This window comes from Lutjanus erythropterus, chromosome 7 (genome assembly GCF_056507025.1).
Source record: "Lutjanus erythropterus isolate fLutEry1 chromosome 7, fLutEry1.hap2, whole genome shotgun sequence".
NCBI classification, from domain to species: domain Eukaryota; kingdom Metazoa; phylum Chordata; class Actinopteri; order Lutjaniformes; family Lutjanidae; genus Lutjanus; species Lutjanus erythropterus.
This window is the reverse complement of record NC_139323.1, coordinates 30,144,768-30,288,946: the sequence shown is the minus strand read 5'-3', so window position 1 is coordinate 30,288,946 and position 144,179 is coordinate 30,144,768. Positions and strand designations below refer to the sequence as shown.

General features: G+C 38.8%; 6 protein-coding genes across 6 annotated transcripts in view; 3 read left to right on the top strand and 3 right to left on the bottom strand.

Annotated features, from left to right (window-relative positions):
- The window catches only part of slc22a23b (solute carrier family 22 member 23b), a 27,707-nt gene extending 20,828 nt beyond the window's left edge, over nucleotides 1-6,879 (top strand). The window contains exons 4-10 of the mRNA XM_084723504.1: nucleotides 28-214; nucleotides 477-604; nucleotides 2,060-2,162; nucleotides 2,387-2,613; nucleotides 3,834-3,866; nucleotides 4,051-4,174; nucleotides 5,658-6,879. Coding sequence (XP_084579630.1) covers nucleotides 28-214; nucleotides 477-604; nucleotides 2,060-2,162; nucleotides 2,387-2,613; nucleotides 3,834-3,866; nucleotides 4,051-4,174; nucleotides 5,658-6,078 — 1,223 coding nt within the window. The 3' untranslated portion in view covers nucleotides 6,079-6,879. The remainder of the gene's footprint in view (nucleotides 1-27; nucleotides 215-476; nucleotides 605-2,059; nucleotides 2,163-2,386; nucleotides 2,614-3,833; nucleotides 3,867-4,050; nucleotides 4,175-5,657) is intronic.
- A 2,244-nt stretch (nucleotides 6,880-9,123) lies between these two features.
- Nucleotides 9,124-12,070, bottom strand: psmg4 (proteasome (prosome, macropain) assembly chaperone 4). Its single transcript, XM_084723503.1, has 3 exons — nucleotides 11,641-12,070; nucleotides 10,131-10,206; nucleotides 9,124-9,469 (listed from the first exon to the last, which is right to left on the bottom strand). The coding sequence occupies exons 1-3, from the start codon at nucleotides 11,815-11,817 to the stop codon at nucleotides 9,348-9,350; spliced, it is 375 nt and encodes a 124-aa protein (XP_084579629.1). The 5' UTR covers nucleotides 11,818-12,070; the 3' UTR covers nucleotides 9,124-9,347.
- A 1,067-nt stretch (nucleotides 12,071-13,137) lies between these two features.
- On the bottom strand, nucleotides 13,138-17,620 carry bphl (biphenyl hydrolase like). The gene is made up of 7 exons (XM_084722277.1): nucleotides 17,383-17,620; nucleotides 16,079-16,182; nucleotides 15,815-15,981; nucleotides 14,317-14,470; nucleotides 14,068-14,199; nucleotides 13,673-13,796; nucleotides 13,138-13,576 (listed from the first exon to the last, which is right to left on the bottom strand). Exons 1-7 carry the CDS (start codon nucleotides 17,463-17,465, stop codon nucleotides 13,486-13,488), a joined length of 855 nt encoding a protein of 284 aa, XP_084578403.1. The 5' UTR covers nucleotides 17,466-17,620; the 3' UTR covers nucleotides 13,138-13,485.
- Nucleotides 17,621-21,925: 4,305 nt separating this feature from the next.
- LOC146324209 (dual specificity protein phosphatase 22-B-like) lies at nucleotides 21,926-34,384 on the top strand. The gene is made up of 7 exons (XM_084723502.1): nucleotides 21,926-21,963; nucleotides 22,059-22,092; nucleotides 24,374-24,456; nucleotides 27,638-27,687; nucleotides 29,832-29,906; nucleotides 30,463-30,634; nucleotides 33,611-34,384. Exons 1-7 carry the CDS (start codon nucleotides 21,943-21,945, stop codon nucleotides 33,755-33,757), a joined length of 582 nt encoding a protein of 193 aa, XP_084579628.1. The 5' UTR covers nucleotides 21,926-21,942; the 3' UTR covers nucleotides 33,758-34,384.
- Nucleotides 34,385-39,358: 4,974 nt separating this feature from the next.
- Nucleotides 39,359-50,393, top strand: LOC146324208 (interferon regulatory factor 4-like). The gene is made up of 9 exons (XM_084722275.1): nucleotides 39,359-39,455; nucleotides 39,628-39,827; nucleotides 41,089-41,275; nucleotides 41,610-41,689; nucleotides 43,025-43,163; nucleotides 43,274-43,375; nucleotides 45,444-45,821; nucleotides 47,022-47,134; nucleotides 49,759-50,393. Exons 2-9 carry the CDS (start codon nucleotides 39,630-39,632, stop codon nucleotides 49,918-49,920), a joined length of 1,359 nt encoding a protein of 452 aa, XP_084578401.1. The 5' UTR covers nucleotides 39,359-39,455; nucleotides 39,628-39,629; the 3' UTR covers nucleotides 49,921-50,393.
- A 10,013-nt stretch (nucleotides 50,394-60,406) lies between these two features.
- exoc2 (exocyst complex component 2) lies at nucleotides 60,407-111,138 on the bottom strand. The gene is made up of 27 exons (XM_084723501.1): nucleotides 110,981-111,138; nucleotides 108,701-108,877; nucleotides 106,226-106,352; nucleotides 102,582-102,695; nucleotides 100,061-100,185; nucleotides 92,236-92,316; nucleotides 90,680-90,825; nucleotides 87,868-87,949; nucleotides 87,638-87,740; nucleotides 85,525-85,643; nucleotides 78,728-78,841; nucleotides 76,958-77,082; nucleotides 75,441-75,509; nucleotides 75,162-75,319; nucleotides 74,914-75,035; nucleotides 72,785-72,846; nucleotides 72,379-72,459; nucleotides 71,691-71,750; nucleotides 70,195-70,256; nucleotides 70,036-70,105; nucleotides 66,767-66,883; nucleotides 63,901-64,042; nucleotides 61,961-62,016; nucleotides 61,738-61,860; nucleotides 61,442-61,503; nucleotides 61,039-61,098; nucleotides 60,407-60,947 (listed from the first exon to the last, which is right to left on the bottom strand). The coding sequence occupies exons 1-27, from the start codon at nucleotides 111,096-111,098 to the stop codon at nucleotides 60,854-60,856; spliced, it is 2,769 nt and encodes a 922-aa protein (XP_084579627.1). The 5' UTR covers nucleotides 111,099-111,138; the 3' UTR covers nucleotides 60,407-60,853.
- Between the last annotated feature and the right edge of the window lie 33,041 nt (nucleotides 111,139-144,179).

Here is a 144,179-nt window from a genome sequence, read left to right as displayed (position 1 = left end):
TTTCCTCTCTCCGCCTCATTATTTTAGGGATCGAGCTTTGTTTGCCAGGCTGGCGTTTCTCCATGACCATGGTGGCCAGTTTTGTGATGGTGGGCGGGCAGCTACTCATGCCAGGGGTGGCCGCTCTGTGCCGCAATTGGCCGGACCGCGATGACTGGCAGGTCCTGCAGATTGTCATAATCAGCCCTTTCGTTCTGATGCTGCCCTACGTCTGGTGAGTCCCACCCTCTGAGGAATTCCACAGCGGGGGTGTGTGTGTGCAGATTCTTCTCGCGCTGAGCCAGGCGATGGCTTGTACAGTACACACACTGAGCACACTCTGCTGCTACCAACAAACAATACTCTCTTTCTCCTGTCGTTTGTCTTCTTCCCCCCTTCTGTTTCTTCTTCTTGCCTTCACAACATATTCTGTTCTCATCCGTCTTTGTCTCCACGTCCTTCCCATCCCATCCCTCTCCTTCTCTCTCTCCATGCAGGATTTTTCCCGAGTCGTTGCGCTGGTTGCTGGCCACCCAGCACTACAGGCGGTCCAAAGCCATGATGCTGTGCATCGCCAGGAAGAACCAGGTTGACATGACAACTGAACCGAGCGGAGTCCTTGCAGGTGAGGAAGATTTCAGGAGGGACATTAAACACGAGGAATGATCAAAATCCATTTTGCTATAAATGTATACTTTCTTTTGCTTTCATTTCATTATGCAAATTATTTTAATTCATCATCTATGTTATGTTGCAGCTGCTTCTTGGTGTGTGATGAAATGAACATGCAACGAACACAAAGACACTGACTCAAATACAAAGACTCCTTTTCATGTGGCAAACATTGAAGTAGAAGCATTTCACAAGTCTTCATATGATGAAATGCAATTGCAACCAGACATACACAAGTACATAGTCCTTTAGATCTTTGATTTCTCATCGAAGATCAATTAAGTCCTTGACAATTATTTTCATTACAGTTCAACCTGTCAGTTACTTTTGTGATTCACCATTTCATTATAAAACACCAAAAAATAGCAGAAAATGCCCATCACAACAATGTCACGTCTTCAAATGACCTGTTTTGTCTGATCAACACAACAAAATCCAAAAATATTCAATTTACAAAACAATTTTGGCATTCTTCCATGATATGAATGAATAGATGATCATTAAAGCTGAAAATTAATTGTCTTGCAACTGTGCAGTCCTTAAATATGTAGCAATTGTGCATCAAAAAATGAGAACTATGGTTCAGATAGTGAGTTAGAGCCATAAACAGTATATTTAATAGGTTGAAATATCCTATTTAATATACAGTCTATGGTAGAAGTTAGTTGTTTCACCCTCGCCTCCTCCTTCCCAGGCACAAGGAAGCTCAGGCAGGTTGCAGGAACACTGCAAGAGCACAGGACGCAGGCAACATTATAATTTGACAATAACAAGCGAGCATTAGTCCTCCACTTTGAGTTGTCCATCAATGTAAAGATAAGCCGTTATCCTGAAAACAAAAGCCCACTGCACACTGGAGCTGAAATTCAGTCACTGCCTGCCAGACTCCATTAACATCTGGCTCAGTTTAATTGTTACAGACACCTACTCCTTCTGAAAGATTATTAATGATTTCTGACAACTCATAAACAGACACTCATTCAGGGAATAATCGGCATTAATTTGAACTCTAAAAACAGTTATCCTGGCCTGAAATGGATTTCACCCAAACATGTTGCCTTGATCACTGATGACATATCATGGTCAGTCAAAAAAGTTGATAATTAATTGTCTTGCCAGTGTGCAGTCCTAAAAGAAGTGACATGTTGGTGATTTCCTTCACTTAGATTTCTCCTCTCTCTGCTACCAACACCTCCTCCCCTGCCTGGGTGATTGATTCATTGTTTCTGCCTCTCCCAGCAGCCAAGCAGACAGATAGATGATAAGAGTGGGCAAAGGGATGTGCTATATCTATCTGAAGGTCCCACAGCACATTACCTTGTCTGTGCTAAAGGTCCCTTAGCGGCCGGTCTCTCATTACCTTCTGAAAGGAAAGGTCTCAAGGTGTGCGTTTCATGTTTCCTACCAGAGCTGGAGCAGGAGCTGCACAAGAAACCCCAGAGGACCTGCATTGTCAAGATGATGAGCACCAGGAACCTGTGGAAAAACATTGTGGTGCTGTGTGTCAACTCGTAAGTGTGTCGCGTTTGTGGCTGGGCTTGTACAGTTCCTTTTCTAATCAAAGCCAACATCCGTTGTGTTGAGAGAGCATGATTTACACATGAGCTCGTCCCCCACAGAGAGATGAGGACATGTATGTGAGCGTAAAGCTCGCTCGCCCCGTGGCGGACGCATGTTTCAGGTGCCGCCTCCCTGTCCGCTTCCTGATTGGTTTGTTTGTGTGTTGTTTGTGCAGGCTGACAGGTTACGGGATCCACCACTGCTTCGCCCGCAGTATGATGGACCCAGAGGCCCAGCCCACTGCTCTGTGCCACACGGACTATTACACCATGGCTGGCATCGCCGTGGCAACCTGCCTGGCACTTTGCCCCGCGGTGGGGTTGATGGGTCGACGTGGAGGGCTGCTCACCTTCATGATCATCACAGCCCTGGCATCACTACTACAGCTGGGTTTACTCAACTGTGAGTAATCACACAAGAACGGCTTTTTTCATTGCAAAGGCAAATTTGAACTTGAAATTGAACATTACACATTAAACGTAGTCAATAGGATTTTTCCGAGCTGTTCCTAAATGCATCATTATGTCAAATACAAATCTTCTGGGTTGGTGAAATGTCCCAAGTTCAGCAAAACAATGAGAGAAAATAAGGAAATACAGACAGGGAGCAGAGTCTCTGCAGATACAGTCACCACCACACACCTCTAGTGATGACTGAAAGGGATTATGGTTACATTTTTATACATTGCTTTTTGAGGAAAATGTTGCAGATTATACCTTTAACTGTTGATAGTTTAAAGCAGGGCTGAACAATATCATTTTTGTTTGCACGATGGATTTTTAAAAAATAATTCTATTATTATGATGACTGATTATTAATTATAATTATCAGTTCTAGAGCTACAACAATTAACTGAATAATTGATTATTAATCAATGATTAAATTAATAAAATTACTATTTTGATAATTGATTAGTTGTTTGAGTCATTTTAGAAAAAAAATCAAAATAGTTTGATTATAGCTTCTTAAATGTGATTATTGGTTGGACTTTGGGAAACACTGATTGATATTTTTCACTATTTTTCAGACATTTTATGGTCCAAACAATTAATCAGTTCATAAGGAAAATAATCAATACTGATAATGAAAATGTTAAAGGAAAGACAAGATTGTGACAAGATTAATTAATTGATTAATGGAGAAAATAATCAACAGATTAATCAACAATGAAAATAATCGTTAGTTGCAGTCTTTAACCCTGTATACTTCACTTAATTGGCATATTGAGAAGTTATGATTTGAAAACTGCTGTCCAGGGAAAAGTTCATCAAAAGTGCAAATCATAAAAATCTGCTCAGAAAGTAAAGAAAAACTGACAAACACTGCGAAACAGAAAGTTGAAATTCAACAGCAGACTGCATGACATCCTCATGTCATTAAACGTACAGACTGCAGTTCAGCTCTCAGTCTAATAGGAGCCTCCCTCATTCATCCTTTTTTGACCTACATATGCAGCACAGAAGTCATTATTTCAGGCTTCAGTGGTGAGCTGCTCAGAGTTCTCCTGAAGGCTTTTTTTTTTTCATTCTGCTTGTTCTGAGTCAGCACTGAGCTGCCCTTTGTGCTTACTAATGACATCTTCTCCTCTCCTCTACCCTCCAATGCTCACTAATGGAATCCAGTGATTGGGAAGTACAGCCTTCGCCATGACACAGGTACAGCTGCAGTGTGGTGATTTGTCATATAAATATACATATGATTCATTAAATTCACGTGGAGCTGATGATATACTGTACTGTAGTCTAATTTAAGGTCGCTGTGCCGTATTCTTAACGTTGCATTATCTGTTGTTAGTGTTTCTGGTGTGCTCACGTTGTCTTGTCCTCCTCCTGTGGACAGTTCTGCGAGACACTCTGAACAGGAAATTCTCGGTGGCCTTCTCCATCATCGGCATGTTCTCCTCTCACGCAGTCAGCGTACTCAGCATATTCTTTTGTGCAGAAATCACTCCGACTGTCATCAGGTGAGCCTGGAGGGTCATAAAGCACATGTGAAAATATGAAAATTCAGTCATTATCTACCCACCCTCATGCCCATTGAAGGTTGGGTTTAGTTTTTCAGTCCACAAAATACTGCTGGAGTTTCACAGGAAAGCGGTGTTGCAGAATCTCCCAAACAATGGAAGTGAATGGTGACCAGTTTGCAAATGTTAAAGAAAAAAAAAATAAAAATGCTGCTCGTCTGGTGTAATTCAAGTCTCCTAAAGGTCCAACATGCTGTTTGCACACCGTCACACCACACACACAGTTAAGATGGTGATGTGCACATCAATGTGCCTCCAAGCTAAGGATCTACAGTGAAGATTGAGGCTACAAACATAATGTAAATAAAATCTTATCAGTCAACTTGGCAGGGCGGGGCTTTAGGAGACTTACATTACATACAATACAATGCAGTGATTTCTTGTGTGCCAACTGTAAAACCAGAATACTTTGACAATAACTGTACAGTGAATACTGTACTGCTAGATGTTCTGTTCTGATCTGTTGGGATGAATGGAATCTATGGAGACACTGTTGTTCTCATGTTACTGGCTCCACCTTGTGGTTTAGTTTTGACTGACAGGTGAGTATGGACTTAATTTCCATAAAGGGTTCAGTATGCTTCAACTGACGCGGTTTGTATGAGGCATTGTCCAAAAGTAAAGGTGAGAAGAGAATAAAATGAAGAAAATGAGACAAGATGAGACAGCGCTGACAAACTGTAACTATATCAACATGCAATATTGCTGACAAAAAATACAAAACTAAAATGTTTAAAAGGTAAGAATTATGCCAAATTCAATATTTTTGCTTCAAAATTAGACAAAATATTATAGCCTTTTTTTCAGTTCAGCAGTTTTGTGTCCTGTGCATGCGCCATATCGAGACCACATGTACGGCACACAGTGAGCACAGTCAGAACTCAAAGTAACTTATATTGCCTGCTTTAATGAAAGCAAGTTTAAGTTAACAATGACAACAACAGGGCTCATAAAAAAGAAACAAGGTGATATTTGGGCCCATTTTCATTGCAGTGAGGCTCAACAAAAAACAGGCAATTTTTAAAAGAATGGAACTAATAAAAAATGTTTAATCGTTAATGCAATTTTTTCAAGCAAAAGGGAAAAGAAAAATGCTTTGGGTTTTAGACTGACATAACGAGACATCTAAAGACATCACCTTAGACTTGGGACAGACATTTTTCACCATTTTCTGATATTTTATAGACATTGCAGCCTTGGATTAAACATGACAATTAACTTTAGTTTTTGTTATTATTCAATAACTGCTGATAAATAAAGCAGTTTGTACAAGGGCGAGTAAATAAATACTTTAGGCAAGTAGATTTTTGAAAAAAATAAACATCGAAACATTCATTTGAAGCATACTGATGCCTTAAGAGCTTTTAGACGAGCCCGACTATCTTGGTGATGGATGTACAACACTTCCTCTCTGTCCCTGCAGGGGTGGAGGTCTGGGACTGGTCCTGGCCAGCGCCGGCTTCGGCATGCTCACCGCACCCATCATGGAGCTCCACAACCAGAAGGGCTACTTCCTGCATCACGTGATCTTCGCCTGCTGCACCTTGCTGTGCATCATCTGCCTGCTGCTGCTGCCGGAGCCGCGGGGCCAGCCGCTGCCGGAGAGCCTGGCCGACGGAGAGACCTTCACCCGTCAGACCCTGCTCCACCCGGGAGAGCAGCACCTCCTTCTCGCCAAGAGTGACGGGGACTACTCCCGCGTCCACGACACGCCGCTGCACCTCTCAGCCACTGGGGGCGCCACAGTGGCAGTAGCCACCGCTCTGGCAGCGGTACCTGCCTCATACGCCCTGGCGACCGGTGGCGAAGTGATCGGAAATCGTGCCATAGCCAATGGGGTGTGAGCATCATAGCAATAGTCTACTACAGTGCTATTAACTGCTCGAGCATTAACCTGACTGAACGGTCAGAAAAGAAAACTTTTAAGGGAAAAAAGACTCGTTCGGATGAACCAGATGAACTCTTGTAACAGTGAGGTTAGAGATGGTGACGATAGTAAATCTGTGTAGTTTGTAGTGACGATGATTCATTCAGGAGTTGCCAAAAAAAAATATTGTACTTTGGACTAAGTTTATCTGAAGTCAGTGTGTGTTCAATAATACGAAAGTCTTCAGTGGTGTTGGTGATTATCTTGCACTGCCGTCCGCTCTCTGGAGAATGTGCAGACGCAGGCGAGTGAAGAGACAAAGTAGAGCAGACCAGCTTTCAATAATGTGCGCTCTGTGAGTTTTCTGTTTGTAGTTTTGACTCATTGACAGAGGATTTCACTGCATCTTATAATTCTTTATAAGTTATTTTGCACTAAATGTCAGAGACACAATCAAGTGTTTGTGATTTTCAGCCAACACATTGGAGATCCAGGGATTGGCTAAACCACTACCACTCTTTGCATGAAAGGGCACAAATATTTTACATGTTTTTTCTTCTTATTTGTGGTCCCTCTACTAGAAGTCCAATGTGGCACTTTATCCTCAGAGGTGAGGTCAGTGTAGACACTGATTTTTAAAGGGACGGTTCACCCCAAAATCAAAAATAGATCAGTATTTTCCCCTGGCTTGTTGTGTTATTTATCTGTCTAGATGTTTTGTTGTGAGTTGCAGAGTTTTGGAGATATCAGCCACAGAGATGTCTGTCTTCTCTCCAAAGAGACTTAGCTTGTGGTGCTCAAAGCACCAAAAAAAAAATACTTTTGAAAAATTCAAAACCAGCATTTCTTTCCAGAAGTCATGACCCAGTTACTCAAGATAACCCCCAGATCTTGTTGTGATCAGTTTCATGCAGGAACTACTTTCTTTCTGCAGTAGAAACTACCAGAGCTCCTTTTCCAAAGTCAAATCCAAGCACGTTTCAAGCATTTTCAAAGGTTTCCAGCACCTTGCAGCTGTGATAAACAACATATTTTGATACATTATACATGTGGAAAACTGTTTAAACTAAACATTATTGTGCTAAAAACAACCAAAATTATGTTTCATGACATAATTATACAGAAGAGAGGCAAATTAAAGAAAAATAGAACAAAGTTTCATGTTTCAAAATGTGACACCTGTCTGTAAGTAGACTTGATGTCCTATTAGAGCAGCAACAATTAATCAGTTAATGGAATAGTAATTGATTATTAAATCAATCTTCAGCTATTTTGATAATTGATAATTGGTTTGAATAATTTCTAATGAAAAACAACAAGTTAAACTCTCCAATTTCAGCTTAAATATGAATATTTTCTGGTTTCTTTACTCCTCTCTGAAAGTAACCTGAATATCTTTTGAGTTGTGGACAAAACAAGACATTTGAGGACGTCATCTTGGACTTTGGGAAACACTGAGCAACATTTTTCACAATTTTCTGACATTTTATGGCCCAATAAACTGATTGATTAATCTAGAAAATGATTGGCAGATTAATTGATAATGAAAATAATTATTACAGGAGACGTACGCCTGTGTGCTACACGTTTGGACTTACTTTTTCATTGGACAACACTGTGACAGGATTAATTAATCAATTAATTAGTTTGAGTCAATTTTAAGAGTAAATAAATCCAAACTCTCTGATTTCAGCTTCTTAAATTTGAATATTTTCTGGTTTCTAGACTCATTTAGGCTCTCTCCAACTTATGTCTTTATCTAGAAAGCAAACTGTTCAATCAGACAGCAATTTATTGGGAAAGTAATGCAATTACAATTTCAAGCAGTTTCAAGCATTTCGTCCAAAATCCAAACACCTCTCAAGCCTTGAAAACACCACACTAAGATTCAAGCATTTTCAAGGATTTCCAGCACCTGTAAGATGCACAAAGCTCACAAAAAAGGTGTGTGGATTATCTTGAGTAACCAGGTCATGATTTTTCGAGAGAGACACTGGTTTTGAATTTTACAGAAGTGTTTTTTTTTTTTTTTTTTTTTATGCTTTGAGCAACACAATCAGAGTGCCATTTAGTCCCATTATAATTGGAGCAAAGGCAGACATCTCTGATATCTCCAAAACTCTGCAGCTCACACCAAAAGAAGACTCTAGATGGATAAACAGCACTACAGGCCAGGGGAAAATGTGTATTTTTGATTTTGGGGTGAGCTGTCCCTTTAGAGAGAGCATTACTGCTGTTGTATGATGGTTGTGTGACATGACGAACAGCCGGAGACCTTGGCAGACTGTACGTGTAGCCTATAGAGACTGTGGGTGATGCTAAAACAAATCTGAGAGTTGAACGGACATTCGAGTGACCGGTCAGTGTACCGCTGTTTGTCTTATGACGCATCTCAGCATTGAAAATGGCTTTATCATGATGGCTCTGTTCTTTTTAACAAAACAGAGAATGTAATTTAAGAAAACCAGTATTTATTTTGTCATGCTGCCAAGGGCAATTTGTCGCTTGAAATACCTCCTTAATTAGCAAATATTTCCACTCCAACTCTCACTCCTTGTCCTCTGTACTGTGGTAATGTTGTAATCCTGCTCCTAGGATGTGTAACTCTAGCCAGAAAGCACAATATTTTACAGTTTTTTGAAATAAACGTTTGTGAAGATTAGACTAGAGCAGAGTTTTCTGCATAGACCCGGAATAGTTGTGATTAGTGTGTACATTTATACACTTTACTATGTAAGTATCCTTTAGGACTGCATAAAAATGTAAGGTATGTATACATGTGCCATTCATTCATAATGTATGGACCTTACTTTTATAGGATATAAGCACACTGAATAGACAACCCATCCCATGACCCATTTTTGTCCAAATGTACCTGAATCCACAGATCCTCCATTTTTTAAACCATATTTAGTACACAGCACGTACTGTATTTTGAACACCCCGTATGGTTTGCTAGTTTGTATGTTTTCAACAGTTAAACACTGAGAACAAAAAAAAAAAAAAAGAACTCAACCACTAATGCTGTTTTCTAAGTGTTATTTTTTTAATATGATGCATTTGTACAAAAAGCCATAGGCCTACATGTTTTGATAATAAACCACTTAATTTATTATGTCAATAAAAGAACACTTGATGTGGCTGTCTGTGGTTATTTTGTTGGATTACAGTACAGGAGAGGGGGAGTGAAAAGTCCAGAAAACAGGAGAAATGTTGTCCTACATGTCCTCAGTTCTACACAAACAATCAGAAGTGTTCAGGGTGAAGCTCCAGCTCCTTTTTGATCCTGTTCTCCACCAAAAGACTCAGGTTGGAGTCCGTCACCGGAAGACTGTAACTCACATATACTTGCTTTTTGGTCTTCTTTGCTGCAAAACAGAAAGGAACAGACAAATTATTTCACTTTTAGTTTACATAATACACAAAACAGCTTGCTGTACTACACAATTACACTTAGGTCATCAGTTATGGAGACGCAAGATAAATGTTTCCTCTCTGGCACTGTTTTGCATTGAAGGGTTATTCCAATATTTCTAAACCTGGGTCATATTCTTAAACATTTTGGCATCTAAATGACTAATAGGTACAAAAAGTTTTAGAATTGGTCCAACTGCAGCATGAGCACCTGCTCAAATCGATTCAAAACGTTTTGTGCCTGATTGTAATTTAGACAAGGGCTGAACAATTAATTAAAATTTTATCAAAACTGCAATATGATCTACTGCAATGTTCAAATCACAGGATGCACAATATTTTTTTATGTTGAGACGTGTGTCAAAATACCATTTTAAATTTAATACTGTGGTGCTGCAGAGGTGTCCTGGCCAACAGATCAGTCTCTAGACTTCAGACACCATTTTTGTTTAGGACAGAAAAAAATAACTCACCATAATCATTTTAATGTGTTTTTCAATGACAATGAAAATTATCCTTTCCTCTAATATTGTAATTCATCACTAATCACTTTAGATGCCAAAATATGGACGTATAAATAGTGTCATAAATTGACAAAAGTTTACGCATCATTACCTAATCTCTGTGCCAAGGAATTTGGAGCAGTGTTGGATGGGTCCCCCATGATTAATGAAGATAAAGGCATTGAATCCTGCAAACAAACAAACAAACAAACAGAACAGCAGTTAGTCCTCCTGTGTGGACATAAATCATTTTACAGTCGTAATATGTTCCCAAAGGTTTTCCGACTAAATGCACCAATAGGGTTTTCTCCTGGTGACTCAAGGAAAAACTGTGCTGCACTTCAGACAGGTGATTTATTATATTTTGTCTTTTAAGGACCCATTAACCAACCAGTGGCCCTGTGCTGCAACAGTATTGAATCAAGGGGACCTTAAGATTAGATTACGACCCCGGTCCCCGGTTCCACAGAGCTCAGACACAACATGACAATGCCTAAAGGGTCAACACATCCAGAATCATCAAACTGTTTCCTCATGTTTACCTTGTGGTGTTCAACCCACGGCTGCTCGAGATGAGACAATATGGATAAAATCTCCTATCATGGGAGATGTAATTTTATATGCTGGTACTGATACATAATACAATACAATACTGCCTAATATAATATTACATTATATAATACAATACAATACAATATAGCAATTAAGTATTAGTGGCTAAAATAATCAGGCAGGAAAATACATTTTTGGTTGATTTAAAAGTCCATTATTACTACACACAATGGCCTAATACCAGAGATATACTGTGAGATAATTATAATTGGGGGCTAAAAAATATTTGAGATTCTTTATGCATATTATACTATGAAAAATATATAGGATATTTTACAGTTTAACAATAAACTTTATTGTCCTAAATGATATCAAGGCACTAAAATGGTTGGCCGATATTTGTCTGTCCCAGCTGTGTCAGTCAATATCAGTATCAGTTTTTCAATATGTGTCTATATGAAAACTGATCATAACATAATGTAGATTGTTATTATTTGCTAGCTTTACAGACAGCATTCTGCGTATACTTGATCCTGTTTCTTATTTGGGTTTTATATATTCACATATTTTTCTTTATGTTATTTAAAAACCTATAATTATTTATAATTATTAAAAGTACCAGTGACCAGTACCACTGTGGACACTGGACAATAATGTTTATTGTTAAACTGTAAAATGTCCTGCCTCCATAACACGTGTTTGTCACAGATAACCACTTTTGAGGAATCATTCATCATCAATCAAAATGTGTTTATGTAGATATTCTATATTCTGTATATAAAGAATTTCTACTGATATATAAAGATGATTTTTTAAAATACTTAGTATTCTTATTGGCATCAGCTCCAAAACTCCAGTAACCGTCAGGCCCTACTTTCTAACTTGTTCTAAATATATTTCGAACAGTAGTTTTTCAACTTTTTAATCGTGTTGAAAGATTTTAATACAATATAACAACCCTGTGATTTTTGATGCCTAAATTATTTGATATTTTAACATAATCTATAAAGTCCAAACTGTTCATTCACTAGTTTGTCGTGTGTTTAGCAGGATGTGTTGTGTTTACTTACATATCTGCTGCTCATTGAGACCGCCAGGTTGGACAGCACCGGACTCGAACCGACCCACAGGAAAAACCCGCCATTCAGCTTCATGACGTGAAAGTGAACGAGCTGCTCCAGGATCTTCTCCGAGAAATTATGAACCGTGATGGCATCAAACGCCGCTCCGTTCTGTGTGTCGGTCATCTTGTTTAACTTCAGCTAGCTGTGACAAGACACCATTTGAACTCGTGCTAACCGCTGTAAACAGAAACAGCTACTTCCTGGTTGGAGAAAACCGACAGCCCAAAACAATCGATCATCGACGTTCAGGCGTGCAGCAGCACAAGCACAACTGATCTGAACAGGGACTGTATGATCTGCAACGATTATTTAATGTTTTAAAATTGAATGTTGTTACAGGCCTTGATTACAAAGATGTATTCGTGAAAAGATTCGTTAAACATATGGTACTATTGGCTAAATATCACATTCAAAAATATAAAACAAGTGTTATTATTATTCCTTAATTAAGACTGAAATGCTGTAAAAATAAAAATGCCTGTCTGCAGTTAAATCACACGAAGATTTCAAACTATGACTATCCAACTGTCAATGCTTATAAGATTGTGATAAGATGAGTATTTTTGTACCTTATTTATTACTAATGTCTGTATTTATTTGTTAAATATTGTTGTTCAGTAAAGTTTGTTTATTAAAAAAACACGACTGTTAAATTAATCCCCAACTATTTAGATAATTATGTAATCATTCTGAGTATTTTTTTCATATAAATACAAATACAATTTGTACAAAATTGTACAAATTCTCTGATCCCTGCTTCTCAAATGTGAGTATTTTCTGGTTTCTTTACTGCCTTGTGAGAATAATGGACCATAAATTAATCGAGATCAAAAATTAAAATAATTGTATCTTGACCTACAAAAATATGGAGGCCAAAATAAATAAAAAAATAAAAAGAATTCAATAAACAAATCAGTATACCATTAAATACACACACACAAAGTTACTATTAACCAAGATCTGAAAAGTTGACCACATGATACACTTAGAATTAATTCTCCCTCATTTGAATGATGAAGCAGAAATACATAAATAAATGTAAAGAGAAAATACAGGAATAAATTAGTTAGGGGAAATAAATTGGGGGAAAATGTAAAGGTCAAATCATAATATAAAGAAATTAAAATAAATAAATAATATCCTTTTCTGAAATATGGTATAAATAAATTGATTCCTATACATTTAAACAAATACTATGTTTTAGTGCAGTTTAGTGTTATTTATTTATGTAATAATTTCTCTATTTATTATTAACATGTGAATTAACAATAAATATTAGTCAACATGTAAAATAACTTGGGTACCACTGGGTACATGGTCACTTCAGGAAAGCCTTATAAGATATAAGTAATGGAATTTATTAATGCTAATAATTAATTTTTGATTTAAAAACAAGTAATATTATAGCTTGAATTATCCATAATTACACTAAATGTTACTTGATTTATAAAAATTTAATTACAAAAAAGTAACATTGAAATTTTACAATTGAGCTTCATGAAATCACAGTAGAAGTTCAAGGTCTAATGTCTGATGAAGATCTGTTGACAGAATATAGTAGAAACTGAATATAATATTCAGAAGTATGTTTTCATTAGTGCATAATCACCTGAAAATAAGAATTGCTTTTTTTGTTATCTTTGAATGAGCCCTTTTTATCTATAATCTACTGAAACCTGAATAGAAGTTAAATAATTAACAAAAACAAGTTTCTTGCAGTGAAAATATTTGCAATTAACTATTAATCACCCTGATTCTTCTTCATGTTGTTTCACTGTGTTAATGAGTTGCTCAATCTTGCAGAAAGTCTTCCACCAGTTTGTTGAACTCGTCAGCGTACCTCAGGTGGAGATTGTGTTTACCGTCTGGCATCAGGTGTAATCTGGATTTGAGACAAAAAAAAATACGGCTGTACACATGTCTCGTGTGTCTTTTTTCTGAATCAGAATAAATTGTTCCACGGTTGTTGTGGTCTCACCGTGATCCTTTAATGTGTTTGAGGAGGTACTGTGCATGGAAGCCAGGCACCATGGGGTCTTTTTCTCCATGGATGATGAGAGTCGGACAGCTGATTAGAGGCAGAAGCTCCATGCAGATACTCCCTGAGCAGAGGACGTTAAACATGTGGCTTCACTCTTTTCAGCTGACATTTATTAGAACAGCAGAAAATAAGTTTTCCATTATGTTTCTTGGATATAAAATTAGTAGAGATCTGCACAGTTCTAAAATCTGAACTATCCCTTTAAATTCCATCAGTCTACTTTACCAACATCGTCAATATAACAGCATCAGGACTCCAAAACATTTCACCTCCATCTCTTAATTTTCAGATGGTTTTGAGTTTTAGATTCTGTAACAACATGAACTTTGTACCTTCAGGTCTTTTTGCAAACGTTGCGATCCCATCCACCCAGGCCTCCCAGGTTTTAGCGAAGACTTCTGCTCCATACACCTCCTCCATGGGCTGCCTCATCCTCGCACTCCACTTGGAGACATCACGGACTGCTACGTGTTCCCACAGAAACACATGCACACACAAAGTCACACAAAGCGCAGTTTGCACAGTTGAGGAGGACTGCACTGGCAGTTATCCCAGACAATAAAAAGTAGGAGCAGGAGTACCATCATAAAGTTCGAGGTCTTGCTGGGAGACAAAGGCGTTGGATCCCCAAACAATCATCTTGCTGATCAGGTCGGGGTTCTTCGCTGCTGCAATCAGAGCGGTGATTCCTCCGTCACTCCACCCCAACAGAGAGAACCTGCTAAAGCCCAAAGCCTGCCAGTAAAAAAAGAAAACACTACACATCACTGACAAAGTGTTAACAAAGATACAGAGACGAATTAGCCTCAATTCTTCTCATCAATAAATCAAGTGATTAAAGCACATAATTTATAGAAGGTGAATGACATCTGTTGTACCAAATCATAGTAAACTATGGAGGCTCCAAGGGTCAAAAAATACTGATGTAAAAATTAAACCAAGAACACTGATTAAAGCTACAAGAAGCCTTCATATTGCCTTGATTTTAGAGCCACCTGTGGACAAGGTGGCATGTTTCCTCATCTATAACCATACAATAAGTCCCCACCGGAAGTTGCGGCATTGCAAATTGAAACAATGCTTGTGAATTCAACAGAGCCTTGCAGATTTCAGACGTCTTACATGTACGTCTCAATGAAAGAACTCAATGTTTTATTATTTACTATTTTTTTTTATTCTTATTTTGTCACAGGTGGTGAAAAGAACACAAGGTTTGTCATTGTTATTAGCATTTATTGACGCTCTGTGATTTTTTTTGTTTTGACCAAGTTTGGGCTCCACAAAGGTTTTGCTTCTTTGTGTGGGGAATACCCCCCAGGGGAACTTCTATGATATCTAGGATATTATGTTAGAATTTTTGCAATTCTGAGCCTTTTTGGTGAGGTCACCAGAACAGAGTGTGGTTTTATTTGCTGCAGAACAAGTTGCCTTTTCTTTTTCTTTTTTTTTTTGTGAAAAAAACAAAACAAAACAAAACCCAACTTTTATTTATTTTTTTGGCACTTTCTACATTTTAGACCACCACAAACATACACAAAAAAGATAAATCCCAGAAGGAATGAAAATATATTATCAAAAATAAAATTATTGAAATAAAAATCTCCCCCTTCTTTCTTTTAACTGGCTAATGTGCTATTTACAGTAACTTTTCATGGAGATTCTGACAAGAGAATAACTAAATGGAAGTAGCCGATCTTTAGCCATATCTTCTTGTTAACTTATATAGGTCATATAAAGTAATAAAGTAATTCTCACTATAATAAAATGAATGTAAATCTGAACATAAATCAGATGATATTTAAGTCATATTTGACTGTTAGTGCATAATTTTTTGAAAATGAAATGAAAATAACTGGAGCAAATGAAAATTGCAACTTATTGCAATTGCAAAAAACGTATTTAAAATAGAATTTTAAGACATATTTTGCTTTGACAAACCTGTGATTTGAAAAAGTAAACCCTGCATACAATTGATGAATCTGTGCTCTCAGATTTACACACCCATGTTCTTCTTAGTAAACTACATTACTCAGATTGATAAGAAATATCACCCTTGGCAGATCAACAGATGAATCAGACCTTCATCAGATCCACTGCGTCCTTTGCGTCCCTTTCAAAGAAGTCACGGGGGAAGTCTCTGTCTGGCGGACGGGACTGTCCGTAACCACGGGGATCCCAGCCAACTACAGTGAAGCGCTCCTTATTCAGAGACTTGAGCTGAGGTCCAAAATCGGTCCGAGTGCTTCCTGTGGTAGAAGAGACCAAACAGGTTTTGACAAGCTGGGAGGACAGACATGAGACAGAGGGACAGTATGTGAGTGAGGGGTGGTTTGTTGTATTTACCCAGAGCGCCAGGGAGCAACAGCACAGCGTGTTTCCCTCTGCCTGTCTGCTCATAGTACAGATCCACTCCATTAACATGCTGCCTGCCTGAGGCCACTGAAGAGCTGCAGGGACACAGACAGGGACACAGACAGGTAGACAGACAGGTAGACTGTGGCAGGAACAGTCACAGTGATGGAAAACAATAAGACAGCTCTGTCTGGTGAGAAACGCTGGCTTCCATTTCACAGTCACAATAAAACCAAAAACTAGGGCCAGACAAAATGACATATAAATAAGATTTTAATATTTTAGGCTGTGCTATATATTATGTTTATTATATAACTTGATACATTTTATCTAAAATTATATAATAGAAATTCTCAAATAGTGGAAACAACATGTAGCAATGCAGCACTGTTATGTGTCTGTTAGATCACTTATTATTCACAACTCAGGCTGAACAATTAAATTACATTTTATCAAAATTGCAATATGGTCTACTGCAATTTTCAAATTGCAGGAGGTGCAATGAGCCCAATTTTTGTTTGGAAAATTATTGTGGTTCTGCAGAGATTTCCTCACCTACAAATCAGATTCTACAGACTTAAGAAAACATTTTTTCTTAAGTCATCTCAAATGTTTTTTCTCAAAACATCTTTTTCTTAAGTCTGTCGTCTGTCAATTAATCTGGCAAACATTTTTATGATTAATAAAATATAATTAAATATATCACAACAGAACATGTGTTCTGTTGTTTTGTGAGGAATATTATCACAATTCTTCCAATTACAGAAATTAACCATTGAAAAAAACACTTTCTGTCTTATTTTGAGAATTTCCGGTTGTGAGGACTTGTAGGTTTACTTGTGTACTTTCACATCTTTACTGTTAACTGTTTTATTTGTTATTTTTATTTGTTTGCATTTAATTATTCTCCTGCTTCTTTAAATTTTGTCCTCATTCGTTAGGCACTCTGTAGAGACCATTTGTAAGGTGATGTACAAATAAAGTTGATGTTGTTATTTCCTATTAATAGAAGAAATTTTGTGTTGCCTTAGTGTGTTTTCAGATAGATGATAAAGATTTCAGCAATATTATTTCATGCATATTGTAGATGGTGCTGTACCTGAACCTACTGCGCCATCTACTGGATTTAAATCAGAGATTTATTTTTGCAAAAGGGACGAACATGTTTTTAAAAGCAGGACAGGAGGCATTTCCTGTTTTCTTACTGCAGCGCTCCGCGGCCAAAGTCCAGCTGCGAAGAAAATGTGCACATAAACATGCAAATGTCTCAGCTAACAAAGCGTGCAAACAGTTACCAGCAGGCCCGGCTCGCCGTCATGGCTCTCTTGATGTCAGCTCTGCGTTTAAACGCACGTCCTCCCAGTAAAAACAACGCCATTCCCCGTCGGTCCTCCGCACAGACGGAGCCGGTCTGCTCTCCTGCAGGTTCTTCAGGTGGTTAAAGATTCAACAGCCTCATGAAATCCTGCACAGCTCGGTGGTTTTTCTTTTTCAGGGATTCCAGGAAGCTGCGCTCACTTTGGCACTTTCCACGTCGTCTTTATTGACAAAAGAATTTAAAGCGAAAGTACGAAGTAGAACCGAAAGACACAATTCACCTAACGTCATGAATTAAATACACTGGTAATATATTTTAAGTAACTCATTATTTTACTTGATTTCCAAATAATTTCGGGGTAGTTTCCCATGAGACATTGTGTTAATTGGAAAAAGGGGAAAAAGAGAAAGCGCCATACAGTAGGACCTAATATTAAAGCAGTTGTTTCCCAGAAGAGTTTCTCTGTGGGTAAAGTTTAATACTGGGAACTTAATTCTTTTATTTTCTGTTGTCTGATTTTCTGTTCCCCTGATAACGTCACATTTTGGCTTGCAAAGCTCAGCTCACTAACAAACAGATGAAATTGATTTCTTGGAAATGTACCAACAGAAGACACTGTCTCCATTTAGACCGTCTTTTTGTCCAGGAAAGTGTAGGAAACTATAGGACCTGTAAAATAAAGGTTTACTTTATGTTACGACCCGAGTGATACTAGATTTTGGGGCCAATGCCTACCAATTTTGGGGAGTTAAAAAAATATATGATCACGATATATCGGCCAATGTTCTTTATATTTATTTACTTATTTATTTAAAAGTAGCTAATTCGCATGACAGTAGCTTGTCTTCCGTATTCCTTGGGTCCAAAATTTAGTTCATCACATCCTTCATATGCACAAAAATAAAATCGAGTTACCAGTCTGTGAATTATTTAAAAATAATCATTTATAATAACATATTAAAATCTTATTTCCATGCTCATCTTTCTAACTCATTGCCTGTCAAGCTCTTGTTATGTGTTTTACATAATTGTTTCTTGTTACATCTTTTACATAATTTTAGTTTTGTTATATATGTATATGATTTATTTGCATATATTTTATGTCTTTTTACATTTTTGTCGCTTTCATCTTGTTAAGTGTTTTATGTCATTTTCTCCATGTTACATTCTATTCATTTTCATCTTGTTACGTTTTTGTCTTTTTCGTCTTGTTACGTCTTTTACGTCGTTTTGTCCTGTTACATGTTCAGTGTTTTGATCTTGTTGTGTTTTATGTTGTTTTTGTTGTGTTATTTCTTTATCTTTTTCATCTTGTTATGTTTTACATCTTTTCCCTCTTGTTACGTCTTTGTAGTTTTCATCTTGTTCTCGTGTTTTTGTCCTTTTACATATTCATCATTTTGATCTTGTTAGCCATTTTATATTATTTTTGTGTTGTTACGTCTTTGTCATTTTCATCATGTTACATATTTTTGCATCAGTTTTGTTTTGTTACATGTTGTATATCTGGCTACACCTGTTCATCAGTGTGTGATATGCACTGATGGATACACCAAAGAATTTTCTTTTCTATGTGTTATTGTTCCATCCATTTAGGTTGAAACCGGTCTTGATGTCAGGAAGGCAGGGTGCAGTGATTAGAAATAATAAATAATTTGCCACAAATGTATTAAATCTAAATTAAGAAGCCTGTTTTGAAAATGTAAGGAGTATAAAAGGAAAGTGTAAAAGGAAAAACAGACAGAAAAATAAATACTCAAATCTGCTTAAGTACAGAATTAAAGTATTCGTACTCAGTTTCTTCTCACCTCTGTTAGTTGTACCTTTAGAATAACTGCATGTTGTTGCAGAACTAGCACCTATGGATTATCTGGCAGGTGTAACAAACAAATTTGGCATCAAACTTAAAAGTGACTTCTGGGCTAATGTCTCCTCCTTCTCCTTTAAGATTTTACTCATGATCATTTCACATCCTTTGGTGTATTATTCAACACAGCCCCCACCCCCTCCTCCCACACATGTACATACACACACCTACACACGCGGTGTCGCTCGGATGAAGGTGTTTTTTTCTATAACATCTATTCATAAATGCCTTTGTGTGTAATGTGTCATGTGTCTGTTTATCAATGGGTTTGACCCGCCGCTCGCGATGAGCTGTTCAGACCTAATTCTCTGAGGCAGGCAAGCGGCTTTTTGTAAACGCCTCCACTCCCCTCTGCCTGTCAGAGCGTCTGAGCTGTGCCACACACTGAACCACACACAGGAACACAAGACAAGACGACAAAGCCAGGCTAAAAATACCCCGATCGCCTCACAGCAATGTGTTGAAGGTGTTGCCGAATTTACTGGAAATGCAGTGTCTGATTCAAGTCAGTGTCCATTGACAATCAACGCATAATTTAAAATAAATCGGGGGATTCTTTGTTCTACGGAGGAAACAAGCTTGTGTTCAATCAGTCTTGAAACTTCAAGGTGATAAAAGAAAGTTTAATGTGAGGATTTGCTGGCTTCGTAGTAAACTCGTCGGTCCAGACTGAAATAAATTGGCAACTGTTGGATGGATTGCTATGACATTTGGTGCAGACGTTCGTTGTCCTCAGAGGATGAATCCTACTAACTTTGGCGATCCTGTGACTTTTCCTTTTGCACCACCAGCATGTAGAAATTATTGGTTAGGAGACAAAGACTGTGACAGCTATCGTGTTGCCTGAATGGCTTTTAACACAGATATTCATGGTAACCACAAGATGAATCCTACTGACTTTGGTGATCTCTCGACCGTTCATTTATTCATTAAAGGGATGATTCGGGTTATTTGAAGTGGGATTGTGAGAGGTACTTGTTCACATTCAGTGCCTTCTGTTTGGAAAAGCAGGAGGAATACCAACATGGAAGATAAGCTATGTACTGCTGTGGACAGGATCAGCAGCAAAAAGTGTTTTTGCCATCTAGAAAGAGGCACAATGAATAAAAATCAATATCAGTTTAAGTGGATGCTGTATATTATAATATTTTCACAGCTTTACCTTGCTGTCAGACAGACTTATTGGATGTTATGTAAACCAAATATCACCCTTTTCAAAGCAACCAGACTCCTTTGGCAAAAACGGTCATTTTACCAGGTCTGCAGGTCAACAGCTGCCTCGATTAGTTAGTTTGTTTGGGTTATTGTGTGACCTCAGTGAATCCGAAGAAACCCATGAAGGCAGCAGTAGACCTGCAACTCCTGTGTTCTGCAATGTAAAATCAGTGATTTTGCCAATGGAATTTGGTTGCTTCAGAGAGAGATATTTGGTTTGTGTAACGGCAGTTTCCCATCAGAAAGGACTGACTAATGGCAAGGTAAAGAGGTGAAAATATCATCTGCTGTAGGTAATACACTAACTATGGATATGTTTCTCATATGATCACACTTCAAATAATCCAGACTATCCCTTTAACATTTAATTTAATCAATACAGCATGGTACGGGAATCAAAATACCTTAATAATCTAAAACTAAAATAAATAGTAAGTGATTTTACAATAGAGTAGCAGAGTTTTCTGGAAATACAGTGACTGAATTCTTGTCAACCATGAATATGTATATAAATATATAATATTCATCATTAAATGAGCAACAATTAAAGTTAAAGAAAGGGAAGTGCAATGTTAGTTGTTATTTATCATTGTAGTACAAAAAAACCCCCCAGCTTATCTGCTGTCTTTTGGATTGTTTGGTTGTGGTTTAATCAGATTTGATCGACTACAGTCTGGCGCCACAAGCAAATATCCCCACAACTGTCATTGCAATTTGATATCGAAATATTGAATTTCAAACTCTGCTGAATCCTGATTGGTGCACAGAAATGTGTGACATCACTTTTATTTCCAACCTCTTCCTGCCCACTTCAAACCAGCAAGAAGAGCACAGACAAAATGAAAAATACAGAAGGTCTTTCATGTCAAACAACGGAAACTGTTTGAAAATGTTTTGTGCTCTTGTGGGACACACTCCATCCAGCTCAGAAGCTTGATTGAAAAAGGATTGTCATAAGATCTTAGATACCTTGAGACTATTATTTAAATTGAGATTTATTCCAAGTATATTTTGAGCCTCATTCAGAGGAGCTCCTTGTACGGCAGAACACCTCAGCAGATAGTGATAGCCAGGCGAGACCCTCTGTTGGATGTGTTCTCCTCTGCCCTCTGGCCCTCCTCAACCATCTTTGTCTGGCTGGTATGTGCCTATCCACGGTCCCATGACCCACTCCTGGTCTAAATATAAATATCCAAGCAGGGTGTTCCACTGTTAAGGTCAAATTACGTCATCCCAAGCAGTGTATTCTCAATCAAGTAGCACTCAAGGCATGGTCCACGGACGCGTCGAAGGCTTTACGATACTCTGGGTCACACGAAAAAAGTTGTCAGCCGGTGACTGATTGTCTTTCTGCGGAGAGGGCTCGACCGGAGGTAAACACCTCTGGAGCAGTAGATGAAAACTTGAGCAGCTTTAAAAATCTGGTCCAGAACTTTTTTGAGACCTTCGGCTGACATGGGTAATGGAATAAACAAGGTACGGTATTAAATGTCTACACTTAATTACTTTGTTGTACATTCACAACCTGTGTCCGTCTTTTTTTTTTAAACTAAATTTCTAACTTTCTTTAGGTCCTGCCCGATCTTTATCTAGGAAATATCAAAGGTAAGACGTCCCGCCGCGTGTCATTTGAGTGCAGAATTGATTTATTTTCAGGATAACGTAGTAGAGCAATGTTTCAGTTCCTCATATGGAGGGGCATGTGGTGAGATGCTACACTGAGCTCAGTTTCTATAGAGTGGAGAGGTCACGGCGTGCAGCAGAATGATTGCAGTAGTGTATTTTGATGTTTTCTATAAAAAAAACAGTATTACAGTGTGTTTTTTGTGCGTGGGGGTTGGTGTGTGTCGGTCCCCGTCAGCAGCTGGAGGAGGGCCGCGTGAGGGCTGGTGTGGGAGGGGATGCCCCGCGGTGTGGGGGTGTCCCTACTGTGAACCATATTCCACAGCTTTCCATAAAGCAGCAAATGCCCCAATCATTAGCTTGCTTTTTGTGTCTGCAAGCATGAAACGGTGACTGCAGCGCAGGAAGTGTTTTATAAATATAATGAATCACTTTTTATAACCATGACATGTTCAGGGAACCGCTCTCAAATAGGAAATCTGACACCTTTTATATTAACCAGGCCTTTTATGATCTTTTGTCAGTGTTGTTTGGCATATTTTTTTTATGTTTTTGGAACAGCAAGTGCACGCAAGTGTGAGGAAGAGTTGCCTAAAATAGAGGTCCGGAGACCCCTGAGGGTCCGTGACACTCTGTCAGGAGGTCACATTCATTCACAGTTAAGTTATCATGATCTTCATTTTACAAAAGGCCTCATAGTTAAATGAATAATATTTGTTGTTTATAGATTATGTTATAATCTAACAGTCTATAACTCTTAAATCTTCCTCCTGCCAGTCAAGGGTCACCCAACATGTCATCCATTAATGGTAGAAACCTACATTTAGGCCTGCCTAAGTAAAAGAGTAACATATAATACTGTGGGGGGTTCTTGGCTGTGAAAAAAACCTCTAGCCAAAAAGTCTGGTACTTTTACAGTGCAACAATGAAAAGTAACAGGAGAAGCAGTGAAGTTGAATAAAAATCAAAATGAAAGGTTTTCAGGCTGGCCAATAAACTGAGTAATGCCTCAATTATATGTGAATTTAAGGCAAAAATTAAAAATGAAAAACTTTAAAATGTTTTTAATAGAAAGGGAATGGCGGGAAAGAATAAACTAATAAAATACAGTAAACAAATTTACTATTTCATAGATTTAAATGTGTGATAACCTAAAACTCTAGTTGAAGTTGAGTAAAAATTTAAACCTTAGCTTTAGCAGGAGATTAGCATTAGCGTGATACTTATTGTACATAGTAGCTGAATTCGTAGCGCAATTTGTCATGTGTTATGAAGCTCAGTTGTCACAATATGTCAGTTTATCAAAATGTGAAATTTCAAAAAGTAGGCTAAAATTAGTTTTAGCTTTAGCTGAGGCTATCTAACGTTAGCTTGTTGTAGTTCTTGCATTAGCTGATAGTTGGCTGCCTGTTTTTAACTTCAGTTTGTAGTCACTGCTAATTTTATATGTTATTTTCATTGAAATTTTATTTCTATAGAGTAATAATTTTAATTTGGTAAATCAAGTTCTGGTCCAAAGTCAGTTTTGACCAAAACTGTGGGCCTAATGACTGGCTTTGGCTTTGAAGGGCAGAGTTACTGATCTGTGCTCATAAAGACAGCTGTCTATTACCAACTTTAATACTGTGTCACCTTGACACCCCTTAGAAATATTTATTACGTGACAGACACACTTAGGTATTAATTTCATCTTATGACCTTCAAGTCACTGGCTTACAGTGTCAGTTACATAATCAGAATGTGATTCTGTGTTTCCTCCTGTATCCTTGATTTAAATTATTACTCATGCATATTCCAATCTATATTACAGTTTTTCCAGTTTATACAAACTGTACAATTTGGGTTAATTTAATAGATTTGGCTGGAGGAGGGTTCAACACAAGCTCATCTTTGTCTTAGTTGGCATCAGCATCCTGTAAACTTGCAAAGCATGAGAAAAAAGTGCTCAACACACATCTGTCCAATGTAGAAAACATTTGGCTTCCTTTTAAAGAACAAAATTTGATTATAACAATTACTGTTTCTTGCTTTTGGCCCAAGCTGCTGCACTGTTTTAGAAACATTGGTTTTCCGGTTTTTCTTTCAGTTCAAAAGAAGAGCAACACTTTTAAGACCTAAGGCCACATTTGCTTGGGAGACATTAGAGGAGGGGGGCTGTTGTTGGGTAGACAATGCTTAATTTAGGCTGGACCATACATGGGGTGATTTGTGATTGGATGGAAGGAATATTTAAGATTTTGCTGATTTTCTTTGTGATCCACAGATGCACGAGACAAGGAGCTGCTGGCGCAGCACAACATCACCCACATCCTGTCCATCCATGACACAGCTGCACCCGTCCTGGAGGTGAGCTGTCCTCTCTGTGTCTTATGTTGACCTGTGTGACCTCTCTTAACCCAGCATTAAGTACAGAACGTCCCCTGAATCCCCCCACCCCCACCCCCAGTGTCTCTGCTGCTTTGTACTCGTTCTGAAAGTGTTAAATGTTGGCAACAGACCTGAAAAGCTGCACTGCTCTCTTTCTCTGACTTAGTATCTTCATTCGGCTTCCACTGACTAATATTTTCATCATTTATTAATCTGTTGATTCGTTTTCAGATTAATTTAATTGTTTAGTCTGAAAAATGTCAAAAAATAGTGAAAAATGTTTATCACAATCTCCCAAAACTCAAGGTGAAAGCAGGAACCAGCAACTTTTCAAAATTTTCTGCTTGAAAACTTAATTAAATAATTGATAATTTACTAATCTTCTATATTATTTGAGCAATTGATTAATAAACTCCTTCTATATCTTCAACAATCAGTTTATTAGAGCTGCAACAATTAACCAAATGATCAATTACTTTTAAACTGAATATCTTTGGATATAAAAAACAAGACATTTGGTGATGTCTTCTTGGGTTTTGGAAAACACCGATTGACAGTTTTCACCATTTTCTGACAGTTTATAGACCAAATATCATTAATTGAGAAAATAATGGACAATTTAGTCAATAATAGTAATAGCAGCCCAATTTACAATATAATGTCATTGTGGTTGTATTTTGAAAGGAGAGATAAGAAGAAAAAAGGTTGTAAAGTAATATCAGATAGTCAGAAAGTCAGATGAAATAGACCACTTCAATTAGAATGAAAGTCAAAAGTTCTTATGTTCAGTTTTGCCCGGAAAGTCCTTTTGTCTTGAATTAGTCAACATCTGGAATTCACCAGGTTTTACCAAGTAAGCAGTCCTGCGACGGTTCAATATTGTATGAATATCCAAAAAAAAAAAAAAAAAAAAAAAAAAAAAAAAAAAAATTTGTATGTCATTTTCAGTCTGCGATGCAGCTGTGATGCAGATGCAGGAGCCATTACACAAAAAGATGTTTTCTTTTCCACCCACAAGATGAGTTTAGCTCACCAGCTTGAAGTCCATCAAGTCTTGAAAGTGGAACTGCATTAAAAAAAAAAAAAAAAAAAAAAAGGTTTCTGGCTTTTCACGGCTGCATTTAGACAGGGCCATTTGTGTATGAGAGCGGGAAAGGTGTGTACGTGAGCAAGTGAGTGTGAGAAGGACAGAAAGAGGCGATTGTGACTGTGAGAACCGGGCAAGTTGAAAGTAGAAAATTGCTCTCACTAATTTCCATTTGGTAACAGATGTAAGAGTTCTGTACAACTGCAAAATCTGTTATCAGAGAATTTAAGTTTAATTTAGCAGTTTTGTCATCCTTCAGGAATGATAAATGGTTCCTCAGACTTTAATTGAAAGCTACTACAAGTAACTTTTATATTTTGTTGATTTTAGAGGCCAAAATCTATCTTTAATAACAAGATTATCTACAGGAAAATCTCCTCTTGCTTCTTTTTAACTGGCTAACACACTACTCACTGCACCTTTGGCTCATTTCATCTGATTTCAAGGAGAATCCGACCTGATGGCACCCATTTATATATCCACCATACAGTAATAAATTTAAACTGTTTCATAACCAGTTAAAAACTCAGTTTAGTAGCTTTAATTATAATTTTATTTGAGTGAAATCACCCTCTCTCTCTCTCTCCGTCTCGGAGTCCATTTGGCTTGTTTTTGAAAATCCTGATCTTGAGAATCCGCTTTCACAACTTTCATCTTTTCTTGCTGAAAGCGAGCATGAAAAGTGCTCAGAGATTTCTGTACACTTTCTCCGTCCATGTATTGGACAACTGAAGAGAAACAGCAACTTGTATTACAGTATCGCTACCAAAACTGGTCAACCACCAAAACTTTTTAAAAGGTTTTGGGCCTGAAATGATGTCTGACTCCCTTCACTTCACTCAGCTGCTGAACAAATCTTTGATCTTGATTGTACCGTGATTCTTTCACATTTATATATGGATGACACAGCTTTTTTCTGTGGCATTATGATGACTCAGGTCTGTTTTAACCGGTGTGGCCCAAATGGCCAGATGGGATGGTTTATTTGCATACCTAACAGTCAAACTGTAGACTGATTGATTTCTTGGAAGACAGCACGGTGGGTCCTGAGAGAGGAAGGTAGAATTTGCAACCACCAAGTCTCAGAGGTCGAATGTGACATTTACTGTACAGTATGTGGCTCTAATTAACATAGTGCAAGATAAAATTATGAGATTAATTTTTATGTAAAGAAATCTGAGCTTCAAATTGCTTTTTGCAAGCATATAAAATAAATTTCTGCACACAATTTGCACACAGACTGTTTGGGAGTGTATTCATGTTTTCATAATAATTACAATTTCAACAGTATGAGTGTGACTTTCTCCTTCAACATGTGTGTCTGTTTGAGTTTCAAATCACTGAGTCATGCACATGATGAGTTTTAATAACCATTGTGCAAAGAAAAGCATTTGCGTGACATGACTTTTTTGAAATAGTTTCACCCATATAAGCATTAAATGCTTCTTCAGTATGTGTGTGTGTGTCCATTTGAGTTACAAGTCACTGAGTCATGCTCATGATGAGCTTTAAGAGTGATTGTGCAGAGATATGAGAAGACTTATCAGTATTTGCCTGACTTGACTTCTTTCAAAAGCAGTTTCACACAAATAAGTGATAAATGGTCCTTCAAAATGTGTGTGTGTGTGTGCGGGTGCGTGAGGACTTGGTCTGTGGTCGGTTTGTGTGCGAGCGAACCTGTCTGGAGCACTTCCAGAGCTCGGTGTGTCCCAGAGGGCTCAGGGGTTTTTGCAACAGTGCAGTCATAACGGGACAAGGTAGTTTCTGTCCACTGCATGTACCATCAGCTGCCAGGTGCACAGCACATTAAACACACACACACTCACACACACACGGGAGAACATTGTTGTGTCATGACCTGCTACACAGGCAGGGTCAGAGGGGCAAGGTTTCAGGGGCCGTCCCATCCACCGAGAAACAGGAAGTGTGTGTTCAAACAGATGACCTGACAGGATGAAGACTCTTGCTACAGTTTAACTGTTGCACAATCATGAATTCAACAGGTTTGTCTGCACAAAAATCTCCGTATAGTGTTGTTTGTCTCTAAACTGCTCCCTCTTTCACCCTCTATAGGACATGACGTATCTGTGTATATCTGCTGCTGACCACTCTAAGCAAAACCTGTGAGTACTTATATGATATATAGTTACTTATACATTATACCGTGTGTGTACAGTGTACAAGGTCCATTGTGTTTGTAAATTCTTCAGTGTTGGATTCGATGTGTCTGTCTGTAATTGTAAAATGACAATACAGAATGTCTTTATGAAATAAACTTTTTGATATCTTATGAAAGATATTTATGATATTCATTTATTAAAGTATTTTATAGGCCTATATTCCCAAGTCAGGCCACCAGCACTTGATATGATATTTCATGGAATTACACTTCAGAATACCTCATTTAAGGGGAATTCACCCAAATCAAAAATATGTATTTTACCTTACCTGTAGTGCTGTTTATCCATCTAGATGCTTTTGGTGTGTGTTGCAGAGTTTTGGAGATATTGGCCATAGAGATGTCTGCCTTCTCTTGAATATAATGGAACTAGATGGCACACACCTTGTGGTGCCTGTCTCTCTGTGGTGCCAGTGTCTCTTTCCAGAAACCAGGACCCTGTTACTCAAGATAATCCCCAGACCTTGTTGTGAGCAGTTTCATGTCAGAACTATTTTCTTTGCCATCACCGTGCAGAAGGAAGTGTGCATCTACTCATGGATGAGAGGCTTGTGCTCCTGACATTGTGGAATGTAAACATAAATGTCATCTTCTTTGGCTGAGCAGTAACGATAACACCACTGAGCTACCAAGGGCAATGATACGATTGGTGTTCAGCAAAAGCTCAGTAGAAAGTTGTTCCTACATGAAACTGCTCACAGTAAGGGCTGTGGATGATTTTGTGTAACTGGGTCATGATTTCTGGAAAGATACATGGATGTTGAGTTTTTCAAATGTACTTTTTGGTGTTTAGAGCACCACAAGCTGAGTGCCATTTAGTCCCATTAGATTGTAGTCTGACTCATCGAATGCACTCTGTTGGTATAACAGTGCCTTTGGACAGCTAGTTTCAGGTGGAATCACAGCGTCCACGATCTGCATCTCCAAAGTCTCAGAGCCTCAAAGTTAGCAACCGATCGTAAGCTACTAGCAATTACCTTCTCTTTTGTAATGTAGTCATTTTACAGCCCAACGTGCAAACATTTCATCAGTACAAGTTCCCACTGAGACTATTTTGCAGGCAAACCATCAAAATACTCATCTGAGTCACTGGATGCACACTGTGGGTACAAGTCCTGCCACTGGTCGCTTGCTTCAAGCAGCATCATGGTGTCCGCTATCTGTGTTTTTTAAAGTCCATGAGAAACAGGAACAGCTTCGTAGTTGCAACCTACATGCTGGAAATGGCAAATGGGTGCCTGGGATGCTAATGGTATGAAGGTAAACAAGCTAACAGCTGTTACCTTTTCTTTTCCCGTGATGTAGTTATTTTAATACCAGAGCTCGCCTCCCAACATTCAAATGCTCCACCAAAACAAGTGCTCTCCTAGGGGCACCCCTATAGCTCAGTTGGTAGAGCGTACGCCCCATCCAGTCAACTCTTCAGCTGTCACTGCCTATAAAGGCAAAAAGCCCCAAAAAATAACCTAAAAAAACCAAGTGCCCCTTCAACACTATTTTGCCGCAGCACTGTCACTGCATCCTGGGTTTAACGACACTCAAGACGTTTGTTTTTGGTTTATAGAAATGCAAACAAGGCAGGGCGTTTTCCCCTACAGCAGAGCGTGTATGTGTGGAGTAAGACCTTTCTAAAATGTTGAGTACTGTGCTGGCGGGTTCGGCTATGTGAGGCTTTAACAGACATCTCTGTGGCTGATATCACCAAGACTCACACCAAAACAGTCTAAATGGATAAATTCATATTCATAGAGGTTTAATAAATATTGTTATAAAGCAGACAGATATTTCAAATATGGTCTTTTAATGTATCCTGGACCAGAGGTGGCAAAAGTGCAGATACTTGTCCAACAAAAGTCCTGATTCAACTTCTTTGCTCATGTAAAAGTGAAAAAAGTAAAGGCTCTGAAAAAAGTACTCAAAGCCTGTTTTGAAAATGCAGAAAGTACAGGTATTTGTGTTGAAATGTAGGGAGTAAAAGTGAAAAGTTGTCAGAAAAATAAATACTCAAGTAAAGTACAGATACCTGAAAAATCTGCTTAAGTACAATGACAAAGTATTTGGACTTAGTTACTTCTTACCTCTGCCCAGGACTCAGTACTTCAGAGACAGCATCATGTTTATCCACGAGTCTCGACTGAAAGGAGAGGGCTGCCTCGTTCACTGGTGAGTGAAAATAAGATGTCTATTGGTTGGTTTGGTCCTTATTAAACTTAAAATACTTCATTTTGATTGATTACAGATTTTTTTAAGATAATATATTCTTTCTCTCTATTTGATTATTCATTGCATGGTCTATTTATTAAAATTGAAAAATGGATGACATTAAGTCAGTATCCTGTACACCAGAGTAACCTTTATGAAACTGGTATCATTTGCATATGAGGATGTTGAAAGGAAGGAGCAAAAATTTTCAGGTTTAGATGCTTTGTCTTTGTAATCATGAGTATTTGGCTCAAAGTGATCTGGAAGCCCTCATATTTTATTAAGCCAATTTTCATTTTCAACCACATCACTGTCACCAAACAGGACTAAAGTTTGGTTACTGCTTTCATTGTAAATTTCATCACCTTTCATCTTTTCACATATCAAACATGCAGAATCAAGATTTTAACCACAGCTTTAGGAAAAAAGGGGTTTCACTTCTTTGTACACTAAACAAGAGAATCTGAATATGTGGTGATTATTGCAGCTAACATGCTGTGTGGCCCTGTGCCCTCAGTGTTGCAGGAGTGTCCCGCAGTGTGACTCTGGTTGTGGCTTACATCATGACGGTAACGGGGCGCGGCTGGGTGGAGTCCCTGGCGGCGGTGAGGGCGGTGAGGCCGTGCGCAGGGCCGAACCTGGGCTTCCTGCGGCAGCTGGAGGAGTTTGAACACATGGAACTGGCAGAGGTGAGTGTCACCACATTCATCTCACTTCAAGTTAAGATCTTAAGATTTCATTGTGTCAGACTTTCTCCATATATTAGCTTTCATTGTTACTGGTAGGGTCCACAATTCCTATGTGGGATTCAAATTGTGTATCCATGCACAAGGGATTCACAGGAAATGATGGCATTGGGTTTGATATGCAAGTCAGTGCAGGGGCGTGTTTAGTCCTTTTTGGACCCAAGGCAAAGACACACATGGGCTCTTCACATCCCTTTTTCTACCCCTTTTGTAAGTCCTTGATAATAATAATAATTCCTAAAAATAAACTTTTATTTATGGTGAAGTGCAGCCGACTAGAGGTGCACCAGGAGTCTCTGAACACCGACAGAATATGGGATCTCTCTCAGCCTTTTTTTAAACATTTTTTTTTTCTTTATAATAAGAAGAATTGTAAAATATCACTCCAATGAGGCTTCAGTGAAACAGTGACAGATCACAGGCAATAAACTTGGCATATTTTCTCTGCAGCTGCAACGAAGGTCAAGCTTCTGCAGAGATGACATTATATCTATTATAATGTTGATTAATGTTGAAATGATGTTCTTCTCCCTCAGTTATTATTAATAGCACCAAGTAATGCACTGGAACTCACATTTTTCTTTGTTATGTTTAGTGTTAACTGAAATATCCCCAGTGATTTTGATGGCAGCCAAAAATTATTCCTTAAAAACAAGTTATTTGCCTGCAAAATAAATAAATTTCCCTGGATAGAAAATGTCTAATTTTCGGGAAAAATATTAGTCCGTAAACATGGAGTAGGTGGACCTTCAGTCTGACCCATCTGAGACATTGGATCTCAGGTGTCCTCAATGCATCTTGGGTGCAGTCTCACCCCTAGTGAGAGCTGGTGACTGGATCACCTGAGAAGCATGTTAGTGTCAGTCATGTCATGGTCTGGGTGAGTGCTCTTTTCTGATTGGCTGGCAGATGTGCATTAAATACGTTTAACATTTGGCTAAAGTTTAATCACAGTTAGGAATTCATCCGCTACCCAACTTGTAACCATAGCAACATTAAAGAGCACAGCTGTCAAAGCTTACACCACTTCCTAACTGGAGGCAATGTGAAAGAGTGAGCAAGCGAACAGCTGATCACTTCAGTTTCCCTAAAAAAGGACGTCCTAACCTGCTCCGTGTATCAGTGAACAGGCTGAGTGACGTGTCGCTTGCTCGAAAAATCGCTTGGCCTCTATTCCAGTGATGTTTCATGCACCTCCAACCTGTTTTATCTGGTTCAATTGATGTGACATCGTTGATGTTTCTGTTTCCCCTCATTAAAAGAGTCAAAAAGGAGGATGAGAGACTAATTAACAAGGCTGAGAAGAAGAAGCGGCACCTTTTATATGATCCACAGCAGCCTTTTTATAAGAATATCCTCAGAAAGGACAGGGGCTGTAAAAGGCTCTACAATCATTCCTTGTTATACAACAGTAAGCTGTTGTTTCATAACTTTTGATTTTGAGTTCAAAACTTTCACCAAAAAATTTGTAAATGCTTTACTTCATATTGCTGGTAAATGACCATGTTATAAGCAGGATAATCAATTTGTAACCATAGTAACATTGAAGAGCACAGCTGTAAAAGCTCACACCACTTCCTAACTGGAGGCAATGTGAAGGGGCGAGCGAACAGCTGATGGGTTCAGTTTTCCTAAATGAGAATGTCCAAACCTGCTCTGTGCATCAGTGAACAGGCTGAGCGGCGTGTCATTTGTTGGCTTTCATCAAAGTTTCACACACCTCCAACCTGTTTTATCTCGTTAACTTGATGTTTGTTTCCTGTCATCAAAGCAGTCAAAAGAGAGAACAAGAGACTGATTAACGACTTTGAAAAGATGCGGCACCTTTTACATGATCCACAGCAGCTGTTTTATAGGAATATCCTCAAAACGGGCAGAGTTGGGAAGTGAAAAGGGGAACTTTTGAGAGTTATGAGTAAGTAATCTGTCCTCAGACAAATTTACTCTAATTTACTCATCTGTAGAGGGAGGAATCTCAAGTGTGCCGCTGCAACATCACTCATATTATATGTGGACAGTTGTTCACTCGGATCACTTCTGGTAAGGAGGTGGTGTTACTTGTTATCAACTGCGGCGAGCCAGCTGGTTGTAGAAGGGTCAAGAATTATTCCTTGTCATGACAACAGTAAGGTTTGGCTTTGTAACTTTAGATTTTGAGTACAAAAGTTTCACCAAAAAATCTGCAAATGCTTTTACTTCATATAATTCAAATTATGGGGGAGCTACAGGGAACTCGGCTCCCCTGAAAAGCACATGAGCGCCTCTGAAAGTTTACTTTGAAACATTTAAGGGGAGCTCTGAAACATTGTTAATTTACAGTGCTATACATTACAATTTCTTTTTTTATTTTCCTTAAACAGCACAAGAAGTGTCTTTCTTTGTAGTTAAAAAAAAGTTTGCTAAACAATGTTGAACAAATGTTCAGCTTTATTGTTTTACCAAGTGATGTATGATTCTTCTTATTGCCTCGTCCCCCAGCGGATTTTGTGATTTTTATGGGTTCTTTAACATTTTTGGCACAGATTATTCTTTGATTTTGAAACAGCAGTCTAATTTTGTTGTTGTGTAGCGTATATTAAATGTTACTAACAGTATTAACTGTCTGTAGTAGTAACGGTAACATGTTTTTCATAGTATTCCTACGATTGACCGCGCTGCTGCACGCTTCCATGTATGCATGTGCATGTGACATGTTTTAATAGCGGTGCACACTGGAAAATAGGGCTTCTTGAAAGCCACTGTGAAATTCAAGCCAATAAATTTGTAGGTGTGCATTTAAAAGGTGGAATCGGGTGGTTCTTCACCTCAAACCATTTAACACACAAACTGCTTGTTGATTATCTCTTACAAACAGGGTCTTTGATTCTGTCTCAGCTGTAATTTATTCATCTGACTCACTTTTATACTCTCCCCCTGCAGTATCATGCCTGGTGGAAGGACAGATACGGGAAGAACTCTTTCAACGATGATGAAGAGGTGGAAACCCTTTTAACTCAGAAATCTAAAAGCAGCGGGAGCAGCATAGCGACCAGAATCACTCCTGCTCTGGGCACAAGTGCCACCTGAAAGAGCGTCCTCAATTAGACTCGTCTGTCCTGAACTCAAGCAGCTGAGGGCTGCGGGGTTTCTGCCCGGACCATCACTGAGACCAGAAAGAACATCTGCCTTCATCGTGGATCCTGCAGAGACAAGACAGGGCAGGAACACTTTCTTTATCGATATGACATGATGAACCGCTATAAGCAGTCATGTGACAGGAGGGGTTTTTTATGTCATTATCTCAGTCCCCTCCGTCATGTCATGTCCTTGCTTCTAACTGTCAAAACAACATGCAAGGGCAGTCAAGCACGACACCAAGGAAATATGTACATACAGTCCACAGTGTGAACACACATTTAGCTGTGTGCACTCCCCGTCAGTTACGGTATGCTGTGTCTTCTACTTGAAATATGAGTATTACTTTCTATTAGAGGGTGTGGAAACTGAACAACACTGTATTTTCCAGTAATACTGTATCAGAAGCAGCACATACTATGTCTATCAGTTTTATTCCTCAATGAATGTTTATTTGTGTTTGTATTATTTGTTTTAATCTTGTGGAATTAATTATTCAAACCTACATTTGTGCTCCAGACTGTAGTACTTGACTCATGTGAATTTGCATTTTATTTAATTAAATATCCATTAATGTGAGATTTTAATTTGTTAAGTGAATATTTCTTTATCTTTTTAGAGCAGCAGTCCCATCCTGAGGCCCGGGACCTTAAAAAGGATTGGAAATGTACATGATTGGGAATGTGTTCAGGCTTTTTTTTTTTGTGAATTGCTGGAACAGTTGTAGATATTTCAGGCCTTTTATAAAATATTCACACAAAACAAGAAAAACAAAATCAGTCTTTGGTTGAATTGGTCACAACTAGTATTTAGTTCCTTTAGAGAAGTAAAAGTTGAAATATTGAAATGTAAAAATAATGTAAAGTTGTTGTTGGTTGAGTGGAATTTTAATCACTTTATATACTGCTGGGTAGTTTAATCTATAGTGTTTCATTATTTTTTTTATAAGCTGGTAACATTGCTAAGCTGTCAAATAAACCTACTACTTGGCTTTGTTAGATACTCACTTCTGATTGGTCAGTTACAGCATTCTTAGGTCTGTTATTTCTGTATAATAGACCGTTGCTATGACAAACAGACTGTTATGAATGTGAATAACAGACTGTTGCTATGGACACAGTTCATATCATATCATCATCATCAGACTCTGGAGGAGAAATAAAATAATTTTGTAATCAATAATACCATTTATAAATTAGTATTTTCTGTCAAATTTTTGATTTTTTTTAGTAAGTAGCCATGTACTAAGCAGGATAATGTACAGTGAGCAGGTCATCAGGGTGATTTAAGACTTATATCACCTTGTCAGGGTTTATTTCACCATAATTACAAGCTCACTGCGAATTATCACTTATGTAGTGCATTTACAGAAGTGTCTCTGATAAGACTTTATATGACGGTCATGTCTGTGATGCACTATGAGCACAAGCTTGATCAAAAACCAACAAAAATGAGTAAAGGGCCGATAACAATGGACATTTAATAAAACCACAAGAACATTAGTAGGAATAAATATGAACATTTTAAAAATGGTATGGTGGTCTTTAATGTGTATAATGTCTAAACATTATAATGAATCTTTATAAAATTCTTTATAAATGTTTATAATCACGAATGACAACTCATAACAAGGTTTAAGGTATTATAAGTAAAGGACTATAAGTGGTGGACACAGTGTATTAGTTCAGTGTTTTAATGTTTTATGTCTGTATGGCAAAGTGACAACAGTTACACAGTTTATTATAAACTTACAAACAAGATTTATAAAGTGTTATAAGTGGTGGACATAATGTATTAGAAATTCAGCATCCGTAATGCTTTAAGTGCAGTGAAATGGTCCGTGTCAGTGTTTAAATAGAATATATGATGTTTTGGATTGATATTACTGCTGAATTAATGTGCTGTTTCAGGCTGAGCTCATTTTAACTACTTCATATATTGTTGGGTGGTTTAATCTACAGTAATGCATCATATTCTATAAGTTCATCACACGTTATTTGAGAATTTATGTTATGTTATTTTAGAAAATGTGTATATTGAGATTTACATATATATACATGCATACATATATATACACATATATATTTTAGATAAAATTTAAATCAAAGTTACCTTTTTGACATCTTATTTATTACATTTTAAATATATTTTTAATGACTGTATGAACTCAAATATTAATGAATTAATGAGAGGTTATTTCCCGTTCTGACAAAGTCTAGTCAACAGGACTTTTACTAGAGTTTCAGCATAAAAGTCATGTCACGTGAAGCATCATGGGGGTGATGTCACAGCGAGGGGCGGGTCACATGTCAATCAGGACGCTCCCCTGGGCATTGAAAGAAAGTTCAGTGACAGGATTCTGACTAGATTAATATCAACGATAAATAAATCTGCCAGAAATAAGAAGATGTTCCTGAATGTTATCAAATTATGTTTGTGATTTACTTGAGCATCAACATATCCATTAAAGTGTTCAAAGTGTCTTTTAGTTTTTATTTTTCAAACACTTTTAGTTGTCCCACCTTATCAAAGGTGATTGATAATGTGGGACAGCGTGTTTTGGATCTGAGTCATACTTCAAATGAGGGAAATTTGCATTTAGGGACCTGCAGTTTCATAGTTATTTGAGATTCATAAGTCTAATAGACAATTTTCTGTACAGACAAAAATAATTTTGAAGTTGTTTGTCACACATAATTGCGTGAATTGAGTGAGTCATTAGTCAGCTAAAATATAAAAAAGAATAACAAGTGAAAAAGAATGATAAATACATAATTAGGAAATAATCAAGAAATAAATAAGAATAAAATAAATAAATCAAGTTTGATATTGAAAACATCTTCAGAAAAGTCTCATATGCAGTGGACGAAGACAATAATTACAAATACTGGAAAATACTGTAATAAGGTAGGTTTTTTTGGTACTTATACTTTTATGGGAAGATTTTCAAGTCTGTACTTTTACTCGTACTTAGGTATGCATTACACTACGTAACCTACTTAGTTACTAAAATCAAATTGAATATTGAGTACAATTTAAATTAATATCCAAGCCTTTAATCTACATTATTGCGGCCAGTAAAGTGATCGGACCAATGAAAACCAGGACATATGGACAAAAAACTAAACACTGCAGCAGCACAAGTTTGGAGTAAGAATGTTAATGATTAATCATTTAGCGATTTATCACTATTTAGAATTTAAACATTCAAAATGGAAGGATATTTATTCACTAATCTAAAAAATGTTAGTAATATCACCTCATTTCTCACTTTCACTTGTAATTGAGTAATGGTGTAGTAATGTAACAGTACTTACATCGAGTACAGATTTTCAGTACTCTTTCCACCACTGATCATGTGTTGATCTACTGTGTTATGTATCAGAGGAGACACAACTGTAAAACATGTTCCAGCTTACCCTAACTCAGTGGTATTTCTTACATATTTCACTGGCTTACATCGGGTTTGGGCTGTAATAGTATGATTATTATCATTATTATTATTAGTAGTAGTAGTTTTTTTTCTCCCCAATTTTGTTGTTGCCAGTTCAAATTCCCCGCATGTATTGTCCCTGTCACTGCCAACTCCTGCTCTTTGGTGCACTGTAATCAGATTTGGGTTGAAATATGCTAATGAGGGACGGTTTCGGGTTGGATTCGGACAGAATTATGTCGGGTTTGGGCCACGTTGGGCTCAACTTTTCAGGCCTGATTGAAGTTTTAATTTGCACATGTTAAACCAAAATCACAATTTATAGAAAAGTCTGGTTACAAAACTATTTAAAAACATACATTTCTGTGTCCTCAACTGAAAATAGCATAGGTTACTTAGTGAGCCACAACTCTGTGATAATGAATCATTATTGATCTTTTGGTGAGGATGAGTCGGTATAATCTACTCTGATAGGCTGTTTAAAGAAAAATAGGCTCATGCTAGAAAGAAAATAATATCAAGGGTGGAAACAATGAGGGACAGTAAAGCCTTGGAATGAATCACGTATTCTTTTGTGTGTGTATGTGTGTGTGTGTGTGTGTGTGTGTGTGTGTGTGTGTGTGTGTGTGGTAGTCAGCTTTCCTTAGATAAAAGTAGGGGAAGCTCCAAGGAAAACGATTGGGAACCACTGCTTTAAACAATCTCTCCGAACAATCTATCTAAAGAACAGTAATGATTCATAACCACAGAGCTTCAGAGTTCAGAGTTGTAGCTCACTAAGTAACCTACTATTTTTAATTGAGAACAGAGAAATGCATCTCTGTGACTTTTGGCGCCCCCCTAAGGGAGGGCAGATACCAGGTGGGGAACCGATGCCCTAAATCACCCTAATAAATAACCATCTCAGTAAAATCTCAGTGAACCAGGTCTCTCAGACAGTTGTAACACTATTACAATGTTTCTTATGGGATCAAGGCATCATTAATGATAAGGGAGGGGCTGCTCCAAAGTCGAGGCTTTAATTTAAAAATGACCTTCTTTTTTCCATCCTTTGTCATCTCTTTTTTAAGAAACATATTTTAATCATTATTCTTTTTAATTGTACTTATTTACACTTACATTATGTGATGTTATCTTATTTCATTCCTTTTATTTATTCATATTGACTACACAACATCATGTAATGTCTCTGACTTTATTTTTGTTGTCATGTTTTTCTTGTTTTTCCTGTTCTTATCACCTTTACTGTTTTGTCTTATTTTTTATTATGTTTTAGTGTATTTTGTTTGAGTCTGTGTTTTACAGCTTAATTTTTTTTTCCTGGCTTCTGTTTGGCCTAATTTTGTGATGGCTCTCTGTTGTCGTATTGCCTGCTTGTCTGTCAAAGCACTTTGTAAACTCTGTGTTTAAAGGCGCTATATAAATAAAGTTATTATTATGTCACATAATGTGATATATCTCCTCTATTACAACACTGGCAGGAGCCACTATTGCAGGATGAACACGTTTACTTCAGGAACTTTGAATACAATTTGCTTTTTCACTGATTCAGAGCATTAAAGTGAGTTCTGTAACTTTGATGAATTCTATATTTAAGGCTCCTTCATTGTGCTCTAAGAACTGGATGGACTGAGCACATTGTGCTCACTCAACAACCTATTTTACCGTATTGTTTCTGTGTAATAATATCACACAGAGTTTATAATTATCTCATGTGGCAGGCTGTTGTTGTCGGTATTCTCTCAGCTGTTCTCTATAATCTTCCACTGGGAACAAACTGATGTTTTTTGCGCATCGCTTCTACTGCAGGACCACTGCAGTGTGTTGTTACTTTTCGTAAAGCTTTATCGTTTCAAAGAATTGTTTTTGTCTCCTATGATTTTCCACGTGTGCGGGTGTGTGTGACACTTCTGACTGACGCCGGCAGGGTTTCCCCCGCTCGGTGTCTTACTGGAGATCTGCCGCTGTGTGCGCGCTGATAAGGTTCGCAGGAGAGAGAGAGAGAGAGAGAGAGAGAGAAAGAGAGAGAGAGAGAGAGAGAGAGAGAGAGAGAGAGAGAGAAGCAGGTGCGTCCTCCTCGGCTCAGCATCCCCGACTCTGTCTCCGCCCTCCTGCTGCTGCTCGCTATAGGCTGGAGGATTTAAGCGGGCCCGCGGAATGATGAGGGCTCTCTCGGGCTGATTGATTTCAAAACTTGACGGGTTTCGAGTTTCGCAGGTAAGACACAAGTTCGCATCCAGGGCGCACAAGTTAGTCTGCGTGGGAGCTCAGGGGGATTAACTTAGACAGGCTCGCCCTTCTCTGCTAAACTTACACTACTTTCAATACACATATTGCAGTGCATTAGAGGAGTTAAACGTGGAGTTGTTGCATGCGTCTGTTTGGGCAGAGATGAACGCAGATTTGGATTACGGAGGCGCAGGGAGCAGTGGGAACGGAAAGCTGCGCCAGTGGCTCATCGAGCAGGTGGACTGCGGCAAATACCCGGGTCTGGTGTGGGAGAACGACGAGAAGACCATCTTCAGGATACCGTGGAAACACGCCGGGAAACAGGACTACAACCGGGATGAGGATGCCGCGCTTTTCAAGGTAAAACACCCGCATCCTCCTCCCGTGTCCATCCAGCCAGAGTTCAACGTGACTTTCAGAATAAAAGTAAGAAAACAAAGTGCACAAACTGATAATACACATCGGTACAAGCGCTTTTAAAGCCTCACACACATTCAAAGTTATATCAAAGGAACAAAGCGACATATTTTTTTTAAATATATCATTTCTATGCTTTTCAAAAAGTATAATCTGCGCAAAACTAATAACTTAATTATAAACATTTATCAGTTTTTCAAGGTAAAACACCCGTACCTGACTTTCAGAATAAAAATGAGAAAATAAAGAAGAGCACAAAGTGATAAAACACGTCGTTTCAAATGGTTTTTCAAAGTGATGAAGTTAGAAATATTACAGTTGCTATAGGCTATTTTAGGGCGGCAGCTAATGAATTCTTTCGTTTTTGATTAAATTTTTATGATTAATCGATTCATCACTGAGTCTCTAAAATGGCAAAAAAAGGTGAAAAATGCTCATCAGAATTTCTCAGAGCCCAAAGTGATGTCTTCAAATTACTTATTTTGTCCAACCAACAATCTAAGACCCAAAGACTCTGCATTTACTGTTATAAATTTTATAGAAAAGCAGCAAATCGTCACGTTTAAGAAACTGCAGGCTGACATTTTTGCTTGAAGAAAATGACTGAACCGATTAATCAGTTATCAAAGTTGGTGACAACCAATTTTCTGTTGACTGACTAATCGATCGATTGACTAATTGGAGCAGCTCTATGCTATTTTATCAGTATATTTTATGCAAGATTAACTGGCTAAATCCAGTTCAGATTTTTAATGTCTTATGCTGTGTTTTGGATTTAATGTTTTTAATGTTTTATGAAAAGTACCTTTTCATGATCTAACCTGAAACGTATTTCTGAAAAAATAGTGAAAAGTGTCAGACATAAGTCAGCCAGAGCCTGGTATGACTTCTTTAAAATCTGTTTTGTCTAAAGAAAAAGTCTTAACAAAAAGAAAACTGGTTTAATATCATATAAGACAAAGAAAAACAGGGAATCTTCACATTTGAGACGTTGAAAATTAGTTTTATATTGATGAACTCAAATTGCCTTATCTCTACCCATAAACTCTGATAAAACTTTCCTTTTCTTGAGAGAGGATGTCTATTACCTTGGAAATCTCACTTCTGCAGGCTCTGCACTAGGCTTCAAGCTGGGGTTCAGTTTGGAGTGCAAGCATTAGTAAGGTTTTTTTCTTAAAAAGTTTTACCGGTGATCTTTGTGCAGGCGTGGGCGCTGTTCAAAGGCAAGTTTCGGGAGGGGATTGACAAGCCGGACCCACCGACCTGGAAGACTCGCCTCCGCTGCGCCCTCAACAAGAGCAATGACTTTGAGGAACTTGTGGAGAGGAGCCAGCTGGACATCTCAGACCCATACAAAGTGTACCGCATCATCCCAGAGGGCGCCAAGAAAAGTCAGTCCCACCTCAAACATCTCATGAATCAAACAATACAGCTGATATTTGGCAGTGTGAGTTAAATGACAATGCAGCAGAGAGATTACAGTCTTGAGGTTGACCAAAATGGGTGATTTTTTTTTTTTTTTTTTTAGTTCTGATTATCAGTTGATGGTAAACTAGTTTTGGAAATTCTCTGAGTAGGCTTCACATCTGGTGATTGATAAAGGTCACTGACTCCTCAGTGAAGTTTAAAACCACCAGTGAAGGTCAGGCTGTGTGATGTCAACAGACGTGGACTTTTTCTGTGACTTTTGTTCAGATTTTGTTTTTTTTTCTGCTTTGCGTTCAGGACCCCGACAGGAGGACAGCCCTCTGAGCCCCATGAGCTATCCAGTGCACCCCTCCTACCCTGCCCTGCCGTCCCCTCAGGTGATTTTCATACCCATGAAAATGAGCGAGGTGGTCTTAAAAGAGTGAGAGAGACTGAATGTGAAACAGAAACAGTGGATGAGAGCATACTGTGCACGCATGAATGACCTCGGATACATCAGATACAGATGCAAGTCACAAGTTTATGAGCTGTGTCCCAAAGTCTTAGTGATGCTGACTTTAAGTGCTGTAGGAAATATTGAAATTACATATGAAGCATCGCACAAGAGCAGAAAAATGTCTTTTGTGTGATGTGACATTTTAGTTGGGGCAAATCATGTAAAAACCATGTTCATTCACATTTCTTTAACGTGTCAGACAGGATGTTGATGTCTTTCATGTTATATTAAGATCTTTTCATGTTATTACGACATTCAAACTTATCACAGTATAACAAGAAACTTTTTTTTGTCATAGGAATTTAGTATTTATCTTGTGAAAAAATTTCATGTTATAATGTTATCACATGTTTAAACAGAAAACTTACACTGTTATGATGTTACAACAAAAAGGATATATCTAAGCTAAATGTTAAATGTCAATGTCTTGCTTGGCCTAAGTGCTGCTTGCAGTGCTGTCAAGAACCGCTCATTTGATTAACTTCGTACTCGACGCTGCACCCCCTTGGGTCCTCGACAACACACCCACCAACTGTGAGGTCGATGGGACAAATGGTTCTCGGGATATGAGAGGGACAGGCATACACACATACATAGATAAATACATACAGAGGGACAGGGATCCAGTGCCACCTATTGGCCACATGGCACTAAATTTGTCATGGTCACACATCTAAAGCGTTCAGTAGACATGACATTATTTTGTAACATAAGCTCGGCCCACAGCGTTTGGACAAACTTTGAGGGCCAGCTATGAAAAAAGGTGCGGAATATCAAAAATCAGAAGACGTAACTATTTGAAGCTTGGTCCAGAGATGTTCTGTACCAAATTCGATGACAATTGTTCAAATGTTTTAGGAGGAGTAGCGAAAAAACAGATTTGGGCGAATCAGAATTTTGTTTACGAGACTTGCATAAATTACAAGCCAAAATGTAAAGTTTATTGAGCATCAAACTGCACTAAATTCGACATTGCACTCCCTTTGGTTCTCAGCAATATTCCTGCCAAGTGCGAAATCGATCGGATGAACAGTTATTAAGAAAATCAAAGGACAAACCTACATACAGACAGAGAGTCCTTCCATTATAGTTAAAATATTAACAAAAAGTTGCATCATCATCATGTCTACAACTTCAGTTTGAAAGTGTCAGTACAGAGCAGATGGATTATGTTATTTTTTTCATGTTGAGCTGATTGTTGTGTCTCTGTCTGCAGATGTCACAGTACATGCCCACACCAGAATGTGGCTGGAGAGATTACTGTCAGGAGCCGGCCTCCATGCCAGAGCTGTCCTTCCCTCAGTGTCCCTGTCCCTCCCGCAGCCTGCCATGGCAGAGCCCATCCATGGAGAATGGTATGGTTCTAAGTATTCATATACAAGCATTAGCAACTCTGGCTGTCTACGTATCTCAATTGTTCTTCTGTGCTCGTAGTGAGCTCTTGTCTGCTCCTCTGTGTGTGCAGGATACCAGCTCAGAGCCTCAATTTACTCATACGGTCCTGCTGACAGCCAGCCCTCGCCGTTCTCACTGGACGCCAGCATCAGGTCAGCAGAGGCGCTCTCAGGTAAACAAACATTTCACTTTTTTCCTTCACACAGTGAAATCAGAAGGAGCAGTTTGTCCAGGCGATTTCATTAACTGAGCACTAGATGTGATTTCAATGTTAAGTCCCTGAAACTTTTAGTTAAAGCCAAAAACCAATGTGCAACATATAAATCCATATGTACAAGTCTGTCCTTTGTTTATTGTTATAAGAAGACATAGCTAAGGATGTAGCAGTTTAACTTTTAAACCACATTCCCTAATTTTAACCTGTCTTCCTTTAGACGTCTTAAAAACGCATAAAGTACCTGGATAACACTATGCTGATATTTGGAAAATCTGGAAGGTGAATGCAACTGTTTTGTTGCGTTTAAAGTACACCGATTGGTCTAATGAGGATGCTGTAAATAAAGCAAAAATCCCTCCATCATTAATAATTTAGATTTTTTACCTTTATTGTAAGTTTGAAACTGCTAGATTAAATTATTTACTGCCCCCTAGTGGTTGTAAATTAATTATTGCAGCTTTAATGAAACTTGCGATGGCACACAATATGCCTGATGGAGGCTTAAACTAGCTTCAGTATAAGGCTGAGCTAACATGAAAAATGCCTTTTTACCCACATTTCGATCAGATTGTGCACCAAACATGATTTCTTCCTGTAAAACAAAATATGACGTTTGCTTACATAGTAATGAACCAGTCAGTTTACACTGATAATATCATGACCCATCTATCAATCAGTCTTCAAGTTATGTGGCACGGAGCTAAGAGTCATTAGTTAGCTAGCTGGCCATACCGCCAAACATTGCACTAGTGCTGTCCCCAAACAAGAATCTTTTCAGTGGAATCAATTTTCAACGTTCAAGATGAATATTCAACATTTTGTTCAGTGCACCCCACTAGTTTCCTATATCAGTCAATATGAGAGTGTCTTAGCTGCTTAACAGCTTTTCTTCATCATCTGTGATGTGAAAACATCATTTTCACAGTCAGAGAAAGTAAAAGTGTGCATCGTCATATAATTCAGTTACAAATCAGTACACCGCACCGCTGTTTCCCCTTTTCGTCTACTTCATGCCGTGAATTAACTGTTTACTCAGAGCAACAAGAGCTGGTGATTGGTGGAACAGTAAAAAGATGAACTAAGATGTTTTTGGTGAGTTTATTTTATTTTGAATTTGAATGAAGCTGATGATGATGAGGATGTTAAAATGACAGTTTTGCAAAAGGAGTCCGGTTAGTTAGACGAGAACAAATGAAAAACAACAAAACAGCTCTCTCTCTGTTTAAACAAAATGTATCTTATTCTCACTGCAGCGATCCTTTCCATAATGTTATCAGACACTTACATGAACAATCTGAGTTTGTCAGAGGCACAAACAAGCAAGCGTCACCTGCTCTATGTGTTGAGGTGTGCTCTGGTGAAATTGTCTGACAGTGCATCAACTGTGCTCTCTTTCTATCACTCTCCTCTGCTTCCATCACAGTTAGCTTTGTGGTTTGTGGTGATTTAAAGACTCAGTTTGTACAGTTTACAGCCTGTCATTCTGTTACATTGCTCGCAGCTAAAAAACGAGAGCTGAAACTTGTTTAACAACCACTCGTTTTTCCTTCTCTCAAGGGTTAACCGCCAATGCATGTTGTCACAAGGACCAGCTAATAGAAATGATTCCTTATATGAATAATATCCTCATTGAAATGTTCTCTCTGAGCATTTTTGGAAGCTTCTATCAGTTTTATCCTGCGACTGTAATGCACATTGACTGCAAAGAAAAAAACAACCACTCAACAGGAAGAATCTCAGTTGACTCAGGGGTCTCTGACTGATGATTTGAATTTTTAGACTACCAAGGTGCAGCCCTACATTTCATTTGTGTGCTTTCATTAACATCACTAACCTCCAAATTGAAATTGTTGTCCGTCTCTTGATGTTTGATGAAATGGGACAACCTTCTCTGCTCCATTGGGATCTGGGGACACTGCATCGGGCATAAAAACAACTTAGGGACGCAAGCCAATAAAATGATTTGTCACATCAGAAAACGTGCTCACTGACCTGTACCTGCGTCTGCTTCTCCTCCAATCAGACTTCCGCCTGCACGTGTGCGTATACCTCAGAGACAGTCTGGTGAGGGAGGTGACCACCTCCAGTCCGGACGGGTGCCACATCACTCCGTGCTCCCCAGAGGAGAAGCACTACCTGCTGCCCGGGAGTCCTGAGGTGGTCCCCCTGCCTGTGGACAGTCTCTCAGTCCAGAGGAGGGCAGACGAGTGTCCCCCGAGTCCCCCGTCCACCCTGGAGAGAGGTGTGTTACTGTGGATGGGCCCAGACGGACTCTACGCTCGGCGGCTGTGTCAGAGCAGAGTGTACTGGCAGGGAGGACTGTCCCAGTACGGAGACAAGCTCAACAAACTGGAGAGAGAAGTCAACTGCAAACTCCTCCACACACAGGACTACCTGACAGGTGAGAAAACAGGAAGAGGCTGCAAACAACCATTCACTTCACCATCATTTTATCTCAGGATTTTGATTAATTGTCAGCAGATATCTGACCTACAAGTCTATAAGATGTTAAAAAAGGGAATGAGAACCCATTAGAACACACCCTGTTCCAGCTAAGGCTAAGTGTCACCACCTGAGAGAGCTGGTAGACCCAGTGCAACCATGGGAAAAATTAGTCTGAAGTCGTCTACATAAGGACTAAACTTACAAAAAAATTTTAATTGCATATTTGGACCTTTTTAATACATAAAACTAGGGCCTGACTGATACTGGATTTTTGGGGCTGATGTTTATACAGAAAAAAATATGATAACATGTTTCTTTTGTGCATGTGCCCACAAATATCACATCATGATTTTAATATTTTTCCATTAAAATGAAAAAACACAAAGATAGCAGAATATATGCATATAGTAGACCTGTTACTTCTAAAACTATTAAATAAAAATAATTTTCATTATGTTTTGTAAAAGAAAAAAGTTTTCATATTGTGCAACATATATACCATTACTGATATAGACTGATAAGTTACGGCCAATATTGTGATTAATATTGAGCGATCAATGTATTGATCAGGCTCTACATAAAACAATTGTACAAAAAAATTGCCCAAATCTTGAGCTGTTGCCACCACCTGAGAAAGTGTAAAAGTTAGTCTGAAGCCCTGCATAAAAGGCACAAGCTGGAGCTAAACTTCCAGCCTTTTAGTCAGCTGCAGATTTTAAGTATTTAAAAGTGAAATTTGAGCTCATCCATGTGTCTGAACTGTCTTTGAAGGAAGAAAAACCTACAGCTCATTTACTGTAAGTCACTTTAGATGAACACCATCTAAGAACAAAACTTCAGAGAAATAAACCCCCTAAAAAGTCACCTAATAGCTTTTTAAAGAAGTATGATCATGATGAGGGAACAGTCACATGACATCTCCACAGCCACATCATCCCCGCCCACATGCTAAGACAGCCCCAGCTGTGTCAAAGTCTGACAGCCAATTGTATTTGCATACACGGTGTGACCAGGACTTTCCATTCGAATCACCCCAAAGGTCACACCACTGCAAGTGAAATTCTGATGAATTCATTTGAATTTTACCAGTCAAGATGTATTTTTGATATCAAAGCTAACAATGACCTGATCTTCTCGCCTCCTTCCCCGCTATCAGAGATCCAGAGTTATGGGCTCCATGGTCGGCCGCCGCCTCGTTTCCAGGTCCTGCTGCACTTTGGGGACGAGTGGCTGGACCCGCAGAGACAAAGACGGACCCTCACTGTCCAGGTGACTGTCCATAACACTGTCACTCATGTTGAAGCCCCACCTCATTGTTCTTCCATTTTTGTACTGAAGCTCAATGAAGCACAATGTTTACTGGGTTAAAAGTCAAGACGTGAAAGTTTACTGTGTGCTTTGAAAAGTGAAAAATAGGATTTGAAAGTTAAAACATAAGATTTGAAAGTCTGTAGGAAAAGTCATTGTGTTTGTTTCAAACTCCTGCAGAGATTCTTGCCTGGTTCCAGTCCTCTGTCTGAATCATCGCCCACATATGTGATTCTTTTCAGTTATCAATTCTCCTATTTCACCCTCGGATGATGGGATTTCTGACACTGTTTCTGTTCAAACCCAGAAAAAAAACAGAATCAACCCCAAAAAAGTAGAGGTTCAATCTTCAGTTGTGGCTGCTAGTGTTGCTGTTTCGCCCTGATAATTAATGATTCACTTCATTACTCAGATGTTATTTTGCCCTAAATAATCAGTTTCAAAAACGTTTTCTCACATGAGCTGATGCAGGTTTCTGCATGATGACACTACTGCATATAAATCCAATGGAACCTGAGGGGTTTGGGTTGGGTTGGGTCGGGTCGGACCTTATTTCTCATATTTCACGGGCTCATGTCGAGTTCGAGCTGCATATATTTATTTATTTATTTATTTAGCTAGTTATTTTAATTCTTCTCCCCAGTTTAGTCATTGCTAATTCAAATTCCCTCCATGTATTTTCCTTGTCACTGAAAACTCCTACTGTTTGGTACTATAATCTGGTTTGGGCTGAAATTTGCTAATGAGGGTTGGTTTCTGATAATTTTGTCTACATCGGGCCTTGATGGGCTCAACTTTTCAGGCACGATTAAAGCGGTAATATAACCCTCCTGTATTGATTTTAGAAATGGCATCAGCACTAACCTACATCTCTGCTTTTTGCGAACAGCTAAGTGGGAGTTTCCACTTGAAAAACCCAGAAAAGAAAAAGACAGATGGAGTTGCCCTTTAAGCAATTGTTTGATCAACCGTGAAGATACCAAATATTCCCTTGTTCTGGCCTCTCCATTGACAGAATTTGCTGCTTTTCTTTGTCTTATTTGATGGTAAAGTGAATATACTGTGTTAGTTGGGGGAAACAAACAAAAAAAATGATACTCTGATCAACAGTTTTTACCATTTTGCAAAATTTTAAAGCTTAAAACTTCTCCAGCATTACAACAAACATTTATATTGTGTTGTTTTTGGATTACTCTTTGTCTTTCCACCATAATAACCACAAAATATAACATAAAAAAATAAAATAAAATGAAAATCTCCTGCTTTATTTTTAACTAAGATACTACAGACTAACTAACTAACTAAGTAACATACCACTCACTGTAACTTACCCTGGGAAAATGTAAACACTCATTTCATCTGGTTTCACAGAGAATCCTGTGAAAACCTCCTGGTGGGAGCCATTAGCAACAACTATATAGAAAAAGGCGATCTTCTCACTGATGGTCTTGTTTGCATATGTGGGTCATATAGAGGCATCAGCACTAAATTGAGACTGTTTTATAACCAGTTAAAAATTCTTTGTAGTCACTAGTTTCAGTCCCAATGCAGATGCATATATTGCTGTGGGTCGATCAATCTCAGACTGAATTTTGTTTTTCAAACCAGTGAAACAATCGTCAGTGAGCACCAGACCTATATGATGTTAGCTTCATTTGCACTGTTGCATTTCGTTTGAGCACCTATCATATCTCCCCATTCAAAAAGCTCAAAGAGCAGAACTTAAGCACTGAAACAAGTGTGTTGAATCTCAGCTGGACTGGTTCAGAAACTCCAAAAAAAACAAAAAATCTGTATTTAAGGGCCCCTTATTTGCTTTCCTTGGGAGCCTCTTCAGTGGTTACAGTATGTGCATGATAATACCTTCATTACTTGAACTTTGGTCACATGATAACGTACCAAAAATGTTAACAAACGTGACAACATGTGCTATCACGTGACTCGAGTTCTGCATCTCCATGACAACAGAGCAAACTCAGTCCAGGAGGAAGACCATAAGTTACAGGCGAAAGGCCTGGAAAAAACTAGTAAACAGATCTTATAGTGAAGCAGAGCTGCAACGATTTATTGAGTATTTTTTTAAAGACAAAAAGTCAAAAATCTCTTATTTCAGCTTCTTAAATGTGAATATTTTTTGTTTTTTGACTCCTATATGACGGTGAACCGAATATCTTTGGGTCTTTGTCATCATTTTAGGCTTTGGGAAAAAATGATTTTCTGAAATTTAAAAAAACCAACTATAATCAATTAATTGAAAAAATAGGTCAGGTTAAACGAGTATGAAAATAATCATTAGTGGCGGTCCTAAATTGAGGGTTTTTTTGTTGAACCTGAATTTAAAGTTATGAAATGTTGCTAAAAGTATGAGAACAGAGCAGTTCTTACAGACTTTCAAGTGTTATTTTTAAACTTTCAAATCCCATTTTCACTTTTCAAGCCATAGTTTAAACTTTCAAATCTCACTTTTTAGGGTTTCAAATATTAGTTTTGATATTTTCTACACCAATTTCAGCTCATAGAAACAATCTGCAGTGGGAAAAGGTGACAGTTGAAAGCTTTTTCACTGACCTGTCTGACCGTTTCAGGTGGAGCCGCTGTTTGCCAGACAGCTCCTGTACTACGCCCAGCAGATGGGCAGCCACTACTTCCGAGGCTACGAGCACCCGGGAGTCACGGAGCACATAAACACCTCTGAGGACTACCAGAGGGCCCTCACACACCACCACAGCAGCAGCCTGCAGGAGTGACCTCAGTGGGTTCAAGTGACTGTTGAAAACTTCAAGATGCAGCAGTGATGTTTCACACAGGAGGGAAGAGGACGATCCTGGACAGTGTTATACATAAAAACATGGACATTTAGTAACAGTTATCTGTTTACCCTGTATGGTTCTCTGTGTGTTTGTCAGCGTGCGTGGTTGGAATTCAAAGATGGAGTGTTATTTTTTTCATACTGTATTTTTTAAGGGACCATGAATCTATGCAAAGAAACTGACAGCTTAGGTGATTGTACTGTAGAAAACTGTGCTGTAAATTTAAGTGCCTTCAAGGTGGATAGTTTGGGAAAAACGCTTAATCACTTTCTTGCTGAGAATGAGTTGAAAAGATCGACGCCACTCTCAAGTCTGTACAGTGAACGTGAAGCTGAAGGTAGCAGGTGGTTAGCTTAGCTTAGCACAAAGAATGGAAATAGCTAGCCTGGCTTGGTACTAAAGAAACAAAATCCGCCTCAGAGCACCTCTAAAGCTAGTCATATTTTACGTTATTTTTCGTTAGTTTAATCCGTACAAAGACTCAAGTGCGAAAAACACAAATGTATTTGTGAGATCTTTTAAATATGTCTGAAATGTTGGTATGAAACCAAACCTGTGGTACACAAGGTCCATACAATTTCTCGAGAAATATTACTGTAGGCAAGCATTGGTCACTACAACAACATAAATATCCGACAATGCAATGCAATAGTGATGACAGCAACAATAAGAAAACAGACAATTGTGGACAGCGACCGCTGCAGCTCTGGCATAATTTAAATAACGCTTTATTTAAAATCTAAGTTAAGTATCAATTTGCCAGGCGTAATATATTTTTGAAATTAGCTCATCAGCTACAGGTTACCATGGTTATGTGTCTCCAACCGACAAGGAGGCTGTCAGGAAGTGATGTGATACGCGCTGAACTGTGCATCCAAAAAGGTACATACAGCTTTATATTTACACAAAACTATGCTACACGACTGTAAATATTTTGGGCATGTGGTGCATAATGTGTAATTTCAGATGCAGTGTAACATCCTGGAGACTGGGGATGTCAACTCTACAATTAATTGATAGTCTAGAAATGGTAGTAATTGTGCCTCGTTTGACATTGTTTTGCCTGGTGGAGCCATTTGCAGAAAAAGGAAACATAAACTTAAGATGTGAAAAAAAGACAAACAATCATCTGTTTTGTAGCTTATAAGTTATTAATCGATTGTCAACATATTCAGTTGTTGGTTTGGGAAAATGCACAAACTTTGCAACACTGCTGGCAGCTGCTGAAACAGCCTGACACAACAATCCATCACACTTTGTGTAATCTGTACAAAAATCTAACAAGATATGGGACTGACTTGGGAGGCAAATGTTTTATCTTTTGAATGAGCCAGGCTAGCTGTTAGCTTAGCACTCTTTATGCTAAGAAGTCTTAGCAGTCTTTATGCTAAGCTAACCTGCTCATCTTGTGTACGGTTGTTCTGATACTGATACAAATATCGGAAATGCCTCTGATACAGCCTGACTACTGACTTTATTAACCCCAAAACAGGACACTAGCCAAATTTTTACAATTTTTACAACAACGCCTATCACATCACATCTGTCAAGGGCTAGTAATATAAAGATTTTGAAATATAATATATATTGTTTTCAGCTCACTGGTACTCTGTATCGGCCAATATGCAAAGTTCAGTAAAAAAAATGTTATCAGAACATCTCTAGTCTTCTGGCAGTAGCTTCATATTTGCAGCACAGACATCAGAGTGGTGTGGATTTTCTCACTTAACTCTTCTTCTAAATAATTTGTTGCTAGGAGACACTATCACCACCATACAATAACTTATGAATGAAGTTCTGTGCCTGGCTGTGTTTGTGTGTGAAAACTCTCAGGGGATTTTGTAAGATAAGCTTTTGATAAACTCCATTTTGTGTCAGTTTTTTTTTTTTAATCTAAGTGTCATAAATCAAATCTGAGAAAGAGTTGGAGTGAATGTTTTGAGCTTTTTGTTGCCTTGAATGAGCACATTTCTGTTATAAAAAAAAAAAAAAGAATAAATGGCTTAAGTGCAGAGAGTGACGACCTGTGTTCATAACTGTGTGAGCTCTTCGAGTGCTGTCAGTATTATGTGTGCCTGTCTGAACAGGAAGTGTGGTTCAGATGCAGGATGAGGCTGGTTAATCAAACACTTCATTATCACAAACAATGTGATGACATCATGAGGGGAGGAGAGCGAGAGAGAGGAAGAGGTCGGCCGCGCTTTCCGCGCCGCACCGGAGAGAAAGCCTTCCTGGTTTCTTCTCACAGATTACAGTCTGTTTCCACTTCCATGGAAAACCGACACATAACAACCCACAAAAACATTTGTTACTGCCGCAAAATTATTTACAAGAAGAGCAAGGAAGATGTCATCGCTGATAAGGTTGCTTGTAAAAACAATTCATTTTACTTTGGAAGCCACTGCCACATGACTTTTCAGCAGTCTGACATTCGAGCTTTGTAAGCTGTTTATCAGATCTGCAACTAATGATTATTTATATAATTTATGTGTAATTTATAATTAATATATTCATCGTGAACATAATCAGATTCAAGTCCATAAAATATAAAAAAAATAGTAAAAGGGATGACTACCAAAACTTTGCTGTGCACAAGCTGACATCTTTAAACTGCTTCTTCTTGACCAAAACTCAAAATGTTCAAATTTATTACGATATTTACCACAGAAAAGCAGCAATTTCTCAGATTTTAAAGGGATAGTGCACCAACTGGGATAGACCAACTGCTAACATTAGCTACACAGACTAACTGCTAATGTTACCTACACAGAACAACCACCAACTTTACCTACACAGACCAAGCACTAACGTTAGCTTCACAAACCAACCGCTAATGTTAGCTGTGTGCTAGCTAGTGTGTGTGTGAATAGGTGAATAAAAGGCATTAACTTAAATCACTTTGTAGAAAGGCGCTTTATGAAGTTCGGAGATCTGCCACATCCAATATACGCTGACGTATCGCAGCAACAGGCCAACCCGCTCAATGAGGCGTCTACGTTTATATGTCTATGCATAGACCAACTACTAATGTTACCTATACAGAATAAGTGCTACTGTTAGCTGCATGGACCAACCACCAATTTTAGCTACACAGACCAACCGCTAACGTTAGCTGCACAGATCAACCATTAATGTTAGCTAGACAGACCAAAAATCAACGTTAGCTACACAGACCAACGTTGTCATGAACTGCTGGACAGAGTGTTGTGTTGCTGCTGAGTTCATGCATTACATTTTACTGGAGACTCCCACTAGGCTCTGATGTATTTTGACGATCTTCACTATTTTAAACCTGAGTGTATGTTCCTTAAAGATTTATACATGAGTTATTTTGTTATCGCCAATCATTCCAGACCTTGAATAAAAAAATCAGATGGGTACCTTTAAGCAGTAAGTTTGAAAATCCCTAATCTAATCATTTCAGTATTACGGTAAATGTTCTTTTGATATACAAAAATGAATATTTTAAAAAAAGCAAATGTCATTATGTAGAATGAGCTTTGTTATCACAAGATAACGAGACAACGAGTCAACAAGTTATGTTTCCTCTTATTAGATACAATGTTTATCAGAGATCAGGAGTGCCATGTCAGCGTGCATACTGTAGATGACATTTTGACAGCAGTAGGAACTGATTTAAGCTGAAAATGTCAGATCAAGGATAACAAAAGATAACAGCATTTTTTAAAAAAATAACTGCAAGTGCAGCAATTCTTGGTTTCTGTAAAATGCAAAGAATTTAAGACATGAAAATCCCTCCCATAAGCAATATTGGAATTATTATTTTTGCAAGAAATTGTAACATATCTAAAATGTTCAATTCACTTAAGTGCATGTGTGTTGTTTAAAGGTTACTATGATGTTTGCAGATGTTTGAGATCAATATCACAAGCCAGTATCTGCCCTGATCTTGTTCGGAACATCACATCATTAAAGAGTCACTGAAGGACACGACCCAAATGACTTTAACTCAAATGTCGAAAACATGTCACCTTTCTTAGCAGACCATTACCAAAACACTTTGCAGTTCTGGGTCCCTGAGCATCACCTGTGACCACAAATGGAAACATGGTTTTACACATTTCAAAAAGGGGGGAAACCTGCTGGCTTTGGACATCCCTCAAGTTTCACAACATGCAGAGAGAGAATCAGGCTGCAGAGCTGCAGTTCATGGGTCATATGCAGACAAATTCAATCTCAAGTGGGGCAGACCAGTAAAACCAGTGCATGACAAGCTAAAAAGTAAAAGTTAATTCTGAAAACATTCACAATTAATGTACCTTCCATGAACAACCTGAGATAAAGATAAAAGTCTGATACAAATTATTTTGTACTGAAGTGACTGATTGACAGTGTTTTGCTCGATGTTCAACGCTGTGGAATTTGTGACCTGATCTGCAAGTTTTTACACTCTGTAAAGTCAATCCAGACTTTAGGTGGGACACTACAGATGAACTCGGTAAAAATTCTAACTGATCAGTATCAACATGAAACCTCTGCAGCTGATTACTAACATTATTATTATTTTTTGTCTTTGTAGTTTTCTGAAATTATTGAATATAACATGCACAAACTTTGCACACACTTCCAGAACAGACACGTTTTTAGGAATAAAATGTTCTATAACTACGAATTATATATGAACAACCCCCCCCCCCCAACATTAAGACATTAAGAATTATTTTCTGCATTACAAGTTTTCTGAAATTTTGAATTTTTGAGGCATGATCTAATGCTAATTTTTGGTGAAATTAGGAGACACAAACACAAAAAGAACAAAGTGCTGTGAAACAAACAAATGTGTATTTTGGAAGATTTCTTTCCACTAGTAAAAAAAAAAAAGACATGCTATGGAAGCAAAATAGTCAAAAATTTGGGCATAAAAAACATTTCCCTGTAGTGCCTTTCAATAAGTGTTTATTAATGTCTTTCTTAACAATTCTAACTCCTCTTATGAGCAGTGAATATACAGCTGTAGAAAACAGCTGAATAAATATGGAGAAGTTAAAATGGCTTTACATCTATTTATAACTAAAATGTTTATATAGTGCTTAGAAATGCTACACAGAGGTCAGAGAGATGTCAACACAGGACATCCCTGTCAACACATTTCAAGTAAGAATTTCTCGAGAAGTTTCTTGTTGATTTTGTCACAAACTTCTGCCGTATTTTTCTAAGTTCTGCTGCATGACTGCAACTGTTAAAACAGCAACCGAGTTCAATCAAATCACCTCAGATGTGTCAGATTTCTCCATTCTTTTAATTACCCACTCATGATGAAGTCATCTCAAAGTCTAAATGTGTTTTGCAGGTCTCGTCATCTTTGTCTCCTGAATGGAACAGAGTTCAGGCGAATCAAAATAACAAAAAAACTCCCCCTTCTCACCTCTGTTACTGTAAACACAGAGCTGGCGGAGAACGGATAAGGCTTCAGAGCTTTGAACTTATTTTGTGAATGAATCCGTGGGAGGACAGAGAGCTAAGTTTAGAACACAGAGAATCAAAACAACTCCTGCCTGCCCTGCACGGCTTTCCCCTAAATGTAGATGGGAAACCAAGATTCATGAATGTAGACAATAACAGAAAGTTGTAACCGAGACATGACTGAAATGTTCAGGTGTACAATTCAACAGTTGAGATTGATCGGGTCAATTACTGCTGCTGCTACAGCACGTCCACATTGTCCTCAGATAACCCCTCACGTCCTGTCAGACTTTCTCATGTGAGCTATGGGCGTGTTGCTGTCTCGTCTGCCTCGGAGACGAGACCTGCCACAACCCTACTGCTCGCTTTCTAAGTCCCTACACCCACGACCCTAGTCACACTTTCTGTTGTCACCATCCTCCTCTGGGATCCAATTACAACCCCGACTGTTTGTTGCCCTGAATAACGGCCTACACCGTCCCCACCCTGCATCCGCCCTGAACTTATTCTCTCCTCCCAGCGATCTAGACGCTGACATGTCAAACAGCATGAGTGAACCGGTGAGCTGGAGCTCCAGAGATGAATGGCTGAACCCACTGGTCTGAACAGTGATACACTAACTGTCGGTTCACTGTGACATATACGGATCTGTAGACAGGTTTATAGACTACTCATAAGCGATGATTTTGCAGATATTCACCAACTGCGACATTGTGGCTGTTACTGTTTTCTCCGTGTGTGTGTGTGTGTGTGTGTGTGTGTGTGTGTCATCATGGTAACTTGGTCTTGGAGACACCTACTATAGCAGTAACTAACACAGAGGTGGTTTTGAGTACTTTGCAGGTGATTTACATGTGTGTCTGTCTGTAGATAGATTTTTCAGTGTGATAGTGTCACAACTGTGCAAGATGCAGTTACAAAACTTTATGAGTTTGTAGTTCAGATCAAAGTGAAGGCCCGGTTCAAAGAAGGGTACTGTTTGAACAAGAGTGGCCAGATGTAGGAGGATAGGAAGTAGGGAAAGGGCCATTGCTCTCTCCACTTTATGCCCCTTGGCCACGTTCATTCAGGGATTATTGTATTACGGGTTTGATCATTCCCGTCCACATTAAGATATTTAGATATCAGGCAAAACTTAGCCTTGTGAGTTTGTGGGTTTTCATCATGACAAAATGTGGTCCTGGAGACACCTACTGTTGTGGGAACTTTGTACTTTGCCAACAATATATACATGTGTGTCTGTCTGTGGACAGATTTTGTCAATGCATCACAACTGTGCAAGTTGTAGTCACACAAATTCACAGGTTTGTAGTTCAGATCAAGCTGAAGGCCCAGCTTGAAGGAGGGTGTGGTCTGAACAAGGGTGCCCAGAAAGAGGAGGGTAGGAAGAAGAGAAGGGGCCATTGGATCCCCGACATTACGGCCCATGCCGATGGTCGTTTTAAATCATGGAACACTGTTTGATCATTCCCATCCACTCTAATACATTTAGACACATGATACAACTTAGCCTTGTGAGTCTGTGTGTGTGTTTGTGTGTTTCATCATGGCAAAGTGTGGCCCGGGAGACACCTTCTGTTGCGGCAACAACCACAGAAGTGGCAGTTCTGTGGACAGATTTTGTCAATGCGTCACAACTGTGCAAAATGCAGTGACGTAACTTCACCCATGTGTAGTGAAGATCAAAATGGAGGCTCAGCTTGAAGATGGGTGTGCTCTGAATAAAGGTGCCCAGAAGTAGTAGGGTAGGGAGTAGGGAAGGGGGCACTGGCCACCCTTAAAACACTTTGCGGCGCCCCTGACCCACATTGGTTTGTGGATCACTGTTTCACAGTTTTGATCAATCCTGTCCATTTGAAAACGTTGAGACTTTAGGTAAAACTTAGCCTTGTGAGTCTGTGTTTCATCATGGCAAAATGTGGTCCTGGAGGCCACAGGACCCCCCGACTTGATGCCCCTGACCCATATTTGTTTTAAACCGTGACTCACTGTACTGCAGATTTGATTATTCGTGTCTAATCTAGTGCTTTCTACAGCATGTGAGATTTCATCAGTCTCATAAGTTTATTGTAAACAATAGTGCGCACCATAGTTCTGCTAAACTTTGGTACAATACAAAGTATGATATAAATAGACTGTAAGATGGTCACACCTACTGAATCAAAGGCTATGATGCAAGTTCAAAGGAAAAGTCATCAGCATGTCATCCATCTGCACCGCTAAAGCAGTAAACAATGAAGCTAGGCAAGAATGGAGCCCTTGTAATGGAAAAAAATCCAAAGAGGAGGAGATGGAGGAGGAAAATGCGACCCGGTTGTGGAAAGGGAAAAGTCACCAGCTTGCGATGCCAATTTTACAGAGAGCTTGAGGTAATGTTAAGAATTTGTAGTCTGCTACAAAAGCATACAGAAATGTATGTTTGCGTGTGTGCATTCCTATTGGTTAGTGAGTAGATGCAGGTCATAGAGGCAGTCACATTGTGAGATATTGATCCTAAGTATCTGACATTGTCAGACTTTCAACTCAGGCTCTCTTCGGTCGCAAGACTGTGAGGACGGTCATCTCTAAACCTCTCTCACAGTGCGACGTAGGACTTTCATTTTTGAGCCATAATCAAATATCGCCACGTTTCTTTCACATCGGTCACCTTTTGTCTGGGACAGCCCTAAATCACACAGTGTAAACCTGGCTTAAGACATTAAGACTTTAGATTGAACTGCACCTTGTGAATCTCTTGTGTGTTTCATCATCGCAAAATGTGGTCCTGGAGACAACCACTGTAGCAAGAACAATAGTCTGTCAGTGGGTGAGTATGTCAACGTGATACTGTCACAACCATCCAGGATGCAGTCATGAAATTTTACAGGTGCGTAGTTGAGATAGGTTGAAGGTAGAGTTCAAAGATGAGTGTCCCATGAGCAGTGAGTACAGTAAAGCAGCACACTGCTGAGGTTTAGCAGGGGTGGGGCTTTCTATATCTGGTACAGCAACCTGAGGGGTATCAGAGGAGAAGCCAGGTGCAGCAAAGCATCTGTGTTTTTCAAGCTATGTGAGAATGTGAAAGGAATGTGTGAGTTTATTTAGCAATAATCTTATTGTCACAGCCAAATGTCCTGAGAAATCTAGAAGGGAAACCTTATGGTCAGCTGGTAAGTTTATTTTTCTTGTGTTTTATGGACTGCATCCAACAAATCTGCAGCCTGCTAGATAATACTAACCTGCCAAGTTACATGATGATTCATGTTAAACGCTGACAGGAAATTTTATATGGCTTGGGGATGTTGACAAAGAAGATTTGGGCATTATTCAAAACAGTTTAACAGAGAGATAAGCTGTTAAAATCGATGATGACTATATTTATTACAATAATTCTTGTTTGGTTGGGGTTGACTTTGCGCTATAGTGGATGCTAATGGAAAGCATGCAATATACTGCCATTTGTTATTGTTATTGTTGATCACTTTGATTTTATTAATTCATTTGTTTCATTTTGCTGTATATTTTGTTTGTTGTGAAATGATAATCCTGATTAAATTCTCTCTGTGTAGCATCTCCTACATCATACCTTGGTAATGAAGAAATCCCTTGTTCAAGTGCTACTGTAAATTGAAGAAGTGTCAACAATTTCTCTTAAGCGCTTAACGTCTCAGATAATCACAATCATTGCTGAAAACATCAAATCAAAAATGAACTTTCCAGCTCAACTTTTCAGCCATCGTAGGCAAGAAGTCCTAAAACAGCTCAGAATAATGTAAAGATTCAACACGTACAGTTCCATGCCAACTAAGTAAACTTCTTAAAAATTATGTTGGGGGTTTTTGCCTTCTATTACACAGACAGTGCAGCTGGAGATGGATATGAAAGGTGGAGAGACAAGGGGATGACGTGCAGCAAAGGGATGCTTGCTGGAATTGCTGCAGAGGACTGACAGCCCCAGTACATGGGGTGCATTCGTCACCAACAGAGCTACCAGGATGATCCACAACTAACTTGATCAACTGATGAGGACACTGTGATACAGTCAGAGGCGCTTGAGCAAGTACGAGGACCTCGAGTTGAAACCATTTTGATGAAACAACCAAATGATGGCTCTAGCGCTTCCCTCTGAAAGTCAAAGATAAGAATAATCAGAAACCCCTCCAAGTTGTGCAGATGTTTGTTTGTTTTTTTCAGACTGTGTGCAGTGTATTTCTGGCACTGACATTTCAGTCCCCAGAAGTCACAGCAGAGTGAGCGCTCCTCGCTTTCACACCGCTCTCTGGGGTAAAATCATGCCACAACGTCTGAGTCTTCCTGTCCGCTAAGTGAAGGTGTCTGCAGAACCAGATCCAGCCCAGGGTAAGTCTGAGTGAAGCCTGGGTTATACTCTCAAACTGACTCGTACAAGGATGGCTGCAGACACCACAGAAACATAGTAGACACAGCACGTCTACGCCACAGTTTTGATCCATCCTCTGCACAGCTACAGCCCCCACTGGCGGTGTTTCTGCATCAGCGTTGCAGATTTTGTTGATTTGGTCCTCTTTCCTTGCTCTTTGTGTATCAACCATGGATAAGCACAGTATGTAGTTAACTAGCTCCTTTCTTTTATTGATCCAGCATCTGTCAAAGATAGACGGTGTATATTTGAAGTGGAGCAGAGCAGAGAGCGGCTTTTAGGACGCACTGAGGTGCTGCTGGTGGAATCAGAAGCATTATGTAGAATGGCAGCAATCAGGTCGAGATGCCACGGAGCGGCGTGGCGGTAACGCTACGCAGCTGCGCCTGGTGGAATTTAGCTGTCAGAATAAGTCAGCTATACAACTGACAATTATTGGTAAATACATTTTTAATCAATTACATCTTAATGTCAGTGACTGTTTAATCAGTAACTTCCCCCATCCTCCTGAAACCCACTCTAAAATCTGACCATTCAATAAAGCGTGGTTGAAAGTCTATATAATAAAAAGTAATAAATAGTTGAGTTTTTGTTTTGAACAAGTTCTAGGAAACACACAACTTTAACAGGAAGTTTTCTTACTTTATTGGGCAGTAGATATGGCACAATACAAAGCATCAACAGCAACATATTTAGGACAGATCATTTCAGTCTGAGCAGACTCCAGTTTTGTTACAGCCTTTATCCTGCTGCTGACCCACAGCTTTTCTTGAAACGAGCCAGTGAGCTGTTTGCAGATTTGTCTGTTTGCTGCATGAGTGGCCGTATGTGATTAGCATAACCATCGTGACTGGGACTGTCCAACAATCAAATCAACTCATTTAGTGTCTATGAGATTAGATGAGCAGACGATTGTGTCCAATCTAGTGAAGCAGAAATTGAAAGTGACACTGGAAAAAGTGATGAGTAAAGAATAAAGTGATAACTGTCGAGATAGAGTTAAAGTTTCTGAGCGGATTGCACATAGATAAGAAACAAAAGACAGTGCAGTAGAGTGGCAGAATGAGTTTATCTCTTTACAGGCTGGACGCAGGAGGGCTGGAAGCAGGTGAGCTGGAGCTGCATGCTGCTTTTAAACTTGTTCAACAGCTCCTCCAATAACCTGTTGGAGGAGATACAAACAAACATGATTCCTGTGAATTAATCTCTAAAGGTTGCAGTCACTTTTATTAGCAACACGGACCAGCACTCACTTCTTATCGGCTCCGCTGTGTAGCTGAGGAAGGGCGTCCAGAGCCAGTTTGAAGCTGGCACTAGAAACGAGACACTCGGTTAAAGCTTTGTTACAAAAAGCACATTTATTAACACTGGAAAACAGAAAACACAGTTCAGATTAAGTGTGTGTGTCTACAGCCTTACAGGCAGATCTCCCCACACATACATGTTCACACACACACACCACAGTGCGTGCACACAGCAGAACCAGATTACTTTCACTTCCCTTGCAAAACCCACCAAGTAACATAAATAGGGATTGTAGTGAGGGATGTGTGACTGTTAAGATTTATGTTTGTGACATTCGCTACCATAAATCACTGGGCACATATGTGAGTTCCCGTCTGTGCCACTGTGTGAACATGTGGGTGCTGCACTTACTTGCTCTCAGTGTTTAGGTATGCGGCTATGGCGTCTCTCAGTGCACAGAGTTCAAGTCGAGCCTGAGGACGAGACGGGGGGTGGGTGAGGGACGTGTAACAAAGAAAAAATGGAGCAGATGAAATCAAATGAACATCTTCAACTGTCAGCAGTTGGAAGCTTGAACAGAAATATGGCTTTATCAGAAACGACAGGTAAATCCCCGCCAAGTGTGGGGGTCGACTTATGAGTCAGGGCCTTACTATGAGTGATACCGCTCTGTGTGAGTGTCTGTGAGTGCTTGACAGCATGGGTACCTGCAGGGCTCCATTCTTGCTGAAGGAGGATACACATTGCATAAGACGGCACATCTCGTCCGCAACTGACTCAACAATTCTAGATAAAACCCGAGGAACCAGGTCCTTCGACACTGTGAAGACCTGAGACAGATAAAGTTGAGAGAAAAAAAAAGACATCTGGTAAATGCAGGGTTGGATAAAAAGCACTGCAGAGCAAGACAAGTGTGTTGGCTGTTTGTACCTCAGCATGAACTGTGATGATGTTGACCAGAGCTTCCTTCAGGTAGTTCCTTACACCTGTGGGAGAAGAAGGTGCAACATGAGCAAAAATCAGGTAGATTTGAAGATGAGGTGCTGAGAGAGCACAGTGTTTCCGAATCTTGATTACTATGTAGATACAAACAGTCATTGGGAGAAATTTTTGTCACAAAATGTGAAATGCAAAACACACTATCTGCCTCGCAAAGTGCTGTGTCATTTGAAACATGCCATTTGATGCCCAGGGCGAATATCATGTGAAATAGGACAGTGGTGTACCCTGCCGCTTGTGTGTGGGCCTAAACGGGAAATGATGTGTAAGATGTTTCGATGTGCATCATAAGCTGTCAATATGAAGATTGATAGCTGGGTTCTGTTCTAACAGACGCAGCCTTTTGCTTCATTTTGTGAATGAGTTTTGTCACTGGTGCACTCAGAAGGGGTGATTACCTCCCCGATGCCCCATATTTGAAAAAAGATTGCAAAAGTGCCTTTTGGATGACTCTATTGCAGATAAAACATGATTAAATGCCCTTAAGTGGCATCTAGGATGTCTCTCCAGTTGACAAAGCATGGCAAGGTGCCCTCTAGGGTGTACAAAATGTGATAAAGTGCTCTCAAGGGTGCCTTTCCAGTGGACAGAACATGAAAAAGCAGCATCTGAGATGTCCTTCCAATGGACAAAACATGGCACAGTGCCCTCTTGGGTGGACATAACATGGTAAAGAGCCCTCAAGAATGCCTTTTGAGTGGACAAACCGCTGTCTAGGATGTCCTTTCTGCTGACAAAACATGATTAATTGCCCTCTGATGTGGACAAAATGTGATAAAGTGTCCCTGATGGTCCCCTGGATTTTTAACAGTTTTATGTGTTTGCAAATAAATAAATAAGTAAATAAATAAAAGTATGAATAGTGAATGTAAGTGGCTGCTCAGTGAAATACCCTGACTTTCCATGACTGACAATTTATCGGAACTTTACTAGAAATGTCATATGTTTAACTCTGCACCTTAAGATCAAGATGATGCAAATAGATGGAGCTGGAAGTGTGGCTATGCATGACTGTTCTTATTAAAACAATATGATTTTTACTTTATACTGTTCTGTGTGGAGAAAAAGAGACAACAGAGACTTAAGTTAATGTGTCACTTGGAAGTTGAAAATATAACAGCGAAGCAACCAGAGACAACAACAGACTGAAAGTACTGAAACTGGATTGTTAATGCCTTGCAGCACCCACACACCAGCATCAGTCCCACACAAAAAGTGAAAGTATCATATCCTAGATCTGTGGTTTGGTGTCCAAAATGTTCCTCTTTCACAAGCAGCCCAAACACACAAACTCTCACCGGCAGGAACAAACCAGAGCACGGCCCAACTTTCGATCAATGCTGCCTTTTAAAAACTGTGTAATAAAGTTGCTGCTGCCCACCTGAGTATAAACCCAGCGCACTCACACACACTTTGACATGTTGCTTCACATCCTGTGCTAAGGTAAACCACACATACGCATTTAAGTTTCACCTGGGTTTGAGTGCAGCTGGTGAGCAAAGAGTCAAACTCATGTGCACACACATGCACACACACATACACACATCGGCGCACACCCACAGCTGAACATAAAGGCCATGAGATTGTGAGGGGGGACCATTGCAATCATCTCAGTGGTGTTTACAGTAAATCATCAAAGAGCCGAACTTTACATATCACACAAGAGAACCACAACAACACAGATCAGACCTGATATGTCAGGTTCTCATGCCACAGCACTGTCAGTGGCTAATTTCTGATATTACCTGGGTCAGTTAGTGGTTGTCACTGGTGATTTCCCCGATCATCATCTCAGGCGTACAGCCCAGGTTTTATCATGACACACACAGACAGAGGGCGTACAGACTGAGAACCTCGGTGCTCTACAGTACCTGTCGGTGTTTGGCAGTCCCTCCAGTCAAAGTATCCAGCGTAGATGCCGGGTTCCAGAGAGCCGGCGATCGGGTCAGCTCGTCTCTCGATGTAGGCCTCAAAGAGATTTCTATCCAGCTGCCGGACAGCCTCCACACTCACCTGGCAGGTCAAAGACACACACTGTTACCACAACTACATTATGACAGAAATGTCTCTTTTCCCCACATCTGATGGATGTGGGAAGTAACTAAGTACAAATTCTTTAATTTACTTAAGTAGATTTTTCAGGTACTTGAGTATTTATTTTTCTGACTTTTGTTCTCTACATTTGAACACAAATATCTGTTCTTTCTACTCCTTACATTGAAAAGCAGGCCTGTTACTTTGGTTTCAATGAATTTGATGTCATGAGAGGAAAACAACGTAAAAGACATAACAAAACATCGGATGAAAATGACATAACAAGACAAAAACGACAAAAAACAATGTAAGACGTAGCAAGAAAAAAATGTCATAATACAAAACACATTAAGACGAAAAAAAGGGCCACATGACAAAACCATCGTAACAAGATGAAAATGACCAAACAAGACGAAAGACATGAAAAAGACAAAAACAATCCATAAGACAAAACAAAACAAAAACAATAAAACAAGATAAAAACAATATAACAGGATGAAAAAGACGTAACAAAACAAAAACAGCGTAGGAGATACAACAAGACATACATGACGTTACAAGACAAAACAAACATTGAAAGAGACTCGACCGCAGAGAAAAGGTGAAGTTCTTTTGGCAGCTTTTTACTTTTATACTTTGAGTACATTTCAGAGCCTGTAATTTTTCACTTTTACTTGAGTAAAGAAGTTGGATCAGAACCTCTGCTCTTACCAGTATCTTTTTTTAAACCCCACATGTATCTGTACTTCTATTTGAGTACAGAATATGTGTACTTTTGTCACCTCTCTCCACTGTTAATGGAGGATTAATGGACAACCCGCTCTGCTTCCTGAACCACCTAGACATTTTAAAACTGCTTGTTTTGTCTGACCAACAGTCCAGATCCCGAACACAGTCATTTACAATGCAGTGAAACACTACAATGACGCTACGTCTGCCCTCACTGAGAAGTTCTGACTCGCGCTGTGTCACCAACTGCTGCTTGCACTGGGTTGACAGAGCAGAGAGCATCAAGAGAGCTAGCTTTAGCGTTACAGGAAATATCGAAGAGATTCAGCCATACATGTTTGGGTCAGACTCAGATTCAGATAAGGAGTCCGTGGTGCTCAGTGACCAGCAGACGTATCAGAATGGCTAAGTGTTAGCATCTTTTATTCATTTGTTTGTTAGCCTGTAACTGGCAGTGGCTGACACAGCTAATGCTAACTCTTGTTCTCTGTCTTGTCAAGTCCGCTCTGTGCTGGAGGTTTCAGGTTTCTTTGTCTGAATTACAGCGATTGGCTCTTGAATCTGTTCCGTCCGTTTGTACATTTGAATCCCAGATTTTAAGGAAGCGCACAGACGTCTCCCCCTTCAGAAGTGATGAAATTTTCAATCAAAATTAGAGCTGCAGCGATGCATTGATTATTAACCGATTATTAATTTAATTGCATCAGTTCGAGTGATTTCAATCTTCTCAACTGTGAATATTTTTTGATGTCTTTACTCACTTATGACACTAAACTAAATATCTTTCTGTTCTGGACAAAACAAGACATTTAATAATGTCATCTGTGGGCTTTGGGAAATGTCAGACATTTCTCACCATTTTCCAACATTTTATACACCAAACAACTAATTGAGAACACAATCGACAGATTAATCTACAAAAAAAATAAATAAATGTTAGTTGCAGCCCTAGTCAAAATGTCCGTTAATGATCCATCAATTGACTAATCATCTGAGCATTCTAGCACTTTCAATATGACAAGTTTATGCAAAATCACATATAAAAATAATCAAACTGTTGAAGCCAAATGTCCAGTGACTGTAATGGACTGTGTCTCACTCTCATGCCTTACATTAGCAAGTCCTCAAATGTGTCAGAGAAAAACTTGGACAAAAATGACTGGTATTGTTTTGTTTAACTTACATACTTTCTTAGAAGTCTGACCAACAGATTTCTGTCGTGTCATCATCATCATTATCACCATATGTTTCCAATGAAAGTCAAATGATAAATATATAATAACACTGAGTTATCACGCAACCTTGCATACAGTATACACGTATGTGATGATGCTTCAACTTTTAACTGCTTATCTGTATCATTTAGCTGATTCAAAGGAAGTGTGTGTGTGTGTGTGTGTGTGTGTGTGTGTGTGTGTATGTGGAGAATTTAACTATTTTCTACAAATTTAAATATTTTTGCAGTATTAATGGTACAAATGTGTCATACAGTGGGGCAGATGTATAACAGATAAATTCTCAGCTTTGTTAATATTTAAAGAAACTCTCACCCATACTTAGTATCTAAATATTAGAAATACAAGATAAGCAAAAGTCAAAATCAGTCTTTCAAAGAATATGATGTTCATTTGTTTTTACAGGAAAACCAACCGAACATTTCTTAGCTTTGTGATTCAGCCATTAGTCATTGTGTGCAGCTGTGTGTGTGTCTGTGTGAAGAAGAGAAAGGGTTGAAAGTGAAGAACTGAGCTTCCAGGGCAACGACCTTTGCTTTTTTCTTTTAAAAAAAAAGAAGAGTCATATCTTTGCTAAGAAGAGAGTGGGGGACCTTCACCATCTCTCATCAGCTTTAATTAACAACACACTTCTCATCAACAGAGTGAGACAGACAGCTTCTTCATCTAAAGTCCTTACAGTTATTTAAAAACCACAGCTGCAAATTTCAGATGATTATTAACTGAGTGCAACACTGACCCGTGTGATCTTCTCGGTGCCTGTGAAGCCGTGTTTCTCAAAGTGATCGGCCAGGTTCAGGAAGGTGCGTCTCTCCAGGTACTGGCAGTTACTGAGGATGATCAGCAGACGCTGCTCCTAAACACACACAAAAACAACACACGCTTATACTTTTATACTTGTGAAACTGTAGCTGTAACCTTAAGCCTTTAACGTGACTTTGAAGGAGCGAGGACCAGACAACGCCCTCATTTTCCTAAAATATCCTCCATTTTCATAAGTCCTCCTTTTTCACTTTTCTCAAATGTCTTCACGTTCCAAAACATTTCAAAAATGTCCAGTCTCCTTAAACATCATCACTTTCTAAAACATGTCCTTACTTCTCAAAATGTCCTTAGTTAACTAAATTGTCCTTGCTTTGCAAAAATGTCCTCACTTTCCTAAAAACATCATTACTTCCTTATAATGTCCATTCAAAATACGTCCCCACATCTGAAAAAGTTCTCTCTTTGCAAGGCTCCTCATTTTCTTAATGTTTTAACTTTCCAAAATTGTCCTCATTTTCCTAAAATGTCCACACTTTTCAAATACCGTGTGTCCTTCACTTTCTAAAAAAATGCTCTTGCTCTTTAATAAAGTATAATTTCCACAGCCTCCTTAAAGGTCATCACTTTCCACAAAATGTCCTCACTTTGAAATATGTCCTCAGTAAACTAAAATGTCCTTGCTTTGCAAAAATGTCCTTGCTTAACTAAATTGTTGTCACTTGGACCAAAAAATTGCTGAAATGGTCATAGTTGACTAAAATTGCTCCATTTTTCTAACCTGTCCTCCCTGTTTAAAATTATTTTCATGCTCCAAATTGTCCCGTCTTCTCCACATGTCCTCCCTTTGAAAGTGTCCTTGCTTTTCAAACTTGTCCTCAATTTCTTTCCTACAATACCTACACTTTTCAAATTAGTTGTCACTTTTCAAAATTAATCCAATTTCCCAATGTGTCCTCGCTCTCCAAGAAATGTCCTCACTTAACACAAATGTCCGCACTTTGTACTATTTCCACAGTTTCCTAAAATGTTTTTACTTTTCAAAAAATGTCCTCATTTCTAAAACACATCCTCACTCTTCTACATGTTCTTGCTTTGCAAAAATGTTCTCACTCAACTAAACTGTTGTCTCATGGAAAATAGTAATTGCTTTGCTGAAATTAGTTTCCTAAAATGGCTCCAATTTCCAACCTTGCCCTCATTTTTCTAGAATATCTTCACTTTCTAAAATTTCCCTCTCTTTTCTACAGTTGTTCTCATTTTTCAAAATTGTTGCTCTCCCTTTCTCAAAGCGTCGTCACTTTCTAAAAATATCCTTTGCAAAAATGCCCCACTTTCTAAAAAGTGTCCTCACTTGTCAAACTTGTCCTCATTTTCTCAACATCTCTTTGCTTTCAAAAAATACCGACATTTCTAAAGACAAAACATTTCTCACGTCCACACTTAAATACGTCCTTACTTTTCTAAAATGTTCTATTTTCCCAAAATATCTTCACCTTTCTAAAAATGTCCTCACTCTTTAAGTGTCCTCAGTTAACCAAAATGTCCTCACTTTGCACAAATGTCCTCACATTTCGAAAATGTCCCAAAATCTTCACTTCCTTAAATCACCTACAAAAATATTCTCACTTTCCAAAAACCATCTCACTTTCCTTGACTCATTCCCCTGTCCCAAAATGTCCTAATCCCCTCCCCAAAAGCTAAATCTAATGTAAAATATTTTGTCTTTCAGAAAGCATCCTCACTTTTCAATTTTGTCCATATTTCCTAACACATCTTTGTTTTCCAGAAATGTCCTCACTTTCTGAAACTGTCCTTTTTTTAAAATGTCACACTTTTCAAATGTGTCCTTGCTTGTCTAAATGTATTAAATCTCCCCAAATTTCCTTACTCTCCAAGACATGTTCTCACTTTCTAAATGTCTTAGCTAACTAAAAGGTCCTCTCTTTCTAAAATTTCCTTACTTTTTAAATGTTCTCAATCCTTACTTGTGCTATCACTTGGAAAAATGTTCTTACTTTCCAAAAACATTCTCAATTTCCTAACACTGTCACTTGTCTTGAGACACCCCTCTCCCATAAAATGTCCAAATTCATTTCTGTATTGGAATTAAAATGTTCTGCCTGTTCTGGGGCTCCCTGGAGATTCAGTTGGAAGAGCCTGTGCCCATATACTGAGGCTGAGTCCTCTCCAGGGGTTGTGGGTTCAATTCCAGCCTGCAGCCCTCTGCTGTATGTAACCCCCCCCCCTTCTCTTCCCCTTTCCTTCAGCTGTCCCAACTGCAGCTGTCCTTTTGAATAAAGGTATAAAAGCTCCAAAAGCTTTTTAAAAAAAAGGGCAATAAAAAAACAACAAACAAGCAAAAACACCCAGAAAGTGTTCTAACTTTTAACTTTTCCTAATACGTCTTTGCTTTCCAAAAAGAAGTCTTCACTTTTCACTTCTGTTCTTTTCACTTCTTTTCTAAACTTTCCTTCCTCTCAAGGTCTAAAACTAAAACTGGTACGTCCAAACAAGTACAGAAGCACAAACAAACAATCATTCATTCCACTGAACAGACACGAGCACACAAACACTGGCGGCGTGATGACAGAATGGTTAGCCTACATTTTGACAACCACAAATGATGTCGTCACTGGCAGCAATTTGTTTTTCACACCCGGTGTAACCAGCGCTACAGACCTACAGACAAGATAAGACACTTCAGAGGGCTGATGTTGCGCTGGCGCCCAGGTACCACCACCCTCAGGCATACATGGTGGCCTCTAATGTGCCAAATAGCCAAAAACACTAGACTTTATATGACGAGTGACACCGGCCTTAACTCTGGTCAGCTGCATTCATTCGAATCTGGCTGCTTAACCCATGCTACATATATTGGGGCTGGGGAAACCCCGTCTGCACCTTGCTCCATTTCCCTTTACCAGAAGCACTCTACACCCTGCTCTTCCTCCTCCTCGTCCTCCTCCCCTATGCTTAACCCCGTTCACTAACATCTCAAACAAGTTACAGGAAATGAGGACGTATCTGCTTCTTGTCCACAACCAGGAAACAGCCTGATAACATTTTGTGGTTTGAATGAGTGAGACACGTGTTTGTCTGGTTGTGTGAAGGAGAGGGCCCACGCTTTGGTGACGCTGACAGTCGCCAGATGTGGGATTTCAGCTGTATTAACCCCAAATAGTTTAAAGGAAATACTGAAAAAAACAACAACAACAACAAAAAAAAACAACACATCACACTTACAGATGTTGGACTGAAGCCCTCCTGAATGCCAGGAAACCGATCTGGAGAGGACAAGTCCACTGAAATGTTGCTGCACACACACACAGGGGAGGCTTTAACATGTTTTCAGAGTCAAGTACACAATAATCACAAATATAAAACAAACATTCAAATACTTACTGAGATGTATCAATGTCTCCATTAGTTTTAGTGCTCAGCTGCTCCAGGCAGTTTATGAAAACCTGAGTGAACACATGAACAGGCATGATGTAAAAAAACAAACTATGGCCATGCTCATATCTCACTCCACATGATTAACTTTCTCAGTTCATGACAGATTTAGGTTTAAGTCAAGGTGATTCAGTGCTTCACTGGACAGTCTAAACCACTGTTACTGAAATTATGGACCGAGGGCCAAATCTGGCCCCCGATAGGATGCTGGGTGGCCCTTTGAACATTTCACAATAAGTTTTTGTTTTTGTGCAGAGTGCAGTAGGACAGGTGATAAGCTCTGCAGGGAAGACAACCATTAGCTGAAGAGGAGTACAAATGAGGATAATTCTGTCTTTATGTGTGTGTCTTTAATGCCTTTCGTTATCATCTGTGATGTGAAAATATCATTATTTTCACACAGCCAGAGAAATTAAAAGTGCGCGTCCTCTTGTAGTTAGGGACCTGCAGAGCTTCTCTCTCGAGGCTGCAGCTGCTGTTCAGCATCACCTCCTCTGCATGCTCCGTGCTCCATCACACCATGAATTAAATATTTATTTGGGCCAAACCAGAGTTAGTGATTGTTGGGATAGTGGGAGGATGAACCAAGACGATTTTGGTGAGTTTTATTTTGTTTCTGTAAAGTTTGAATGAAGCCGATGCAAATGATGCAAAGGAAGTCTGGTAGGTTTAGCAAGAGTGATTAAGGTACTAACAAGACAAAACAAACAAAGAACAAACAACAAGCAAACAAGCGTGGCCTGCGTCTGGATAAGACTGCTGGCAGAGCGTCACACTGCTCTGAGATTCTATGACTTCTTCTCTGTTTCCATCAGTTAGTTTTGTGGTTTGTGGTAATTTTGAGACTCAATTTGTATTGTGTATTTGAAGTTTACAGCCTGTCATGAGCTGAAACTTGTTTACTAACCACCCTTTTCACCTTCTCTCATCAGTCAACTGTCGCTGCATGCAGTCCTGAGGATTTTTTTTTTATAAGTGTATCAGCTGTTATAAAATTATATTTATGATTCCCTTTAATTCTACATTGAAATGTTCTCTCTGTGCATTTCTGTTAGCTTCTATCTGTTTTTGTCCTGTATCTGTGATGCACATCAACTAATGATTCAAATCGGCGACTATCAGGGGACAGCCCTGGTGCTTTTCCACCAAATTAGCTCTGGTTCTTGAACCTGGTCCATTCAGGATTCTTGGAACCTTTATAATATATAGCAAACCAGCCTGTTTCCACTCATTTTGAGCAGAACCACTGGGTGTTGCACAGTGCACAACAATGTGGAGAATATGACACATCCACTTTGGTATGCGCTTCTGGTCGAGGAAAACATACACCTGGGAAAACAACTTTTCAGGTTTAAAAATCCAAACAGTTATATATTGCTTTCCCTGCTTATTTGTGTGTAATGAAACCACATCTGTCAATTTGACCGCAGGCTGATTGATCTTACCTTCAAGATGCTCACAATGAGCTCTGCTGCCTGGTCCTGGACCTGGTCCAACTGAAGCACCTGGTGAAAAGACAGTGAAACCACATCAGAAACTATCCTACTATCCGATTCAATTTACTTAAAATCGGGGGTTGTGGTATTCAATATTTTGCATGATTTTACTGCCATGACATGTTGTGTTTATTCCTATAAGTTTATTAAGAAAGCTACAGTTTCTTCATTAACTATGGGACTGCATGATTGCAGCCACAATCATAATCGAAGCTGCTTCGCTCAGTGATGAGACGATCATGATGATTCTCCATCTGTGGGAACTAAACTGCACCAAAGATTTATCACAACAGAAACAGTGCAATTACAAATTAGTCTCAGGCTTCCTGCGGTAAATATGTTCTTAACTACAGCTGCAACTGTTGGGACTGCAGAGAATTATATTTTATTAGTCTATGGTTTTGTTTATTTCTGTTAGTGATCCTCTGCTTTGACCCATCCTAAAAGACACAACACACAGCCACAGTGTCCTCTGCATAGGAGGAGGTCAAATGTGAGACATTACAAAGTGTGTTTTGATGCACTGGAGCCAGCACTCAAAACACAACATGTAAAAGGCAGGTTTTGGTTATGATATGGATTCTTCTGCCACCCCAGTGACTGCATTGGCTTTGATGATTGCAGGTGATTATCTCACATTGATTTCTCCTGGTTTGATCTCCAGAGGCTCTTTGAGTGACTGCAGCATCTGGACCATGCACTGTTCAAACTGAGAAGGCTGCAAAAAAACATGAGGGTAGATTAGAAAAACTGGATCCAGAAAATATAATACTGAAGAACACAAAAAACCCCCCACATACTTTATCTTTAATGGTGAAAGGAAATAGTCTACTACACCGAAAATACATGGAAATGTTTGTGAAATTCATTTTGTTTCTTGTGTTTTAACAGAAAAAGTCCTCGCTTAGCTGAAAAATAATTATTTAACGTGCAAAAATGACACTGGTGTGTATCTTTGAGTGGCATCTGACTGGCAGTTTGCTGGAGTACCTATCATTTCCCGTTATGATGTGATGTTGTACTTGGTGCGAAAACATCCTTACCAGGCTGGTGATCCCCTCATTATCTACGACCCAGTCCTCCTTCTCAGCGAGCCTCTTGACATCTGAGTGGGTGGAAAAAAAAAAGCACAAATATGAATCAAGAGGACCATTACTTGAAACCTCTCTCCTAAGAAAAACCCACTCTATTTTTTGAAGTGTGATCACTTTCAATAAAATTGAATCAACACAGAATTTAAGGTTTCTGAAGGAAAACCACAACATGATATATAAAATCAATCTCTTTCTGTCAAGACCACAATTTCATGTGTATGGGGCAGAAAGTTAAGTGAAAACCAGTCACTCTTCTCAAAATGACCATGCCTAACCACAAGTGAAACTGAGCATGTCTGGTTTTAGTCTCGTAACACTTTCTCCATTACTACCCTGGAAGTTGTATGAGGTAAAAGGTGACAGTTGAGGACACTGACCGCCAAATACTCATGGAAGAAATGCAGTAAAAAGACATGTCACTTCACTGCCTGTACTGGGTTTGTATCAAAAAACTGCGTTATTATAAATCTGCACTTCTGGTCTGTTACTGTGTCCCACTGCCACACCACATTTATGGACTATTTTCTGATAGATACTAACCTTTTATAGTATACTGGTTTTGTGGTAAGAACACATGAAACAAAAGTACTTTACCTTCCTGTACCTACAGGATATGATACAATACGTGAATTAACAGACAACAATCAACCTGCAACTTCAGAATGACACCACCACCTAAATGCAACGAGAAAAGCACATGCAGCCTTGGTGATAATTTTGCGTTCTTAACTTTTTCAGAATAAATTAGCATGTTTTAAAACTTAAAATCTGCTTAGAATTAGCATGTACCTTAAGAGACTGGATGCAGCTTGTTTTCTTTTTCTTTTTTATGTGTTGTGGAAAAATGTAATAATGAAAATTAGGGGTGGGAATCTCAAGGCACCTCAAGATTTGATTTCCTTCCATGTCACAGGGCTACAAGGAAAATTCTAAAACAATTACAGCTGCATCTTGATGCATCAAAATTTTTGATTTTCTATACAAGATTTAGATTTTCTCACCATGCAACTACTTGCTACTTTTACAATATAGCATATTTCTAACAAGTCATGATTCTAATTAATTAAATGTGTATTCTGAGTTTGTCACATGATTAAAAAAAATCTCTACGTATCTAAAGTTTGGTCTCAAAATCATTAAAAAAATGATCAGTTTTCTCTGCTCTGAAACACTGGGGGCGTGTCCGCTCTGCTGTCTCAGCAACAAACACCACTGTGACGAAAATGACCTGAAACACAGATGCTTCAGCAGCTTTATTAGATATATCCAAACATGTTTGAGCCACCAGAGCCAGAGGACAGTGACAGGATGGTATATTTTTTTCCTTCTGAGTTGGGTTGTTGGAGTAATATAGGTAGTTTCCGAGTGAAAACATGAAATATGGTTTCTCATGTTGCGTTTCTAAAATATTTTAGTCCAGTTAGGTCCCTATTTCCTTCAACTTCAAGTCAAAATGCTTCCATACGCTATCACTTAAAGGGACAGTTCATCCAAATATGAAAGTCAGATTATATCCATCTGCAGCTGCTCACGCTCAGCCATCCTCGCAAAAACTCAAGAAGTAGCCTAATTTAGAATGCAAACATGAATGCACATTTTTACATCCGTTACATTTTACCATCCAACTGGCTCAAACACAACGCAGTGATGTAAATGTTTTACATCCTCTATGTTTCACCAGCCAGTTGATTCAGCTGTACGCAGTGTGTGACCCAGTCCTACAAAATTGTTACAGGGGATCATAATATCGAGAACTAGATTTTAAATTTCTGATAGTTGACTCTTCTGCATCGAGACATTATCTTTGGAGAGAGAAGTGCGATGCATGTAGGGATTGATTTCTTCCCCAGCCTAATAAAAATGCCATTTGCTGCACAAATTATCCAGTTTTCATCTGGGATTAAGACAACCTTGGTGCAGCTTATTTGTAGTTTGTTCATCACATAACATGACATAATGTGCCAGAGGACAAAATCCAGGAACTTCTGTGAAATTTTGTGAGTCTCATCTTTCTAAAATCTTAAAAACGATTTATGATTCCTTCCACTACTAGTTCTGCTCAGCTGCTCCTTCCTCACCTTCTGTAGTGTGCAGCAGAGTCACCATGAGGCAGTGAACTCTCAACTCCAGCAGCAGATCCTGGATCACCTGCAGCAAATCATTTGGGATCTCCAGAGCAGACAGAGCCTCATGACAACCTCTGGACGAGAGACAGCAGAGGAAACAGAAACAGAGAGACACAGAGGTCATTAATGGCACGGCAGGCGTGAGGTTAAAAATCCCTGCAGATAATCATGTCAGAACTGCAAACAGTCAGTGTGAGAACCTGACGGTGTGTATGATTTGCGTCAGCCAGGCTCCAGTGAGCTCTGTCTTGTTCTCCCAGCCTCCGTAAAGATTCAGCTCCGCCTGTGGCAGGGTGGAGGGAAGGAGAGCCCCCCGGATGAGCTTCACCAGCCGATGTGTCATCTCCTCGATCATTTTCTAAAGACCACACATCACATGGACAAACGGCAAGTTTAGGAGGCATTCGTCTTGAAAACAACTGTGGTGAGGAAGATGCTCAAAATAACATTTTTGTGTAAACAGTCACAATGAAGCATACTTTAAAGTCATTCTGTCTCTGTCTGGCATTTTTCTTGGATTTTTCCACCTGCCCCGATTTCTCTCCAGTCTGCAGAAAAAAAGCAAACACACAAGAAACACAAATGTTTAATTGAAACAAGTCATCCAAATTGTGACAATAACATTTCAAAATGGAAACGGGTAGAGAGGTCATCGGTTGGCTTACTGCAGTTGTAAGTGTTACTGACGTTACACAGGATTTGGGCATACACCAGTTACATTATTTTCCCACCACCCCCACCTCTAAGCGTGTCATTAACACTTAGCTGGATGACGAGCGATTCAGTTACCAACTGAAAGTGTCTCCGTACCGCAACAGCAGAGTCACAGCACAGAGAAGCAACTTTGACAACTGAATATGATTGTACAGAGTGAAATCAACTTGAAGGGAAATTAAATAGAACCCCAGCATCCCCAAACAGCTGTGGGGTGTAGGCTAACATAAAAGTAAGTATTCTGCTGTTCAGTACCTGACCACACAGGTGTTAGCAGATGGTAATATGTAAAAACAAAAAAAAAAAAAGCTAAATTTGCTAATCAAAGCTAATTTTAACAAGGAGCAACATTATAATTGGCCTGGACTTATCGTTAGCACTAGGGGTGGGGCGATTCATTCAACGTATTCAACCAATCGCCCAATTATGATTAGCTCTTTTAATTGCTCTAAAGTTACAGATACAGAGTGTCATCGCTCATATCTTTTCTTGCAAAATGTCTGGTTTAATTAGTAACACCAGTATTGTAACAAGTTTATTAGCCAGTGGGAAAATTTCCTCACCGTGGCATCTCTGCTCGCCGGCTGGAATTGAACCAGCTACAGTTACGACCATGCAGCATATGCTGGAATCATTCATTTACCAAGATACACCAGATTTAGTGCTTTTGCCAGACCAATTCAATGAACTTTACAGAAACTAAAACTCAGTATGCAGGTAGCCCACCCATCAGTGTTCTATAGAAACTAACTAACCCTCACTCTATCAGGCCTCCAAAAGCCCTACAAAATATGAATACAGGTCTGTCTATATGTAACTGCTAAGAAAAAGATTTTATTCTTGTCAGACTGGTCAAAACGTTGTTTTTTTCAGTCCACCAAAAAAAATATTGTTACCAGTTTTCACAGGGAATGTTTCTGTTGACAGTTTGTTCTCTGGATTATCACTGTTTCTAGAGAAATGTGTTGTGTATTTTTTTAAATGCCATTTCAATTCCATTATTTGGGGGTGGAGGGAGAAATCTGTTTTATAGCTTGTAATATTTTATTTTGAACAACGTGCTTTGGCAATACAGCTCTGTAATTCATTGAGATCACGCCATACAACCCTCTCTGAACTGATATCTCAGAGAAGCATATCAAACTATCTGAAGAGCTGCACACCACAAGCAATAAGCCAGAAAATATGTTTTTGTGATAACGGTGAACCAATCTGAAGTGTGCTGAATGCACACTTGTGTCTGTGTGTTTCTTGTCGCTGTTAAAGATTCGCAGGTATTTACCTCACTGAAAAGACTTCCATTAACATAAGAGATCCAAAGCTTCCAGAAGTTGGGCAACTGGCCGATCACCACATCCGACAGCTTCTCGACAAACTGCACCTGCTGCGGGGTTTCAAAGCGCCAGGCTGCAATAAAGACACACACACACACACACACACACTCTATTACATAAACCCACTGACACACAACACTCATCTATGCTGTACTCAACATTCTCATTCATCATTCACTTTCTTCAAAGTCAAAGTCAAGCGCTTTTCAAGCATTTTAAAGGTGTGTTTTCAAGCTTTCAGCGGGTTGGGCAAATGTAAAGATATATCTATCTTGATATGAGATTAGATATTGTCTTAGATTCTGGGTATCACCATATCATGATATGACCTAGTTTTAAAGTCTGGATTACAGTAAAATGACACAGTTTCCTGAACATACCAGTCTGTTCTGGCTGTTCTACTTTGTGCCTTAAGCCACTTAATTCCTTATATCCACATTACCGATGATTTAGTTATAAAAAAAACTCATTGTGCTGATATTTGGTGAAAGCACCTATAGTTCTCCTAGCAGTGTTGCTTCAATATTGATACTGAGGTATTTGGTCAAAAATATGGTGATCTTTCATTTTGTCAAATATTGCCCAGCCCTACTGTTGGGTACTTTAATCTACAGCAATGCTCATCATATGTTTGCACTATGTGAGAATTTACGATGTTATATTTAAGAAAATGTGTATATTGACATAGACATTTATATTGTGGTATATCCTCGCACCCAGCTGTAATACAGAATAATTATTTCACCTCTTAAACATTAATTCAGTTATTATTGTGCTATACACAAACAAAATTATGTTTTGTAATAGAATTCTACAGAAAGACGACACATTTAAGGAAAACACAACAATGTTTCATGTTTTAAAATGTGTCACCTGTCTGTAAATAGACTTGGCATTGTTAATAACCTGGCTGAGCCATTATAAAACATAAGACTAATTTCAAATTAAACAAAATCTTCTTCATTTTTAAAAGTTTTTATGTTCAAGTCGATGCTCATTGATTCAATTCAAAAATTCCCCCCTGGGGGTCATTAAAGTATTTTTGATTTGACTGAAACAGCAGCACCTCCCAGTATGTTTTTCGGTTGTTTGTCGTCTCACTGAGTGGAGTAACGTGTGTAACGTGCAGAGTGACCAGCAAGGCTCAAGTGGAGTTTGTTGTGTAGTTTTCTCATTTTGTGAGAAAGGCAAATTCTTTTGGGTTTTTTTTATCTATTCAGTCAGTGAGCGATTTATTATGAAAGTAATGCAATTATAATTTCAAGCACTTTCAAGCACTTTATACAAAATCCAAGCACTTTTCAAACCTTGAAAAAAACTATATTAAAACTCAAGGGCTTTCAAGGATTTCCAGCACCTGAAAGAACCCTGTGTACTGGAAGGTGGTGGGGGATTTAAAGGATGAACCAGCAAACCGCACTGACTTAAAAATGTTATTGTGCTTCTGTAATTCAAAGAATCACAGAAGGGAATATTTGACTTCCAGGCACAGAAGGCTCCAGTTGTTTGTTTCTGTCTGTACTTTTACTACACTGCCTGATGTAAAGAGACACACTGCATGACTCTTCCATACTGTGATTCCCCGAAGCACTGTATATGACGAAAAGTGTTACACACACACAAACAAACAAAAGCACAGTCAGAGTGCGGCTCAGACAGGGAAGCCCCTCCCAAGCACTGAATGAGTGGGTGGGTTGTAGTATGATTGTGGTGCCTACTGCTGGGTCGTGGCGTTCGCAGGCTGCCCCCTCTCTTCAGAGACGCGGTGTGGCTGAGCCTGCCGAGGGCTGACGGACGGGTATCCCCCTCTGGCTCAAGAGCTCCGACACCCACTGACAGACAAAACGAAAGGAGGAGAAGAGGGGAAGGAGGGGGCAAGAGATGAGAAATGAACCCGGAGGAAAAAGAAACACATACTTCAGATATCAAATAATCAAATAAGCCATTTTCATAATTCCACATTCCTCAATAAGCTCAGCAGGCTTTCACACCAAACAATCCTCCCTCGGCCCTCTCGGCCTTTCTTTATTTGTGTTCTGATCCGTCTCTGCCGTGGCCCACAGCTGAGAGAATGTCCCGTTGTTTCCAGGGTGAGGAAACAGAGCTGTGGGCTTTGTGAGCACTGGGGTGAAGTGGGTTTACATCGGCCACACTGGGCTCAGTCACGTATGATCCTTGAGGCAAGAACCGGAGCTCCACTAGATGGCAACAGGGAGCTTTGCAGCGGCAAGCGACGGATGAGAAAGTCCTTCTGCAACCACACACTCCTATCTCGGCTGGTGAGATAACTTTAGTGCAATGAATCTATGAGATATCTTTAAGACAACAGGAGAAGGGGTGAAAGTTGACAAACAGGAATGAAAGTGAAAACGCTGCAGTGAGGGGATCAAACTTACTACAATGAAAATGAAACTCAAAAGGACAAGTTCGTGCAACGCTGCAATACGCCTACATGTAGTTTGTCTAAACGAAGAGAAACGGATGGCCACATTTCCAAAACATGTGTCTGACACACACAGAGAAAAGTGAGTCACAGACTGTGCAGCGTGTAAGCAAGTATTGAGAAATCCCCAAGCAAAGGAGCAAATGTGGTCGAGCTGGCCGAGCAAACAACACAGCCATCCAGTCTAGAAAATGTAAGGAAATTTTCATTTGAGTCATTTCAATCTGTAAACACACCATCGTTCTCGCATTACACACACACACACACACACACACACACACACACACACGCACACACTGACACATGGCCCTTATAGAGCTGTGCAGACTCTGCCTCTGTGATGTTTTCTTCTCTTTTTACAGAGATGAGAGCTGCTGTTGATCCAGGTGTCAGCTGAACCCCCAGCGTCCTCAGAATGCACAAGTGTACATGTGTGTGAGCCAGTTTAGGTGTGTGTGCGCATGTGTGCACGGTTGCTTTTACGTGTTCAAACTATCTGTGCCGCTGCTGTGTTGTTTCTTGCAAAATGTTTTAAGCTTAAAATAAAGGAACCGCTGTGTGTGTGTGTGTGTGTGTGTTTGTGTGTGTTGAAGACACCAAGACAATGTGTGTGTCACCTGTTCACTTCCTCATCAGGTCTGATGCTTCTCCGCAGGTCAGAGGAGTTCCTGTTTCCTGAGGGGTCACTGATCCTGACCACACACACACGCATGCTTTCTCTCTAAACACACACACACACACCTTACTGACTCCTGTTTAAATGTAGTTCATTTCACATGCCAAAAAACTTAATTTTTTACAGGTTTTTGAGATTTTTACACATATTTTATGTCCTCACAGCAGCATTTGAAATTAAGGATGCCCCACTGATAATAAAAGTAGCACCTGGGACACATGTATGGTGTCTGGGATGATTCTTCTTCTTTATTGATTAAACTGAAATAAGCAAGAAACAGCAACTGAACTAATGACTAAAAGAATAATGTAAAGTGATTGTGGCCAAACATCTAGATTTCAGTGCTTCCTTTATATTTAAGTGCAGGGAACAACTTCCACTGGTGGACCAGAGTGAGCCAATGAAATGATTGAGTTACTGAAACACAATTAAAATATATTTACTATACTACAACTGTTTTTATTAAATGAAAAACAGAATTAACAAAATGTAACAAAATTAAATGAAAATGAGCTCCACAATCCCTCAAAGAGAGCAAAAAAAGCAACAAATGGTAAAACTACTATTTTTTTCCCTGTAACCTGTATTTTTAAATTTAGATTTTCAGCACATGTTAGTTCTTTATATTTACTTTTCATCATGGATAATCTGCTGATTATTTTCACAATTAGAGATGCATATTGTTAGGATATTATTGATATCAATATCAGTACTGATACTACTTATTGATACCGATACTTATTGATACTGCTTGCCACAACTCGATGCAAGAAATAAATACAACAAATATTTAATTACTATACATATTGCATTATTTTTATTATTTCATTTAGATGCATTTTGATCATATTTAGTAAAGTTAATGCACATTTGTGAATGTCTCGCCCTGTCAGCTGTTATCATTTGTCCAGGAGTTCACCAATATTTTAGTACTGACCAGTCAGGAACCAGTGCCAGTTCAGTATCAGTTCTCGATACACATCTCTATTCACGAATAACTGTTTAGTCTGCAAAATGTCCTAAAAGTCGCAAAAAATTCTCATCACTATTTCCCATAACTCAAAGTGACATCTTCAAATTGCTTCTTTTGTCCAACCAACAGTCCAAAACCCACAGACTCTTTATTTGCTGCCATAAATGACAACGCAGCAAATACTCACATATAAGAAGATGGAACCAGCAAAGGTTTGATATTTTTACTTGAAAAGTGCCTGAAACAATTAATCAATCATCAAAACAGCTTGCGACTAATTTTCTTTTCTTTTCTTTCGACTACTCAACTTATCGACTAATCTTTGCAGCTCTATTTAAGTTTCACCATCTTCTTCAGATTAAACAGATAAACAGATAATAGAAAATAAAAATAAAGGTTCTGGATTTTCTGGAGAAGAAAAGTAAAACTTGAAAAAATGACCCTCACTGATATGCATGCAAACACATGATTAATATGCTAACTGAAGTGTAATAATTAACACGTTTCTCCTAGAGTGGCACCGACTGAGCCTAAAATCACAACCGCATGTTTCCTGGTCAAATGCACGAACACCAGAATCCCTCTAATTGTTCACTGACAAACCTATTTTTCTACGAACAAAATTTCCTGCTAATTGTATTGATATTGGCAGAAGAAGCGCTGTTCAGGAAGTAAGAGTACTGCAGCTTATAATTGAATCGGGCAGAGTCAGATTGCAGCACCAGGGCAAGATGGGAGTGTTTAGACATACGGAAGCAACTTGCGCTGCTTTGCTTCCTCACAAGAAAACTCAGGCTCCAGACTTGTTCCAACAGAGATGGATGGATCTATTTCACGTTTAAGGCAATTTATATGGTAATTAATGGAATCATAACTATACCAGAACGGCCTCTGGCCTCATATTCTGGAGCGAGAAACACAAGAGACAGAGAAAATGACATCAGTTAGTGCAAACATGACTGATCCATCACAGAGGAATAATCCCTGCCACGTGTGATGCTGACAATAGCATAAAGGATGGCTTATAAATACAGTGAGCTGGTAAATGTGATACAAGGAGGAAGAGGAGGCAGCCAGCAGAGGGAGGAGACTGTGAGGTCCTGGTAAGGGGGAATCTGGCTATTTGAGAGGGGGGTGACAGAGGGTGAGAGGGAGGGGAGGAAGACTGAGGTCAGGGGAATGTAGTGGATGTGGTTTTATGATGGTGGCTGTTCAAGGGCTGCCTGGGTGGAGAGATGTTTCAAGAGGCACGGGTTTCGTACATGGGTGAGAGGTGAGCAGCAAAGAGCGGGGATGGTAAATAGCTACCAGGTGTGTGTGTGTGAGGGGAAGAGGTGGGTATAGAGGAGCTCGCTGCAAAGTGCGACAGCAGAGGGGACAGGAGACAGCTGGCTGTGGCAAACAAAAGTAGTAATGGCAGAAAAAAAAACAGAGGGATTATATGTGTGAGTATGTGTGTGTGCTTTTGTCATTCTCTGTATGAAGATGGTCCTCCCTCGAGAGATGACAGTGTTGTTCATTTGTTGAAAGACTCCAAGCTACCCTGTAGAGTTTATACCCAGTAGTTGTGCTGTTTTGATGAGGTCACTCTTGTTTTTGTATTGTGTTCCCTACAAGCATCCAAACCAAGCCTCCAAGAACAACGCTGAGCTGCAAGGTAGGGCTGCATCAAATGTTGTTTTTTCGTACAAAATCCTCAATTTGTTTAGAGAAGGGAGGTGCACAATTAGTCGACTATACAACTGAACATCACCACCCTTGCTAGTCAATTCCAGTTAACTGTTGCCTCTAAGGTGTTATGCACCCCCCTGCCACTGGTTGGGGCTGCAGACCCATCAGACAGCAGCCTCTCTCACCCAGCGTGAATGAACCGGAACCACCTGGATGCTCTTATCAGCAATGTCAGATGACAGCTTGTTAAAACAAAACAAAACAAAAAAAGTTTGGGAGGCAGTTTGAATGCAGACTGTTGAATGCTAAACTGATATGTAACCACTCAACTAGAGCAATGTGTGACCACATTCAGCACAGACACAGACATTAACCTGCAAGCAGAGCAGGCTGCTGCTGTCAGCACTGGTAGCGTTAGCTCCAGGTAAACAATGTTGTTTACCCACAGACACTGTGATCCTTTTTGGTCTGAAAAGGTGAAGTATTGTTGTGGTTTATGTGCAATATTCATATTGCACAGCACAAGTGCCACACATTTCAGCTGCATTTAGAACATGATTTAGCGACTGTAGACTAATGGCTCTTAATACACACCGTATTTTTTTGGACAGTGTTCAACACTATCAGTCAGTAGTCTAAATTAAAATGTGCAGTTAATCGACCAGGAAATTAGTTACCAAGAACATCTTATAACTTTCTCAGTCTGCTCTTTTCACACAGCTGTGATGAGCCATTTTTTGACCACAGTGAAAATGCTGTTTTTGGAAGAATAAAAGTCAACAAATTTGGAATGAAGATGAATATTTTGTGAGATAAAAACATGTTTTGAATCTCAGAAATGATTACATCTATTTTTTCTTCTGATAAATTTCAGGCACTGGACAACACTGAGCAAATTATTGGATCACACGAGGCAGAAACAATCCTAGAATCTAATTCTACAAATAGTAGAATACTAATCATATTACTGTAGCTCAATCTTTACCTTCAACTGTGCAGAAATACTGTGTTTTAACACACTGAGTAGACGTGAAAGAAAAAGAAGAAAAAAGCTGTGCAACATTTGAATGTTGATTTAGAATCTGATGGTCAGCGTTACCAGTGAAGCACCAAACTACTCGGTGCAGCCGTACTCTAAGGTGTTTTTGGCAAAGTGGCCACAGTCAGAGTTGCAGGTCACAGAATGGCCACTGACCTAAAAGGACTGTTTTCCTAAAGAAACAGCTTCCAACTAGTGAATACATTTTTCATAAACACCCCAACATGAATTTTTGTGATATCAGAAGGTTTATCTAGATCTATTAGGTTCAATAAAAAAGATCTATCAGTCAGAAAGGCATTCTACAGAGCATTTAATCTAGTTGAAAGCCTGAAAAACATTTAACCCTACATGGCAAAAAAAAAAAAATCTATTTTGCAAGTGTTTTGATGAGGAACACCAAATGTAAACAGAATTTTGTTTATTTATGAGAAAACTTCACAGGGTACCTTTAAAACGACCTACATTTACATTCTCCTCAGACGTGACTTCATGCGGTTGTGCGAATGATGACTGTCCTCTCTCGGTGGCGGAGGCAGAGGTCGCGTGACGTTATTCACACCACCGCAGAAAAGTCTTAGGAAGAGGGTCAGGGTGGATTTACAGATCTGAAGTCAACAGTGGAGAGAACAACTCAAGTCCTGCCTGCTAGAAACAGTTGAGTTTGATTTCTTTTAAATATGGAGGTAATCTTTCCCTAACCCTACCGAACAGAGTTTAACTATAAATGTCCCAGATCAGGAGTCTTGTTTGAAGAGTTAATGTTGGAAACAAATGCTTATTTTGTTTATGTATGCCCTGTCAGCATTGTATTGTATGTAGAATCTTATTTGTATCTACTGTTTTTCATGAATCAGTATGTGTCTTACACTGTTACATCAAAGTAAATAAACTAACTGTAAAAGTGCATTTCTGTGTATGTGTCTCAGTGCATTTTTACAAACCAGCAATTTTCAGAATGGTTGGGTTGCACGTGATTTGCATGCAATTTCAGATTCACTCCCTGCCACATGTTTCTCTGCTGTGGAATGCATGTGTGGACTGAAAAGGGGCCATCCCTGACATGATAATCAAGATGATATTTAACTGTGGAGAGGCAGGGAGCAAACCAACCCCCAGATCCATCAAGCCTGAGCCCCGGAAACCACTGTTACCCTTAGCATTAGACATGTTTATGTTCCAGCTGCACTATGTGAAGCAGCCACCCACTCACAATGTATCTGTATGGGTGCCTTTGTGTAAGTATGGGTGTAGGAGTGTGTGTGTCTAAGTGTGGTTGGCAAATCGCTGTTCTTCCTTAGCGGACGGTTTCACATTCACATTTTTCTGCTGGCTGATTTAACAGAGGAACAGCTTAATTGGGGTTAATTGTTCCAATCCATCTGTGAAGCTGTGTGTGAGTGAGAAAGGGAGTTTGTATGTGTGCGTGTGCAGTAACATGTCAAGTCCTGAAACCCAAATCCAAAGCCCATGCTCCCTCACTTTCATCTTATTCATACATTCATGAAAAAATAAACAGTCGGGCCTCCGGCAGGGGAGGGCGGTGATGCGAGGGGGGGGGGCAGAATCAGGCAGAGAGCTGGTACGACGACGGAGAGGCAGCTGGCTCTCTCAGATTCACATGACACCCACCAGCCGCTTCATTGGAAACGCTAAATAGAGGCTTTTCACTTCATGTGTAATGGGAGTCAGCTCAGACGTGTGTGTGCTCACCTCTCTGGCCACTGATGAACTCATCTCTGCAGTTTTGCATCAGCTCTAGGATCCACTTGTGCTGAGCGTAGATGCACAGCCATGCTGGGTCACCCGGAGCGTGCAGGTCAGACAGGTACCTACACATGCATAAAAAAAAACAAAAAACAAACAAACAAACAAAAACAGGTGTTAGAAATTTACACTCAAAGATGAAAAAACAGGAAAACCCACACATATTCTGGTGAGGTGCAGGCTTGCACGAACAGTAGACATCACAGGAAGGAGGTGAGAACACAACACTCGTAATTCTATGAAGACATCAAATTGTCTAAAAAAAAAAAAAAAAATCACAAATTAGAAAAACATCTGGATGCTTACATTCAAATAAAGCAGTACAGGTTAAAACAAAAATAAAGATCTGCCTTAAAGAACCATATGTGTTTCAAATTCTGTAAACAAAACAGCAAAGACTGACTGAAAATCAGCATGAATTTCACTTTAAAGCAGTGTTCCTCATACGTTTTATACCAAGTATCACCTCAGAAAATATTAGATTCTCCAAGTTCCATCATGACTGACATTAAAGTACAGTAGCATAGACCTACCCTATCAGCTATGGACAGTTCACGCAGGAGGCAGGTTTATTCCTATTACTGTAAAAAGATTTTTTATTGTTGACTGTTGTCAGTCACAGTGCCTTTACAGTAAGGCAGTGATTTACTACTGTCACAGTTCAGCTCGTAACGAATCATGGATGGCGTATGCACGTCATAGCAGGCTCATATTTAAACAAAAATAAGACAAAACATATATACACATATATTCCATACAGTGGTTTTAAATTAATGTGTAAATATGAATACAAACGACAGGGGGTTGCAACCAATGATTATTGTCATAATCTATTAATCTGCTGATTATTTTATCAATTAATCGATTAGTTGTTTGCTCTATTAAATGTCAGAAAATCTATTCAGTTTACTGTCATATAGAGGTAACAACACCAGACAAAATTATTTTTTTCTTAAAAAAAATAACTCAAACTAATTAATCGATTATCAAAGTATTTGGCGATTCATTGATAAATCACTGCAGCTCTAAAATAATATAACACTAAGCACAAGAGGAAACAATTAAGTGTAAGAAAGAAAAATATTCAACAAGAAAATATATTATTGCATCCAAGTTAAAGAGTGCTAAAAATGTAACATACAAAAATCTAAAGCAAAAATTAAAACTTTACACTCTGATTCATGTACCATCTCTCTCCCCATAATCATCCATCTCCCGGGAGTTTACTTCCTGGGCGTCACTCAGTGACCTGTGGGATGACAGATGACTCACTCTCTGAGCTGTGGCCTGGCTCCCTCTACTGTCACCTGATGAACCAACTGCTCATTTGTTTCTCATTAGGTGACATCTTTCAGAAGTTTGAGCAAGAATCTCATGCAACACACACACACGTGTACACACACACGCACGCACACACACACACACACACACACACACACACACACACACACACACACACACACACACACACACAGACGGCCCCCACCATCCACGGCAAGAGTAAACAGGAGCTGAGTGGGCGTTCAGAGACGTGCCTAATGCAGCAGGATGAAAGATGTTGCCGTGTGGTTGAGAACTGGTCTCTGTGATCCTGACAGGTCGGTCTTAACAATAATAAATCGGGAGAGACCACAAGTATGAATGGACACAAGGATAGAGGGGGGAAAAAAGAGGGAAAGAAAGGCAGAGAAAAATAGAAACAGAAAGAGGAGAACGGGACAACAGAATGCTGAGAAGATCAGTGAGAAAAGTGAGAGGCAGAAACATGAAAGATGGAGGATGAAGTTCTGGTAAACGACGACAGACAGGCATCAAAGAAACCAAAAGGAGCACAATGAAGGAGTCTAAGAGATACATCACAACTTCATATTTACTGTACACAGACAGTTTGCAATGTGTAGGGATTGTGTGATACATGCAAAGACTGGGAAATGTATAAAACACTACTTAGCATGTAGATATCATAAAAACAAATCATGTATAAAAGGCCAGAACATGATGACTGGGAGGAAGAGACAGATGAAATAATTGTTGCATAATTAAAAAAATATAAAGAGACCTGATGTATCTCTTCTGGTCATGTAGTGTTGACGGGGTCTGCAGCAGCTTCTCCAATAAGAGACTCCGCAGAGCTCCAATCCTCGTCTCAACCTCGGCATACACTGTAGCAGAGGAACAGGAAACAATTTCATTCATGGTGAGAACATTCAAAATAGAGAGGATATTTTAAGGAGTGATATTTTATTTAATTTCATTCATTTGTTGGGGTAGAAACACCAAAAGATTTACCTTTTTTGAAAACAGGGACCTCAGTGTTGCCAAAGAGAGATTTGGCTTTCTCATAGTCATTGATCACCACATCGTAATCACCCTGAGAGAGAAAAGTCAGTTCAGTTAATGATGCAGCCCACTGACCTGTCTATGTATTTAAGATTTTCTAGCTCCACCCTCTGGATGACAGCAGTCAGCCTGTCATAAAACAAATGTAAAGTGCATACTGTGACACACTTTGAAGAAATTAATAATTAAAAGCAGCTTCACAAGAATCCTGGTGAAGACTATTTTTCTTGTAGGGCTGTGGGGTTCCTAAAAACAGCTTCAGACATCTGAGACCCCATTTACACCTGGTATTGAAATGTAATCAGTATCCAGACATATTATCCACATAAGGAAAAAATAATTTTTCATAAAAAGTGTAAATGCATCTTGATCAGAATCTCTTCCTGACCACATCTGGAGGTCGTCTGGCTCGCACTGTGTTCACATCCTAGGTGTAAACGCAGACAAACAGATATTTGTTTTGAGTTCACATCAAATGCAGGCTGTTGTTCAAATTTGGAGAGTGAGCGAGGGAGAAGGCTGAACAAGACACGCCTCTGATTACTGGTTATACATCTATTCTGTGGCATGCAAGCGCCAAAAGATGAGTTATTCAACAGAACTGTGTGAAAAATGAAAGCAATAGTGATGGGAAATGGATGATAGCAGAAAGAAATAACCGTGTGTGTTGCATTTGTCTGTGCAGGTGATCTGCTGTTATCAAGCCATGTAATTTATTGAGTCACAGAGGAGCCTACATGCTGGTACTGCAACACAACAGCACAAACTGATACTATTTTTTTATTAAAAAAAAAAAAGAAAAAAGACAACACACAAATTTTTTTAAAGAGAGTCTGGGCCTGATTTTCCTCCACCTCAAATTAATCATTTGCAGGTTTTGCTCTAGGACAGAGATCTGATCTCAATGAGCATTAAAAATAACAGGTTTGAACAGAAAAGCAGATTGTTTATTATGCAGACAACATTTCCGGATGCTGATCTCATTTTAATACCAGCTGTAAATGGGGTGTTGTGTTTAATAACAAACTGAGAGGCTCATGTCCACCTAATAAATGCATTTGACAAACTGATAATATTTGTAAAACACAGCAAAAAAAAAAAAAAAGAACTACTCAGGCTGAGAGGAATATAATAAAATAAGCTCTAGGGACATGTGCGATTAGTCAACTATACAATTAAAACATCACCACCCTCGTTAGTCGGCACCAGAAATACTAGTCGCTTAAAGTATTTATCAATATTTTATTAATGCACAAGGCCAGTTAGCTATTGCCTCTACAATCTTATGCAGCTGCCCGCCACTAGACGGGGCTGAGGCCCCATCAGACATCAGCCCCTTTCTCCCAGCACATATGCCCCGGTGGCCCTGCAACCCTGGATGTTTTTAATCAGCAAAGTGGGAGAGATGACACCTCGTACAATCAGCACAGTTTGACAGTGTTTTGATACAGAAAATAAAAATTGGGTTGCATGTAGGCTGTGACATGCTAAACTGATATATAACCACTCAACTAGAGCAACATGTGACCACATTCAGCACTGCTAGCACTGCTGACGTTGCAGCCCCCGGGTTGTTTACTTGCAGATACTGTGAACCTCTTTGTCCTGAAAAGGTAAAGTATTTATTGAGTTGTTGTCATGTTTTGTAGTTTAATGTGCAATGCTGGTACTGCATGGCACAAGGTGGCACATTTCACCAGCATTTAAAATATGGTTTGGCGATGGTAGACTGTGATTGAGCTTCAAATGGATCCTAACACAAGCAGTATTTTTTTTTTTGGACACGGTTAACAATAATCAATAAGTTGTGTGCAATTTTGACTGCTTCCTGAGTTTTTTCTTTCTGTCTTTCTAGACTAGTCGACTAGTCTAAATTAAATTTTGCATTTAATCGACAGGGAAATTAGTCGCCAGGAACATCCCTGGCCTTAACAATTACTAGACTTTTAAAAGACCCGTCTGTATTTTAACAAAATTTGGACATAGTGAGCTGTGGAGAGCAGGTATCACTGCTTTCTGTGCTACAAGCAACAGTTAAGAATTACTTTGCAGTTTGCACTATTATGTTTCTAAATTTGTTGAGCAGTTGTTATAGCACGATTCTTGGTTTATCAGTATTTTATGATTACTGTTTTCTTGGGTTATGTTCATATGTACAGAATATATTTATGTGCAGCTTGTCTTCTTTTATATTATAAGTTACTGTTGGGACAGTTTCCTGCAGAGGGACAATAAAGTTAAGTAAAGTGAAAATGAGGTGAAGTTACACACACTGGTGGACTTGTAATGGGATGTAAAGCTTCTCATGGGAGCCATTAGGCTTTATGATTGCTCTGCGGGGCTTTATAATAACTGAGGTATATTAACCCACGGACTCTGTGCACCCTATAGTGCAAACACTCCTCTCTGATTATGTTCCCACTTTGAGATGACAATGTCCTGTTGTGACAGCTAAATGAACTCAAGATTAGTGTCATGAAGGCTGAGATGAAAACAATGGGCTCACAAATAACCAGACCTAAACACGTTATCCTGAGAGAACAGAGCAGACTGTGAAACAGATTTTCACCTCCTCCATCACTTAAGACAGCTGAAGGCTCTGCCTCCTGATGAATGATCCAATATCTCACTACACACAGCTCAGGACTCAAATGACACCAGTACAAGTGTGCTGGTGTGGAGGCAAAGGGAAGCTGTATTTGTTTTGTTTTAGGTATTTAACAGTCGCACTGGTGTTTCTATTGTTATTTGTGGATTGTACCTTCTGGATGTTGCGTTCAATGTTGAGTGGCAGGTTGAACAGAAACTTGAAACGTTGCAGGACGTTGAGTGCATTGCGTGTGGAGTCAGCTTTGTCTTTCCGCCCCAAGACCTCCTGGAAAAGAGTGTCTGCAGTATCACTCGCTCCTATGAGAAAGACGGAGAGAGAAAGAGTGAGTGAGAGAGTGAAAGAGGCAGGAGAAAATGAGAAACTCTGATACTATAAAAATAAATGCTGATACCACATTTCCCTTTTAATGTCAAGCTCTGGTTTTCTTCCTGCTCTGTATGCGATCTGACACAGTAGAGACTGAGCTGCTAACGAGAAATTGACAGCTATCTCTTAGTCAGACAGCTTAGTGGAACCTTTACACAGCTAACTGGCTTCTTGGGTGGCCTCGGATGTGCCGTCAAATAGGAAAAAAAAGCTCTTCTAATCAAAACAAAACCCCACCCCCAAAACAAAATCCCTGAAGGAAAAACAGCATGGGAGCGACCAGAGGAATATTTTACATTTTTCACTCACAAATCTGAGTTGTCATGAAAGGAGCATTCCTATTTTGTGATTGGCTGATTGGCGCTGTGTGTTTGACGCACAAGTTTTTTGGGGGTGAACGGTGGCCTGGGCCCACTGGGCCATGGGCCCACCAGTCTGGGGCTGTAGGGATGAAAGCTACGTCCGGGAGGGAGGTTTATTTACTCAAGACTCCGGGAAAAGGACCTGCTTACTGACCCTCCATTAGAAAAGTCACATTATCATGTATGAGATGAGAGGGTGGGAACACAGGATCTGCAGAGGGATCTGCTCGTTAAGAAGAGGAAGATCTACAAAGGCGACTGAACATTACACAGTGTGTTTGGTCAGTCGAAGGTGTATCAGTGTGTGATGACCAAACTCTCACTCTCAGTTTTATTTCCATGTTAAAGTCAACACAAGAACATACTGTAAAAATTTGAATCCAAAGTAATGTGCAGAGAGATAAAAACAATCGAAACAGGGCTTTTTCATTACCTCTGACTAAAAAAATATAAAGTAATCTCAAACAATGTCAAATTTATGTAAATATTAGAAAGAAAGCCATTCAATTATTAGGGTTACGCAATAAAAATTGAGGCTGATATTGCCTATCACAGCTATATTGGCACTGGTGTATAATAATGGATAAATATTACATAATAATATCTTATTTGACAGATTATGTGGCAGCACTGTGAATGTTTTTTTTATGTACTTTGTAAGAGCTGCAACAATTAATTAATGTCAAAAAAATGTCCAAATTCACTGGTTATTCCTCTCAAATGTAATATTTTCAGGTTTCTTAAGTCCTCTGTGACAGTAAACTGAGTATCTTCAGGTTGTGGAAAAAATAGGATATTTGAGGATGTCACTTTGGGCTTTGAGAAACAGCGATCAACATTTTTCATTATTTTCTGACATTTTATGGACCAGACCCTACAAACACACTTACACACTGACAGGATCTTTACAATGACAAAGTGCAATAAATACCTTTTTTTTTTCTCATGGACTTAGACTCTAGATAAAAAGATGCTTACTGTTGAGGATATTTTCTAGTCGTTGGGTCATTGATCCCTCCACTCTCTCTGTGCCATCAGACTCCAGCTTCTGGTGGATCGCTGAAACACAAAATTACTGTTATTATTATCATTATATAATTAACTTTAAAGGACTGTGATGGACAAAATACAATGAAATCCACTAGCATAATAAAGACATAATAAATGTTAGCATGAATAAGGAGGTGGAAAGAAATGTGGAATAAGAAAAAAAAAGCGGAAAACGGTTCTCCAAACTGTAGAGCAACCAACGTGTAATCCCCTGAGACAGGAACATTTTCAATTTCAGGAACTGAAGGTAAAACAATAAACAGGCCCTACCCCAGTGGTAGATGGGAGATAACCTCGCCGATCTCCGCCCACAGATGCTGCTATTGAACCCACCCCCCCTTGTGCCTGTTCCCACGCAAGAGACGACCTGACCTTGTTCCAGCGGTGACTGTACTGGATCAATTCACCTCAGCAAAGCCATTAACAGCACAGTTATGTGGTCTTGGGACATTTGGAGCCCTCTGACCTGGAGGTAATGTGAATCGAAAACGTTTCAACTTTCTGAAAAATAACAGTTGGGTGAGCGAAGCTGCCAAAAATGACTGTTGTTCGGGGGAAGTGGGAGGACCTCTCTGATGGCTTGTATCCATCACTTAGCGTGAAGAGCTTCATGCGGGAGAGGGAGTTTGAAAAGAGGGAACGAGGGGAGAAAACAGAGCGGCAGAGCGAGCGGTGTGGCTACCCCAGTGAATAAATAAATGGTGTGCAGTAGTGGGCAGCTGGGTGCTGAGAGCTGCAGTGTGGGTTTATTGACAGAGCAGAGGAGAGGTGGAGAAGGCTTAGGAGACCTTCTCATACATACTTGTGGAGCGATTCAAATATGCAACAAGCAGACATCTCAAGAATGAAGTAAAGAGACAGAAACATGGAAAAAAAGAGAAAAAGAATCCTCTCATTTCTCGTTTCTCCACTTCTCTGCCTTCCTTCTTCTCCCACAGTTGTTCCACTACAAACACTGGCTGCTAGCAGAGCTTGGACACAGCAGAGGGAGCGGGAGGCAAAGTGAAGGGGGGAGAGTTCTGTAAATAAATATGTGGGTCCATTCTGACAGACAGAAGCCTCAAGGCAGAGACCGAGGTATTCCTAAAACACGCTGTTCAAACATGCCACGGCCTAATCAGTGCCGACGTCGCCGGCCCTTTCGAGGACCTCTCGCTGCTTGCCGACTGGCAGAAAATGCAGCAGGTTTGGACAAAGGCGCACAGAAGTGGGAGTGTATCGCAGGGTTGATAGGGCTGAACACACAGGAAGACTAAGACACACACACACATACGCTCAGGTCTGCTTCACGTCTCCACACTCCCCCTTTTGCCCTGCTGCCAGCTGTGTGTCCTCTGCATCTGTCACACACTGAAGGGCTGATGACGCAACAGCTAACCTAAACATCAGGTCAGAGTCCGGATAACACACGCAGCCAGGACCTGAGGAAGAGCTGCAGCTCCCGCTTCACTTCCTGGAACCGTTGAGGAGAAAAAAAATTGAATAAGAATAAAAATACAGTGTCCCTGGATTCTAAAGCTGGAGATGTTTTGACTCCTGCCGGGGCCGGGGGCTCAGGGAATAGGCCCTGGGAATCTGGCATTTTTGGAACACGGTAGCCATTCCGTTTCCTGCATCACTGGGAGACTTCCTTTTCACACAACAATGAAAAACCACAAATTTCAACATTTTAGTAGAAACAACCCCGGACTGCCTGACAGACTGTCAGTCAGTCAATCAGCCGGAGCGGCTCTGTCTCAGCAGCGCGGCTTGATTTGTCACTCAGGCTCCACGACCAAACAGTCTCTGTGCCCAAAACCTTCCATTTCTTTCACCAGTCTGTGGTGGTTCACATGGAATGTTTACAAGACCACTTATTCCCTCACTGCAAATAATTCCCCTCTGCAAACAAGAAAAATATTATATCAAACAAAAAAACTTGCCAATGTAGAAATAATGACTTGACGAGATTTCTTGTAAATAACATAAAAATCAGACCAATACAAAACACTAGCTGACCCTAAAAAAATGGTTAATAGAAGCTGTGACACTTGCTTGAAGCCACATTTTTTGGTTAAATGCCCATGTGGCCTCATAACACCCTTTCAACTTTCTACCTCCAGTAACAAGGTCACATGATGAAGGTATAAACAGCTTACTTCAATAGTAGAGGTGTCAAACATAACCGGAAGTAAAGTGAGTTTGACACCCCCGATCTAGAGGTTCTGACCTGTGACTTCATGTGAACTCTGTCTGACCCAGAGACCCTGTGCAAGTGATGCTGCATTACTTCTCCGTGTCAAAGCCTCATTTACAGCAGTATGTCCAGCACACTGCCCAGATTTAGGATTCAATCCTACTGGCACAAACAACAAGGCCTGTCACAATTATTACATAATTACCAAACTGTGATTATTTGAGCTAACCACAATCATTTTCCATAATTATTAGAATTGTTTCCATTCAACTGTATAAAAACAGCTGGATGAAACTTAAAAGGAACGTCATATTTTTTATCACTTTTTCATTGATGTTTTCCTCTGTTTGAGGTTTGACTGGCGCTCTTTTAATGACATCATCTTGTTACCCCCTTCCCCCCCAGTTGTAAGAGCAACTGAGTTGAGAATTACAGCCATCAACTGTTTATTTTGACACGCTCAACATCTAATTTTCGAATAATGCTAGTAATGGAAACACATTTCTCTGCATTTTCTTTTGCTGGTTTTCTGCAAATTTGATTAAAAATTGAGCTACGTGGTTGTGGATGACATTAACTGAATAATCGATTATGAATCAATTATTAAATTAATCACCAACTATCTTGATAATCAATTGATTAATCTAAGTATTTATTTATTTTTTTTTAAAAGGCAAAATTCTATGATTTCAGCTCCTTAAATGTGAATATTTTGTGTTTTCTTTACTCCTCTCTGACAGTCGACTGAATATCTTTGGATTGTGGACAAAATAAGACAGTTGAGGACGTCACCTTGGGCTTTAGGAAATACTGATCAACAATTTTAATAATTTTCTGACATTTTATAGATGATTAGTCAAGAAAATAATCAATAGATTACTTGAAAATGAAAATAATTGTTAGTTGCAAACCTACTTGTTTATTTTGGTTATTTGTATCTGTAATAGTCAGTAATTTCTTTGTATATTTCAATAACAGTCTTTGTAAATCTTAAGATAAACTATGCAGGATTTTCCAAAAAAGTCCTGCAATAACTTTGTGTTAGATTTGGTTTGTATAAAAAGTGTGCAGAGTTCGCATTTACCCCGCCCTCTGCTTGTACCTTCTTGTTTTTCTCATTGTTTTGCTGTTCTCGTGACATTTTACTGATCCAAAACGGCAGTATTTGATGTCCAGGGAATGAGACTCAATTACAGGTATTCTGTAGCTTCACAGTAGTGATCTAATGTATTCAAATCTGAACAATCAAATTTTGGCCGAGGCATGTATGTGCCCACATTTTCCCACCTGTTGTAGGTTTCTGCATCATGATGTTGCTACATATAAAGCCCCTAAATTTAAAGGTGCAGGAAGCAATTCTGGGGAAACCTAATTGATTATTGAGACTCATTCCCTGGTCATCAAATAATGATGGCTTTGGTTGGTGGCTCAAGCCTGATCTGCCCCTCAGAAGCTTTAAAAATACAAACATCGGCATAAAAAGCTGGCTGGAGTCCCCAGTCTTGTTTCTACATTTGCCAAAAGCCAACATTAGCTAACAAACCCAAACAGCACAGTAATTAACAAGATTTGTGGTTCGCAGATGCAAAAGTCTAAACTGTGTGCTTAAGCACAGAGTTCATAGTTCATTAAAAAGAGACATGGGATTTTGTTTTGCTATTTCTGTTGGAGATGGTTAGTAATACTGGAGAGCAATTAAGAGGCAATTAGTGGGGACAAGAAAAAGAGAGGGCGGGAGAGAAACTCCACGGATACTGAAGTCAGAGTCCCGATGTTTGCTCTAAATATTTTCTATCCGCCTCATTTCTTCTCCCAGATTTGGCTTCTCTTCCTTGTTTCCACCTTGCCGGCAGCAGTGCACTTGCACTAAAAAATAACTCCAGACATCTATTAAAGTCATCAATAAAAATCTCACATGCAAGCAGAACTGAAAATAAACAGGAGAGGAGACAAAAATGACTTGATGGTGATTGAGAGGACTGGAAGCACCACAGCAGCTCTTAACACAGAAAGTTCTGCACAGAGAGAACACACAAGCACCCTGTTAATTTTATTTTTTTCCACAGCTCATTTCTTTTAAATTCTCAGAGCTACATCTCAGGTGAGGTTCATTTGGAACGACTCAGAACAACAGAGATCTGCCAAATGCTGCTGAAGAGGGACAAAGAAAGGATTCACAGAGGCTCAGACAGCTGTGCTAACGAGACCTGGCAGTGAGCTATTGCAGAGCTGCCTCACGCTGGCTGGCTGCGAGCAGCGTGCCGGCTGGTATGTCGGTTTGGCTGACCATACCTAGCACACAGAATATCTCCACTTGAGCTATCCATTCTGGGCTACCACTTCATTTTTTATGACTGGGAGCCAAATCTTGGCCGAGAAAGGATGTTGTAGTGCTGTAATGAGTCATGGTGAGAAGACGGGAGTCAGAAAGTTTAGAAATGAACTTTTAAGTCAAGCTGCTGGTCCAAACATGAGACCATGCTTTTTCTGAAACTTACATTTGAAAAGTGGGAGTCGATATTTGAGGAGCAGACATTTACAGATTCACAACTGTTAGAATAAAATGAGTACCTGCTTTATGTGGCAGAGTGAGCCTTGTTCCTTTATGATAATGTTGTGCTTTAGCTTGTTTGTAGCCTCATTGTTGATAGTAAGATAAGTGTGTTGATGTTTATTTCAGCCCTTATCATGTTTAGTGAGCCCAGTTAAACCTTCCAAGAGGTTCGAATGGCTCCTACAGTACATTATGTGTTGCTACCATGAAGGAAATGAACTTGTGAAAAGAGAAAACCAGTGCAAAACACAAAAAACTGAAAAGGACTGAAAAATACTAACAGCTAAAAACAGTCATTTAGACCTCTTCCATAAAGTTTGGTCTGTTAGCTGAACTTAAAAAACACAATTGGACAAGCTAGAGGGATCTAAGATTTATGTTTTGAAGCAGGAGTAACTGATTTTTTGCCGCAAAAGCTGTAAACAATGATACTATCAACTTATGAAGTTGTTATGGTGAACAGCTGCATATTTACATGCGCATTTGTTATGCTTATTGATTTATTAATTTGTGAGTATTCACCCAGCAGACACGGAGCAGTGGTAACAGAGAGGAGCAGTTAATAAAAACATTTTGTACAGAGCGCTCTGTTTCTGACTGCTGGCTCCTCTTAACTGGAAGACAGCGATCAACTACAGCTTCAGTGTGAATCTTGTTTCTGGCAGTGATAAATGTACATTGGGGTCTTGTTAGTGCTGGCAGATTTTTCTGTTGGGATTTTCACTTTGAAATTGACATTTTACATTGATGGTATTTTGAAATTGCCAAGTTAAGACAATCGTGGTTTGTAGAGCTTTGTACTGGCAAGAATCTGGCAATACGATACATATAACAACACAGGATGTTTACTATATGCAAGATGATATAATGCTATTTATTTTTATCTAATTTTTGGAAAACTGTCATAGTTTAAAGAACACATCACCATGTTTTTGAGAATTGATCCAGTGTCACAAAACATAATACTGCAATACTCAAGTGTATCAATATTTTCTTAAACCCACAGTGGTTTGTATTCATTTGATCAAATATTACAGCAATGGTGGCTTTAAAACGTTCAACAAGCCTCCTTATATTGTATACACTGTTTCTAGTTTTATATTTTCTCTGTTTAAATCGTTTCTATTTTTATTTTTTAAATTTCCTCTTTTAAATTGTTAATTTTTTATATTTCCTCTTGTTATATTTTTATTTTTCATATTTGTAACTGATATGTCTTCATATTTTTGCTATGCATTTAGCTGCTTTAGCTTTTACGTTTGTTCGGCATAACTGGAAAATTGGCCTACTGTTTTTCAGGTTTTCCAGGGTGGACAGGTATCCTGACTGTTCTTTTAGGTCTGTTTTAAAAATGAAGACTATTATTACTATAGATTAATCGGTCAGTGAGAATTTGATCCATCATGCAAAATTTAACCAATCTACTATCAAATAAAGATGTGAAATCTAAAAGATACTATTTATTTATTTTTTTATTTTTATGATTGTGCTCCAAATGCTGTCTGATTTTCACTTAAACTTAATTTTACTATGCAGGCTTTTACGTTTTCATATGTTTGACAGGCTGTTTAACGATGTCATAGAATATGCAACACGTTGCTGTTGAAATAAAGCTTTGATTTTGCATGTGGTATTGTGTGGTATGCTAATACCACAAAATGTGTGCTAATATTTTTATTGTGTGTTTATATATGTGTGTTTAGGTTTTTTGGGTTTCGAAATTGTGATTAATTGAAGGAAAGTGCTTAAAATTTGCAACCCTAATTAAGACTATTGATTCAGCTTTTAAGTGACAAAATGATTAAAGGACGATGACTAATTGAGGAGTTTGGCAAATGTATAATATGCAAACTTTCCCCAAACATTGCTAATTAGCAGAGTTGTTATTAAGGTAAAACTATATTAAAAAAATCACAGTAAACCTTCCACTTGTTAATGTAGATTCCCCTTCAAATATTGGAACAGAAATAAAGACTATGTCACTATCAATGTCAAGTTTGTCAGTTAATTTGTTTTAAAATGATTTACTGTGTTTAATAGAAACTACATAAATAATCTAAAAGTCTTTATCCAAAAAACTGTTTCAAAGCAAGTGGGACATTTTATAATCAGGGCTGTTTTACATTCAGGCCAATACAGTAAATCATGAAGCATCATTATGCCCTCCTGGTTCACAGGTCACATGAGTACATCCGTGGTGTACCGCTTCCTCTTTCTAAAGGGACTGTACATTTCCCATTGGGGCAGTGGGCACACAGTAGGCACGCTCAGTCTGAACGTGAGAATGACTGTGCATTGTTCCCATTGGTCATATTGGGTCTGTTATCAGCACTATCAGTCCTAATACTCTGGCCTGCATTGTGTTGGTCTGCTCCGTTTATTTAGATTCAGCCACTAACAATGAAAACATCGCCTCTCTCCCAACCGGGGCACAAACATACGGAAAGCAATAATAATAATGATGGAGGCAGAAAAGTGTACGTATAAATAGTAAGGGGAAGTAACTGAGCGGCTATGGTGGGAGGAGAGAGTAAACAGACAAAAGTATGAATGATGAAGCAAACAATTGATTTGAGGTACCTGGCAGAGCGACAGCAGTCAGTCTCTGCTACCTTGAAATCTTTTTGGCATCTGAAAGTCGTTGTTGCTACGAGTCTGTGTGTGTGTGTGTGTGTGTGTGTGTGTGTGTCTACTTCCAGGCTCTAGGGAGACTCAAGTGAGCCTGTGTGTGACAGGTGAGAGCTGATCTCATTTTGATGAAGGTGAATTAGCCGTGTTGTGGTTGGCTGGTGTAACTGTAGCAGAAAGTGGAGGGTTTTCACACAGCGTCCAAATGAGCCTCTTTAATCAACCGCTGCTAAACCGCATGTGGGGAAAAAAAAAAATCCCAAGACACGAACACTTGCACACTTTCCAAAAATCAAGAGCTGAGATGAAGAGTGATGATTTGGAAGTTGTGTGTATTAATTGTAGACCATTTGGTGCAGTTCCACATCACACAAAAATGTGTTAATCCTTCTCACCTGCCAGAGCGTCCTGGGCCTCAAAGAAAGTACTGAGGCCACCTTTTACGTAGGCCAGACTCCCCTCATTCTTCTTCGTGGCCTGCTTCTTCAGATTACTGGCCGCAATCTTCAACTGCTCAAAACTGAGGAAACAAAAACAAGGTAGAGTCAGTGGGATTTGTTTGAGCTGTTTCTAAACACATCAGGACATCAGATACCAACATTTTGGGCTGGTGAAACATCCTGAGGACAGCAAAACAACAACAACAAAAAAAAGAAAATACAAGCAGAGGGCAGAGTCTTTGCAGATACAGCAATCGCCACACACTTCTAGGGTGTCATAAGTGATTACTGAAAGGGATTGTGTAATATGAGTCTATACATTGTTTTCTTTTGGAAAATGTTGCCGATAATGCCTTTAATTACTTAATTATTCAGTCTATAAAATGTCACAAAATTTAGAAAATGCTCAAGATGACATCTTCAAATTGCTGCAACAGTTCAATTTACAATGTTAAAAACAGAAAAGCTGCCAATTGTCACATTTAAAAAGCCAGAAATAACATTTTTTGGCATTTTTTCTTAATAACAATTAACAGCACATTACAACATTATTTTGTTGTCAAGAGACACACAAGCATTTACTGTATGTCAGAAACAGAATCGCACACATGTATATTTGGCCAGATGTGACTACGTGTGTCTGTGTGTCAGTGTCCTGAGTGAGGTTTCCTCCACAGGAAGAAACAGTCACCCAGCGAGGTCCAAACAGAGGCCCCTGGTCATTCTGGATCCTGGGGTCTGGGTTACTGGAAGGCTAAGCAGGGGGAGAGGAAGCCAGGAGAGTCCAAAATAACTCTCCTCTGCCCTGACATGACAGTCAACTGGGCTCAGGGCTTTTGGGTCAGCAGGCTGCCTCGTCTACATCTCCAACTGACGGCTGACCGATACGTGTTTTTCAATGGCCAAAGATGTTATATAGAGTGCAGGGCGAGTGATGGTTCATAAGATATCATAAGATGCAGATATCAAAACAAAGATAATTCATGTATAATTCCATTATTCCACGTAAATGACAATGTAATATGCACAGTTATTTTAAGCAGTACCACGTATGGGATAATGTACAGCGAGCATGTCATTACTGCAAAATAAACCCTGATGGATGGGATGAAAACAGCCTGTTATACTTAGAAACGTTCTGTTATACAGAAATGACAGACCTTAGAATGCTGTAGCTTGATGCACATTTTTGTACATAATTCTTCCATCCATTATCATACTTTTATTTATCTTATATTGCAGTTTTACATTTTTATATTGCTGTTACATATTGTAGAAAACATACATGCAACCTTACACACTTCTTATTGTATATATTATTTTTTTTATTGCTATATTATCTCTTTTGTATATTGTGGTAGATTTACATATTTTTACATACTTTTTACTGACTGAATGTCAGAAGCAACATCATTCAACTGCATTATTCTATACCAGAGCTGCAACAATTAATCAATTTTGAATGAGCATTAAATTAATCGGCAAGCATTTTGATTATCTTGTTGAATTGGTTTGAATATTATTTTTTTAAGGAAAAAGTACAGATTCCCTGATTCCAGCTTCTTAAATGTGAATATTTTCTCGTTTCTTTACTCCTTTATAACAGAAAACTTTACATCTTTGTGTTGTGGGTAAAATAAGACATTTGAGGACATCATCTTGGGCTTTGGGAAACACTGATTGATAATTTTCACCATTTATGACATTTTATAAACCAAACAACTAACTGAGAAAATAATCAAGAGATTAATCAACATTGAAAATAGTAGTTAGTTGCAGCCCTGTTCTATACATTATAGCATAATATATATTTAATGCTAGCCAGTAATGGTGTTAGATTTGATTTGCTGACAGGTAGGTTGGGAGAAACATGTAAACATTTGGAAAAGATGGTCACTGAGGCAATTAAGGCAAATGTTTACAGTAGGATGCATGAGAGGTATAGTACAGGGCTCCAGACTATTTTTTTCACCACTTTGCTCCACGGCAGCTACACAAGGCTGCAGATATTTTTTGTTTATCAACCTCGTGACTGCAGGCATCGGCCATCGCTTATTATCTCAAAATGGCATATAATCGGCAAGATTAATTGCTCTATCAATATACCAAATTGTTCTCTGAAACACCAAAGAACCATGTGATGTCACACAACCAAGCAGAACAAATTCTGCCTTTTTCGACATGCATTCTGTCTAACTCAACTTATTTTCACTGCCACTTTCCACTCTGTATCAAAGGGCTGCAACAATTTTTTTTATTATTGATTTATCTCTCTGTTATATTCTTGATTAACTGAACAAGCATTTGGTCTGTAAAATGTCAGTAAATTGTGTTACGGGAAGAATGCTTCTGGTGGGGCCTTCTACAGAGCTTGGACCAAAGGGATAGATATTCAACTATTATTTTAATTTTGTCTTCTCTTTCATCCTTCTTATTAGTAGTTATGAGGGAGGAAAGCTCAAACCCAATGACCAACCTGGAGCCTGAATGGTTTTCTATGAGGTACCAGGTTGCAGAGAAGTTCTCACTGGTGAAGTCTCCACTCATTCCTGGAAATGTCAGCTCCATGTCTTTCTGTGGGATTTTGCCCCTTGGAGAACAGAGATAAACAAAGATGGACACAGTGAGAAGTCAGGACGGAGGACAACTTGAATGAAACTAAAATGAAGAATTGTGTGTGAAAGGTCTTGGGAATAGATTTGTATAAATTGTGAGACAGAGTTTAGCTTTTCCAGCAGGGGGCAGTGTGCAGTCAAAAAGTAGCCAGGCTGGGAGAGCTTGGCGTGGGAAGTGCAGTGTGTGACGCCTGGGTGCCCCTGGAGGACCCAGCACTCATTAGGGAAGCTTGATCTCTACTAATGACCCGTGGCCTACACAAACCAAACCCCCACCTCCACCACCACCACCCACTCTGCAGTTACACACACACACATATGTAGAAAAACCAACTCAGGGACAGTACAGAGCAGTATTCAGGTCCAAGGTCTCTGAGACAGAAAATCTATATACAAGAACACACTTGGTAACGTGTGCACACACAAACACACGCACAGACGACCAGAGTCACTTAGTGATAAGTACAACAACTACACACTCATTCAAGTATATGACATTTCTCTTTTTGTTGTCAAGGTTAAATAAGAATGTGCAAGTAGAGATAATGCAGTGTTTAGGATGAGAAATGTCTAACTTTTATGGTATAAAGTATCTGTACCAATTATTGTATTTAAGTATTTTATTCCTTTTAGTTTTTTCTGTGTGGTGAAATTCATGCCCAAGAAAATTTCAAAATGTACAAGAAGTGGGTATATTTGAGGAAAATACTGGACAAAATGCTTCTGGTCGCTTTCTGTTTCAGCTCAGATGAGGCGACACCAAACTAAAACAGTTTCTAAAGACAGTCCCTTACAACGCCTGTGCAAGTATTGCTTACTAATTTTACATTTAATGATCAAAGCGGTCCTTTTCTGAACTGTTGAGCACTGTTAGAATGAAAGTAAATGTGCGTAGCTGAGGGCCCTCCTCAGGGACAAATGAATTACATTATGAAACAGTCAGTGACACACATGCTCAGTTTGTAGAAGAAGCCAAGGAGACAGGTGGTAATCAGGAGGCGTCCGGTGTTGTACGTCATTACTCAGTTGTTACACTGACAGAGACTATAGCATATGTACTAAAGTGACGAGGCTCATCTTTGATCAAATAAGTTTTCTTCCTCTACAGTTCCGGATTGAGTTGCACCAGCTGTTAAGGTTATTAAAAGTATTGATACGTGGTTCCTTTTTCAATATCACGTTTAAAATGATATGATACTAACAATGTACTAAAAAAAAGATCTAAGTGCTCATTCAAGACCTCAATTAAGTTCAGTCCAGACTTTATTACAATGCCTGAAATTAGGCTTGCAGCAAAACCAGACAGTGCCCAGTGGCTTTTTCTGTACCAGCACTGTGTGCAGGTTGTTTTTACCATGGTATCAAAAGAGGCTTCAATTATCAATTTTTGCATACTAGTATTGTAGATTTAATTAATTAGATTTAATTTTGACCTACCAACTATTCATGAATGCATCACTCAGTTCATGTGTAAAATCTTGAACTAAGTTCTAACTTCTAGCTAAAGTTTGTTGCACTGTGAAACCTTCAGGAATGTCTTAGCTAGAAAAGCCCTTAGTCATGCGCAGCTGCAAGGAAACATCTGTACTGCTGTCCAATTACAGAGAAATCAACACGAATTCCTAAACTCCTAGTTAACTCCTAATCCAATTATTGTAACTGTGTGTCATTATTTTAATAATATGAGCCACTTAATGGTACATAATAAAATGTTTCTTGACAAATGTTGCTTGAAGTTAGTAACTGTTAGCACTCACTGACATACTTTGATGGGTAAGGTCTGCACATTATATCTCCAATTAACAAGCAATTTATTATTTGACAGCAGTTAAATTGGCTGTAAGGTCATATGACGTCCCTGTTACCTCTACTCACTTTAAAAGGAGTAATATGTAGAAATTGTGTGTCGTAAAATGAGTACTGCAGCTCATATAGCAACTTGGAGCCATATACAGTATAATAAATAGGTTGAACTCCTATTCAATACACGATTTATGGTTGAAGTGAGTTGTTTCCCCCTGCACCCTCTCAGGCAGGTTGCAGGAATACTGCAGGAATACAAGATGAGCTCAACATTACAATCTGACACTACCCAGCAACCACGAGTCCTACACTGTAAGTTGACCAGCTGTTTATAACTGTCAGTTTTCTGTCAATGTAAAGTTAAGCCTGTTATCCTGACAGCAAAAGCCCACTGCTCTGGAAATACACACTCTGGAGTTGGAGTTCAGTCAGTGCCTGCCTTCTGCCTGCCAGAATCTATTAAGTTTTAGCCCAATTTAACCGTTACAAACATCGGGTCCTTGTAAAAGATTATTAATGATTCCTTATGACTCATAAACAGACACTAACTCATTCAGTGAACATTCGGCATTAATTTGAACTCTAATGTGAAACGGGCAGACAGAAACAGCCATTCTGGCAAAATGGGAATGGAAATTTCACAGGACACTGCAGCTACAGTGTCATCATCAGCAAAGTGAGTATTTGTATTTTATTATAACTTTTTTTTTCATTTCTGATGACATATCATGGTCATTTTATGACTTATTACAGTAAATATATTACAAATGTATAATTTAATCTGGTCATATGTTATGTTTTTGTAGTTCTTTAATAGTTAGACCTTGTAGTTAAACTTGTGGAAATATTTAATAACAACTAAGCTTCATGTACAAATTATGTGTGGTGCAACTTGCTTTGATCTAGTGACTCATTAAACAGTTATATTATATTTAGGCCAAATATGACGTTACAAACAGCTGTTGCATACGGCCACAGCCGAATAACCATCCAGTGACATCACCACAGCACAGTGATGCGCACAAGAGTAATGCTCTTTTACTCACAAACAGCTCCTCAGATTAAATCCTAAAAGGAGCATTTTATTCTAAAACTCTCACTGCATCTCATCCAACACAAACTGCTCAGGTGCAGAGATGACAGTGTGTCCATATATTACTGTCAGAGGATTGTGTAGACTTTCTATGCTGGATGTTTAATGCAACCCTGTGAGACGGGTGAATGGTACAGCCTGTTTATGGGGGTCTTGTCTCTGGCCACGAGCGGTCACTTGCCCCCGGCCCCTCTAAACCAAACAAACACTAAGCTAGAAATGCCAGAACCTGACAACACAAACTATATATTACAACTTGTGTGTGCCTTGCCAGACGCGTGGGAGGCAGCACCACGCTGCCTGGCCTGTTCTGTGGTGGTGCACGAACATGTGTGTGGGTCGCTGCTTTAGTTCTTTCCAAATCCCTTTCTATCGTCGTCCTCTCTGCTTTATACACAATTATTCTGTTTCCACTCCCTGTGTGCAGCGGTTAGAGGCAGTTCAGCCATTGCTGTGTTGGCATAATATTTCAAACGCCTGCATATGGGGAGAGTTTGTTTCTGTTTAGGGATGTAAACCATGACTCAATAACTAGAGCGCGTGTGTTTATGGCGGTGTGATTGTGCTGAGCGATTTTTGCGTGTGTGTTCGTATGTTCTCGGCCCGTACTTGTCTAACTCGATGCCCAGTGGATTGCTGGGTCGCAAGGAGAGGGGGGAGATGCCTTTGTTGCGGTCGGTCCTCATGTCGTAGTAGTTCATCTCATCCACCCACACGGCAGACTGGTCCAGGATACCTGCAGGACAGGGCAGGACAGGGGAGGCGAGACACACGTCACTGAGTTCAACACATCCCAGATGTACAACTCACACACTCTCACACACACACACACACACACACACACACACACACACACACACACACACACACACATACACACACACACACACACACACACACACACACACACAGACGTACACGCTCTCAAATATATTGTGCACAAACATACACATTCATGCAGCACCATATTATACTTTTTATACTTTTATATACTTATATTTGAACTTTGTTTCTTTGTATTGTAATTAAACTAGTGCCAATTCTGTCTCTCCGGCACACAGCATCTATTACATACTTATAGGTCTTGGTAAAGTGCATGTGTTTTCTGCAACTTGAGACAACACTTCAAGTAGACAAATCACAGGCAATTTGAAAAACACGCTCACAAATCTGACAACACATTTGTAACACAAAGAAAGTAGGAATACACAATAAATATAGGACTGATAAATGATCGCCCGACATTGGCCTGTCACTGCTATATTGCCTCGGGGAATATTAGCGGTTAAAAATACACTATAATAATAGTTAATTTGACAGATTATATCAAATAATTTAATTTGAATTCTTAAGCAAAATGCTCTATAAAAGCCAGAGTATATTTGTGAATTTTGTTTGATGAACTGAACGAGAAAAAAATAAATGAACATCTGAAGAGTCAGAGCTGTTCTTTGTTTTTGTTGTCATAGTGATGTCAATTAGATTCGGTTCAGTCAGCGCCGAGGAATATGAAATCATCTTTGCTCACTACATCTTGAGTGTTCTCATGTTCAGGTGTGTGATTTCGCAAGCTTTTAGTTTAAAGTGTGTTTTGTTTAGTTTTTCTTTGTTGTTTGTTTTAGGAATCAGTACTGTTATTACTGTTATTAACAATAGTGATAACAATAATACCTTCATATCTTGTATGCCATTTTCTGTTTATGCTTTTTGTATGAAATGTGCTATATAAATAAAGTTGACTTGACGTGTATAAACTACAAGTTAGATCAACTTCTTTTTAAGATACAAAAATGTAAAATTATTAGTTGTCTTTTCAGTATCACTATAAGCAGGTAATTATTATCGACTGAACAAAATCCATTTTGTCCATCCCTTAAAGAAACGTGCTGCAAATACAGAAATGCTAGTAATTCTAGTTGTACACACACAGGGGACGCAGAAGTAATTAATAGAAGGCTAATGCTGTGTATAGCCACCATCTCCAGTAATACTCGGAATCATAGAATCAGCTTTTTAAAACTGAAATAAACGTTCACAAATCACACTGTTGGGTGTGTTCATCAGTTTCTGGCAAATAAGTTTTTCAATCTGCTGTTTTTTTATTTATCTGCGGCAGTTTCATCGATGTGATAAATGTGTGGTCAAAGTGTTATACAATTTTTTATGTGTTTGTGTTTTGTCTGGGTGATATGTCTTAGAAATAAAATCTAGATATTTTTTAGGCTATTCCATATATCTCAATATACAGTTTCTCTAAAATAACCAGGTAGATTTTCATATAATAAATATATATGATGATCTTACAGAATGTGATGCATTGCTGTAGAATAAACTACCCAAAAGTATATAAAGTAGCTAAAATTAGCTCAACTTTAACATATACAGCAGTAAAACACAACACATGCAGTAATGCAGCACAAATATAAACCAAAAATTTCATAACACTCACATTAACCACTTTAATGCCCAATAGGCACTTTAAATAAAATTTGATATAATACTTAAATACTTTTATTAAGGTTTTGAATGTGTAACTTTTACTTGTAGTGGAATTAGGGCTGGGTGATGAGAACAAAATCATATATCACAATATTTATGACAAATTATCTCAGTGACAATATTGATGACTATAGGTGCTTGAGCAAATTATTAACAGAAATTGTTTATAGACAATTTGTCAATTATTTGATAATACATTTTTCTGTACCTATTTTGATAATGGATTGATTTTCTGGAATCACCAATCATTAATCAACCAAAACTGCTGGTTTCAGCCTCTTTAATTTGAGAATTTGCTGCTTGTTTCTGTTTTCTATCACTGTCAGTTGAAGATCTTTTGGTTTTGAATTGCTGGTTGTAAAACTACAAAACGATATGAAGACGTCTCCTTTAGCCCTGGGAACTTGTGCACCTTTCACTGACATTTTAAAGACTAAAACACTGATTAAATTAATGAAAAAACAAAATAAGAGAGTTCAGCTGTTAATGTAAATAATTTTAAACTGCAGACAAGGTTTCAACTTTTATCAGTTCTTCTTGTCCAGATTAGCAAATAAAACAGATTTTCAGCCTCATGAGTCTTACCAATCCTCTCTGGCCTGAGCAGTTTGAATGAGACCGTGGAGGTGCCGAGACCTCCAGACTTGGTAGTGACGATGATCTCCCCCTTGTCGTCTTTGGCAGGACCCACGCGGCACACTATCTTGCTGGCTGACATCCACTCAGCTGTCAGCAGGCAGTTATGGCCGCAGATCGACAGACCTGAGACGGAGGAGAGAGGGGAAAAAGGTGAAGAGGGTGAGAGATACAGCCACACAGTGACAGCACAAATAAACAGAATGTAGCACCGACACACTCACAGACAATCCATAACAAGAGGAGCTCACTCACATAGAACTGACATCTATCAGCAAGTTTAGTCAAACTGTCACCGTGGGTCAGAGTTCAAGTTGGGGTCACAACGGGTGTGGGTGGCCATGACCTTCCTTCCTCTCACTCAGCTCCTTTAAGCTAACGTGTGTCACTCTAGTGCTAAGTGGCCTATTACTGGCACAATGTGCACTCTGCCTACATCTGTCGTCCTCCTTTTAAACCCTCTTGAAAACTATTTGGACACTAGAAGACAGACACAAGGATTACTTTGACATTTCAAACCGAGGGGATTCAAAAAGCTTCATGTGTGTATAATCAAACATCATAAAAGCCTGTGAAAGCTGATCAACAAATAGCCCATAAAACCGTGAATAATATGCCCATTAGAGACCCATTTCCTGCCTCTGTTCTCCACCGGCCACTTTGTTTGAATACATAAGCACTCGCACACATTTGTGCATATCTAATTGTCTAATTCCGGCCCCCAGGGACATTCATGGTCAGAAATAGACCTGTATCACGGGCCAGAGCACCGCATGCCAAGCATGGAGCAGTGTGTGAGTCCTCTGGAATGGACTCCCCACCTCCACTCGAACCAAAGAAGTACGGTAGAGGAAGAATTGGCAAACAGGGGGGAAAATATCAGTATAGAAAAAGTGTGACGTTCAAACTCATAATTAGAACAAGATGAGGTCGTCCATCTGTGTGGCTCTTTAAAATCATAAAAAAAAAGTCACACCAGCAACAACTCGATTTTCACATTAATGCATGTTGATAAGCTCTTGAGTTTCTCAAACTAGGCATACAGTAATCTAAATATTTACAGAAACTAAAACTTGTGTTTTTAGTGTGTTGCAGAGAGAGTTGGCAGAATTCCGCAGAAGACGATAAACTGAATAACAGAATAATAAAATATCTAAATATTTTATTTTATTTGTTTTTTCTTTTCTCTACTGAAGTGCTCTTTTTTTTTATTTTTACTGAGCAGTTCAAACATAAAATTGACATGTACAATAAATTCACAATGGATGTCTCTAAAATTATAACTGTGCAATGAAATCATAAAACATATTTTCAATTTTCAATTTTTTTTTTTGCTTTTTGCCAAAAGAATTTTTAGTAACTATATAAAAGGAGAACTCCTAAATTTAGAAAATACTTCACTTATTTAAACACTTTAATTGTTTATGTAAACGGACAGTTTACATTAACGGCTAATTACTGCTGATAAGTACACAAAGTGTCATCTATTTTACCTACAAATAATTTTGACATAATTAGCATTTAACTTGCACTGTTTCTATAAAACTTATTAACTTGTCACAACAGTAAAACCTGAATAGTGGAAAAGTGATGAAATTCTTATTCCAGCGGGGGGAAAGAATGAGGCGTCCAGTCCACTTATGGATCATATAAACAAAAACAAACTTTACACCAGCCTGTTTAAAAAGGGGGTCGCTGCGGTTTGTTGATGGATAAGTTAATAAAATCAGTTAATACGTCTTAAGTTACAAAATGTTCCTAATGGCAAAGCAGAATTTAAATGACAAAAATAAAGCAGCTACACTTTGTCAACTTTTACACTTAGTCTTTCTTTTTACAACAAAAGTAACATCAGAAGAGAGAAATAAAACAACACAAAACATCATCTAAGAATTATTATTTAGGATAAAACAAATAAATGTTAATTACTTAATGTGTTTACATCTTATATCAGCATACCTATATCTGTTTGCTGATATAAAATCTATCTTTATACTGTATATTTATCTTGACATATTCATACCAGTGTAGCTATTTTATAAGAAAGAAAAAGAAAAAATATCAAGGGCAGGCATGTAAAGGATAAATGTGGATGTCTTCATTCCCCATAAAAATCAATACTGCTGAACAGGAATTTATTTTAAAGAATTAAACAAACATAGAAATGAAAACATTTTACAAAAGACAGAGCTGCGTGTGTGGTTAGTCATGTGGTTATAAATGTATTACCGATGAGGTCGGTTGGGCCTGTACCCAGATTTTCTCCACGGATGGTGACTTTGGTCCAAGCCGCACCCTCCTTGGGCGAGATGCCCGTGACCAGCGGGGGTTGACGGGCACGAGACATGATGGCCTGAGGCAGACAGGAACACTCGGTCGATCAGCACCTGGACATGGAAAAAGACAGGCAGAAGGAGGAATGCGTTAGAAAGTGGTTCTCCTTTTCTATCACTGAGTAAATTGACGACCCCTGACTAAGTGACATATCTTATGGATATTTAATACTGCATTAAATACATAACAATAACAGTAAAGGACAGCTGGTAAACTGCACAAGTAATCCAAATCGTGAATGTAGTAATTGCAGGAAGTTTGTGTAAAAACAAGTGTTTGGATGAATTTTGAGCAGATTATTTCCTAGGAATATTGCAATAGAGATGACTTTTCCTGATATTTAAAAAAAAAAATTCTTACTATGACAGCTGGGCTGCACAATTAACCGCAACATTACTTAAATCACAGTATGGCCAAGTGCAGTATCCAAATTGCAGAACCAGAGGCAATTCACAAATTTTTGAAAAGGGGAAAATGTGTGAGAAAGAGGCATTATAATGCAGTACTGTAGTGCTGTACTGTAAATCTTGTTCTCCAGGTAAAAAAAACAAACAGTTTTTTAATTTATTTGGTTCTGTTCTAAAGTAATATCACATCATTGTGATTTTTAATAGCTTTTGTTCAATAAAAATGAAAATTATGATGCAAAAATAATCATTCCCACTAATTTTATCACATATAGCAATGGTAATTTCAGTCAAAAATAATCACAATATGACTTTTTTTGTGACACATTTAATGGGCTTCTTTTTTTCCCTAACACTCCAAGCCATCGTTGTCTTTGGTTGTTTTAATTGCATACTTTTCTAGTGCAGGACAAGGCTGTGAATATAGCAGGTCATTACTGTCCCTTTAGCCTGTTAGATTTTTTAGTTTATATTTAGAAGTTTATATCTTAAATAAAAAACTTAACTTTAAAGATAACAACTTCATTTAGTTTTCTTTGTAGAATTAATGAAAAGCTGAGATATTTTTTAAATATGAGTTTTCTTACATCCCTTAAAATCAAGAAGACCTTGTGACCTTTAGAATGGTTGGGACCCCCAGGTTGAGAACCTACACATTAGAGGGCACGATGAGGAGCACAAAACTGAACAAACTCCATACACTGACAGTTCAGTCAACATATTAAAAACATTACAAACATCTAATAATGAAGTGATCACTGCAAAAATGATCCAAGTATTATTAATGATGTCTATTTACATAAACTTATCGCAGGGTATTAATAATCAGATAATAAGTAAGATAATAAGATTTAAGTAATTACTCTTAAACATTTGCTAGTTGTAGATAGAAATTAAAAAATTGAACTTGAAGTGAAAATAATTATTTAGAGCTCTGGAAGCTGAAATAACTTGTTGAGTTAAAACACAGGCCGAGTAACGCTATGAGAATCATTTTTACATGGTAACACAAACCACGTAACTGTACTAGAGACTTCTAAACAATAGCACCAGGTCTTAAAAAGGAGATGAAAAAATAATCTTTATAGCAACATGGAAACATAGCTGGTGAACCCACAACCCACTCCTAATAATAAATATGGTAAATTATTTTCCAAAATTCACCAGCCGCTTTTACTGAATTACCAGGCAGCCAGATATTAAGATTTTTAGAACTGACTCTGGGGACAGTAAAATACGAGCAGCATTTGGCTGGCAGCTAACGTTAATTTCCCACCCTGTAGGTCTCCAAACAATGTATGCATTGCAGCAGTTATCTCTCAGATAATAGGAAAAATAGAGAGGGGAGCCAAGAATGAAGGAGCAGACAGAGAGCAGGGAGGGAAAGAAGAATGTAAACCTCACAGCGAAGGATAAATAAACCTGGACTCCCCAATCATTCCACATAAGCCCACACAATACTGTACAGATTATGGTACCAACGAAGAAGGAGCACCCATGCAAATCAGTTCATGTTGGGGCTGAGCGAAGGAAGAGAGGGACTCATTCCAAATGAAAAAATGAAAGGATGTATTTCAGCAGCACAGATGTTTGCTAATAAATTACTGCCAGGTCTCAAACCGGCTGACCAATCTAGACTCTCTGAAGCAGCTTGAGCGAGGCTTCCGCCCTTTTGCGCTGCAGCCAAAACACGTTCTCCCCAAACAATGCAGGAGCTCACACGGACCTGCAGCAAGTTCACGGCGGCAACCCTTTGCACAGTTATATGGTCACCAATCAGGTGTAGGCGTACAACTGAGGTGCAAGAAGGCTTCCAAGAGCCAACGGGTGCACCAATATCAAAGGAAATCAAAACTGACAGAGCACAACATTGATTAGTCTACTTGTTAAAGAGACTTTCCTGTAAAAAGAAAATCAGAGTTTAACCCCTGCAGTGAAGAGCCTTAAACTGAGACTGCAACATGATTATTTTAATCATGAATTCAGCTATTTTATTTGTAATAAGAGATTAATCATATAGGCTATAAAATCTTAAGGAAATTGAGCAAAATGCAGGTCACACTTTTCCCGAGAGCAAATGTACATGTGTAAATGTAAACTGTTAGTTTGGAGTGGCCAGCAGTCGAAAACCAAAACATGTTCAAGTTTATGGTGATACAAAACAGAGAAAAGCAGATAATCCTCACAATTTGAGAAGGTGGGACATGCAGTGTTTGGCATTTTTGTTTGATAAATGACTTAAACGTTTAGTCTGTCCTTTCCCAACCTCGGGGTCAAGACCCGATCGGGCACCGATATGACAACAGGGGTCACATCAACATTCTAATATTTTCTAATAGTAAATATTATATTACTTAAAATGGAACTTTTTCCTACAAATTTTTAATTGAAATGAAAACAGAAAAAAGCATGTTACAAAATGTTTGCTTGTATATTGCATAGCCCTTCAGCTTTATGATCCACCACCTACATTACAGAACTGAACAATTAATTTTTTAATTGATCAACAGAAAATTAGAGTTTACAGTTTGAATATTCTGGGGTTTTGAACTATTCTGTGGAAGAAACATTTGAACACATCATCTTGTCTGTCTTTCACTACATATTATAGACCAAGCATCAAGCAGTTACTTCATTAATCATGTCATTCCTTTTTTGGTTAATGAAAATAATTAACACTATTTCACAGAATTGCTCTTTGATGCAACTTGGTATTCAGTGAAGGCGCATACATAGTTAGGCCCTCTGACTGGCTGCAGTCCATGTGCAAGCACAACTATTTCATTAGACATGGTGAGTTCAAATAAACATAAGTGTCAACATATTGTGCTTTAGACTCAGTGGCCACTTTATTAGATACACCTGTACAACCTAATGCAACTGTTCTGCCATGACGTCTACTTTTATTCATCCATTAATCCATTATCTGTAACTGCTTATGCTTTGCATGGTTGTGCACTGGATGTGTGATGAGGTACACCATTCACAGGTCGCCACTTCATCACAGCGCAATTACAAATATCTTAGGGTTTCAAATTTTGTGCATTTTTCCTTAACCACTTGTTGAAAATGCTACCGATCAATTATTTGATTAATCATTAATAATCAATAACATACAAAGCATTGCTTTTTTTCTGTTTCTTTTGCTTATTTCTTTATTGGATTCAGGCCTCACTAGCCAAAACAATGTCAAATGAGATGCAGTTACTGCCATTTCTTTGCTAACTGATTAATTATCAATTAATAATTTTTAATCAGTTATATTCTTAACAGTTATATTCTTAACATTAACATCCGTACTCTCAATATAATGTAGTCCAGCCCAACTTCTTTATATTTATATGAATTTTCATGTTCGACAATGTTACCAAAAATTGAACACTGTAAACTTAATTAAAATTTATGGCAGAGGTGCTGTATTGAATTGTAATAGATTCTACGGGTCATTAAAATAAATGTCTCTCATTAAAAAAAAAAAAAAAAATATATATATATATATATATATATATATATATATATATATATCCAGTAGCAAAGAAAAAATATTTTTAATTGCTGGGGTCACAAAAACAACATAGAATCGGGGCTCAGAACCAAAACAAAGTTTGGGAACTTCTCTGAATTTAAGCTCAGCAGTCCTACCAAATTACTGACAATACATTACTGATCATGTAAACTCATTAGCACTGACGTTCCACCAGCTCAGAGTTGATCAGTTGCTGTATATATGGCACCACGTAAATATCGTAAGCCTTGAGACCTCAGATTATCATTACTGTCCTTCAACAGTTTTGAAATTGTGGGAGCTTATGTATGGAGAAGTGTGGCACAACAACACAACACAGAAGGGTAAAAGCTGCAGTGAGAAAGCAGCAGCACATGTATTAACCCTGAAACCTTCAAGAGAAGGAACCTTTTTGGGAAACTTTCTGCCACAGGGCCCCCCTCTGTCGCCCTGACATCCTAGAGTTAATGAGAAAACTCCAGCGGGATTTACCTCGTGTTGTTGCTGTGGCCCTGCGCTTGTCAGAGGAAATGGAGGGGCTATGTATCTGACATGAAGAAGATAAGAGGTTAACAGGCCTAAAACAAGAGCTTGGTGTATCGTTCATCAATCCCATATGTTTAGAGTGGGAGCGGCGAGGGGCAGAGGATTGGGATCTTTATTTTGTGCAATTCTGATTCTGCTTCCAGGAGTGTTTCTAGCCTGTCCCACCCCCCCTCATCTTGGAAATACACGTGCACAAACACACAGATAGCCTGCCCACACACACACACTCATACACATACACGCTGGGCAGAATGACAGCTCAGCGAGGTTGCGTGCGAGGGGCCCGAGCTGGCTGTTGTGTGGTCTGTGTGTATGCGAGTATGTGGAAGGATCTGCGGAGAGGTCTGGGCAGTATGTGTGTGTGTATGTGTGTGTGTATGTGTGTGTGAGTGTGTGTGTGTGTGTGTTTGTGTATATGTGTGTGTGAGAGTGTGTGTGCGTGTGTGGTCTGGGTGTGTGGTCTCTGGCGCGGGCCCGGGGAGAGCCTGCTGACGGCTGGGATGAGAAAAGAGCCGCTGTGTTTACTTTACTCTGGGGCCTGTGCATGGACACGGGAACACTGCCCAGACCCCTCTCCATAACACCAGCGTGCACACACACACACACACACACACACACACACACACACACACACACACACACACACACACACACACACACACACACACACACACACTCCAAGTCACGCAGAAACTAAGGGGACTTTTGCACAAGTCTCATGTCACACACCATCACAAATACCCTGTAAACTAAGTAATAGAAACTATAACTTTATATAGACAGGGGCTTAAATGAATGAATTTTTCCTTAAAGTAGCATGAAGGGGAAAACAAAAGAAGAGGTTTCTGAAGCTCCAACTGGAAACTTATGAGGTAGGCTGCATTTTCCACAAGAGGGATAAAGGTATTAACCTCAAGGGGGCATCAGAGGATCCCCATAAGATCATACCCCACTTTCTTCCAACATGTGTCGAGCCATATCGTACTATGAAGGCTAAATTTAATCAATGACAACACACAACCAGATTTAGCCTCTTTTCTCTCGCTTGATTATCTTCCAATCATGATGCTGTTAGCCCCCGAGCCCCAACCCCAACCTCTCTCTCTGGTAATAGGGCTAAAAAGGCAGGTTTGTTTTCCTTGGAGGCTGACTAACAAACAGCAGGGTTGGCTCTAATCTGTGTGGTAGCTCTGGAAGTCTGAGGCATGGGGATCTTCTTGCAGCGCTGCTAATAAGTGACAACCCTTTTCTTGGCTTTGTGCTGGAGTACGCGGACACAAAGGAAAAAGACTTTTCATTAAAGCTCTAAACAAATCTTTTTGTCACATGAAACCATTTAATTTCCAAATACCGCAATACACCCCAAAAATGCTGTGCTCAATGGTTTGGGCTAGATGGCAGTAATGGATTTCTTTTTCAGAAAAACGGAAGACTGAGTTCAGTCCTGCTGTACTTGCTGGTGACTTGATAGTCTCATGTAGACCCTGCAGATTTTCAGATTAGGACATGTGGTTGATTTATCCCTGCTGCTGGGGTTAGCACAAGGCCTAGAGGGATGATGGCAGCTCATATTGTAAATGACTACTACTGAAGAAAACCATTTCATAATCACAATTATGATTTTGCCATATAAGCTTGCTGTAGTGATGCTCTGCATTTATCAAATCAGGTGTTTCTATTCACTGAAAAACTATATGACCCATCACAAGTGTTTGTTTAAAGCACAGTGATTACTGGCCTGCAGGGAGGAGCATTTCATTGAACAGAACTACATCATTGTTATAGCATCATTTTTAATTGGTTCTTAATTGTGATGAATGGTACTGTTCAGTTTTTGCTATGACTAAAAATATGAAACAGCATTTAGTTTAATTTAAATCAGTATACAAAATCTTCTAATCTCAAAATAAATCACAAGTAGTACATCAGACAAAAGTCACATCAACTCATTTTGTCAGCGGTTTAATTACAATTTTCTAGTACTCTTTAATTTGGACCAAAAAAAATCTCAAAGATATGATCCCACTAAAATTTGATTAAAAATACCTTGAAATAATTGAACATTTATACAATTATGTGACTGATGGAATTATATGATAAGGGCTGTGACTAACGGCTAATTACATTATAGATTACTCTGCTGATTATTTTCACAAGTAATTGTTGAGTCTATAAAATATCTCAGTTTATTCAAATAGCTGCTTTCATCTGAGCAAAAGTTAAAAACCTAAAGACTCTTCATAAATAAATAAATAAATAAATAAAATGACAAAAAAGAAGCAAATCCTCCCATTTAACCAACAAATATTTGACATTTTGGCTTGAAAAATGACTGCAATGATTAACTGATTATGAAAATAGTTGGCAATTTATTTTCTGCTAATTGTTTGTGTAATCTACTAATTGTTGCAGCTCTATATTTGATGCGCAGAAAATATATAATCATTATTATTTAATGTTAAAGTTATTTATAAGGGAATAATATCAATTGAGGAGTGAGGATTTCCTACTTTTCTCAATTATATATTAAGCATTTTTGATATCAGACTGTTCATCTGATAATGTAAGACATCTTACAGCATCACTTAGGCCTCTGGGAAATTGTAATGGACATTTTAGACAGTAAAGAATAATTGTGTTAAAAAATAACAGTCAGATTAACCGAAAATGCTAACATTTGTTACCTCCAGATCTAGATTTATTCAAGCCACAAAACTGCAATGCCCTGGTTCAAATCGGGTGCTCTGTTACATGTCACACGTCCTCTTCTCCTCTGTTTATACTATCAAATAAAGAGACGAACGTAGACAAAAGTCTGGTCTAGATAACAAAAATCCTAACAGCCTTTCAAATAATTTAAGTGGAAGTTTAAACCGCCACTCAATCACACAACAATGACTCAAGCTCTGACCTTTGGCCAGCTTTTTATTTCAACAACTTCAAAACATGACAAGCCCTCTGCAGCATCTATCTACCTGACCCACCAGATTTGCACGACTATCTCATGAATAAGGCGTTCATACCTTAGATCATGTGCTGCTGAGCTCAAAGGTGACTCGCATATGGCAGTGATTGGCAAGTGTGTGTGTGGATGTGAGTGTGTAAGAGAGAGTGTAATGGGTTAAGGGGCACAAAGGGACCCATTTAGACAGTTCATCACCCTAACCCCCTCCGTCTTCCATCAGAGCAGCTAACTCACTATGCTCCCCCCAACCATACTAACACCATTTCACTCTGTGCTCCCCAACATTACACAAACACCAGATTCCATCAAAGATCCCCCCCCCCCCCCCCTCTACTCCTCTGAATGGACAGAGCGAGCCAAACATCACCCAGCCTGAGATGAGTGGTCTGATCACACAGGCTGGGTGAAGCGCTTAACAATCCTCCACAGTGTTCGCTCACGCCCAGGCCACCACATGCCTCTAAGTTGTGGAGAGGGCGATGTAGCTGATAGCCAAAGATTGAACATAATGTGTGTCAACTGTATCAGATTTCAAATAAATGGATCATAAATAACATGAACTGTCCAGGTTCTGTTTGAAAACAGATGCCGCAACCACTGTCCAGTGACTGAGCTCTCCCACAATGAGTCAGCTTCTCCTGCATTTCGTGACAGAGAAATAGGACAGAGTGATCAGATGTGTGCCTCTGGCTCACTATCCGACCATCACAATGTCTGCCCACAGGCTTTGTTATCTTTAGGGCTGTCTGTTTGTTTGTTTGTCAGTCTCAAGTGCTTTTCAGAGTAAGGCCTAACGAAGCGGAGTCCCCAATTTCCCATATAAAAATCCTGGAACAATAAACAGAAATATGAAGTATAGGCCTGCAAATGCAGGAAGATGTTTTCAGAGGATTAAGAGACTGGAGACAGGCGGCTTTGCCCAATGACATGGCCAAACAGAGAGATTTGAACCTTCATGAGCCCGGCTGTAACACTGCTGCCCCAGCTGCTTTACATAAGAAACACATCACCAGCGTGAGAACCATCCGCACAGTCACATACTATCATGAATTACACAAACACTGTTTTTTACAATACAAATCAACCCTTATTCTTAGGGGTGCAACTGATTAATGATGTTTCAATCATTAATTAATCAAGTGATTACTTTTTCTATGCTTTGATTGGTTATAAGGATGCGACTAATCTGGCAGTTTGTCTCCTGTTTTTTTTGAAGAGTCAGAAAATATTGACAAATGCAAAAATGCAATTTCCCAGCGTCTTCTAACTGCTTACTTTATCTGCACAGAAGATCACAAAAGACTAAAAAAAATCTGCAATTATTGGTGATGCTGAAACAAGTGACTTTTTGGCACCAAAACATTAATGGAATATCAAAACTGTTGCAAAATAATTTTCTGACAACAGGTGATATTTAAAAGCATCCAGACCAGCTGCTAATCCTCACGTCTGAAACGCTGGAACCAGCAGCAAAATGTTTGGCATTATAGCAAAGTGTAACCAATCACCAAAATTGCTGTTGATTACTGTTCAAGTAATTGCCGGATTAAATCAACTAGGGCTGAAATCAACATTTATTTTACTTATCAAATAGGGCTGTGTATTGGCAAGAATTTGGCAAAACGATGTGTACAATTCAATATATTGAGATACTGTAAAGCAAGGTGAGATATTGCTATTTCTTAAAGTCATTTTAGAAAAACTGTCAAGAGTATAAAGAACAAACCATCATATGCATATGTTAAAAGTTTATTTACCCTAATCCTGACCCTTTAAACTACAGATATGAACTAATAAACCGTCTAAAACCTTAAAAGGACAGTTCACCCCAAAATCAAAAATACATATTTTTCACCTGGCTGTCATGCTATTTATCAGTTTAGATTTTCTAGTGTGAATTGCAGAGTTTTGGACATGTCAGCTGTAGAGATGACTGCCTTCTTTCCAGTATAATGGGACTGAATTGCTTGTGGTGCTCAAAGCACCAAAAAAAAAAAAAAAAAAAAATTGACCAATTCAAAACCAGTGTCTCCTTCCAAAAACCATGACCCAGTTACTTGTTGAGCAGTTTCATGCAGGAACTACTTTCTTTCTGCAGTAGTATCTACCAGAACTTCTTTCTTTCCCATCAGAGAGAAAGTAGTGCTTGTTGCTGCTCACAACAAGGTATTTGGAATATCTTGAGTAACTGGGTCATGATCTTCTGAAAGATACACTGAATTTTTCAATTTTTTTGGTGCATTGAGTAACACAAGCTGAGTGCCATTAAGTCCCATTATACTGGAGAGATGGCAGACATCTCTATAGCTGATCTGTCCAAAACCCTGTAACTCACACCACAAAAAACTCTAGATGGATAAACAGGTCTACATGCCAGTGAAAGAATATGTATTTTTTATTTTTGGCTGAATTATCCCTTTAAATATTACGTTCACTAACACAGAACACAACAAAAAGCAGTAAGTCCTGGCAATTATGAAACTGAAACCAAGGAAAACCAAGTTTTAAAAAAAGGACTTAAATGATCAATTATTGATATTTTTGTCAAATGGCCTCACTCTATAATCAACTAATCATTTCAGTAAGTTTAAATCTTGCAAGGATTTGCACTAATAAGCCAGCTTCGTCAGTGCTGAGGTTGTCTCTTCGAGCTGTGCAGTGACCTGTTTTCCCATCCCAAAGTTCCTCTGTCTGTCTGTCCACGTCTGACTGGGTCACAGAAACCATACTGTGAAAACCAGTGGCCCAGCACGCCTGTCAGCAGGGAGGAGGCTACCAGGTGGGGCCGACTGCAGAGAGCAGACAGGGGTGAGAGAGAAGTGCTGCTTCACAAACAAGACTCTGCCTGACCCCCGTCGCTCGACTCACCCCGAAGTCTACGGAGCGGCGGCACTGAGGAAAAGCCTCAAAAAACACAACCCACCACATTCCACCAAAACAAACAAGCAGGGCCACCCAAATTTTTCAATTAGAGCCCCAAGAGGGGGGCAGGAAATGGATCAGCATAGCCTTGCCCCCGCCATCCCCCAGCCTAGCAGTGCTGACTTTGAGGAAGAGGAGGAGATGCACAGAGCTCTGTGGGCTCCCACTGAAAGGCTGATGACTTGCTAGCATGGATGTCGACACAGATGATGGAGGAGCTCAATGACAACTTATTCCTGCGACACGGCGCCTGCCTGCAATCGACCTGTCAATCACTTACTCTCATTCACACTCTCATACAATCAATCAGTTGAACAAGCACACATACTAAGATACTGTTTCCCCTGATAAAGCCTTTTTAAAGAAAGTGTGTTAGAACAATATTTGACAAAAGCACACAAAGTAGGGATTACAGAAATTTAGACTCTGTTCTGTCTGAAAACACTCCACTTAATGAGGCTGAGCTGAGAGAAGTGCCTATATCATAACGGGGACTTAGTTAAAAAACTGAAAATAATGAAAAATGTTTCCCAAAGCCCAAGCTGAGGTCCTTGAACGTCTTGTTTTTTTGTCTAAAACACAAAGACATTCAGTTTACTGTTAGAGAGGAGTAAGGATGAGTAAAGATATAAAAATATGCCCATCAGAGAAGCTGATATCAGAGAATTTGACATTTCTATTTAAAAAAAAGAATCATGTTATATGAATTTCTTTTTAAAATCAAAAATGAATGAAATAATTGGTTATTTTAATTGGTACCGGGCGTGAGAAGCAAGTAATTATATGTATTGGCTGGAAAAAAATCATATTGTTCTTCCCTAGAAAATAATCATTAGTTGCAGCCCATATTGTATATTTAAAAATGCAGAAGAGAAGCAACAACTCCTTCATAACATAATTATTAATAATGCAGGAGTCAACTGAAATAAGAATTAATGGCAACTTCAAATGCAAGAACTATAGTGATTATTGTAATAGCACGGAGGACTCATCATCTTCATCTTGGCACTGCTTAAATTATCAGACTGAAAGAATGTTACACTAAAAACGCAAGATGATTCATGAAGATGAGGACTTATATCAAGTTCACAAAACAAGCCAACAAACTGATTCCAATGATAAACCAATAATTGAGTTCAACACAGATAATTATCCATCTTTGTATATATATAGTAGTATATTGCTTGATTGGACTTTAATAAACCAATAACTTATCATCTACAATCAATAGATATTATGAAAATTAACATCTTATCTAACCTAATTTACAGTATTTATTCATAAAGGTGAAAGTAAGTTTTCCAATCAGTGCTCTTCTGAGTCCTACAAGGTTATTTGGTGTGATAATTTCTTTCCTTTTTGCTTACTCCAAACTGTACACATTAGGGGTTGGGAAAAGATTTTAGATTCATTGCGATTCTCCCTTGAAAGATTATGAGTCAATGCAGAAAAGTCAATCATTTAAAAACAAAATTTCTTTTAGTTTAGTACAGTACTGCAAATGCATATAATCTGACCAGATCCCGTTACTTAAAATCTTACGTATAGAAGCCTTTTGCCCTCTAGGAAGATTAAGGGAAAAGGGACCTGGACAGGAGCAATACTATATGTAAGTTGTGTCTAGTTGAACTAACTATGCATCATTACAAATATAGCATGTTTTAAAAGTAGTAAGCAGTCACACAGTGACATATACAGCAAATGAGACAAGTGATGAGAAGAAGACAGCACTGTAAGCAAGTGAGAGGAGGTGTAATGATATGAACACAGCACTGAGAGAGTGATAAATGCACCTAGTACTGGAGTAAAGATACTGTAAACAATTAGTACTGAAACCATTTCAAATATTCAGTATTGATATATATCAATATTTTTGATAAGCACTATTCAACATGCATCAATGATCACTTCATACTCACATTGTTGCCCTTGGAATCAATTCACACTTCTAGTACATTAGAGTAAAGAGTTTCCAAGAATAAGCAAAGTGTTCCACTGAATTGCCATTGTTTTAAAACAAAGCCCACAGGCAAACATTACTTATGTCATTAAAGGCAGTTACTTCATGTGTTTAGTTTGGACTCAATTGCACAGTGTCGGGAGAAAAATCATGCTACCTTGCAATGAGTAACTACTGCAAGCTCTCTCGTGCTTAAAACTCTCTTTAACTAACTGACACTACTTTGAGACAAGCAACAGATTGAAAAATTATATACAAATATAAAAAATGGGGAGATATATATTTATAGTAGGTTTGCAAAAATACATCAATTTATCAATGACCATCACACGATGTAGCACTAACGCCCCGAATTTACCAGAAGACGTTACCGGCCATCAATCAGTCTAAAATGTGTCCTGCTACACAAGCAAAACAACACAGCCGTTAAATTGACAGATACTTCAATGGAGATTGGTTCAGCTAATTGTAAAACGGTACAAGATGACAACATGAGCCGCATCTGTCAGCTGGTTCTATTATGGAGACTATCGCTAATACGTGACAAACGCCCTGTGCAACGTATCAAAGAGCCCATCAGTTATTTTAGACAAAGTGATATCAGCTTTGTTGACAAATTTGACATCTAGCTAACGTTAGCTTAGGCTAACCTGCGTTCGCTAGCAAGCTATTCGTTGTACCGGAAGGGCTAACAGTAGCTGTCAGTTGAGTTCGATGTAATCTTGCAAACCGCCTATATTACCGCCTGTCCTACCAAAATTACTGTGACTCTACCAAAAGCGTTTAAGAGAAAAATATCTTTGAGAAAACGAGAACTTACTGTTTTGAGCAGCCCGACTGCAGCGACCGTTTCCTGTATCCTGTCACTACTTCCGGCCTTCCGTTCTCAGACATAGCCTTCAAAATAAGATGTCATGAGAAATAAAATAAAATAAAATAAAATAAAATAAAATAAAATAAAATAAAATAAAATAAAATAAAATGAGTGATTAAAGTTGTGGATTTGGGTTGTGGCAAAAATGTAAACTAATTAATTCCATGGATGCTGTCTAATACAGAATACAGCAGTAGTGGAAAGTAACTTAGTACATTTACTCAACTAATACACTAAAATACAGTCTTGTGAACACATTTATCACATTCTTGTCACTGCATTTATCTGAAAGTTGGAATTACTTTACTATTTATATATACAAAACATCTTTGAAAATATGATGTTGGGCAGTGCATACAGCAGTTAAGATGAGCTCTACCTCAAACAACAATAATATTAAAATGCTGTGCATATTTAAATGTATCAATAATAATAATAATACAACAGTATAATAGGCTATATAGTATAATGGGAGACATTAAAAAGGTCAATTCCTGATAATTATTCTGTGAGTTTACTCACAAATTTTGAATGCTGGACCTTTACTTGTGATAGTGTTTTTTTTTTTACATGGTAGTATTGGTAAAGATCTGAATACTTCTACTACTGCAGCCTTGGCAACACCCTACTGCCATATATGTGTACAGTAATATTACCTGAACATAATGATCAATGATCTGGCTGAATTTCTCCATCTCTTTAAATATAATACCAACTTGTTTAGTGGGTTGTTGGTTCTGCAAGTCTGCCCTGAAGTTGTTTTTAAAGAATTAATGTGAGATATTGATCTGCTGTAACATCATATAATGAGCAGTCTGATCTAAGAGTCATCTGGTTAATGCCCAGACTACATGCATAAATAACAGAATTATTAGCCTGCAGGCTCCTCTGAAGTGTTGGATGTCCTTTGTGTGAGAATTCGGAGGCCCAGTGGGAGCTTTGCTTCTTTCCTCATTTCTCTTTTCACGGTGCATCATTGAGGTATTTCCACTTGTTCTGGGAAAGGCGCAGCATCATTAGAAATGCAACAGAGACCACCCAGGCACACATTAGAACACTGATACCATTACATTTATCTCACCAAATTGTGCAGGGCAGAAAGAATTTCTGTGATAAGGCAAGGCCCAGTCCCCAAGGAAACCATATTGTCCAATTAGACGGGGTAATCTGATAATTGAGGGATCAAACTGTGACTTGGGAGTTTGCACAGATGCTGATGCAACACACAGGCTGTTTGTCTATATAAACATCAACTCAGAGCAATGACGCTGGAAGATTTTGATCTTAGTCTCACTGGTACAGCCTTTGCCACTGAACGAGAACATTAGTGGCATGTCACACATACCAAATGGTGAATCTACAAACGAAGGGGGTTATTTGGTGCATTACACGGGTCATGTTTGGAGATATTAATGCAATGCATGGGAAAATATTCCTTGAGAATATTTTAATATTTATCCACATAGGCCAGTTTTGACCTTCTGCAGTGCAGAGCTTTGTTTTTAGTTAAAGGAGTAGTTTGATATTTTGGGAAATACTGTACATTATTCACTTCTCATATCTGTTTATTAAATATTAAGCCAGGAAAAGGTTGAACACCTTTGAAACTGAAGAAACTAGCCTTAGTCTCTCCAAAAGTTTTTTTTTTTGGTAATTTTTGTGTACTGCTGAAACTACAAACAATTTAGGATCATAACAGGAAAGGAATGATTTTCATTTTAACAATACTTCTCTTGTATTTAAACCCCTTTCAACCAGGCCATCTCCATTTAAACAAGAGATTCTGTGCTGACAAGTAAAATGATAGGCCTGTTATTTAAACCAGAGTTCAAGCTGTTCATCCTGTTAAAACATGCAAGTTGAACTGTTTTACTTGTACTTGCATGCGTACCTACGTTCAGAGTGTGTATGTGAAAACGTCTTGAAAACTTCAACACAACTGACAAGCAAGACAATAGGTCCATTGCTTTAAGACCAGTGCTTGGTCAAACGGTCTGAGTGCAAGTGCAAGTGCAGGCACAATTTAAATATCTTTTTATGTACTGTTTTAGACAGATAATACAAAATCAAGAATTATTTTCCTCCAACTTTGTTGTTGTTGACAGGTTTAGGTCCCAGGGCTCACAGCTTTTTGCAGTGAACTCAATTGTATGCCATTTTTGATGGGAAAATTACAAATGCCACCAAAAAACGATGGTACATATACATGGTCAATTTGATATTTTTTTAGGAAGTAGTTTGAAGTACTTTTTCTAAGTAGTGTTAGTTTACCAAAATAGATTTCTTGCTTATCTCAGGAATGCTTCAAGGAAATTTATTCAAACTTGGTAAAGGTCACAGTGACTTTACTAAACACATTTTTGGCCATAACCCAAGAATTCATACGCTAATTATGGCCAAGTTTTACATATATATTTAGTAGGCTAAAATGATGAGGTGATGACATTTTATATCAAAAACGTCAAAGGTCAACTTCACTGTAACATTGTAATGTTTAGCTCTCTATCAGTCGTCTGTACTCTGTAAAAATAGTCTCTCAGTGAAGGCAGCATGTTTCTCACTGGAAATTATTCACTGGAATTATACATGTATGGTGAGACCTTCCTTTTTACCAAAAAATACAGTTAATACCTTTTTATTAAATATCTCCAAAGTCTTCACTGCAGATATTATATGAGTCTGGACAGACAAGGATGTAAACTGTAACTTGATTGGCTGGTGGAGACAAACAATTGTGAGGTAGTAATTCTATTTTTTGACTGCTCTGTTTTGTACGACCGTTCACAGCTGACTTGTCAGCCTTCTTAACCAGCCACTAGGGGTTGCAAGTGATAAACAGCTGCTTCAGTTTGATATCTTATTTCAGCTCGAGACAACACACGTGGGGTTGTGTTAATGTCAGTGGAACTTTCCAAATCTCTGCTGGCTGCATCTGACAGTTGTGGTGGCATTGCGGTAGGTGCTTCACCATCTGTTGCCTGGACTGAGTGGCCGCTTTTAGTTTAATCTGTGCAAAAACCAAAGTGTAAAAGTGACAAGCTGGGGCTGTACTTGGGGCGGTGCGCTACATAATGTTTTGAGTGGCAGAGACTTTGTTTCTCCCAGTCTCCAGTCTTTAGGCAAAGTGAAACAGCTGCTGGTTGTAGCTTCACGTTTAATGGACAGATATGAGAGTGGTATCACTCATCTCATCTAACTCAAATAAGCTTATTTCACAAAATGTCAAACTTTTCCTTCAAGCAACAATACCCACTGCTGACAATATTCTCATTTAGCAGAGGAACACGTGATTGCATGTTGTGTTTTTAAAATAACTCAGACTCTTTGAGCAGGTGTCCCAGGTGTGCTCCTGAGGGACACCGCTAGTGCCTTGATCCTTGCTGTGACCCCCCAACCCTCTGTGATCCACATCCCGTAATGGCACATGCTGCGCTGGCACCATTGCTCATCCCTGAACCCTATTGTTCATTGTTTGTCTTCTCCAGTTTTTTCCCATGGGCCCCTGGCCAGTGAGAGGAAAAGGTCACTGTAAATATTGCACTGAAATCCTCCCTCCCTCCCATAGAGCTCCTGAAGATGGAACAGGCGACCAGTGGGTGAGCACTTCCTTCCTGCGCAGGGCATTTCAACTGTAAGACATCAAACAAGTATGAATCCCTCAATGTCAAAGATCGCTGCAGTGAGATCATATGCTCTGTGTTGACATTACAATAACCTGGGCAGGTCTCAGCTCTTTGTGAAGACCATCAGATAGCAGAATATCTACATATGACGCTCCATATTTATCAAGAAACAGGACACTAGAACTGAAATACTTCTATGTTTTCTCATTAGAAGCACCTGTCCCATAGCTACTCTAGTCTTCCTCTATAACAGTTAAATGAGCTCTAATATGTTATCAATGAGAACGCATGATTCCCATCCCTGTCTGTACTTTGCATCTCATAAAATACACAAAATATGGATTCCAAGGGAAATTAAGTGAGCGACCCCTGACCCATGTGTGGCTAATCACTAGCCTGTAGCACTGCTGTTAATATAAGACAGGGAGATTTTTAAATAAACCCCTGATATTTGGGTTTGTTTTGCTTCTGAGTGGCGCTCCATCTCCTGCTGCTCCCCTTTCCCGGAGGAGTCCGGTTCCCTGGGCTCACATTTTGGGATCCGGAAATCCAGGCCTGTGCCAGGCTTAGCTTGGAAAAGCATCCAGATGAACACAATGGAAGAGGGAGAGTTAAGGGGAACAGAGAGCCTTTTAGTCTGAGTGCTGACACTTTGCTTGACACAGTGGCTGGATAACACGATGATAAATGGATGAAGGCTGGCTGGATGGAGGGGTGTGAGGGAGGAGTACGGGAATGATTCTACAATGAGGTGGTGAAAACTAATCTGATATCTCTCCCACCACCTTAAAGGAACTCTGCACTCTAAAATCAAAAATATATATATTTTCCTTTCATTTGGTGCTAGATTGTTTTGGTGTGAGCTGCAAAGTTTTTGAGATATCGGCTGCAGAGATGTTTGCCTTCTCTCCAATATAATGAAACTAGACCGCACTCAACTTAAAAGCGCCAACAATAATATGCTCGAAAAACTCACCAGCAAAGTATTTTTCCAGGATTTTTTCAAGTTGAACCTGCTGATAATTACAAACGCTCTGATAAAGGCTTTGTGCTGAAACGCGTAAGTGTTTGTTTGTGATGTAAGCCAAATAAAAAACTCAAATGTGAGTATTTTGTCCTTCCAGACTTGAGATGTGCTACCTTTTTTGATTTTTTGGATTGTTTATTGGATTTTGGGTTTAGCACTCCACTGAGAATCCCATTGTTGAAGCACAACCCCCTTCTCTCTATTTTTTCCAGGAATCATGACCTAGTTAGTCAAGATAATTCACAAACCTTGTTGTGAGATGTTTCATGTAATAACAACTTTTTTGCTATGATAAAATCTACTGGAGCCATTTTCTTTCTGCAGTAGAATCTACCAGAAATACTTATTTCTACTAAACTAGTTCCTACATGAAACTACTCACAACAAGGTCTGTGGATCATTTTGAGTAACCGGGTCATGACCTCTGGAGACAGACACTGGTGTCAAATTTTTTAAAATGTATTTTTGGTGCTATGAGCACAAAATACAAATACTTTTACTTTTTTACTTTTACTTTAAGTTGATTTGTTAGAAATCTGTACTTTACTTGAGTATTTATTATTTTCTGACATTTTACTTCTATTCCTTATATTTTACACAAAAAAATCTGTACTCTCCACTCCTTATCCACAATGACAATGCTGCTCAGCAGGACTGTATAGCAAAATTTAGATGTAATTCCCTCTCTGCCATTAAAAACACTTAAAATTAGATAGACTACATTTGGTTGAGGAGATCAAAATAAAACAATTTCAAATGGAGGAGTGGGGACGATGAATTAAAACAGTCTCAAAGCCTGATGGAAGAAGCTGCTCTTCAGCTCTGCACTGTCTGCACATGCACTGTCAATGCACCTAAAACCTCGCCCATAGCTAATAGTCATCCCTTGGAGGAGCCTGGCAAGATGGATTCTCATGTGATCTCATGATCATCCAGCTACCTCGCAAGGTAAGCTTTCAATTGTTCCTCTGTAGAATGCGGCAAAGGAATTTTGCCTTCTTATGTTTCCTTAAGAAATGGAGATGTCTCTAAACTGTCTTCACCAGGGTGCACATGTGTGATGGCCTCATGCTTGCCAACCTTGAGACCTCAAAATTCAGAGGATTTCATAACCAAAGTAGGGATTCTGGGGATACTCCTCCCAGTAAAACTTGAATTTCATAGACTTTGCAAACAATTGCCATGACCCAGAACTGATGCTTATTAACTGTAAAGCAGCAACATTTAGCCTGACCTGGTCCAATCTCAAATTTGATTACAATAACACAGAAAAAGGTAAGGTTCCAAGAGTATGTTAGTCACTTTGCTCTGAAAAAATGTATCTTTCTGTACGAGAACAGAAGTCTTTCAAAGATTTCTGGAATTTGCTGAGTATTTCATTCTTGTAGTAATTTTCATTTTTGTCTCTGTCTCTCACTCACTGAGGAAGTTGAGTCATGATGTGTTTAGTAGGACTGGATACAGTGGGTGCGGGCAGCTCTCTTCAACGTCATGTAAGTGCCAGGAAACAACATTTTGTGTGGCTGTATTTTAGTCTGAGTGGTAACAGTGGACTTGTAGAGTTGTAGGGCATATGCCTTCTGTACAGTGCCTCAAACAGGTTGTGATATAATAAAGAGGGAGAAATTGGGAGAAATGTGTGACCCTGGGAAAAAACTTGGAGAGGACAATGAAGTTGGCAAGTATGGATGACCATAACAGCTTCTTTCTGATGCTGATTCCCAGGAACCTAAAACTGTTCCACCTGAACTCCACTGATGTAGACAGGGGTGAGTGTCTCTAAAATCAACAATAAGCTCCTTGGTTTTGCTCACATTGAGCAGTCTGTTGATTTGCTCCCAATATTAAGTCACACTGTTGTTTGAAATATGGTTGATGATGGCGGTGTCATCTGCAAACTTCACAATAGAGTTTTCTCTATGTCAGGAGCCACAATCATGGGTACAGTTTGAACAATTGAGGGCTGAGCATGCAGCCCCGAGGGGCTCTGTTGTTGAGCATTAGATTGGAAGAGGTGACACTGGTGACCAGCAATACAAACTATATGTCTATCCATATATTGCCATAGTAACTATCATTATATAAATTCCCAACAGTTTAAGCAGTTGGGAATATCATCTGACAAATTATCTTCTGACAAATTTTGATCTGATTGTAATGCTTGATGAAATGTCAGAGGATCGCTAAATTGATTATAATTCATCCTGAGGGGGACATGAGGGGGACATGAGTGCCAGAGCCAAATTCTTTGACTTTTTGCTTAAAACCACCAAAGTCGACCTCATGGTGGTGGGAGAGAAAATATCAGAGGATCACCAAAATCAAAGATATTCAGATAGCTCATCTGGAAAAAATTAATGATCAACCATTGGGCTGACATTATCATCCATCGAAGCAACAACATCTCTTTCAAGAAACAGTGTGTTTGTTATTCTTGATAATCCACGTCAACAGTTTTCACAGGAAACATTTCTTCAGCTGAAAGTAGTTCCAGTGAAAGTTATTAATAGCAAGGTCTTTAGACCAGGAACAAGTACCAATAAGGACACAGGGCAAATGTCCAAGGAGAATCTTAAGGCTTTAACAACCAGAGCAGAAATTACAGTACATATGATGATGTTTTCCCAGTGTTGTTCCAGTCCATGTTTTCATATTAATAAGAGATCATCACTTTGTTTAAAATCAAAGAATCAGACCCAACTCTGCAGGCCTCTTGAACATAACAGTGTTTTGGTGTCTTTTAGCTCATTGTTTGGGTTTTACAAACTGCAACATTACTGTATTGGTTCAGTCCCAGTTGGATTCTTTCAAAAAAGCTCTAAAAACCCACTATTTACTACGTATCCAGCACCAAATGTATAGACATAGGGACTAGGGGCCCTGTATTATGTTGATCTAAAACACAGGTTTCAAGTGCAAGGTGCAATGCATTTAATTTATTCAAGGTTTGTCCAAATCAACCTTTGCTGTCTTGCACCAGTGGTACAGAGGTATCCTAGGTATCCCAGATATAACATCTTCCTCAGTTTGTTTATTGGTGATAATTGTTTAGTCCTTGTTTTTCTGGATCCCAATAAACACGCAAGACACAAACACTATGATGTGGAGATGAGTGTGCGCACTTCAGCCAATTGTACGCTTCTAACTTCAATATTTACACTTTATTACAGATAGAAAATGTGTTCAAAGGACACTTTACCAATCGACACTCCTGTGTGGGGAAAAGACTTAACAAAAATGAAGGTGTTTTGTGATTGGCAAGACATGTGTGTGTGTGTGTGTGTTTCGGTCACATGCACTGACCTTGTGCAAACAGACCGACTGCGCTACAGACTTTGCACCTCAACCAAGTTTTAGCCGGTCTAAAGCGCAAGTGGTTTCCCCTCCAATGTGCCGAACACAAGATAGCAAACGCGCCTGGCCATGGTGTTATTTTGTCTTCAGTTTTAGACCTCCCACCTATGGCTCTACAGACCAGGCGCGAGTTTATTTGCTATCCTGCAGATGTGGCAAAAATGGCAACTGTGCTGATGCAAGATAGCAATGCCACCAGCGTCATCAGCGCATACACTTTGCGCCAGGTGTAAGGTAGGGTCCTCGTTGGTGAACATAGCGGGCAATTTAGTGGCCCCCCAGCTTAGCTGATACCATGCATCTTCTGCTGCACAGAGGATTGTGGGTCAGAATAGCCAGAAAAGCACACTGGCATACATACTGCAGAATGTGACCAGATGCAGCCAGACATTCTGGTAATTTTGGCATTTACTGTATTATGTTTTGGAATGTATTAAATACTTTTCTGGCATACTAAATAGTATGGAATGGGTATGGAGTGCACACAATGTTTCTGTAAAATGCAAAATGTTTCAGACTCCCTAACTAATTTTCATTCAGCAAATAAAACCAAAACAATTTAAATGGCTAAGTACTGCAAGACAAAAATGATAAAACATTCAAATGTACAATTTGGGTGAACTGACGTTTTAAGTATTAACACACAGGTTAGAGTGGACAGTTCCCACAGAATCCAAAGAAAAGGAGTGGGTGTGAGAGGGTATAAAGGGGCATTTTCCCAAATATGTTCAGGCTTTTACCACCCAGGTTAACATAACATGTTCCTCGCCTTCTCATAACAGCGCTCCTTCGGCCCCCCAGGCCAGACAACAGGCTACTGTGTCTCAGGAGGCGCAGACAGGATCGGCCCTGAGAACTGTGGAGAAACACTCTCTGGGAAAAGTCTAGAAAATAAAACGAAAAGTCCACAAGGGTGCAGAAGACGTAACATGGAGCCAGAACGACTTCCTCTGACACAGAAAGATTGTTGTGTAACACGGCCTCACATTGTATTGCTACAGGCTCATCCCTCCTCGAATGAGTAACGTAACTTTGAGAGGAAACAGCTTTGGTCCGCAGGGGCCAGCTGAAGCCATCGATGCATGCTGCAGTGTGTGTTCTGTCTCTGATGAAATGTGACAGGTCGGAGTGTGTTCAGAACTGTTTGTGTTTATAAACAGGTGGACTTGGTTACAGCTGGGGGTTATTTGTGCGCTGGATGGGCCCATGCCAATCGCAATCAAGAGGAGAGCATAATAAAATCATACACTCACCCGGCTGATGTTATACGCTCAGGCTCTGTTTTCTGTCGTCATTGGTCAGATGTTTCAGGGTTTTTTTTATTGTTTGATGCTGCCATATTTTCATTTGTAAGATTATATCCTTTTTTTTTTTTTGAGACATTCCCACCGAAGCCACATCACTTAATTTAATTTACCTGTAAATTGATAGATGATATACTAAAATGAAAACTTTATTTTTTGAAAATCTGATGAGAGACTTTTTAATTTCATACCATCCTGTTGATGTCTTGTTTGGTTTAGGCACGTGAATGTGTTTTTTATTGTCTTTGTTTAACAGTTTTATAAGGTTTTCATCATGTTTTATTGTGTTATAGTTGTACAACTATACACTAGAGGCAAGTGAGACAAAAAACATCTGGTGGGCCATTTTTCAAAATCCAATCTTAACTGTTTTCTCTTCTGTGCTTCTGACTTAAGAACAGGTGAAAAAAAGGTTTAGCCACGATAATGTGTCGAAGTTTCTTAAAGGCATAATGCGCAACATTTTCCTAAAACAAAACCCCAAACAATATAATATGAGGTGGCTGTGTCTGCAGAGACTCTGCCCTGAATGAATGAAAAGAAAGTGCTTGGTGTATCAATATTACACGAGAGGCAATAGTGATGTGGTTAAGACTGAGGTGACTTTTTACTGGCATTATCAACTCAACTTCCCTGGAAACACACAGGGTCTGACTAATAACTGGAACATTATCAGTCATGTCAGGAGAACGTCTATGTCATGTTTATTACGCCAGCAAATAGCTTGACCTTTAGTAATGACCAGCAACAGCGTCAGCAGCCAACTTGAGCTAACAAGCTAGTTCAAACTTATTGTAACTAAGAAGTCTGCGGAAAATAAGTAATTTTTCCACAGACAGATTCAGCAGACATCACATATATTTTACATTTATCCATGCGATCCAAACATTTCCAATAAGTCCAATAATTACTTTAGTGATGAGCACAGCGTGCTGTGATGCTGATTTGAGCATATTTTAAATGTCTAGTTGACCAATCAGATTTCTTGGTTGGAACTGCATGTTGTAGAAAACACATTTTGTCCAGAAGAGGCTGAATGACACCCATAGAAAGTAGAATAAGTGAAGAGGACATTGGGACATTGCCTACTGGTTTGTGAGCTACCTACACGCTACCAACGAGAGAGTAGAACAGGTGGGTGATGTACTGCGAATTGGACAGCGCTTTTGGCTTGTTTCTTCAGCAAGAAATGATAGTGAGAAAAATGGGTAACGCTTAATATTCCAGGTCTCATAATCTCATGGTAATTAGGTGGTAATTACCAAGCAATATATTTGAAATTTCTTAAAAATTACCCACAAATGACCCCCAGATTTCATGGTTAAGGATATGATAATTAGCAAGTACCATCTTCAGGAAGTTGGTGGTAATTACAAGACAACATGAAATTCCTCTGACTTTACCCAGAAATTACACCCAGATTTCATGGTAGGGTATATGTTGATTAATTATCACATATTTACCATAAAATATGGGGGTAATTTGATTATCTATTTTACTCTAAATGGGACCATAATTTACAAAATGAAGAACATGTTGTGTAGAAGAAGACTTGAAACTAGCGAGTGAGACCATAAGCTCATCAGGAGACTGTTTACTGAGGTCATAAATCAAGCGAGAAGTAGCCTCATTTTCTCATAAGACAACAGATTTTTCTTTTTGCAACCATCAGAGTCGCCCCCTGCTGGCTATTTAAAAGGAACACATTTTTCAGGTAACTCTGCGTCGGCTTCACTTGTCTGTCCACGTCTCCTGCTGTCAGTGAGTGCACCACCACATCCTCTAAATAAGACAAAAAACATTTATGTTTTCTTTCAGGTAAGTTTTAATTTTATGTTCCGCTAAAACAACGTACATGTTGCATAACTTATGTTAGCGAGCTTTGTAACTTTACTGTCATGTCTTTTGATTTTGTTTTTTTTTAGCTAGAAATGTATTTTAATCAGTGCTAAGGTGCTGTTAACCTTAGCTGCACTAGAAATATACTAGAAATTAACTAATTCTGGCATGCCCTTTTTCTTCCTACCTGTTCTTAAGTCATAAACAGGACAGAAAACAACTTAGATCAGGCCTAAATAATAGATCACAAGAATTTTTACTGACTTGCCTCTCAGAACTTCTGTGTAAAATGCAGCTGTGAAGAAAATAAGCACATTTCCCTCATGAGAAAACATATTTTATTTAAGTTAAATGTAAATTAAATGCTGACAAAAGGGGACTATTTAAAAATTAGGGAATTAAAGGAGACATCGGAGATTAAAAATACCACATGACACAAAACTGAAAATAACATTATATCTTATTTTCCACTGTGTGAAAGGAAGAGAGGGTCTTAACTTGAATGAGCCCTTTAATGCGACACATGGGTTTTCTATCCCACGGATCAGCCTGCAAGGATTTAACACACTCAGGAGGAACTCAATTGGCCTCAGTGAATATTAACTGGACTTAATGTGCAGCATTTTGGCTCACAAATGATTTAATAATATGTCTTCATTTCCTTTGTTAAATCAATGAGAGTGAGGATTCAGGCCTTGGCCGACAGCCTCACTGTGTCCTCAAGATTTTCCCTCCGTCAGTACAGTCCAAATATTTGCAGAAAAAAAAAAGAAGAAGTGTGGCTACAGCCCAGAAGGGGGCGCCCAAGAATGTCATTTATGAACTCGGCCTCTTGTTTGCAGAGGAGGAGGAGAGCTGCAGATGTGCAACGGATGAGAGGTGAACAGACAAACAGAAATATTTAAAGAAAAGTTTAAAGATGATGGAAAATGTAAATGATAGATGGGTGATTACAGGGTTGGCTCACAAAAACCCCTGCATCCCTGCATTTATATTTACTGTAGAACAGACCTACACAGAAGAACACTGTGCAACAACAGAACCATAAAACTCTGCTTTCTAATCCTTACATTTTTTTAGCTGAAATGCATTTGAAGTGAATTATTGATTATTTTTATTTATTTTTATCATTGTGTGCCACTTCCTCAACATCAAGACCGATTTCAACCTAAACAGAAAGGACAGTAACACACAGAAAAGATGATTTCCTGGTGTATTCATCGGTGCACATCACACAACAACAGACACAACAAGATGAAAATAACATAAAAGACGTAACAAGATGAAACAGACAAGAGAGGGAGTGTCAACCACAGAGAAATGTCAGTCAAAATGTCCTAGGGAGGATTCCTTTTTCACTTTTAAACTCAGAATACATTTCAGAGCCTGAACTTCTGCACTTTTACTTGAGTAAAGACATCAAATCAGCACTCCTACTCTTTTTACAAGTGCCCGTGGTTCTTCTTGAGTAAAGAATGTGTGTATTTTTGACACCTTTGGATGTAAGTGTTAATTCCTCAGTTTAACATGATACCAAACCACTGCACTTATTGATACCTTACACTAATAAATATAAATGTTCTTCAGCAAAACCTTTTTTTAAGTCAATAAAGAAGTCAGTGTTCTAAAATGTTAAAAGTGATCAAAACACAAGCAACTGTCCAAAAACTTTGCCAAAGAAAATAGTCAAAGATTAGGAGGAAGAGGATGAAAACAAAACTGCAGATGTGACCAAACACAGACTGACAGCTTTGAGTATTTAGAAATATTTTTCTGGGTGCCAAAAGTATCAAGCCTTAATGTCCAGCCCATGCAATAATAATCAGAATAATAATGTTATTTATGAAGCACTTTTCAAGTGTGGAGCACTAAGTGCTTTCCTTTGGGAGGCAAAATAAAGTTCAATAACGTGTTAGAGAGCTATATCATAGAATAAAATAGAATAGAATAGAATAGCATCAAAGGAAAAGGAAAACAAATATAAAACAATAATAATTCAGACACAACCGAATGAAAGCAATAGAGAGAGATCTTTTAAGACGAGGTGAAAAGGTCAAATAATTATACAAAGTCAACAACAACCACACCTCTCTGACAGTCACAATAAAACCTCAACACAAAGACATTCTAGTAATTGTAGGAGTGCTGAGCTGGAACGTTGTAGGATTGTTATTTTTGTCCATTCCGTGCATTAATCAATACATTTAGTTAAAATCTGATGTAGGGCCGGGCGATGTTTATTTATTTATTTGAAAAGGGAAATTTTACATTAATCATTAAAATGCAAATAAATGCAGTCAGGTTAGTTTTCATTGCCAGTCCTTTTGCCAGATGTTGTTAGGCACCTGAGAATAATAAAAAAAATAATATGTACAATGATTGCAAAAGTTTTATATATAGCTGAAATGTACCACAATAAAATGTTTTATTTCAGTTGATATTGATAATTACTGATAATTTTTAATTAACAATTTCTAACAAAGACCAGGAGATAAAAGGTTGGATTGAACCACTTATTTTGAATTTAACCTCTTTATTTATCAATGCATGCAGGTAATGACTTAAAAACAAACAAAAAACCTGCCATACTGGTGAGCTGACCCGTCTTTTTATATCAACAGTTTCCTGACTGTGTTTTTCATTTTCTCACTCCGTCACTGGCAGTTTGTGTCAGTCGTTGCATGACAGGATAGGCTCTTTATGAGCCAGGGTGCATTTAGGTGAAACTACCGATCATTTATTGAATCATTTTCTTATCGCTATTGATGATAAGTGTATTTCTGAATCATATCACTAATATTTTATTTGCCAGGCCTAATGCAATGTCATGTAAAAGATATATAACACTGCATAAAGTATGTATGTGCCTATATTTTGGTTTCAGAATTCAGGAATATTTAAAAAAGGTGATTATAAAGAGCTAAACATCTGCACAATACTTCTGTACAAGCAGAGATGTCAAACTAAAGCGGTCACACTTTATTTTACAGTACACTAATAAAACACAACAAGCTGTACTTTGTATCAGATTAGACAAAAATATAAATTATTTGTTCTCAGTACAGTAGTATTAGATATTTTATTAGACTGTACTATTACAACAAAACTGTACTGTAAACAAAAGTGAATTATTTCCCACTGTTAGACCTACATCTCTGATGAAATCACAATCACATTATCTACCTACACTATCACTATTATTATTATTATTGTTAAGTCACAGACAAAATATTCTTTTAAGTCTATAATTTTGGCCTTTACTTGGTAGACCTGGTTCACATATTGACTTTAAACGAGGAAGTAGCAGATTTGTGATTTCACTTCAGTTTACAGTACGACAGTACAGTACAACAATGCACATTAGTTTACAATACAGTTCTGCTGTGATGTGTCCAAATTATCCCCTAATAAAGTAAATATACATATTATTTCTAGCTTTTTTCTAATTTGACACAAGGTACAGTTTGTTACATCTTATTAGTGTACTGTTGGGTGTATGGTGTTTAATTACGATATAGTTGTGTTTGTTTAAGGTCTAATAAAAGCTTTTTATAGTTTTTGTCTAATTTGATACAAAGTACAGCTTGTTATGTTTTATTTGTATATTACAGTATAATGAAGTGCCACTAAAACTGCATAAGAGAGACTAGAATTTATTTCAGTCTGCAAATAGAAATAAAAACATCACATATAAATCTACAAATTCATGTAAATAAATGCATAGCTTCTTACAGAAAATGGCAGTTACTTTAACAGTACAGTAATTTAAAATAACTTAAGACACTTCTGCAGTCTGAAGAAGATGCAGGCTGAAGCTACAGCTTATAACACGTTCCCTTTTAACGGCACCTCATAATTAGCAATCAACAACAAAACAAACTAAAACAGGCAAACAAGATAATCAAAATAACAACAAAGACAAAAAGCAGCTTGCACACTTTAAGTTCCTGTACCCTGTCCTCATACGCCAGTATTACAATCTGATATTTCATATTAAAACAATACAAAAGCAGAGGAAGTCAGTTCACTAGAGGTGTGACCAACCAATCATGTGCCTTCAAATCAGCAAAAAAAAGACGAGGATTTCTGACTAATTTTGTTGGAATAAATATACACGGTTAAGAGTGTGTGTATATGTGTAAACAAACAGCGTATGTGTATACATTACAGTGTGTGTGTGTGTGTGTGCGTGTGTGTGTGTGTGTGTGTGTGTGTGTGTGTGTGTGTGTGTGTGTGTGGAGTTGAAGCAGAGAAGCTGTTTGTAGTGAAAACAGTGAGAAAGAAGACACAGAGAGGAAGCCAAACACAGGCTGCTCTTTGAAGTACAGAACAGGGTGATGCTATTGTGAACAGGTTATTTAACCAACACAAACACAACTGGGACGTATCTGATCAGCTGTACATCTGATTATATGTGATGTATGGTATATTAGTCTATAAATAGTGCAGATTAAAAGTAATATGTCTTAGTGTTAATGTGAGGCTATAAATTGTGCTATTAATGGGTTGGAGGCGGTGAGAGATTTCCCGTGTTAAGTGGATGAGGTAGTGTGGCATACAGGAAGGGAAGTAGCATTTGTGTAGTTCAGTGGGAGGTGATGGAGGGGATGTAAGGAGAACTATAGGATTGTGTATGTTGGAAAGGTGCGGAGTGCACAGCAGTGCAAATTGAGGTCAGTTTCAGCCGAGTAGCCTTTTAGCTTTGATCCCTCAGCTGAACTGGATGAAAGACATCCTGCTTCCCTCACCAAGGAGGGAGGAAGGGGAGGCGAGCAGGCAGCACGGAGGAGGCGGGGAGGGACCGACCTCAGATTTCTACCTGACAAATATGGCTTGATGCAGCACAAACTGTTTCCTCTATCACAGGGATAATCTTGTATTCTCATCTGTCTCGCCTCTCCCTCTGCCAAACTCTGGTCGCGACCTCGCCCACGCCGTTCTGTAAATCATCCCCCTCTTTTTCCTGCTAATATAAATCCTGATGGGCTTTATCAATGCTTTGTCTCTCTATCTGTTCTTCCCTGACTCCCTCCCTCTCTCCTGTTGTTTTCCTTTGCAGTGCATTCAAAATCTGAACTTTGATCCTCCCACGACCTGTCAGGCGGCGGACCCGAAGCCTGGAGCGATCCACCGGTTGCGTGTGTGTGTGGCCTTCTGCTGCAGAAGCATCCGAGTTCATGTCAATCTCTGTGCGTGTCATCAAATAATAATTACTTAACTGTGCTACTAATGTGTCTTCACACTATATGTGAATATAGTGGTGGGAAAAATTTCCAGTGTGGATGCTGCTGCTTCCAATCAGGCAGTTTGACTATTATGTTTATGGGAAATCTAGTTGATTAATAGATCATTTCAGCTTTATAAAAAATTTGAGCTAATGTCTGTGGCTTTGAGCCTCATTTCTATCAGTTAAGGTAACATTTTAACAAGACAAAAAAGACTTAATAAGAGTGAAAAGACTTAACAAGACAAAAAAAACTATGTAAAGATGCAGAAAGACAAAAAAAAACATAAAAGAGGACGACTTCTTCACAGAAGTTACTGTACTTCTATGTGAATAAAGAATGTATGGACTTTTGCCGCCTCTGCTTATTTGGGAGCAAAAATGGAAAACTAGAGGAGGTCACTCAGCAGAGCGTAGATTCCTGTCAGACACCAGATGGTGAAGCACCTACTGCAATGCCACCACAACTGTCAGATGTAACCAGCAGAGATTTGAAAAGTACTGCCAACATTAATACGACCTCCACATACGTTGTCCTGAGCTGAAACAAATCTCAAACTGAAGCAGTTGTTGATCACACCCCTAGTGGCCAGTTAAGAAGAGTGAGAAGTCAGCTGTCAGTGGTTGTCAGTTGTTTCCATCCAGTATTGTTATGCAACTATTAGGAGTTGGTTCATCGAGACATGCAGTACATGGTACCAGTTCTCCAGTCGGAGCCCCTTATGGATGAGAGCAGCCGTACATCGCATCCCTGTCTTGAGGTCAACCAGACCAGTCAGTGTGTGTGTCTGTGGTAAACACGCCCTCGCAGGCTATTTAATGTTACAGATAAATGATGTGTGCCGATTGTGTCTGTAGATCAAAGCAGATCAGATAAGAGTCTCAGTGATGGTGGAAGTTTGGTTCAGCAGCATCAAAACAGCTAAGTGTTTCATTGATGTAAAAAGTGACAGATGTTTCGAATGAATTACCAGAAGATGCAGCCAGGAAGTTGTGTGTCAGGTTAGTCCACTTTGATGGAGGCAGACTGAGAGGACCCCGTTTTTGTAACAGTGCTGTTGACTGGCAAAGGCAGAGCATAATTGCTCATCTACAGTGACATGGTTTCCATATTTTATGTGGTTAAACTGACAAAAACCTCACAAGTCAAATTACAGTGGCTGTTATCGCCCAAAAAGGGGCGGGGACATGACGAAGGAGCAAAGCACCTGGGTCGGCTCCTCTCAGCCTTTTTAGAAGAAGAGGGTACAACAAGATGATGTAATTAAAATAGCACTAGTCAAACCTTAAAGGGTGAAAAAACAATGGATGGCGTATGACATGTCTGTTAGTTGCATGTATTGATGTGAGGAAGGTTTCATCAGATCAGATCTGTCATGTGAGTTAAATGCTCGCTACACCAGTTCTAATTCAGAAAATGTAAATATTCTATTTTGTATGAATTCCTTTCCAAAAAAGGAAAAATCACTTTTATTTTTGCAAAATTGAGGAAGTTTTCTACTTTTTCAGGGTCTATCAACCTTTTCTAATGTGATATTTCAAATGTACACAATATGTTGATGGAAACACAGCCACTGACCTTGTTCAGGTGGTGTAAGTGCAAAGCTGCTAGCCTGCCCAATACAAATAAAACAGGGTACCACTCATAAAGCATTGCTCTATAGTTCCACTACTGGCCAAAACCTCCACAGGGTACCTTTTAGTTGGTGAATAAAATGTTATCATAGGCCAAGACTATGAAAATAAGAACCAGGCTGTGATAAACTGTCCAACTCTCACCTTATCTTTAGCTTGTCGTCATCTCTCATTTTGCCTTCTCTCTTTGTCGTCACCTCTCTGCTCTGAGCTGGAAAACTTCAAAGTGTTTCTTCACTCTGGAAAGAGCAGACACGTATTGAACATTAAATGACAGGATAGAACTTTAAGTTCAAATACAATAGAGCTCAGGAACAAAGAGGATTAATAGAGGGCCACTTTCCTGTGTTTGACACTGGACCAGTCGGCCATAAATGTCTCGTATGTTCGACATTTATTCATCTCTTGTCAGAGTAAATGTAAAAACAAGGAAAACAGTCATTTGAGAAGAGAGCTGGAGTTAATTTATTATAAATAGAATCATAAAAAAGATGTTCAGTAAGATTTTAGGAAGGTATGGGAGGTGTGCGTGCAAGCATGGAGGTCTATTAGGCAAGTGGGAGGATGCAAATAATGGCTGTGAAATTAAATGGAGCTACAAACAAATCTTGAGAGATAATCTGCCCTGATGTGACATTATGGGAATAACTAAGCTGATCTGGCACCCTTTCATACTGTGTGTGGGAACACATGGCATCTTCACAACAGTAATTAGTGCCTCAGAAAGAAAGCCTTTGAGAAGAGGCCGCACTCTTAAGATAACTTTGTAAATACTTGTTAAATAGATGTTAGATTACCTGGTTGTACAGCAATAAAACTCTGCAATGATGACTCACATACAACATGGAAACATGCATACACGGAATGCAATTTTGAAATAGTCTTCTTCACAATGCATGATTAACGTTAGCATAAACAATCCAATTATGACAAACAAAAGCAAATAAGATTTATAGTTCTGAGTTGTTTACCTGGGTACTAATTTAGAGCTCAACCTTGATTGATGGGCACATTGATGTCTCACACCCAAACGCTAATATGCCCTGAGGAGAAACACAACATCAACTGACGAATGACCCTATTTTTTTTTTTTCAGCCATCTTGCTTCTTAGGATGAAATCCCTGGTTTTATTGCATAATGAGACAAGTCCCAACAGCTGGGGATCTCTCTAAACTAAAGTGCCCTGACACCTTCTCTGCAGCCTTATTTATTAAACTGGTTCCTCTGTACTGGTTTAATGCTCTGCATAGTCTGACATTAACAGCAAACAGGTTGTCATTCATGGGTAGTTGTGATGTTGAGCATTTAGGTTGCCAGTTATCCTTCTTCAATAGCAAGTGAACTTTGGACACAAGGCTTGATACAGAAATGCAAAAAAATTACATCCAAAAAAAAGAAAGAGAGAGAGAGAGCGAGAGAGAGAGAGAGAGAGAGAGAGAGAGAGAGAGAGAGAGAGAGAGAGACATTTATTACACGATAAAACAGTGTCCATTCAACTAAGAGTACGTAGGCCTGTTTATAGTTTATATATAGTTAATTTAGTCTATGACATCAGAGGTATATACGTGAGATTTATTTATCATTTCACACACGTGCCAGTCTGATTTGCAGGCAGCCTCAACCAGGCATTCAACAGTTTACATATGTCTATGTCTACAGAAATGTTTCAGTAAAATGAACCAATGAATCAACATTGTGTAGTTATTCTATCTTAACACATATTATAGCTGGTAGACAACCATTTAACCACTTTACAGTATACATATAATATCTGGGCAGTTAAATCTACAACAGTTTATCACATTTTATAAGCTGAAGATTTCAAATCTTAATTTACAAAGTTACAGGTGACTATAATACCTCTTGAGGAAACAGCCCACGTTTTTTTTTTCTCTCTTGATTTAGATT

What these genes read in the sequence shown, in the direction of transcription:
- exoc2 (XM_084723501.1), bottom strand. Translation starts at nt 111,098, where the DNA reads ATGTCTCGTGCCCGTCAACCCCCGCTGGTCACGGGCATCTCGCCCAAG. An exon ending in CTGGGCATCGAGTTAGACAA is followed by an intron (nt 102,696 to 106,225) that starts GTACGGGCCGAG and finishes CTGTTCTCCAAG; the next exon opens with GGGCAAAATCCCACAGAAAG. An exon ending in GACCAGAAGAGATACATCAG is followed by an intron (nt 85,644 to 87,637) that starts GTCTCTTTATAT and finishes ATGCATGTGTAG; the next exon opens with GTACCTGTCTGACCTGCACG.
- bphl (XM_084722277.1), bottom strand. Translation starts at nt 17,465, where the DNA reads ATGGCGTTGTTTTTACTGGGAGGACGTGCGTTTAAACGCAGAGCTGAC. An exon ending in GTTGCTCCCTGGCGCTCTGG is followed by an intron (nt 15,982 to 16,078) that starts GTAAATACAACA and finishes CTTCTACCACAG; the next exon opens with GAAGCACTCGGACCGATTTT. An exon ending in AAACACATTAAAGGATCACG is followed by an intron (nt 13,577 to 13,672) that starts GTGAGACCACAA and finishes TCTCAAATCCAG; the next exon opens with ATTACACCTGATGCCAGACG.
- LOC146324208 (XM_084722275.1), top strand. Translation starts at nt 39,630, where the DNA reads ATGAACGCAGATTTGGATTACGGAGGCGCAGGGAGCAGTGGGAACGGA. An exon ending in GTCAGCAGAGGCGCTCTCAG is followed by an intron (nt 43,376 to 45,443) that starts GTAAACAAACAT and finishes TCCTCCAATCAG; the next exon opens with ACTTCCGCCTGCACGTGTGC. An exon ending in GACGGACCCTCACTGTCCAG is followed by an intron (nt 47,135 to 49,758) that starts GTGACTGTCCAT and finishes TGACCGTTTCAG; the next exon opens with GTGGAGCCGCTGTTTGCCAG.
- psmg4 (XM_084723503.1), bottom strand. Translation starts at nt 11,817, where the DNA reads ATGACCGACACACAGAACGGAGCGGCGTTTGATGCCATCACGGTTCAT. An exon ending in TCTCAATGAGCAGCAGATAT is followed by an intron (nt 10,207 to 11,640) that starts GTAAGTAAACAC and finishes GTTTGTTTGCAG; the next exon opens with GATTCAATGCCTTTATCTTC. An exon ending in TTCCTTGGCACAGAGATTAG is followed by an intron (nt 9,470 to 10,130) that starts GTAATGATGCGT and finishes TCTGTTTTGCAG; the next exon opens with CAAAGAAGACCAAAAAGCAA.
- LOC146324209 (XM_084723502.1), top strand. Translation starts at nt 21,943, where the DNA reads ATGGGTAATGGAATAAACAAG. An exon ending in TGGGTAATGGAATAAACAAG is followed by an intron (nt 21,964 to 22,058) that starts GTACGGTATTAA and finishes AACTTTCTTTAG; the next exon opens with GTCCTGCCCGATCTTTATCT. An exon ending in AACACATGGAACTGGCAGAG is followed by an intron (nt 30,635 to 33,610) that starts GTGAGTGTCACC and finishes CTCCCCCTGCAG; the next exon opens with TATCATGCCTGGTGGAAGGA.